Genomic DNA, 144,179 nt, shown 5'->3' with positions numbered 1-144,179 from the left:
ATCACTGACTGGGTATCTTACCAGATCAGCTGGACCAGTGTCTGAAGGAAGCAACTGGTTAAGACAAGACAGAACTCACAGCAAAGAGGTGGGGTGGGGGGCGGGGAGAGCAGACCCAGGACTTCAGCAAAGTCACTGATCCGGTCTAAGAAGCAGAGCTACTTCAGGAGCCCTCTGAGGTGCCAGGCACCTTTGATACAGATTCTTTCCTCAGTTACTTGGGCAAGATTTGGAGCCAGATTCTGCTGAATCAGACTGATGACATACAGTGTGGATGAGGAGGACATTGAATGCCTAGGTGGCATCTTGGTTTAGACCTGGAACCCAGTGTCCTGAGGGAAGGCCTTTCTAAGAGAAACTCTAGAGAATATCAAGTCCTATTTGGTTGTACTGTGGTTGGACCAGGCTTACATGACCAAGCTGGACCTGAAACTAGCATTTATTAACATGGGGCAAGCTTCATCACCTGGAAACAAATGACCAACTTGACCAAGAAATCTCCCCGAACTCTTGGCAGTTTCTAGATGAAGCTACAGCAGATGGTTCTATTCTGGCACTGTGGACTTGGATCTGAATTTGGTTTCCAATATTTTGGAATTCTTTCATTCCCAAGCTGGACTTGTAGGACCAGCTTCTAACATTTTCCGGAGCAGGAGTGCATAGCTTTCTGATCGCAAGTATACCAGAAAGTACTTAAAGGCTTAAGTCTGCTAGTCAATTGAGAGTCAGTCTGATTAAAAACAGACATGCAGACATTTATTTTGGATAGCATGTGAAGGACGATTTGGAAGGGGAAGAGATTGGAAGCTAGGAGTCCATCTAGGAGGCTATTGCAATTGTTATGGTGAGGCATGATAAAACTTGAAGGAAAATGGTAGTGTAAGAGTGAAGAGAAAGGGGTAGGTGTGGGAGATGTGGAGGGAGAATGAAGCAACTGATTGGATCTAGGAGGTGGAGAGTGAAAAGTTAGGGAACTTCTATGACTGGAAAGATGGTAAGTGCACCACAGCAACAGCATAATTTGGAAGAATCTTCTGGAAGAGCCTGAGTTGCTTTGTAGATGTCTTGAATTTGAAAGGTTTATTGGCAGTCTGAGGCAGCTAGGTGGCTCAGTGGATAGAGTGTCAGGCTTGGAGTCAGGAAGACTTCAATCCAAATATGGCCTCAGACACTTACTAGCTGTGTGACTTTGGGCAAGTCACTTAACCTGGTTGCCTCAGTTTCCTTATCTGTAAAATGAGCTGGAGAAGGAAATGACAAACCATTCCAATATCTGTGGAGTCATGAAGAGTTGGACATGGCTGAAATAACTGAACAGCAGCAGTTCAGTCTAGATAGAAGTGCCTGACAGGCAGCTGGTTAACAAGCAAGATGACACTCAAAGTTGCAACCTAAAAATGCAAGAAAGAGAAGATTTTCCTGGGAACCAGAGATTCTTAAACAGAGTCAGATACACAGTGCCTCGTACCTAGGAGGCACCTAACAAGTTTTTTCTTGCTGTTTGAGTGTTTTATTGGATTCCACCATGGGTGTGTGTATGTGTGTGAAGACCCTATCTTCTTCTGTCTGGGGCAGTATAAATGTTGTCCTGTCTTCAGTCAGGCAGATGGGCTTAATGAGTGCTCTGGGCATTGTGCAGCCGATGACCATGATATTGTCAATTACAATTACGAACCATTTTCATTCATGCCTGGTCTCATCTGACCAGTATTTCTATGCTTATCTTTCAGCTTTCTGGGCCATTTGTCTCTGAACTCATTGTGACCTACTTACATTATGTTTCAATCATCCAGCAGATGAGATTAAAAATGGCAAAATGATGATGTAATTGGTGTCGTATTCTGAGCACTTAAAAAGAAAATGGGACATCTACCTCAGTCACTTGGGGGTGAGAATTAAAAATATGCAATCAGACTGTTTGGACAGAGTCAAACAGGGGGTCGTTAGCATCATAGATCCAGAGCTGAAGGGGAATTTGGAGCTAGGTCGTCAGGCCCAGCCCCCTAATTTGATAAAGGAGGACACATGACTTATCCAAGGTCACACAGTGGCAGAGTGGGAATCTGAATGTGGGTCCTCTAAATACAGCACACAGCTAAGTACACACCACCACCCAAGCTTCTTGGCAGACTTGGAGGAGAGTCATTTCTAGGAAGGTCACAAAGCTACGTGTCCCTCCAATCAGGGACCATCTAAAGTAGAATGACCCCATAATAGAGTAACATTGTGACCTTCCTCCCCCTGCCCCAGCTGCATTAGTTTCAGCAGGAATCTTCCTAGCTGATGAATCCAACCTTCACCACTAAATAACCTCCAAGGAGAAGGAGCTAATGAACATCCACCAGAGCAAATTCTCTGCTGACTCCCTTGCTTTATAGAAGGAAAGAAACTTCCAAGTGGATATCCAGGTTGCTAATTATCTTTTAAGAATCAGATGGGACTTATCATTTTCTGTCACTGGCAGTGGCAAGAAAGATATAGTGAAACTGTGTTGCACAGGGAATTTTACCCCAGAAGGAAAGAAGAAAAGCAATTGGAACCAAAATAATTATTGGAAAATATAACACATATGGTAAGCATTGGCCAAACAATGGAGAGCAGAGAGCAACTGGCCTCTTAACCCAGACATGATGTTCAGGGACAGGAAGTGTTCCCAAGTCAGGACCGTAAGTCAAAGACCAAAAGCTCAGTTAGAAGTACTCATAGCAGTATCATAGATTTTGAGCTGAAAGTGACCCTAAGGGTCCTCTAGTCCAATTCCCCATTTTGTAGAGGAGGAAACTGAGACCCATGCTCCATGGTCTTAGTGGCACAAGAGGCAAGGTGAGTAGCAGAGCTGGGAGTCAAACACAGACCCCCTACTCTGAATCCAGGGTCGTCCTATGACTTCGTCTTTTAGTAGGAATGTGGGTTGGGGGCTGCACCACTGTGATCTGTTCTTCTGGTCAGTAGCAGCAGGTGGAAATAAAGCCCATATGATTTCAGGAATAGAGTTTGCTAACTGGATATTCACCCCAGACAAATCTGTTGGGCTCTGGGGATAAGGCAGGTAAAAGAGGTGGCACCCTGATGAGCTTTGAGGGAAGTGAGGCGTTCTATCAGCCAAAGCGATGGGGGAGCATATTCCAGACATAGGAGCAACCTGGCCAAAGGCACGTAGGTAGGAAATCAAATGTTGCATATGGACAATTTGGTCCAAATGGAGAACATGTGCAAAGCTATTGGAAATGGAAGAACCAAATTGTGGAGTTTATAGGCATCCCCTTCCCTGATCTAGTCAGTGTGGTTTGAGCTCAGGTGTTTATAGGTGTCTAGTCCAGGCTAGATTGTGACCCCATTTCTTGCCACTTTGGGGAAATGTACCCGAGTCCTAAGGGAGTGATGAGAACTCAATCATTGTTGTAGGATCTGTTCATCTTGCTCTGCCTCAATTCGTAGAATCCTAGCTCAAGAGCTGGATCTCCATTGTACCAGTAAGGAAACTGAGTCCCAGAGAGTGGAAATGTCTTGCTCAATGTAACACAGGTGATAAGTGTTAGACTTGACATTCGAACCCAGGCCTTCAGACTTGAAACCCAGAACTCAGCCCGCTCTGCCAAACTGTTTCATTTCATTGTGGAACTGGGCTTTGTGCATGCCCAGATTCCCTCAAAGGGGAGGATATGTGGGAGACATCTGAGATTTGCTTCTGGATGACTTGCCATTATCCACCGCCTCTTTCTATCAGTTACATATGAACTGGTCATGTCATTCAAATTACCAGGTTGGGTCAGCTTCCCTGTCTCTGTCTTTAGCTCTGGCTTTGGTCTTGGCTGTCTATCTGTCTCTCTGTCTCAAAGAGCCCACAACATAATAGGCAGATGACAAGTCAACATACATGAGCAAAGCTATGTGTTTTTATTCAGTCTTTTCAGTTGTGTCTGACTCTCCGTGACCTCATTTGGGATATTCCTGGCAAAGACACTGGAGTGGTTTGCCACTTCCTTCTTCAGCTCATTTTACAGATGAGGAAACTGAGGAAACTTTAGCTCTGTCTCTGTCTGTCTCTATGTCTGTTTCTGTCTCTGTCCCTGTCCCTGTCTGTTTGCCTCTGTCTGTCCCTTTCTCAGTCTCTCTCCAGCTGCATCCAAGCAATGAAGGTTTCATTCCCCTACAGTTTGGGTACTGTGTGTGGGGGAGGTCATCCCTTTAAGAATTAATGGGGTTTGGGTCTATTTGTTAGTATCTTTTACTTCTAGGGACAAGCTGGGAGTCCCAGATGCAGAGTCCAAGCCACACCAAGCTTGGAGCCAAGATCTTAGGTCAGATAGCATTACCAGCACAGCAAGGGAAGCCCTAAGAAACCCAAAGAGTCTTTGGACTTGGAGCTGGTGGGACTAGGCTATGCAGGAAGGAAATGAATTCAGCAAAAAACCGCATTTTCCTTCCTTCTATGGAGGCTGGGGTGGGATATGGGAGATTATGCCTCCCCAGGTGCTAGGGGAATGTTTGTACGATTGTTCATGCAATGCCCTTGAGATAAATATTCCTTTGTAAAAGGTAGTTTGTCCTTTCAGTTAAATGGAATCAGGGTGCTTGGATCCCTAAAATTGGAAGAACATAATCAGTGGGGGCTTGAGGCAGTGACGGAGACTAGACATTCCCTGTCCCTTGAAGGAAACCAAAGAATCCTGAAAGAGTATTAAAATGTTAACATATCTGGTTTTCAGTCCATGGGAGCCAGAGTGGATATTCTGACAACTGGATCCGTGGTTATTATTTTTCATTTAATTTCTATGATCCTTATACTTTTGTGAGTAATAAGAATTATAATTTTGCGATGACAAACGCTTTCTTCTGGGAAATGTAAAACAACAACCAATAATAACAGCATTAAACATGGCATTTAAGGCTTATAAAACGCTTAACAAAAATGATTTCATTCAGTTCTCAAAACAATCCCACAATGTAAGTATTATTATTATCCCCATTTGACAGATGAGGATTCTGAGGTAGAGAAAGGGCAAGTGACTTGCCCAGGGTCATACGGCTAGTGACTGAGGCCATATTTGAACTACAGATTAAAGTTCTGTGCTAGAAAACAGGTACAGTGCACATGTCAGACTGCTACTCTATTTATAATGGCACCTCGTAGATCATTGCCTTCAAATTACTGAACAAACGAGCTCGTTTCACCCCATAATCCAGTTGGGAAGGTCCTTCCATTTCCTCATGTATAACTTTGTAGGTAAGCCTTTATCTTGGTCCAGATGTCCACAGCAACTGGGATCATATATAATGAATAAATGAGAAAAAGCAAAGCATTTGCTATGTGTCAGATGCTGAAAATACAAATAAAAAATCCAGACAGACCTTGTTTGCAATGAGTTTATACCTGCTTGAGGGGAAACAACATAGAAAGGAAGCTTTAACTATAAGGCAGATAGAAGGGCCCAGAAATCCTAATGGTTCAGTGAGGAGAAATATAACAAGGCCCAGGGAGTCCTTAGGTAAAATGCCCATTCCCAGGGCATAGAAAGTTTAGAGACAATGCACGTGGTAAGGCCTGCAGAACCTAAGGAACCAGTAGCAGGGTAGATGGGAAGACCTGGTGGTCCTCTATCTCACCAGAAGGAATAGAGAGGGAGATTCCCATCTCATTCCTACTTTGTAGGCAGCCTGGATTCATTTCAGGAGGCTGGGTGTGGGGGAGGGCTCACCTGTACCCATAGAACTTCCATATCCCCTTTGTTGGTCAATCTTGAGTAAATAAGGACAAATTACAATTGTATATATCAATGCTCTCAAATAACCCCTGTACTCCAAGGAAACAAAAATCAGAGGTCATTGTTAACTCCAAATTTTCCACCAGTAACTGACCTTGAATCCCTGAAAAAGAAGGACAATCTCTAACACTCTTAGAGATGGCAGTGTTTACCTATACATATAAGAAACCCATTTTTAAGGCAGCCACCACCACATTGCCCTACCTGGTTGCACATCTGGAGAACTACAGCCCACCACCTCCCCCAACCCCTCTAGACTGTTGGAAAGAAGTTTCTCTGCCTGCTTTCTTCTGGACATAGAGATCTTGGCCATAAGCTTTCCCACTTTTCCTGTATGAATTACCACTGATCACTCATCTGGAGAAGTCTTTGCAGACAATAGAAACCAAAATGGGTAGGAGAACTGATGAGGCATCTTCATTTTAGAACTCCTTGAAATCACACAGAGAATGTTCGTTCCACTTCCCCTAGTGATTGAGCCTCATTTAAACAGCAGAATCTATGTAGTGCATCAGAACCTACCTCCCGTGCCCGTTTCTGAAGAGAATGCTTAGGGATAGGGCTGGGTGCTTCTAATAGTGACCAGTACCTTGAGCCTAGAGATTCTTCTGCTAGGTGGTCAGAGAACTTGGCCTGAATAAGTTATTTGTGGACATTTACCCCCAGGAGTCTCTATAGAACAGGCCAGGGAAATTTTTGAACCTAACAAGGCAATCTGTTTGCTGGATTAACTGCTTCTCTGTTGCAGGATGAGGTAAAACTAGAAAACTTGGGGAGATGCCCAGATACCTCTGCCATGTGGGCACAAACTGCCAGCTTGGCAAAGAACATCTGCAGATGGGATGGCTTGCTTCTGCAAATTAATGGGTGGTGAGAACACCTCTCACTCCCATCCTCAAAAAGACACCTCTAACAGTCCTAAAACCCCAGTATCTCCAACTCAAGAGCAAACACAGTAGTTCACATATCTAAATTTTTAGAGAGAGACACACAGAGAGAGACAGAGACAGAGAGACAGAGATAGAGAGACAAAGAAAGTACCAATAGTAGTGGTAGTAGCAGCAGCTGCTGCAGTAGTAACTGGAAACATAACTGAGTACCCACTTAAATTTGGATCTAGAACTCAGGAGACCAAGTCCCAGTAAGTCTGAGTATGCAAGTGTTTCAAATATCCTTGATCCAAACAAAATGACTCCCTACTCTTCCCCTTGGGAGTCTATAATGACCCTGTAAGGTAAATATTTCAAGTGTCATTCCAGGCTCAGGCGGTGAAATAATTGTGATCACAGAACAAAGAACTGTGAGAGGCAAGATTGGAACCCAGGTCTTTCTGACTCTGAATCCAGAACTCGTTCCAATATACTTCCCCAACCCAAAGAGGTAGAAGTACCATCCATCCATCCATTGATCAATCAACAAACATTTCTCAAACACCTACTGTGGGCTAGACATGGTGCTAGGCACTGGAGATAGAAAGACAAAAATTAACAGGCTCTCACTTAGATGAGATTGTATTCTATGTGAGTAAACTAGACACATGTATACACATGTATATATACATAAAAATGTATGTGTATATGTGCATACATACATATAAGCGTGCATGTGTATATGATATATATTCTGTTGATTAATCTATTGATATCTAGATAGATAAATGTATAGGCTGATACCTGCACATGGACATGCACATTCACATAATACAGTGGAATTTGGGGAGTGGGTAAGGCACAACTACAGGGAGCAAGGAAGGACTTCATGAAGATGACGGCACTTGCACAGAAGAGACAGGAGGACGTGGGGACAGGTGTGAAGTGTGTATGCCCCAGAATTGGTAGAGACCTTCCACCCATCAATGCCATTTCATGGGTCATAGCCTTGAAGCCAGGCAGGTGTTCTAGGGGGGCAGATGCCCAAACCTGGGGCCATACCAACAGGGCAGAGTCAGGATGAGGCATAGCAAAATGGCCCCATGACCCCACCAACACCCTGGGGTATAAGCCAATACTATAAAATCACAAGGCAGAAGATTTGAAGGCACAATTGAGTGGTACACACAGCTAGTTGTTCCCTCCAGTCTATGTAGCCTGCCTGGCTTGTGCCCTAATCTAACTCTGACTAACTGGCCTCAGACTGTGCTCCTACAGAGAGCCTTCCACTTCTGTTCTATCTCTTAGGTTTTAGGGCTCCAAAGAATCCAGAAATTGGCCTTTCTGATTGCTCTGACTGACACAGTCCCTTCCCCCCCATTTCTGCTCTTGGGCCCCACAATGGTCCTAATCATCAGCTGTGTGCCCCACCCCCTCCTGCATCAGACACCACCAGACAAATGCTAAATTACTTTGCCACTACTTCAGCCCTGAACACCCTGGAGAGCTCCACACATCTGGTCCCATCAACTTCCCAATGATGGCCACTTACTTGATTCCCAGAGCTTCCAATCACTTACTCACTTTCTTCACTGTCCTCCCCCTTCTAGCCCTCTTTGGCAGATTTCATTAGAATAATGCATTTTATAAGAATGTGAATCCAGGGAATTTCTATTCATAGTATTTTATAGATTGGGGAGGTTAGGGAAGGATGTTAGTGGGAGGAGCCCGAGTGGTGAGCAGTGACACGTCATTCTCCAGTTAATAAGTCTCTGGCCCAAGATATTCTCTGAACTTCCCAGGGCTCATACTAACACAGCAAATTCTTTTCAGTAAATGCTTTTTAAATTAGACCCCAAGTTTCACCATTTTTGTCTGACTTCTGGATGTCAGGGGCTTCAAAAGCAAGCTAGCGCCAAGCTCAGGAGCTTAAGTAGAAAAGGCAATGATTAGAGAAATTTCAGGGAAGGAGAGGCCAGAGGGTTGGTGACAGAAGCTGAGGTCAAGCCTGTTTGTTACCTACTTGCTAAAACACTAGCCTTTCCATCAACGCTGTCAAGGAAGAGAGAGGGCGGGGAAGGGAACATGAGAGAGAGAGAGAGAGAGAGACAGACAGACAGACAGACAGACAGAGACAGAGAGACTCAGAAAAGGTGGGGGCAGGGAGCGGTGGCAGGCCTGGGTGACCAGCAGGCTGAGCAGAATTCCAGTAGAAATAAAAAGACACAGAAATATGCCAAAACAAACATCCAGGAGGAGCTGCCCTTGCTGGGAGCCTGGGGGCTACTGAACAGATTTCCTCTGGGTGCCTTATCCCCTTGGCTTTGTCAATTTAATGATGGTGCTGACATGAGCGAATGCTCATGGCTGAGTCATAAAACCAATCAGGTTTTAATTTTATGAGAGATAAATCCCCTAGCATCTTGTTTCTGGAGTTGATACCTGTAGTTTCATTGGAAATAAGGGGCCTAATAAACTTCTTTTTTTATTGAAGGATAACATGATTTTTTTCAAAGATGATTAAATTGAAACAACAGAGATAAAGCATGGCATTCTTTTTTCTCAGCAGTGAACAAACAAAGTCTATTGACTTCTAGACTCTATTCTGGAAGAAAATGTCAGGAGCTCTGAATTTCAGACTTTAGGGTCAATGTGGCCTTTCCATGTGAAATTAGGCCACTAATTTCAGGCCACATTCACAATCACTTCACCTTTTAATAAATACATTTAAAAATGTTTAAACCTGGCATTTTTACTGCATTTTCAAAGTCTTAAGGTGTTCTCTATACATCATTTCACCTTAAGTTCTTGATAGTATCACAAGTATTATTATACCCATTTCACAGAGGAGAAAGTGGGACTCACACAAGCAAAGTGACCACTGCTAGTATCAGAGGTAAAATGTGAACTCAGGTGTTTTTGAGTCCAAATTCACCACCCTATCCACTCCGTCACCTTGCTTCACGTGTGGAACATGGTCCTAGGTACTAGGGAGGGGAGGCAGGATCATTAATCAATTAACAAATATTTAATAAGAATCTACTGTATCCCAGCGTCCATGAAGACAAGAGGCTTCTCTTCTTCTGGGGGGGACTCCATGCCTATATAAAAGGCAAAGGAGATATTCATGAGATCAATGCAAAGCAAAGGATGGGGTGGGGCACCAGCAACTGGGAGGAAAGTAGCCTGGAAAGACTTTAATGTCACTGGTGATAATGCAATGAGAATTCAAAGACACTTGGGGAGTCTCAGTAATGGAAGTGAAGGAGTACATTCCAGGCATGAGGGCAGGCAGTGAATGTACAGAGTCAGAAATGTAGTGTCACGTGTAAAAAACAGCAAGGAAGGCAACGTCACTGCGTTGTAGAGTATGCAGAGAAGTATGAGGTATCAGAAGAGTGCAAAGGCTGGAAGAATCCAGCTTTCTAAGGGCTTTAAATGACAAACAGAACATTTTCTATTTTATACTTGGGCAATAGGGAGCCATTGATGTTTCAGTAGGGAGATGACATAGTCAAACCTGCCCTCAAGGAAGATGAGTTTGACAGCTGACAGAAGAGACCAACCTGAAGACTATTGCCATAGTCCAGGGGTAAGGTGATGAGGTCTTACAATAGGGTGGATGTGTCACTCAGAGGAGAGAAGAGAAAATATATGAGATATTCCCTTATGAAGGTAAAATGAACAGAACTTGACAACAAGCTAGCTGGGATGGGGAGGTGAGAGGGAGGAGTTGAGGATGACACTTAGATTATGAGTCTGGGTGACTGGGAAAATGGTGATACCCTGGAAAACAATAGGGAAGCTTGAAGGATTAGAGGGTTTGGAGTAGAAAGGTTTTGAATTCAGTCGTGGGCATGCTAAATGCAAGATTTCCATGGGTAATCCAGTTTGAGACATTCAACAGACAGTTAGAGAGAAACAGAGATGGTAATTGAATCCATCAGAACCAATTAGAACATCCAAGGAAAGAGCAGAGAGAAAGAAAAAAAGAGTCTGGGATAGAGTCTTGGGAGATACCCATGGTTAGCAGGTGCGACCATTTTGGCTACAGAGAATTTATGTTAGACAAAAAGATTTGTGAGTTCAATCACAATAGCTCTGAGCCCTCAGGCAGAATATTTCTAAACACTGAGGCATAAGCTGGTATCTGTGCTTAAATTAAAATCTATATTTATTCCACTAAGCGTTTGTGTTCTTTGTGGTTGAGGAAAAGAAAAGGATTTTGTTAAAATTGTTGAGATAGCAAAGTAATTAGGGAAGTTAGGTGGCACAGTGAATAAGCAGACCAGGAGTCAGGAAAACTCATCTCTTTGAGTTCAAACATTTCAGACAATTACATTTCAGACAAGTGTGGCCCTAGGCAAGTCACTTCACCCTGTTTGCCTCATTTTCCTCATCTGTAAAATGAGCTGGAGAAAGAAATAGCAATGCACACCAGTATCTCTGCCAAGCAAACCCCAAATGGGGTCATAAAGTATCAGACACAACTGAAACAACTGAACAACCACAAAGCAACAGATTGTTGCCTAATGTCTATGGATTGGGGATGGGAGGGGAATATGGGAAAAGAACCTACTTTCCTGAGTCCCTGAGTAGATGGCTGCCCAGATTTCTCTACTGAGATTCCTAAAGAGCTAGTATCTCCCTTTTCTGCACCATCCCAGTCCTGCTTCCTTTTTCTCTTTTCCTATTGACCTTGAGGCTGCCAGTTCGTTTTTAAGCTCTGAGTAATCCTCTCAGCTTTCAAACCCTCTGCTCTTTTTTCCTGGTCTAAGCTTTCTCTTGCTTTTATCCAGATTCCAGGTTTCTTACAAAATGGTACTGATTAATTCAAGGAGGTGCAGGTGCTCCCTTCGCATCTGGTTTTGATTGATTGATTGAAGCCAGAAGTATTCTTGCCCCACAAAGGTAATTGCTTTTTGTGGGGTGGGATAATTAATGGAGTCCAGTCTTTATACTTGGAAAGAACCTTATGAAATCATCTTGTTTACCACGCCTTACTTTTACATATAAGGAAACTGAGGCACAGAGGAAGGAAGTGATTCTTTGAAAAGTTTTTATTTGTCCTTGGTTTCAATAAGGACCAATGACATCACAAGTAGTATCTTCACTTGTGAGTGTATTCTGTTTTAGTGAGGAGGAGTTCCACAAAATAATCAGTCTCATTTTTTCTTCCAGAGTCATCAAAGTCCAGAGGCAAGACATGAGTTTCTCTGACTGGCTCGTTGTTGTCTGAGAGTAAACACCTCCCAACTTCACTGACGCATTTGAACCCTGGGGGTTACCTTTGACCTGGCTTAGCTGGTCTGCCAAGACTGTTTTATCAGGGTGTGGCTGCTGCATGTGCTACAGCTTCTTGGAACTACGTGTGAGAGTTGAGTGCCAGGCAGACACCAAAGTTGTATAAGCAGCCCTGGAAAAGGCTTGGCAGCCATCACAACAGAGGTGCTGGTCCTCCCTGAACACCCTGTTGTGTTCAACCCTCATTCTTGAAGAAGGCCATGACATGAGAGTAATGATGACACGAGTGTAATGATGACATGACTTGCACTTGACTTTGTTTAGAGTGAGGGAGGGCTGTGCAAGGTCACCAGCCTCACATTCTCCTCCTGAGCCATCTGGGTCCAGTGGTCAGATATTCATCAGGATGGCTGGAGATAGCGTAGGATGCAATGGGAGACCTTGGTCTTTTTAGGGTAGGCCTTTTCACGTACTCATTTATGGGGAGGTAACACCCATTTAATGAATAGGCCTCTTTAAGGAGTAGTCAGTGAATGGCCTTTTTAATGAGCAAAAGAAAAAAACTGGAAGAAAAAAACTGTTAACACTGATAATCACACTAAGCCAGTAGTTAAGTGGAGCTTGGGCAGGGGCCTATTGTTGTCCAACCTATGGGCTTCAGAGGGCACTAGGTTTAAAGTTTTGAGAATGACCAAAAAGGAAGGACAGCTACACCCTGTACTCTCCTGTGCAAAGACACCCAGTGAGTAAAAAGCAGAATGAGAATTTAAACTCAGAGCTCCTCTTTTCACTGTACTATGCTGTTTCCCAAGCTTGTCCATGTGTATGTGTATGTATACACACATATATGCATATACATATATAGATGTATTCATATACACATACATGCCTCCACATTTATATACGTACACATGTATAATCATCCATATAGACGCACATACATATGCATAGATACACTTCTCTAGGTCAGGAGCTCTGGTTTTTATTTTATTCTCTTACTTGGATTATCCGATTTTCAGTAAGAAAGTCCCTTAGAGATCCTTGCATCTCCAGTGCCTTGCATTTAGTGATTGCTGAAGAAATCTTTGTTGAATTGAAATGAAACAGGGTTCCCGCTCTGAGTTTGAGAGGATTTCTGGTATTGGAACTGAGAACCAAACAATTGCTTCGCAATTTCTAAGTGAATTCATGACCAGTATTTTTTTTAAAATCATTATGGTGGATAGTACATTATGGAGTTCATATGGCCACACAGGTGTCTCATTCTATTTTAAAATATAATCATCAGTGTCATGGAAGCCCTCAGAACATCAACTTGTCACCAAGATGGCGGTGAGGAGAAGCTTTCAAATAGATATGTTACTGAGCCATGTTAATTCACAAGTTTTAAGATCTAGGTATATATAACTCTCTCTCTCTTTCTCTCTCTCTCTCTATATATATCTAGGCACATATAATTCTCCCATATTCCTAAATGAACAGGCAGTATAGCAGAGTGCCAGCAAGGCTGGTCTAGGAAACAGGAGAAACCTGAGCTCTAATCCTGACTTGTCACTTACTTCTTCAAGTCTCAGTCTTTATATGCACAGTCTGTTCAATCTCAGGACACCTTCTGAGAGGGAGGTCTTTAGAGGTATTCTCTCTATTCTATAACAGGGAAGCTCCCACTCAGACCGAGGTTAAGTGACTTACCCAAGGCCATTTCATAAAGATCAGAGTGGGAAGTGGTCTTTCCTGAGTCCACATACATCCTTCTGTCCAATACATTACATTGATTCTTTAAGAGGGCAATGATGAGAAAAACTAAAGATAGTTGTGACTGCACTTAGGTTTTATACAAGTTAGATTTTTTGAGGGGGAGAATGTCTTCTAATCAGACCAGTAAGATAGGTGTGCATTGTTGGAAAGGCCCTGTGCCCTTCCTGACCTTGACCCTGGGATCCTTGGGTGCAAGCTGAGAAGGCTGGACGGGCAGATCTTGGTGGTTTTCTTCCCTCTGTGCCCATCTCCTTGGTTCTGCACCTGGTCTCTTCCTCCTATACCACTGAAGATGTTTGTGTTATCACTCTTAAGTTTGTCTGGGATTTGTCTGGGATTAATTCTCAAAAGCCCAAGGACCTTTCCACACACATCCCAGACAGATCGTGGGCACCTTTTCTTCTTGGGCTCATTAGAACTCGTGTGGCCTGGGGCATTTTACTAATACTTTGCTCCTCTTCACCTAATGATTTATAAGTCTCCTTTCTCCCATAAATTCATTTACCCTGCACCTGGTCCCCAGAACAGTGAACACTCACCTTCCAATTCAGGGCCTTGAAGTACGGCATGATTCATTTAGGGCATCTTGGAAATAAATCCTGTAGTCTCCTTTTCTGGCACTGGACCTTTGTTCCCATTTGGGCAGATGGGGAGGAAGATTTCTGGAGCCTGATAATCATTTCTGTGCCCTCTTACCCCTAATCTACTAGCTCTTAGATCCTGAGGGCCTTCCAGGGGCACACTGCCAGCTCTCCTGCCCCCAGAGGCTAGGAGATAGTGAGAACAACCTAATGCCCCAAATGCATACTTAAGTCAGCTTTACCCTTTGGGATGATGGATGTTTCTTTGCCAAGAAAAGGCTTTGAGGGCTCCTCAGTGTATAGCTTAGAGTAGACACTGATGGAAACAACCCTCCTCATTTTGAAGCAATTGAGCCCAGGCAGCAGACTGATCGACATTTCTTTTCACAGCAGGGAGACCAGCAAGAAGTTGCCAAGGATTCATTTTTTTGCTTGGACACATCAAAAGGGAGCAATGAAATGAGAAGGTGAGATTGCAGGCAGCATGTCATCGGACCTCACTCAAGTCATCTCTTCTTGGGCTCTACAGAGTGTCAGAAAAAGGAAGCTTTGACTCAGTGCCATGCGCCTTAGCATAGGAGACCAACCTTGTTTGGGAGCACAATTTTTTTAAATTAAATTAAATATTTGTTTTTAAATTTCTAATTAGTCATGTTGTGAAAGAAAACATAGAAAAAACAGTAAAAATAAAGTAGAGGAAAAAATATGCTTTGATCTGCATTCCGACTTTATTAATTCTTTCTCTAAAGATGGATAGCAATTTTCATCATAAATCCTTCAGGATTGTCTTGGATTACTGTATTGCTGAGAATAGCTAAGGTATTCACAGATGATCTAATATAATATTGTGTACAATATTCTCTTGGTTCCACTCATTTCACTTTGTATCACTTTATGCAATTCCTTTTTTAAAAGTATTTATTTATTTATTTTTAGTTTTCAGCATTCACTTTTACAAGATTTTGAGTAACAAAATTTCCCTCCTCTTTCCCTTCCCCTCTCCCAAACAGCATGCAATCTAATATAGAGTTTACATGTACAATCATGTTAAAAATGTCGTGCTGTGGAAGAAAATCAGAACAAAGAGGAAAATCTGCAAAAATAAAAAAAACCCCACAAACAAACAAAAAAAGGGAAAATAGTATGCTTCCATCTGCATTCAGATTCTACAGTTATTTTTCTGGATGTGGGTAGCATTTTCTATCATGACTCTTTTGGAATTAGATCATTGTATTACTGGGAAGAGCTAAGGCTATAAAAGCTGGTCATCACACAAGGTTGCTGTTACTGTGTATTTTACCCTCTGATTCTAGAACATTAGGACAGTTTTCCTTGATAATTTCTTGAATGATGATGTACAGGCTCTTTTTTTGATCATGACTTCAGGTAGTCCAATAATTCTTAAATTGTCTTTCATGGATATATTTCCCAGTTCAATTATTTTTCCAATGAGATATTTCATATTTTCTTCTATTTCCCATTCTTTTGATTTTGTTTTATTGTTTCTTGGTGTCTCATGGAGTCATTAGCTTCCATTTGCCCAATTCTAATTTTTAAGGAGTTATTTTCTTCACTGAGCTTTTTCATTTGGCCAGTTCTACTTTTTAATGAGTTCTTTTCTTCAGTGAATTTTTGCTCATTTTTCCATTTGACCAACTCTCCTTTTCAAGATATTTTTTCTATTCATTGGATTTTTTTGTATGCCTTTTTTTCCACTTGGCTGATTATGTTCTTTTTAATATATAATTAATTTATTTTTCAGTTTTCAACATTCATTTCCACAAGAATTTGAATTCCAAATTTTCTCCCCATCTCTCCCACTCCTACCCCAGGACAGCAGGCACCCCATCCAACCTTCCCCAGTCTGTCCTCTCTTCTATTACCCTCCTTCTTTCATCTCCCTCCCCTCTATTTTCCCGTAGAGCACAATAGATTTCTCTACCCCATTGCCAGTACATCTTATTTTCCAGTTGTACACAAAAGCATTTTTTAACATTCATTTTTAAAGCTTTGAGTTCCTTATTCTCTTCCTTCCTCCCTCCCCACCCACCCTCATTGAGAAAGCAAGCAATTTCATATAGATCAGACATGTGTAGCCATGCAAAGCACTTCCATAAACGTTGTGAAAGACTAACCTCATTTACTTCTATCCTGTCCTGCCTTCCGTTTATTCCATTCTCTCTCTTGATCTGTCCCCCCACAATAGTGTTTGCTTCTGATTATCCTTTCCCTAATTTATTGTCCCTTCTATTATCTTCCCTCTACTATCCCCTCCCCCCTGCCTTCCTGCAGGGTAAAATAGATTTCCATACCCACTTGAGTGTAGGTTATTCCCTCCTTAAGCCAAATCCCATGACAGTAAGGCTCACTTATTCCCTTTCATCTCCCACCTCTTCCCCTCTATTGTAAAAATTCTTTCTTGCCTTTTTTATGTGAGATGATTTACTACATTCTACCTCTCTCTTTCTCTTACTTCTAGTACATTCCACTCAATAGTAAATTTTATTTTTTTAGGAAGTCTCTCTTCATATTCATCTCACCCTGTGCCCTCTGTTTATCTTTCTCTCTCTCTCTCTCTCTCTCTCTCTCTCTCTCTCTCTCTCTCTCTCTCTCTCTCTATATATATATATATATATATATATATATATATATACATATACATATATATATATATATACATATACATATACATATATATTGACCTGGGAACTCTGAAATTTGGCTACAATATTTCTAGGAGTTTTCCTTTTGAGGTCTCTTTCAGGAGGTGATTGGTGAATTCTTTTGATTTCTCTCTGGTTTTCTAGAATATTAGGGCAGTTTTCCTTGATAGTTTCCTGGAAGATGATGTCTAAACTCTTTTTTTTGATCATTGTTTCAGGTAGACCAATGATTTTTAAATTATCTCTACTGGATCTATTTTCCAGGTCAGCTGTCTTTCCAATGAGATATTCCACACTGTTTTTTATTTTTTTCATTCTTTTGGTTTTCTTTAATAATTTCTTGGTTTCTCATAAAGTCATTAGCTTCCATTTGCTCCATTCTAATTTTTAAAGACCTATTTTCTTCAGTGAGATTTTGGACCTCCTTTTCCATTTGGCCAATTTTGTTTGTTAATGCATTCTTCTCCTCATTGGCTTTTTGGACTTCTTTTGCCGTTTGGATTAGTTTGTTTTTAAAGGTGCTATTTTCTTCAGCATTTTCGGGGAGGAGGACTTCCTTTAGCAAGCTGTCGGCTTATTTTTCATGATTTTCTTGAATTGCTCTTATTTCTTTTCCCAATTTTTCCTCCATCTCTTTTATTTGATTTGCAAAGTCCTTTTGGAGCTCTTTCATGGCTTGAAACCATTTTGTATTTTTTGGGAGAGGCTTTGGATGTAGGAGCCTTGACCTTGCTGTCTTCCTCTGGATGTATGCTTTGATCTTCCTCATCTGAAAGAATGGAAGAAAATACCCTTTCACCAAGAAAGTAACCTTCTATAATCTTATTTTTTCCCCTTTTGGGCATTTCCCAAGTCAATTACTTGACTTTTGAGTCCTTTGTCAAGTTGAGGATGTATACTACTCTAGGCTTCAGAGGTTTTGTGAAGCTCTTATCTAAGATAATGCTAGGAACTTATCAATTTTCAGTTCCTCCTAGGTGGTACAATCAGGGTAGAGGTGTTTACTCCTCTCTTGGCCTGCGCTCTTGTCTTTGAGCAACCACAAGCACTCTTTTATCTCCTGGAACTGAGGATAGGATTCCCTCTCCACAAGTGCCACCAGCTCCACCCAGCCAATTCTCCTCCTCACCCCAGGACCACTTCTCAGAACTGAGACCCAGATCAGCTGCTCAATTACCCCATTATCTTTAGAGTGAGAGCTCCAGAAATGACTGCTGATGTTACAATGGCTGAAGCTGCCCTGGGGCTGGGGTCAGACCAACTTCCCCTCTCACCCAGGTGAAAGAGCTTTCTTATTGACCTTTGAAGATGTCTTTGGCATTTGTGGGTTGAGAAATCTGGAAACTGCATCAGTTATCCATGATTCAGTGCCCTGAAGCCTCCTCCAATCCTATCTGTGCCGCAGGACACACACTGGGATGTACTCCACTCTAAGTCCAGTGTAATAGACCCTTCCTGTTGACCTTCCAGGTTGTCTTGGGCTGGAAATATTTCACTCTGTCATTTTGTGGCTTCTTCTACTCTAGAATTTGCTTACAATCATTTTTACAGTTATTTCAAGGGCTTTTGGGGGAGAGTTATAGCTGTCCATGCTTCTATTCTATCATCTTGGCTCTGCCCCCTGATTATGTTTTGTGAGATGCTATTTTCTTCAGTATTGTCTGTGCCACTTTTACCATACTGTAGACTTTTTTTCTTATGGTTTTCTTTACATTTCTCTTTACAATTTTTTCTCTACCTCTTATGCTTGATTTTAACGATTCTTTCTGAGCACTACCATGGTCTGACACTTATTCATATTTTTCTTTGAGGCTTTAGATGTATCAGTTTTGACTTTATTATCTTCTTCTGAGTTTGTATTTTGATTTTCCCTGTTACCATAGTAATTTTCTATAGTCAGAATCGTTTTCTGCTGTTTGTTGCTTTTTCCAACCTCTTTCCTGACTTTTAACTCTATGCTAAAATGGGGCTCTGATTCCAGAGTGGAGAGAGCACTATCCCATGTTTCAGAGTGTTTTTTTGTGTGTAGCAATTTTCAAAGATAATTCTGGGACCTGCAAGTTTTGGGTTCTTCCAAGTTGGTATGATCTAGGGAGAGGTGTGTTTACTATATTCCTGGCCTGTGCTCTGGTCTGTGAGAGACCACAAGCACTCTTTTCAAGCCTAGAACCATGTTCAGCATCCCAGTTCCTGTGTGGCTACAAGCTATCGTGTGTTAGTGCTTCTCCTGGTCCTGGGATTGAAACCCAGGACTACAACCCAGATCCTAGTATGGGCAATGCTATAGTGCCTATATACTGCCTATAGTGCTAGCTAAGGGGTGCCTGTAATCTCCTTCTGATCAGTTGTCTGATCCATTAGTATCTGTGGGCTAAGAGCTTCATAAAGTGCCCCTGCCAGGGGGCATGACTGTTACAGAGAAGAAAAAATAAGTCTCAGTCTTATTATTGTGGCGGTAGTTGGGTTGTGTGGTTTTTAGAGCCTTCTTTGGAAAGACTTTCTCAGAATGGAAGATGGACAATTTGGAGCAAAAGGGCTGGTTTTGTAAGAATACAGATCTGCCTCACCTTAGGTGAGCTTCAACATTCAGCTTTTCTTTCTGTAAGTGTAAAGCTTGCCATCTCAGAAATGACACATTGGTCAAGGTGAGGATTCCCACATGGGGAGGCTGCATGGCAAGAGGAAAAGGGTCTTGAATTAAGGTTCAAAAGATCCTAGTCAGTTCCTGTTCCTGGGCCTCAGTTTCCTCAGTTGAAAATCGGGGAGGGACGACGAGGTGAACTATTCTCTCTGGTCCTTTCCAGCTGCAAGCACTCCTGCCAGCACTGTCAACATTCCAGCCAGCTTGGCCTACCTGAAGTTTCCAGAATCCATAGTTCTATCTCTTACTGCTCTGTTTTTGTATGGAATGTTTGTTCCCCATGCCCAGGAAGCTTTCTTTTCTGTTTCATTTTAACCTCTTGGAAAATGTGGATCCCTTTGAAGCTCAGCTCAAGTGCTGCCTCCTAAAAGAGGCCTTCCTGGATTCTCCCAGTTCTTTGAGCTGCCCTGCCCCAGAGAGCTTTGTATTACTTCTACACATACCCTGGTGCACACATAGAAACACACACACACACACATACACACAGATGAACAGACACACACACAGACAGGCACACAGACAGACAGATACACACACACACTTTCTGGTCTGCACGTGACTATGAGAATACTGGAACTCTTGCAATGAGACTGGTACCTATTCAGTCATGTCCTTTGTGTCCTTCCTGTGTCTGCTTTTCTAATTTAATCCAATTCTGTAAAATTTACTTTCTGCCAAACACTGGGTTATACAAAAGCAGAAATGAAAATAGCCCAGACCTGGAAGGAACTTCTAATACAGATAGAAAAAGAATGCAGACAGGTCAGAATATACAAAATAGAAACAAAGTGAATGTGAGGCAATTTCTGGATGGTGTCAGGGGCAAGAATGAGGAGGATCAAAGGAGCCTTCTTGGCCAGGGCATCTGAGCTGAACTTTGAGAGGCATAGGCCTTTCAGCAGGTAAAGTTGAGGGGAGAGGGTGGGCAAAGCTGTGGAAACAGGAGACCAGACACCAGGGACAGGGGAAATCAGCCAGTTTTCCTGGTAGAGAGTGTGTGTTTGGGGAGGAAGTGAGGGAGAAGATTGATTTGAGGTTACTCTGGAGAGAGATTGGAACCAAATTGTAAAGGACTTCAAATGCTAGCCTGAGTATTTTCCCTTTTATCCTAAAGGCCATAGGGAGCTAGTGAGGCATTTGAGCAGATGAGTGACAGTATTTGGGCTCTTCATTTAGGAATTGTGTCCATCATTGTGGCTCTACCTTGTACTTTTCTTTTCTTTTTTTTTTAATTAATTTATTTAACTTTTAACATTCATTTTCACAAAATTTTGGGTTCCAAATTTTCTCCCCATTTGTCCCCTCCCCCCACCCCAAAACACCAAGCATTCTAATTGCCCCTATCACCAATCTGCTCTCTCTTCTATCATCCCTCCCTTCCCTTGTCCCCATCTTCTCTTTTGTCCTGTAGGGCCAGATAACTTCTACACCTCTTTACCTGTATTTCTTATTTCCTAGTAGCAAGAACAGTACTCAACAGTTGTTCCTAATACTTTGAGTTCCAACTTCTCTTCATCCCTCCCTCCCCACCCATTCCCTTTAGAAGGCAAGCAATTCAATATAGGCTGTATCTGTGTAGTTTTGCAAATGACTTCCATAATAGTCGTGTTTTGTAAGACTAACTATATTTCCCTCCCTCCCATCCTGTACCCCATTGCTTCTATTCTCTCTTTTGATCCTGTCCCTCCCCAAGAGTGTTGACTTCAAATTGCTCCCTCCTCCCATTGCCCTCCCTTCCATCATCCCCTCCACCCTGCTTATTCCCTTCTCCCCCACTTTCCTGTATTGTAAGATAGGTTTTCATACCAAAATGAGTGTGCATTTTATTCCTTCCTTTAGTGGAATGTGATGAGAGTAAACTTCATGTTTTTCTCTCACCTCCCTTCTTTTTCCCTCCACTAAAAAGTCTTTTACTTGCCTCGTTTATGAGAGATAATTTGCCCCATTCCATTTCTCCCTTTCTCCTCCCAATATATTTCTCTCTCACCACTTAATTCATTTTTTAAAGATATGATCCCATCCTATTCAATTCACTCTGTGCTGTGTGTGTGTGTGTGTGTGTGTGTGCTTGTGTGTGTGTAATCCCACCCACTACCTAGATACTAAAAAGTTTCAAGAGTTACAAATATTTTCTTTCCATGTAGGAATGTAAACAGTTCAACTTTAGTAAGTCCCTTACGACTTCTCTTTGTTGTTTACCTTTTCATGCTTCTCTTCATTCTTGTGTTTGAAAGTCAAATTTTCTTTTCAGCTCTGGTCTTTTCATCAAGAATGCTTGGAAGTGTCCAATTTCATTGAAAGACCATTTTTTCCCCTGAAGTATTATACTCAATTTTGCACGGTAGGTGATCCTTGGTTTCAGTCCTAGTTCCTTTGACTTCTGGAATATCATATTCCACACCTTCGATCCTTTAATGTAAAAGCTGCTAGATCTTGTGTTATCCTGATTGTGTTTCCACAGTGCTTGAATTATTTCTTTCTTGCTGCTTGCAATATTTTCTCCTTTACCAGGGAACTCTGGAATTTGGCCACAATGTTCCTAGGAGTTTCTCTTTTTGGATATCTTTCAGGCAGTGATCTGTGGATTCCTTGAATACTTATTTTTCCCTCTGGTTCTAGAATCTCAGGGCAGTTTTCCTTGATAATTTCATGAAAGATGATGTCTAGGCTCTTTTTTTGATCATGGCTTTCAGGTAGTCCCATAATTTTTAAATTGTCTCTCCTGGATCTATTTTCCAGGTCAGTTGTTTTTCCAATGAGATATTTCACATTATGTTCCATTTTTTCATTCTTTTGGTTTTGTTTTGTGATTTCTTGGTTTCTCATAAAGTCATTAGCCTCCATCTGTTCCATTCTAATTTTGAAAGAACTATTTTCTTCAGTGAGCTTTTGAACCTCCTTTTCCATTTGGCTAATTCTGCCTTTTAAAGCATTCTTCTCCTCATTGGCTTTTTGAACCTCTTTTGCCAATTGAGTTAGCCTATTTTTCAAGGTGTTATTTTCTTCAGCATTTTTTTGGGTCTCCTTCAGCAAGGTGTTGACCTGCTTTTCATGTTTTTCTTGCATCTCTCTCATTTCTTTTCCCAGTTTTTCCTCCACCTCTCTAACTTGATTTTCAAAATCCTTTTTGAGCTCTTCCATGGCCTGAGCCCATGGTATATTTATTTTGGATGTGTGGGATACAGAAGCCTTGACTTCTGTGTCTTTCCCTGATGGTAAGCATTGCTCTTCCTCATCAGAAAGGAAGGAAGGAAATATCTGTTCACCAAGAAAATAACCTTCTATAGTCTTGTTTTTTTCCCCTTTTCTGGTCATTTTCCCAGCCAGTGACTTGACTTCTGAGTTTTCTTTCCACCCCCACCTTGCCTCCAGATCTGCCCAGCCAGAGCTTGGGGTCTGAGATTCAAATGCTGCTTCCCTGCCTCAGGGCTCTGGGTGGGGGCAGGGCTGCTATTCAGTGTGAGATTAAGTTCAGGTGCTCAGGTGGGGGCAGGGCTGCCACATGGGACTCATTTCCCTAAGGGGGTTTATGCAGAGACCTTCAACAATGGATCTGAGCTCCTGCCTGCTTTGGGAGCCCCTGTCTGCCGCCACTGCTGCCCCTGCTGCCGCCTCCTGAGGGGGCCATGAGGACACCCCACTCCCCTGTCAGCCACTCAAAAAGACTCTCTCACTGACCCTTGTCACCTGTGGGTGGAGGGACCTGCATGGCCGCCAGAGATTCTGTCCCTGAAGCCTGCTCAGATCTGCTCCTCTCGGTGCCCTGTGGCCAAGGCAGGGCTGGGCTCCACTCCAGGTCTGGTGCGTGACGGGCCTCTCATGTCAGGTTTTCAGGTCTCTCTGGAACAGAAATCTTGTCTGCTCCGTTGTTCTGTGGCTTCTACTGCTCCAGAATTTGTTGGGAGTTCTTCTTTACAGGTGTTTTATGGGCTGTGGGTTTTGAGCTAGCATATATGTGTCTTTTTCCTCTGTCATCTTGGCTCCTCCCCTGTACTTTTCTTAATGCTGACTTTGGGTCCCCCTCCTTCCCTTTGCATTTGAGTCTCAGACCCCAGATGCTCCCTCATAGGACATAGATCTTTCCTGACATTGTGATGGCTTTTCCCAAAGGTTTCCTAACAGGATATGATGGGCTACATAATACTAAAAAATGGGAAAACGTTTCTGAAAACCTACCAGGCTCTTGCATCTAACAGTGATGTCTACTGACTGAAGACAGCATCTAAAGTCTTAGTGGCATGGCAGAGTATAATGCCACCTGTCTATTTTTTAAGTAGAAATGTCTTTTCTTTCCAGAACTCAATGATTGCCCATCCTCCTTTTTCTTCCCCTACCCCTCTGAGCGGTAGCTTGGTATGGTGGAAATAATACTGTTTTTTTCTTTCAGCAGAAGACCTGGCATAAAGGTCCACTTCTGGAACTTATTGGCTATGTCTCAGTTTGCTCATCTGAAAAATGGAGTTTATAACATTTGTTCTACCTTCTTTGTGCAGCTGTTAGTTAAAAGGCACTAGGTTTCAAAGTGAGCTCAGTAGAGGACTTGCCAACGAAATACCAGGCTCTCTATTCCCTCACTATTGGCCGGAGCTTTGCAGCATTTAAAGAATGATAATGAGTCTTTACATTATTCCTTAAGGTTTACAAAGCACTTTACAAATAACATCTCACTTGATCCTCTCAACAATCCAGTGAGGTATATGCTATTATTAATCCCATTTATAGATAAGAAAACTGAGGCTGAGAAGCTAAGTGACTTACCCAGGGTCACACAGCTAAGCCTCTGAAGCACTCTGTTCACTCTACCACTTAGCAACCTTGTTAACAGAATTTTACTGAGCCAGCCTCTAACCTGAGAATGAGGAAACAGCGGGCCAGAGACAAAGTGCCAGTAATCAGGTAGTTTTACTTAATTTTATTATGAGGAACAGATTTGCAAATCAGGAATTCTCCTAATCAGAATTTCTCCTTGATGAAATGATGACAGAGATTATATACATAAATCATAATGGGAAGGAAAGGGGAAGGTAGATTACAAACCATCACTCCCAGGGCCAGAGTGGTTTCCCATGACCAGCCCACAAATCCCACCATAATAAGGTACAGGCCTCCTGAGGTTCTGTGGGAACAGCACTGTTCAAATCTGTGGGGGTTGTTACCTTGTGGGTCATGGGCCAGAGTTCTGTGATGGGAGCAGGTTCTACAGTCTGATTCGCTTCACTTCAGATACACAGAGCCAAGGATGCCAGCGATTTTGAGCCTTGTCAAAGTTTGATTGATCATTTCAAGCTGTATTGTGAGCTCTGACTCACAAGCTGGAAAAGGCAATCCTTGAGGATTCTAAATTATTAGTGTATTCATTACATATATCATATGGATGAATATGAAAATCATAATTCCCCACCTTCTTGTGGTTAACAACCATAGTTCAAAACAAAATGTTTACTGAGTGACTGCAATAGGAAGAAAATGCTCATTTCTTGGAGTGTTAGCCACGCCTTGTGCAGGAGGATGTCTGGGCATTAGAGAGGTGAGGAAAGATTACACATTGGTGTACGTGTGTGAGGTGTTGAAATATCACTGTGTGTAGGAAACGGGGAGCAGGCCAGTTTGGTTGGAGAAGCAGGCGGCTAACAGAGGACAGATGTGGAGTCAGGAAGCCCTGAATTTGGTTGCTGCATCAGTTACTTTGTTACTGTGTTACCTTGGACAAGCCACTAACCTTGTAGACTGTTTCTTCATCTGTACAATGAGGATAATAATAACACCTGCCTTATGTAGGGTTATTGGGAAGATAACATCCAAGCATATGCAAAATGCTTTGCAAACCTTGAATATTACCGTTAGCTTTCTTCGTCATCGTGACTAAGCATTGTTTTTGAGTCATTTCAGTCATGTCCAACTCTTCATGATCTGTTGATCTGGGGAATTTATAAATAAGGAAACTACCTTTATTAATGCAGACTAACACATAGCTACACAAGTGAAACAAATCCAAGGCGATATGAGGAGGAGGAAACACCTTCTAGACTGCGGGGGTTGGTGAAGGATGGCTGGAACCATTGGCAGTGGCACCTGAGAGGTAGAGATATGGAACCTACCTTTGTATTTTTGGCATGGAGGTGGGTAGAATGTCAACTGGGGTGAACTGCTCCTCCTGTGGGGGGAGGGGAAAGTCACTGGAATTTTTGCCTGAAATTTAGCATTTCATTATTCTCTTCCTGTCCCTTTGGCTAACGGCTATGATTAGATTGCTGTCTCTAGGGGTGGTGGTGGTGCGGGGACCTTCCCATGCCTCTATATAACAGAGTGCACTCACGTTTTCAAAGCCCATTATGTACACAAACTTTCCTTTGCTCTTCATAAGAACCCTGTGAGACAGAACAAAGGGTATTATTCCTATTTTACAGATGGGGAAATTGAGGTTCAGAGAGTAAATGAACTCCTCCCCTGTTAGCAGGTATCAGAGGATGGATTTGAACCTGGGTTCAGTCCTCTCCTTAGCATCCTTTCTTACTTAGCATCCTCCTAGGGCTCAGGGCTAGTCCAGGGCTCCATGCCTGGGGAAAACTCAATAGATCTTTGCTAATGGATGGATTGATTTGGTGCTGGTCTTTCCTTGTAGGTCTCCATACTGCTCTGAGGAGTCTGATCTTAAATGCTCTGATTTGCTTGGGCCCAGAGCAGCTGCATTTCCTAGCCTGTTGCACCAGGAAGCTGGAAACTGATTCAAAATGGTCTCTAGTTTTCTTATGTGTTTCACTCTTCAAAAACTTAATTATTCACCACTGTTCAGTGTGATGATTAATAGACTCATTGTCTATCTGGACAAATCACTTATCTTTTAAAGTAGACAATTCTTATCTTGGAGTATTCAGGACCTCAGTGATTTGGCCACAAGCTACCTTTCCCAGCTTTGTTATTCACCTTGGTCTAGAGGCGCTCTCTCCCTCCTGCTCAACACAAGTCCTTCTCCAGACTCCACCTTTCTTAAGTCCTCTGCCCCTGGAAAAGCCCTGCTCAATCTCGATCAAGATCTTATCCATATACTGTCTTCTTCATGGAAAGTTTTCTGATTCCTTTTCACTGCCTTTCCAAGAATCTCCAAAGGCTCCTTCTCCCTTCCCCTTTGATCCATCTCTTAAAGCAAGGTGGCACAGTCGTGGAAAGAAGTCACTTCTCCTGGCTAGGCCTCAGTTTTCTCTTCTGTAAAATGAAGGGACTGAACTAGAGATGGCTTCTGAAGCAACTCCCAGTTTTAAATCCAAGATGCTAAGAATATGGCCCTGTATTGAGACTGCCTTAAATTGTTGGTTTTGGGCTAGTCTTATTCTCTGCCCTGGAACAGAAGCTCCTGTGGATGGACATGGTCCTATGTTGTTCTTCTTGTCCAGAACCCGGACTGAGTGGTGTTAGTCAATCAGTCAACCTTCCTTAGAATCATTCCAAGACACTCCCTTCCCAGGATACATTTCCACCCCTTAAGGCCATGTGGAATACATTGTAGCTCATATCAGGTCTAATTCTTGGGCAGAACTGTCAGCAATTACACAAATCACAAACCCTGAACCAAGGGGGTGTGTGTGTGTGTGTGTGTGTGTGTGTGTGTGTGTGTGTGTGAGAGAGAGAGAGAGAGAGAGAGAGAGAGAGAGAGAGAGAGAGAGAGAGAGAGAGAGAGGGAGAGAGAGGGAGGGAGGGAGGGAGGGAGGGAGAGGGAGAGGGAGAGGGAGAGAGAGAGAGGGAGGGAGGGAGGGAGAGGGAGAGGGACAGAGAGATGGGATCCCGTTTGTACCCACAGCAGTATCCTGTCCTTCAAAAACTAATCTGTGCATCCTTCCCAGTCATAGTACAGACGCTATCTCTCTAGGCTTAGGCGAGTCAGTTCGCGTGTTGCAGACTCAGTTTCTGTCTCTGCAAAATGAGAGCCGGCCCATCTCCTCAATCCTAAGGTGGTGGTGAGCTTCCAAGGTCCCCCAACAGCTCGGTGCCCTGCCCGTGCACGCCGTCGTTTGGAGAAGGCAGGGGGCAGTCAGGGACTGGGCGCCGGGCAGGGCCAGGACAGCACCCCTGCTCCCCAGCTTCCCTCCTCCAGGGACAAGGGGAACGGCACGTCTCATTCCTTCTCTCCTAGCTCCAAGTTCGGGAGACTGGGGTGGGGGAAGTCCGGGGACTCAGGGTTTGTCCTGCCCCTCGGGGGTCCCCGGCTCATCCCGTGCCCCCCTCTCCTGCCACTCTGCCCGCCCCCGCCCTCCATCCTCGGGCCGCCCCCTTCCCTGCCCGGTCCGGCCCGGCGGCTCGGCTCGGCTGGGTGGCTTTGATTGGGAGCGCCGTCCCGGTCTGGGAGGGCGGGGGAGCTCTCCCGGCTTCCTTCCCTCCCCCGTCCTGCCGCTGGGTGCGCTGTCTCTTTAAATGGTGCCGCCGCCGCCGCCGCCGCCGAGGCCGCTCCGGGCTCGCCCCAGCCGCCGCCGCAGCTCCAGCGGGAGCAGCAGCTTGTTGATTTCAGGGCTGGTGAATTTCGCCGGCTGCAGACTCCACTTTCGCTGCAGGAGCGGGGCCGGCAGGAGCTCTCCGGGCCGCGGCCGAGGCCAGGGCCCGGACTGCCGCCGCCGCCGCCGCTGCCTGGCTCCCGGCTCCGGGCTCCGGGAGGCGGGGAGCCGCACCAGCCCCTCGGGCGGGCTCGGCGCCCGGGCGACCCTCGCCCACTTGCACGCTCGCTCCCACGCACACGCCGCGGCTCAGCCCCGCCGGGAGCTGGGCTCGGGCCCCGGCGGGCAGCCCGGAGCGCCCGGGAGGGAGGCTGAGGCTGAGCCGCCGCTGCTGCCCGCGCCACGTCCAAGGAGCGGCCGAAGGCCGGGGCTGGGGTCGGGGCCGGGGCCGGGCCAGGGGCGGCGGAGCTCCTGGCGCTGAGATTCCGGGGCATTTGGCACGAAGATGGCGGCTCCCGTGGCCAGCAAGACAGGCTCGGGCTCGGGCTCGGGCTCCGGCTCGGGCTCGGGCGGCCACAAGCCCGCCTTCCCGGAGCTGGATTTCCGATCGGGGGCCCGCATCGAGGAGCTGAACAAACTCATCCAGGAATTCACCAAGCACGACCAGCGGGAGTACGACGACCAAAGGGCCCTGGAGATCCACACGGCCAAGGACTTCATCTTCTCCATGCTAGGTACGGAACGGGGAGGGGGCGCGGGTGGCGGGGAGGGCGTGTGTGCGCGCGTGTGTGTGCCCGCCTGTGTGTGTGCGTGTGTGTGCCCGCCTGTGTGTGCCCGCCTGTGTGTGCCCGCCTGTGTGTGCCCGCCCGCCCCAGGCAGACACACTCGATCGAGCCAGGGAGAGGGAGAACGGAGCCCCCGCTGCCCCGCCGCCTCTCCCCTTCCCGGAGTCGGCTACAATGTAGCCTGTGTCTCTTCCTCCCTGCTGGGGCGCCGGCTGAGTGGGAGGCTCTCCCCCTTTTGGTCATTCTATCCCTTTTCCCCGCCGCACCCCTTTGTGAACCCCCACCCCCCAGGGTCAGCTACGCCGAAGAGGCAGGGGTTTGAACCCGCCCTTCGGGGAAGAAGGGTCTGGAGTGTCAGACGGGGCTGGGCTGGACCGGCTGGGTCGGGCTGGGCTTCGAGCCAACCGCGGTGTGTTCGGGCCCAGGCTCGCGGCTCTGCCGGCCTGGAGGGAGGTAGCTGCGAGGAAAGGGGCTTGGGGCGCTGCGTAGCGACCAGTTGCTGATGAGTCCCGGGGCGCTGGTGCGAGAAAGGCGTCTGGGACCGACGGAGCAAGGACGGTGGATTTGTGTGAGTGGGTCTAAGCGAGCCCCAAGTGGACCGTCTGGGGCTTTGAGGAACAGAGACCCCGCTTTTCTGTGATCTCCGGAGTCTGCTGGCCTGGAAGTTAGAAGCTAAAGATGAGGAGGTGACTCAGCCCAGAAGAATGTCCTCAGAGCTTGGACCCTGGCGGGGGCAAGAGAGCAGGACGTGGGGGACTGAATCCAGGGACTCGGATCCTGCAGCCTAGTCTCCTAGCCACGATAATCGTGGCTTGTCGGGGGCGGAAGAGGGTGCTCCTGTGTCTCACCCTGTCACAGATCTGGGCGGGGGTGTGCAGTTGTGCAGTATTTACTGAGCGCTGGGTGCTGACATTCTGCACAAGGGGCAAGTAGGTCAGGCACAGAGGGGAGGGATGGGCATCGCTTGGCTGTAGGGCTTCCCTGGCAGAAGCCGTCTGCTGTGCGTTCTCCTGATAAAACTCAGAGCTCTCTAAAGGGCTGGCTGCATACCTGGTCCCCAGACCTAGCACTGCCACCAGCAGCCACAGCTGTAGCCCTCAATCTTTCTTTACAGATACTGAACTGCCTGGGCTCTGAGATTCATTCATTCATTCCTGCTTTCATCAGTTAACTCTTTTTTCTCCTCACTAGGAGCTCCAGACTAGACAGTGGAATCTAAACAGCACAATAGGAATTACATGTGCTGGGATAATTACACATCTGCAGCTTTAATAATTTGGATGAAGGGATCTCTAGGGCACAGATGCCTTCCTTTGCCTTTATTTATTTAGCATAGCCGTAGTGAAATCAACAAGCACCTATGAAACTTTCTGGGGGGTCTGAGTCTTGTCCTGGAATCTGAACCCTGGGTTTGAATCTAGACTCTGCCCTGTGTTACCTGTTCAACCTTGGACAAATGAAATCAACTCTCTGGGCCTGTTTCCTCATCCGTAAAATGCGAGGGGTGATGCTATCCCATGTTTCTTCCATCTCCCTAGCTCTTACCAGGACCTCTCATGTTATAAACTGGCCTGCACTGGGTTTGTTCTTCCATCATTTGTATATTTCGAAGACTCAGTTCTCTTAAACACACACATAGACTCTCTGAGGAGGGAAAACCTTGGGAGGATTTGCCTAGTTCCAGGAAAACTGTAGATTATTTCTGTGCTGAAGGTGGGAGCACGTGGCTCAGTATATAGGTTGTTTGCAGTTTTGATTCATCGTCTCTTCCTCTCATGCCTGCTGCCCTGCTAGAGGCTTTGTGACATTCACCTGAGTTCTTAGTGTTTCTAGCCTGGATTGCTCTTCCACATGTACACAAGGATGTGGACCTTCACTCCTGACTAGTAGCTGCTGCCACATCCCTGAAAACCGGCTCTCCTTGCAGCCTGGGGGACTCTGGCCTCTCAGCTACAACCTGTAAGGATACAGCGGGGGGGGGGGGGGGGGGGGGGGGGGTATCATACTCCCTGGAGGCCCTCCAGAAATAAGCTGCATGAAGACCCCAGGGATTCCTGCATTCATTCCTGCCTTCATTCATGGTGAGATGTACAATGGAAACAAATTTTTGGAGTTTCCCTGGAAGCTCCCGAGCACCTTTGTTTTTCAGGAAACTTCTCCATCCCTGTTGTGGTAGCTGCTGCATGTTCTATTAAGAGGTGACCCAAGCAGCAGCATTAGCTTTCATTCATGGTTAGCTGCTGTTTTCTGCCTCTCATGATTGGAGCCAGGCACTGGGGAGAGCCCGTCCAGGCAGACTGGAGACTTTGGGAGGGAAGGGAGTGGGTTGGGAAATGAGGGTGCTAATGTAGGCTTCTTCAAATGGATAGTGATGTATGTTCCCTCCCTCACTCTGAAGGACAGCCACTCTTCTAAAGGAGGGAAGTGCTAAGGATGCCTTTGAGCTTTGAATAAGAATAATTTGAACAAGAAAAATTTCTATCTCTGTCCTTGTTTCCCCTCCCCCTCTCCATCCCCTTCGCCCTGCCCCCATGAAAATGTCCATAGAACTTCTTCAGCTGGGACTAGCCACACAGCTCAGGAAGGCCTGCACCGGGCTCCATTTGCTTCTTCACCATGAAACTAGGGGCTTCTCAAGGGCAGGATTGAGTTTGTATCCTCAGTGTTTAGCACAGTGGTACACAACTGGTGCTTAATAAATGCTTATTGAGTGCCTGATCCTCATGTTCAGGTCATCTCAAGTGTATCTAAGGAATGGTCATGGCTGTAGCTCGTTAGGTCATTGAGTCCCAAATCTAGATAGAGCTGGAATGGACCTCAGAGGTCATCCAGTCCAGCACTCTCTTTTTCAGTAGAGGGAACTGAAGCCCCAGAGGTGTTAATTGCTTTGCCCAATGCCACAGAGATAGTGTAAGACATGGGATTTGAACTCAGCTTCTCTGACCACAGTAATTTCCTCTAATATGGATAAAACTGGCTATAGGATTTGAGCCATAGGTGTCCATAGGTGAACCAAGAGCTGCCTCCAGAGAGGAAATATTAGTTATCATCAATTCAAAGTATTGAACATGTTTGCATATCTGCATTGTGTTCCCACCTGTCATGTTGTTCAGGTGGACTTGAGCCTGGATTCTGGATCCTTGGCTATTTTCTGGATCCTCCTTCCTACCCCAGCTTCTTAGACAGCTTTACCTGAAGTAGCCAAAGGCTTCCTGGAGAGCAAGGGTTCTTTATTGCCATGGTGTTGTCTTTAAAACCCTTATAGCAGTTCTTCAGACCAGTGACATTTGAGGAAAATCCATCTCCCTCCACCTCCCCAATTTCTACAGTCAGAGAGGCGATAACCATTTATGAAATGCCTACTGTGTACTAGGCACTAGGAATGAAAGAAAGGCAAAAGAAAGTCCCTGTCCCTGCAGAGCTCACAGTGTAATGGAGAGACCTCAAACACATTTGTACAAACAAGCTACACACAGGAGAAATGGGAAATAATGAACAGAGAGAAGATGCTAGAATTAAGAAGGGCTGAGAAAGGCTTCCTGCAGAAGATGGAGTTTAGTTGGGATTGAAGGCAAACCAGGAGACAGAGATGAGGACAGAGAGCATTCCAGGTATGGGGGGGTCTTCCAGAAAAAAATCCATGCAGCTGAGAGATAGAGCGGCTCCTGAGAGCACCAGCATGAATGGAGCTCTCCACCTGGATAGTGCCCTCAGCCTGTGGATAGCTCCCTTGTGCTTTGGTGGCTGATGACCTTTATAACTTTCCTCTACATTGCACTATCTCATCTGGTCAGCCTCTGGGACTTACTTGGAAGGGGCTAGCAAGTTCTTGACCTTTTCTGAGTCTGGTCCTTATCTGTCAAAAGGGAAGAATAATACTAGAGAGCTGCCTTGAGGTTGGAATGAGATCATGTCTCTAAAGTTCTTTGTAAAACTTAGAGCTTTACATAAATGTCAGAGGCAGCAGCCTGTGGTGGAAAAAACCACAACCCCCCAAACAAATAAACAACCAAAAAACCCAACCCAAAACAAAACAAAGAAACCCCAGTTTTGGATCCTGGTCAAATTGTGACCTCAGGCCAGTCGCTTAACCTCAAAAGTTGTGTGTGTGCCCATGCTCTCCTGTGTGAGTGTGTGTGTGGGTTTCGATTAGATGACCTCCAAGTTCCCCCCTTCCCCCAGCTGAAATCTCTCATTTTATGATCATTTTTTTTTTTCTTTGGAGAGGCTCCTGTTGAAGACCCAGAGGACCTTCTGACTGGATCAGTCATTGAGCATTTATTAGGCACCTGCTGGCTTTCAGTCAGGGGGCTAGATACTGAGAAGGCAAAGACAAAATACTAAGACCCAGTTCATGTCCTCACATAAACTGTATGCTCCAGAGATACTGGGTTGGATTCACAGATAAGTACAATAAAGGATACAGTAAAAGAAGAAAGTAAATCAAAGATTTATGTTAAGTGGAAATAAGATGAGTCTGTGGGGGTGGGGATAGCTTATGGATTTGGTGGCGGTGTGAAAGTTCAGCTTGGAGAGAAGCGAGTCTGGAGGCTCAGATGAAAGCACCGTCCAGGCGGACGATCATCCTGAGGGCTGCTGCCCTCCTTCCACCTGAGTGGTTTAGAGAGCTTTGGAGAGATATACTAGTTTGGGTCCCCGAGGTGCACCCCCTTCACTCCCCCACCTTGGTCCTTTGTGAGAATGATTATCGTTATTACCTAGTTAAGTTCGAGAGCTCAGCAGGAGGGAGAGGTTGTGAGCATCATGAGCACCATTTGTCAGCACTCAGGGAAATCGTCAGAGTTCATTCACGTTTTACTGATGTTTGGTACTTGCCCAATTTTTGCCACCTTTTTTCTTTCTCCCTCCACATCCCCATTTCACAGTGGCAGAGTTGGAGGCACTCTGGGACATCCTGGACTGAGACGAAAATTCAGATGCTTTTCACGATTCCGTCCATTTGGCCTTCAATTGTGTTATACTTTGTTGTCATTGACAACAAGTATTTGCTTCTGTATCCCCTTCCCTTCCACCCAAGGTGGTACCCAGGCACCCTAGCAAGTGCCAAGGAGTTCCAGAGGTGCAGACTTAGGACCTGGGTAGACGGATGTGATGAAGTTGCTTTGACGTTGTCTCTACACACTGGCCCTAGAAAGTAGCCCAGCATGTGTTAATTAGGTCATTCCATAAGGGTGGCCACAATCAGGCTCCTGAATGCTTGATTAAATCATGTTGCCTTAATTGTGATGGGAGAAAGCTGAAGAATTTCCAGGCCTGGGGAAGAGATTCTTCTGGGGCCCTGGATAATTCCTCAAAACTCACTTTCTCCATCTATAAAATTAGGTGATTTTGATGGACTTTCTGACTTTGGCACTTCATGAGCTGGATCCAGGCCACCACTGGGCTGTGTCTCAGAGAGCCTGAGATCCCCCCCTTTCTGACCAGTGTCCTAGTGCTGCGTGGGTAGGAGGTAGGGCTCTCCTTGGGCCGATCACTGTTCACCACACTGTTCCCTCCCAGTGACTTAGAGTCTGGGGCTCCTAAGAGCCTGCTTTACACCTTTCTAGCCAAACCCCAAATCGTAAGATGGTAGGACACCTTTGAGATCTTGGTTGCCCCCTTCATTTTACAAATGAGAAACCTGAGGCCCAGAGCTAGGTATTATTTTACCCAAAGTCTTACTTTCTTTGGCACAAGACTTTGGGCACCATTAGAAACTTTTCTTTCTGCCTGGGGTGGGGTAAAGGCTGAAGGTGAGTTACATGGCAGCCTAGAACATACCCGGGCAGAAGAGATCCCCAAAGCCATCAGGAAACCCTTCTGAATCATTGAAGCATCCCTTTGTTTGCCTGAGGGGGAAGCTCTGTTTGATCTGTCCAAGGGGAAGAAGATCTGGTGGTACCCCTCATCCCTGATGCCTCATGGAAGCTTTAATTTTTCCCTCTTAGGCTTGGCTGACAGTGACTGGCCTTAAGTACTTGGCATTGGAATATGGTTCTGTTGATGGCATCACTTGGTGTGGATGGTAATCTCTTTGAGGTTCTTTTGTGTTTGCTCCTATGGATCATCGAGAGCCCAAGTAACTGCACTGGACAGCCTTGTGGCCCCTTGCTCAGTCAGGAGCTCCATTCCTTAACCTAAGGATTACTGTCTATCATCTATTAACTGAGAGGACACTCCCAGGTTTTCTTTTTATATGCCTTATTATCAGATAGATAAGCCACCGCAAGAATTGGAGAGCCCGCCCAGTTTGCCCTTTGTGATCAGGGTCTTACTCTCCTGCTGGGTAAACCCTTGTTCCAGGCCCTCCCCTGCCCTGAACCTCGAAGTCACCTCCAGCTCTATCTTTGGCTCTTTCTGTTGTTTGGAACTGGGCTTCTGTGACCCCTACCTTTCCTCCATCTTCTTTTGGCATTGTGGCCTTCCTTTTTCCCTTCCTTCCCTTCTTCCTTCCTTTCTTCCTTCCTCCCTCTCTCCCTCCTTCCCTTACCTCCTTCCTCCCTCCCTCCCTCCCTCCCTTCCTTCCTTCCTTCCTTCCTTCCTTCCTTCCTTCCTTCCTTCCTTCCTTCCTTCCTTCCTTCCTCTTCTTCTTCCTGAGATTTGTTTTTTGGGTCTTCTCATCCCCAGTGCAAAAGCTTCTGCCTTGCCCCTGGGCCTGACTTCAGTGGCCCTCAGAGAACATGTTCCCTCCAGACTGGAGAGGACAGGCTGCCTGGGATGCAGACCATGTGTCCTGGCCCTTTGGACTCTCTTTGTCGCCCAGGACTGACTGATGCTGTCCTGGGCATCCCATTCCCAGAGTTTTGAGAGGGAGTGAAGCATAGAAGTTTGGAAGGGTCAGGCAGAAAAGTGAGGGATGCTCAGAGCAGAGGACAGGTCCCTCCTGTTTAGGGGTGAGAAGAAAGTTCAGCTCCTTCCCCTGGAATTTCAGGCTTTCTCTCCGTCTGGGATGGCCTTCCTCCTCTCCGCTGCCCAGAATCCTCATCTTCCTTCAAGGCTTGCCCTGAGAAGCCTCCACTGGTTCCCTTCGTTGCTGCTTTCCTTTCCCTGTCATGATTAACAGGAGTTACTCCCATGCCCCTCCCCCTTCCCTCTGTGAGCTCCTGGAGGGCAGACTGCCTTACTGTGGGCTTTGTGGCCTCCATATCTGCTTATAATAAGGTTTTAAAATCATTATTCTTATTGTACTGCATTCAGCTGTCTCCCCCAAACTCATTCCAAATAAATAAGGAATAAGGAATTTTCAGAAATATTTTTGAATTTTCCAGAGTGAAGAATTTTTTTTAGTGAAGTCTGGTTACGGACAATTTTAAGAAGTGTATATTGAATTGACTAAGACAATTGAAGAAATGCTCTCTTTGCCTGTGTCCTTTCAGAACGTTCTTCTTGTTTTGTTTATTTTATCGATGCTCTTTTTTGGGGGAGCTGGCACCTATCAGGGGTCACTATGCCTCTCTCTTCCCCCCCACCCTCAGTAGAGATCCTCTCTTGTAACAAACAGAGCTGGTCAACAAAAGCAATGACAGTCTCCTTTGTAGTAAGAGAGCTGGAAAGGAAGGGAAGGGAAAGATCATTTATTAAATACTTACCGTGTGTCAGGCATGTGCTAAGTGCTTTCTACATATGACCTCGTTATTCTTATAACCTCCCTGGGAAGCAGGACCTCTGGCTGGATTTCAGCTTAGGTCTGTCCTGACTCCAGGGCCTATGCTGTATTCAAGGCCCCATCTCACTGCCTGTGTTGCTGCTGGCCAAGACATTTAACTTTCTGTCCATTTCTTCTGTAAGTGTGCCTCGGTTTCCTTGATCTGTAAAATGTGGAATTCAGACTAGGCCACTTTTAAGGTTCCTTGTGGCTCTATGTAGAATATTGGCAGGGAAGTGGCCTCAGGTGGACCTGCCTTTGACACTATGTGGGTGTGACTCTTGGTAAGTCTCTCAACTTTTTCTGACTTGATTTCCTTCCCTGTAAAATGGGTATCATAGTAACTCATCCTCATGGTTACTGTGGGTGCCAAAGTGCATGTTATTCACAAAGGGCTTTTCGAGTCCTCAAATGCTCCTTGGATATTAGTCATCATTATTATCACCTTTATATTCCAGTCTGGAGTCTGGTGTCTAACTCAAAACAGGAGCATCTTCGTTAACCTCTTACTCAGCTAAGGTTCTTCTGGGAGTGTTCAGGGCGGGCATATAACATGGCCACGGTAGGGTAAGTAAATACAAAATAAAGCTTCATTTTTTGCCTTGCTATCCCCAGTGCCTAGATTCAGTAAGTGCTAGTTGATTGAAAATAAGAAATTTTGGTAAATGTTCATTGAATTGGCCTTTGGGGGCAGGAGGGGGCAGAGTCATTACTGGAAAGATGCCACTTGTAGCTCCCCTGACCCTGGCAGAGTCAGCAGAGCTCTTTTGCTGGACCTGTCTCTTCACCTCTTGGTTGAAAATTTGTCCCTGCTAAGTAGCCAAACTGGCATCTTCCTTGGCAGACCAAGTCCCTGTGGCCTGGGGCCATGCATTCTTCCACGGAGTTGTCAGGGCCTTGTCCGACTGGTTCCTCCTGTTGGGGGTCATGGTTCCGGAGGATCTGAGGAGATTCTGACAGGGCTTGCCAAGTTCAATGATGCCTCTAAGGGCAGTTCATAATTATGCCACTACTGAACAAGTGGTAACCAGGAGCCAGGTCAGGTGTTTTCCCTTCTTTTTTCTCACTAATGAGCCTTTTCATGAACATGGCCATGCTACGGACAACTTCGCCATGGGTCTAAATGGTCAGAGGTGAGTCACTTGGTCCTCTTCTCTCTTCTTCCTTGGTGCTGGCTGATTGTATTCTTGTTTGTGACTCAGGCCTCCAGTGGTTTTTGTGGTTGGTTTTCCCATTTGAGCCTCTTGAGTGAAGGTTGCCCCTTTCTCCTGCTGCTCTGTTCATGAAGCATGTCAGCCTGTACATTTAACCAGCAGGGCTCAGGTCTGGTCATGGAGGGAGATGGAAAGCACTGAGAGCCTATGACCAGAAACAAGGACAGCAATGTTGACGTGTCCCATAGAGTGCCAGTGAGACGCTGAGCCCCAGAACTGAAAAGGGTCTGGAGAAATACGCAAATGAGGGACAGGGCTGGAAAGGACTCCCTGAGAGAAGGAAATTCACAAGAACCCTGCACTACATAGAAGCTGGGTTTGGGCTTGTGCCATGGAAGTAGATCTGGTGTCAGAGGACCTGGGTTTGAATTCTGACTTTCCCACTGGGTGATTTTGACCAAGTGATTGAATTCAGCCCTAGGTGCCTTCTACCTGAAGGCTATGATCTTGACTCCATTTGAAAATATAGGGATGGCTACCCAGACCTTAACAGGAGGAAGCTGGGTCTGTTCCCATCATAGCATGCAGATTTGGCTGCACTTCTAGAGAGAACACAGTCAGCTCCCACCATAAAAGCCCAAAGGTAGCTTGCCTTATGGGAATCTACACTTCACCAATCTCAGGAATGTTTCTTTAAGCCACACCTGGCTTCCAAGCCCCATCCCCAGGGAAAACTGAACCTAGGGAGGAACAAAGGACAGTAAACACCTATTTTAAAGCCTAACTGGGGCAGTTAAACTCTGAGACTGAGATAAGGTTCGCTGGGAAGGGTTTCTCCTGCTGTCCTTACTAAGGGAATCCATGTTAACGTCATCGGGACCAGTCCTCAGTTTGCCTGTCACAGCCAGACCCCACCAAAGTCACTTAAACCAAGGCTGAATTGACCTTTATGCAGCATCCCCTTGTTTCTGTTTCTGATATCTGTGGCCAAGTAGAATTTGTCTATTCTTCTTTCTAGAGAACACTCTAAAAGTTCTCCAACTCTGTTCCATGAGGTTTGAATTTGGTCAAAGGGGCTGCACTTGAAGACCTAGAGGGCCACATGAGGCCTCGAGGTCGCAGGTTCCCTACCCCTGGTCTAGAAACTTCATTGGCAGAACCTAGGAATCCCTGGAGTCTGTTCCAGGTCACCAGAGAAGGACTTTGGTGGATACTGGAGGAAATAGGCTACATAGAATTCCTGGGGTCTTCCTGGGAATCCCAGGGGCCAATAGTTTCTTGACCTCATGGAGGTGCTCACTCACTTCCAGGAGAGGAAGAGTCAAAAGCTGGAATGAAATTCCATACTTGGTTTCAAGTCAGTAATGCATTACTGGCTCTGAGGTATACAATGGGAGGGAGTCAGTGCCGTCAAACATTGGGGCCCTGGGATGGGCAGGAGGGAAGAGCATGATCTTTTGACCAAGAAGATCCCGGAGGGCTCGGCAGGATTGGTGGTGGAGCAGGCCTAGTGTTCTCCAAGCTGCTGCCTGACTCTCTTATACCAGCAAGCCTATACTTTTCCCGTGTCACAGGCCTCTTATTAGCAGGCACAGATGCTCGTCACAGCAGATGCTGCTGTGCTTTCTTTTGTCCTTAATCAAGAAGATTCAACAGCTGGTTCTTTCCCCTGTGCCCTTGAGCTCAGCAGTGGGGTCTTCCTAAGTCTTCTCTGAGTTAGAACCAAGGTGACTTCATTGGAAACAGTCATTGAATCTGCCACAATCCTTCTGAACATCAGTTACACGCCTGAAATGTATTAGGCACTACCAGATGCAAAGCCAAAAACAAAGCAACCCTGGCCTCCAGGAGCTTCTGTTCTCTTAGAGAAGCAAGCATTCACACACACAGGTCTCATGATGAGGGCTGCTGCAGGACCAACCCAAGAGTCTGGCGTGCTGGGCTCTTTCTTTCCAGTACTTTCCCTTTGCCCTGGAGTCAGCATGAGTGGACTGGTATGAGTTCTGGGGTGAGGGGCTGGCTTCCCATAACGAGGGCTATGCTTCTTTTGTTTTCATATTGTCATTACAACCTCACATGTTGCCCTGGGAAAATACTTAAGTCTTAGGGCATGTGGTTTGTGTGTGTGTGTGTGTGTGTGTGTGTCTTGGATCTCCTAGAAGAGGAGGAGTAGAAGTATGTTCAGTGTAGGTTAGGAAACTGGTATGGGACAGCTATTTAATTTTTACACACAAAAGAAATGCTTAAACCAAAAGACTCTCAGAAACATGTATTAAGAGAAACTTAACACAAGAAGCAGGAATATCTACTATTATATTCTCCCAGGAACTCAAAAATTAAATTTATCAATCCATAAAGCCTTTGGCAGGATTACATAGATGTTTTACCTTGCATTCCAACTCTCCGAACAACTGCCTCCAGGTCTGTGGCTTTTGGCAGCGGGCTAGGCTTGGGTTCCTTCTCTTGTTGGTGACTGCCCTTTCATCTCTGACCAATGAAGCCAGGACTTCCAGACCTCTTGAATTACCTTCATGTCTGCCTGATGATTGCTCTTTGGTCAGCTGCAGTCAGACAAAGAAACCTGAAGCCTAGGAGGCAGCCAGAGGCTCAGGGTCAGGCTTGCCTAGTTAAGCCCCCTGGCTCTAGCAGCCACTTGGGAGCACTCCCCATGCCCCCAGGTAGGGACGGGGAAGGGCAGCCTTTCCCGTTCCCTCCTGGTGAGCCTCAGATGTGAAGACAGGAGGAGGGAGCATCTCTCCCTGTTCAAGATTTACTGAGTCAGCAGTTCTTTTCTCCCAAGGGTCATTTCAAAGTATCCGCATCCTTTTGTGCTGAGCTGTTATGCTGAAAAAGAGCAAGGGTCAGGCTCAACACTCTGTGGAGGTGTGTGTATATGTACATACATACATACATACATACATACACATACTTGCATGCATACATACATACATGCATATGGCATTCGTTCAAGGGAAAGAGTAATTTTGAGAGGGAGAGATTGACTTCCAGGGGTAATGAGGGACAGGGGGTGGCCTCATGCAATAGGTGCTGTTGGAGCTGATGTTTCAATACATTAGAGATTCTAAAAGATGGAGGTGAGGAGGAAGTACAGTTCAGGAATGAGGCACAGTGAGTGCAAAGGTGTGGAGGTGGGAAAGGAGATGTCTGACATGAGGTACCAAAGTCCCTTTGGGGGAACATAAACAAAGAGGAGTAGTAATTCAGTGCTTCCCAAATTGTTTTTTTTGTTTTGTTTTGTTCCTGGCACAGTTATGTTTGCCTTGGGGAACCACATCAGAATGTAAGAGTCAAATGACCAGAGCAAGCCAATGTAAGGGCTAGTTTAAGATCTGGATGATTTAAGTTCACCCCTGGGCACCCACTGGGGGCCTGAGGCACCTGTGAGAGGGTCGAACCCCTGGGCACTGGGGGCCTGTGACTCCTATGATAGGGTCGAACCCTTGGGCACTGGGGGCCCTAGGGCACCTGTGAGAGGCACCCACTGGATTGACTCCTTTTGCTGTTGACCCTTTGGGGAGGCAGAATGCTAGATGAGGAATCCCAAGACCCGAGCCAGAGATCGATGCTGCCACTAGTTGTCTGGGTGGCCGTGGACAAGTCACTACCTCTGTGGTCATCTGTCCAGGACTCAGTTTCCTCATCTGTTAGATTAAGACAGATGGTCTGAGCGATGTCTCAGAAACTTCCATGTGCCCGGTGAGCCTCATTAGGTAAAATGCTGCTGCTCTTCTGGGTTGGCACTGTGTATCCAGATGGGACAATGTATGAGTAAGTTCATTTAGGGTTAGGGAATGATCTGACCTCCATTTCCTCTGTTAGGGAAGTGCAAATGGAGAGAAGCAGAAACGGTGGGGAGCTTTGTGACCTTCTTGTTCAGGCTTTTTCTTTTACTAGGGAGGAAGCAGAGGCGGTGTGGCAGTCTGAACACCGTAAGGCCAGGGTTCAGTTTCGTAAATGCAGGCAAGTCAGGTCAACAGTCATTCATTAAGTGCTTGCTGCACACCAGGCCCTGTGCTGAGTGAGGCCTGGAGTACCCAGGCACAATCAGCCCCGCCCTGGGAACACCGTTCCAATGGGGGCCAGAGTATAAACCATGCTGTACAAGCCAAAGCTTTGCAGGAGAAAGGAGAGGTATCTTCAGGCAAGGCCAGGAGTAGAAGGAAGGGAACTGATTTCAGCTGAGCCTTGGAGGAAACTAGGGCAGCCTGGATGCCCACATGAGGAGGGAGAGCCTTGGAGCCAGGGTGGATAGCGGGGGCTCTGAGCTCCCCAAGCCTCAGGCTTCCGATAGCGTCTGCATGTCTTACTTCCAGAAGGATGCTGTGAGACTGATATACGTAATGACTGTAAAGGGCTCTGCTGGCCTTGGCTGATTTTATAAAGTCACTCCTCTGGTTGTCACTTGTCTTCAAAGGTGTTGGAAATGTGGCCGCTCTGAGCCCTGGAGAAGGGCGTTTTCCTAGGGGAGATCACCTAGAACAGGCAGTCAGAAGCCATGGGCTGATTGACCTACCAAAGGTAGTCCCCTGATCTCACTCACCTCGGTTTTCTCTTCTGCTAAATGGGCTACCACTCACTGTCAGCCTCCCAAGGTGGCTGCGTGAGCCTAGAAGAGCAGCCTCGTGGGGAGGCGATATTCATGAGAACCTTTTCCAAGTGAGTTCTAAATGGGCTTTATTATTAGTTTTTTGTCTGAGCTTCCTGTGGGGAACTTGGCTGGTTCTGATGGGAAAGGGGAATGCTCCCTGGGAGCAGGGCTTTAAAGGAAGGAATATTTCTGCCTCGGCTGCCTGCATTTGGAGGTCTCCTAATTGCTTTTAGATTAACGATGCCGAATAAATATCTTTTAGGCTGAGGATGTTTCCTGACCTGACTCCTTTGTTTCCTGCCTGTTTGCACACAGTTCTTCCTGTTTATTTCTCAGTCCCTCCACACTCCCATACACACACACCACACACACACACACACACACACACACACACACACACACACACACACACACACACACACACACACACCACAGAATAGTCTCTCCCACATTTACCTTCTTATAGCTCCAAAGACTTCACCAATGAACTAAGCAAAAGGGCCTTGGCACTGCCAGAGAGTGTGGCCCCGGAAGGTGGAATTAGGGGAGCTGTGTCAGAGGGGCACATGTTGGTTCTCCCTAAGGAAACATTTCCAAACAACTAGAACGAACCACCTCAGGAAGGAGGAGGCGGAGGCTCCTTGGGGTTCTAGTAGAGAAGAAAGATTCCTGTTGAGTCAACTTGAATGCCCTTTGAGGTCCCCTTCTCGTGCTGACATTCTATGGCAATCGTAGTCTCCTGTTTTAAGTTTTAACCTTCAAGTTACATGGGCGTAGATGGGCATGACCTGAGGTCCCAAGGTTCTTCCGCGACTCTTGAACATTTCCTGCTGCCCACCATGGTGTCCAGAGCCTTTGGGAGCCTGGCTTTCCAGGAAGCCATATTCTGATATTTCTCTTCTACTGTGTTTGTTGGAGGGAACCTCCCATAATTAACAAACTTGGAATTCAGATTTAAGAAGGTCACCTCTCACTAACTGATTGCATTTGGGAGTCCCTAAGTCAACTGAACCCCTGATGCTGCATAATTTATACCTTTCATCGCGTTGATGTTTTTTCCTCTTCCCTTTGACCACTGGGTTCATTTTAGATTTAGAGCATTGAATTCGGACACAGGGAAGGCAGTTGGTCAGGAGCTGGCTCTTTTGGGAATGCTGCATTGGCTGCCTCCTGAAACATGACCGCCAGTGATGAGGCCATGCAGTGAGGTGGGTAGTGCCAGGTGGACCTGAGCTCACATCTTCTTTCAGTTTCTTACCATCTGGGTGATCCTGAGTAAACTTGTTATGCTCCTTTGTCCTCAGTCTCCTCATCTGTAAAAGCCGGGGATCAGACCAGATGACACCTATGGTTCCTTCCAGATAAAAGTCTGGGCAATCCTAGTCCCTCACCTTTCATGCAGACAACCTCACTCCAAAAAGCTGCTTCTAAATCAGGCCCAGTAAATGAACGAGAGGAGCCAATTATCTCCTGTATCCCAGAGCTGGCAGAGACCTCAGGATCATGGGATCGTCCATGGACCCAAACATGAATTCTCTCCACAGCAGCTCCAACAAGTGACCCTCCCAGCTTGGCTGGAAGACTCCTCTTGAGGGTCACCTCCCCTCCCTCCAGAGGCAGCCTCTTCCACTCAGATAGTTCCAGTTGTCAAATGGTTCCTTCTGACTTCAAGCCTCAATTGGCAATTGGTAATATCCACCCTCTAAGGCCAAGCCAGCCAAGTCAGAGTGATTTAGAGAAAGAAATGGTACTAATGAATGGCTCCTCCCTGTATCACACTTGGGTGATTTTCCCTGCAGTAATGCTGTGATATAGGGGTTTGAGTTCATTTCCATTTTACAGTTGAGGAAATTGAGGCTGATTGAAGTCACCTGTGGGTGTTTCCCATCTCATAAATGATCTTGGTGTCAGAATTGGGAGGTGTCTGCCATGTCTTAGCTCTTGCCACTATGGCACACTGTCCTGCTGTAAACACGAAAGCCTTTCTTCATGGTGATAAAAACTCACTTGTTTTTTTTTTTCACCTTTGCTAGAATTTTGTTAAAGGTCTTGGGCAGAGTGACCCCTTCCCTTGAGTCTCATCCATCCTGGAGGGAGGGTGAGGGCAGCACCTGACTGATAAAAGGGATCCGGCATCTGCCAGCAGGCCAGGGGGTGGAGCCACCAGGGGTCTGAAGGCCTCAGTGATAGAGGGTGACCTTCGAAGGCAGCATCATCACCTTAGCTTAGCATCGCTCCAAGTACTTCTGAGTGAGGTCTTCAGCTGAGCTGCAGGTCATTCAGGGACACCAAAGGCCCACAGATGTGGAGCTGAAGGGGCCTTGGGAATGCCATGGTCTGGCCCCCTCAGTTTTCAGAGGAGGAACCTGCTTCAGGTGCCATCAGTGGTACAGTAAGAATTCCACCAGATTCCATATTCACTATTGGTTTATTTTGGCCTCTTCTCACTGGCCTTGTTCATGTCCGTAGCCCTAGTCACTGGCCCAGTAATGCCCAAGCCATCTTGCTGTAATGGGGAGACCTGGGGCCAGGGCCATGTAGTTCTGACTCTTAAGGACAGGTGGGGTTTCCCAGCCTCCGATTTTTGGTATAGCAGCAAGTCTATGGGACTAATTCACTGTGAGAAATTATCACTGTAGGGAATTCCGAAGAATTCAAGGCTGCAGGAAGTAAACAGAGCCAGGGGACCGTTTTCTCTCCCTGCTGATGGTGCCATGTCATTGGAAGAACCAAGCTGCTTCCTTCCCTTCCTGCAGAGGTGGAGGACTACAGGGGTGGAGGGGCATGCATCGTCAGGCTTGGGTACCAAGTTAGTTAGTGTGGTGTGTAATTTTTCTAAACTTTCACACACACACACACACACACACACACACAATCCCTTTCTTTTTAAAATCTTTATTATGAAGGACGGCTCCTGGAGGATGGAATGTGTTCAGAAATAAAGGTGTAAAGGTAACAGATAAAAAAAATCAAGTGGTACCTCCTCCAGGAAGCCCACCCTGGCCTCAGCTGGGGAATAGTCTTCCCTCTCTCACTTAGAGAGTGGCCCTGGATTACGCTCACATAGACTCCATCCCAGAACAAGCTGCTGTCCGCATTCTCAGGCTGCTAGGTGGTGCGGCGGATAGAGTGCTCTGGGTGACCCTGGGCAAGTCCCTTCACTTCTGTTTGCCTCAGATGGCACATCTGTGAAAAGAGGATCATGCCAGCACCTTCCTTGCAGGGTGGTTGTGACGGCCTAGGGCCTCGCATGCAGTAGGCGCCACCTAAATGCCAGCTATTATTTTTCTTGTTGTGGTTACCGGTGTTATTCTTTGTTCAGGTAGGTAAAATGGGGGAGGTTTATTTTTCTCTTTTTTTCTCAATTTGGAAATTGAATGCAGGTTTTCAGACACAAGATTATCTTGTGTAGACACCCCAGCACGATCCCCTAGCCCACTGCTGCAGGCCACCTTGCATCTGATCTCTATGTGTGGGCAGCTCTCCGTGGCAGAGAGTTTGGTGGGTCCTGTCGGCGTGACAATGGCTATTGAAAATATTGTTCTTGGTTTTTTGTGGGTTGGTTGGTGCTGTGTCCTCACATTTGTAGGTGGCGGTTTTGTCTGTAACGATGCCCTTTTTCCAGACTGGCTGAGTGGTTAACTTTGTAAAGTGATTCTGGGGTGACTGTTTTCAGTACCAAGTTTTAGTTTCTATTAGTTTAGGAAGACAGGCCTCCTAGCGTCCCGGATAGAGAGCTAGCCCTCGGAAGCCTCCTGGCTGTGTGTCATTGGGCAGCTTTGGAGGCCCCTCAGCGCCAGAGAAAGGTGGAGCTGCTTTGGGAGCGGTTAGGATGGAGCTCCTGTGGTGCAGCTCTGGCTGCTCGATCACGTTGTTTAAAATATTTGGCAGTTACGTTTTTGCCCCTTGCTGTGATAGGTTGTACAGCCTCATTTTCTTTGCAAAATCTATATTAATAATGCTAATAGCGACTAGCATGTATAGAACGCTTGAAGCTTTGTGAAGTGCTTTACAAATATCTCACTTGATTCTCACAGCAATGCTCGAAGTTAGATGTGATTATTATCCTGTTTTACAGATGAGGAAACTGAGACAGAGGAGCGACCTGTCCAGGGTCAGGCAGCTTGTCTGAGGTGGGAATTGAACTCAGGACCTCCTAAATAATAACCAAGCGCTCTGTTCACTGTACCGTCTAGCTCCTACTATTGTGATCATTAATCGCTGAGAATCAGAATTTGGGTTGACTTAAAGGGTTCCTCATGTGTGATTGGAGTAGACTCCAAGGTGTAACGGAAGTGGGCCTTGGAGGCAAGTAGTTGTAATATCACCCTGGAGCTGCAGCATTGGTGAAGAAGGGTGGGTCATGTCCCCAAAGTGTGAGATAATAGAGAAGCATCCTGAAGGCTATGTGAAGGTTGGGAAATATTGAAAAGTCTAGAGACAAGCCTCCGTTGCCTTGACTGGGTCCTTGAGGCAGGATTTGTGAGGGGATAGGGATGAGAATTCCATAGGATGAACAGTTCTGTGTGAGCTGGGCACAGCTCTAATTGAGGATCTGAAATGGCCGTTGGTTCTTATAGTGAGGTGTCTGGAGACTCTTCCATAAGGACGTTTGATCTATAGTCACCGGGTCACTTCCCTCCCTCCCCAGCTGGGACCCAAAGGCAGAGGGGAGCAAAACCCAGGGCTCCTTCATGTTTCCCATGTCCTGAAGACATGTCCACCCACACGAGGGCCAGATAATTCAGAAGCAGGATTGGTTGCCAAAAAACTTTAATAGGATGTAATGGTGACTATTTTTAGCCTCAGTGGAGAAAAGACTGTTAGTATGAAGGAATGGGAGGGAGTGGGTTTCTCTAGTGGCCTTTGGTCTATTAGCACAGTTTTCTAGGCCAGAGCAGCAGGTTTCCTTCCTCAGGTGTGGGGATTCAGGGGCAGATCAGCAGAGCATCCTGGCTGTGATGGTTGAGCTCAGAGCAGGCATCTTGAGCCTGAGATCCATTCCTCTGGGAAGTCCCCTGAACACCATGGGGTTGGGCACAGAGGGAGAAAAGAGCTGAACTGGACAGTCCCAATCCAAGCCTTTTAGCAGTTAAGGGTCAGTGAACATTTATTAAGCATCTACTATGTGTCAGGCACCATGCTGAGCATGGAGGGGGAAAAGGGCACAGAGGGCACACGGCACCTCCCTGACTCAGGGGCCCCACTGGCTTTCCTGCCTTGAATTGCACTCTCTCTGATCTGTTCTCTACTTCAAATACTCTCCCTACGGCCAAAGTTTGACCACGACATTGCTGAACACTTTCTTTGGCATCTAACTTGGTATGGAAGACCCTCCACAGCCCTTGCCCCCTCCCTGCCAAGACTGCCACATACTTATTCCACACAAAGTCTTCATTCCAACCAGACTGAAACCTTGCTCAAGTCTGAACTTGACCTTGTGACACATTAACACTTAGAGTCCTTTGAAAACCATAAAGTACCCTCTTAATGCCTGTTGTAATTACTTCTGGCTGCCGCAGCCCCTCTGCTTCTGGATTGTGCCACCTCAGCCAAAGGGCCCGACCTCGAAACATTCAGCTGAGGTCTTAGAGCACCTTGTCCGGAGTTCTGAAGGGGTCCCCACAGCAGGAGCCCATCTCAGTCTTGGCATCTGGGAGGGTTTCAGTTATGGGCAAGAGTGTCTCTGGTTACAGAAAGTCCTTCTTGGCTGGAGATGTCCTGACTGAAAAGACGCCTCCTCCATGGGTGAATTTCCCCTGGATCCAATGACTTTTTCCTCCCAAGGAGCAACCGTCATCTCAGTGCCAGCCATGACAAGAGGGGCTACAACCTCGCCCTCCCCTGTGTTGCTGAGGGAGGTCTGCTCTCTAAGCGGAGGCCTTATTGGTGTTATTTGTAAATAACTGCGTTTGTGCTAAGTACTGCTTTCTGTGGCAGCTTCCATATCTGAGATCAGTCCTGTGTCTCTTGGCTTTCCTTCGAAGAGACGGCCTGATCCCAGGTCACAGTGGGGGCAGCTTTGGCTGGTACCCTGCCCTGTGATGGGGTGGCTGGGTGACGAGGCAGGTAGGACCAGGCTCTACTTTCTGGCTCATCATGGCCAAGTATCTCTGAGGTTTTGAGGGCCAGGCAATGTTGCCTCAAAGTGCTGCTCACTCAGGAGCAGTACCTGGAGGCTACTGACCTCTTGAATCTAGTCCAGTCCAGTGCTGTACCCCACCCCACCCCCAAGAACTTGTCATATTTACCCTAGAGCTGGCTGCCGGGCAATTACATCCAAACACGCTAAGCCTCCAAATGGAAAATTGATCTTAATCGTTTAAAAATGCCCTTTGTTTCCTGTTGTTCAGAGTAATAGCCATTCAAAGGTTCCGAAGTACCAGCTATGATCTCTATACAGCCCCCTCTCTCCCAGCACACATGCATGTAATTCAGTGTCCATTGTTTAAGTCTATTAGAAACATTAGGATAATTATGGGCCTGCCTCCTCTTTTCTAATTGCTTTGATATTTGCCCTGCTTCCCTATGTTGGCTGTGTTAATAAGCTCGCTATTGAAATTTTGCAACAGTTCACAAGGCTCTCAGGTCAAAGATTTCCAGGTCTGCTCCCAAGCATTTCCTCAATTTGTCTGGGGAACAGAGAGGTGCAGTGGAGAGAGCATAGGGTCATAAAACAAAAGGCCTGGGTTCCAGTCCTCCCTCTGACTCATGACCTTCAGCCTCTCCTGTGATACTCAAGTGGTGTTCCACTCCTCTCCAGTGCCAGAGATTGCAGCCCAGCCACTTGTCCTGTGTGTTTCCCAGAAGTTCACTACCAGGAGGCCACTCAACCTGCTGAAGGATTTTCTGCAGTTTCTGAATCAAGTCCTAATGAAGTATAGAGAGCTCCAGGTCTGGCATATTTTTTTTTTCCAGTGTGACATCTTTTCCTGGGGCATCATTATCTCAGATTGGGAGCAAGGGTATTAGACTTTCTTGTCTCTTGAAGCCCAAAGTTGGCTCTGCCACTTTCTCCCACTCAGCCCCTCTCTGCTCTGGGCTCCTAGTCACTCAATAAAATAGGAAGGAATTAGACTAAATGACCTTTGAACGCCCTCATAACTCAAAATATGCCTGTTGGTGAGGATCTGTCTTCCACAAAGTGGAGGTATTCATATTTATCATCAATCATCAGGCCACTTTTGATGTCCAAGGATGTATGTGAGGGGTTGGAGGAGGAGAAGTTCCTTAGGTGTCTGCTTTGGGAGCAGCCTGAGTCTTTCCTTTCTGGATGCTCACAAGGGAATCCCAAGCTTTCAGGCAATCTCCAAGGCAGCTGGTGCCATCTGTCCCCATCAATGCTTCCCATGAATCTGCACCATTCTGGGGCATCAGTCTCCCTCCATTCTTGGTCCAGGAATTCTTCCAGTTCCTTCACTGAACTGTATCTGTGCTGCCCCTGTGAGATGGGAGCCCCAATCTGCTTTCCCTCCTACGGAATGCTAGTTTTCCTTGGATAATACAGAAATGGTGACATGTTTCTTCTCTTATGTACCTGAAGCAAACTTAAATGGCTTTCCAAATAAATGTAGATTCAGCAAGAAGGTTTTCTAATGCCTGGGAGCTGATGGGTCGCTGTGGTTGGTCCCTGGATGTTCAGAAAGGTCTCATTACCTCACTTGAGAAGGGGACCAGTTTCTTCAGTATGATGGGTCTCAGATTAATTGAATATTGTCAGGTAAGTAATAGATGAGGACACTCTTAGCATGACTACTTCTGTCATACCCCTTTTTCTATTTAGTTCAGTAAAGAAATCTTTCTTTTAGTTTCTTTCTTTTTTGTAGACAAATTGAGTGCTTTGATGAATTATCCCTTTTTTGAAGGATCAATGCTGATCACTGTTCAGAGAAGCATTCTTTTCTGTGGTTTGGTCAGTCTTTTTTTAAGCGGATACTCCTGAAAGCTGGTGGTGTTTGGAGGTAGGGCGAGGGATCAGTCAGTAGCACACCTACTATGTGCCACTAAGCCTTGAAGATGGAAAGAAAGACAAATGGTGGACAGTCCCTGCCCTCAAGGAACTTGTAATCTTTTTGTGTGTGTGTGTGTTTATTTTAAAAAAATTTTTTTAAATTAATTAATTTATTTTAAGTTTTCAAAATTCATTTCCACAAAATTTTGAGTTCCAAATTTTCTTCCCATCTCTCCCCTCCCCTACCCCAAAGTGCGAGCTTTCTAATTACCCCTACCACCAATCTGCCCTCCCTTCTAACATCCCTCCCTTCCCTTATCCCCATCTTCTCTTTGGTCCTATAGGGCAAGATAAATTTCTATACCCCATTACCTGTATTTCTTATTTCCCAGTTGCATGCAAGAACAATACTCAACAGTTGTTCCTAAAACTTTGAGTTCCAACTTCTCCCCCTTCCCCCCTTCCCACCCATCCCCATTGAGAAGGCAAGTAATTCAATATAGGCTTATATATGTGTCGTTTTGCAAAAGATTTCCACAATAGTCATGTTGTGTAAGACTAACTATATTGCCCTCCATCCTATCCTACCCCCCATTGCTTCTATTCTCTCTTTTGACCTTGTTCTCCCCAAGAGTGTTGACTTCTAATTGCTCCCTCCTCCCACTGCCCTCCCTTCCATCCTCCTCCCCACCCTGCTTATCCCCTTCTCCCCCACTTTCCTGTAGTGTAAGACATGTTTTCATACCAAAATGAGTGTGCATTTTATTTCTTCCTTGAGCCAAATGTGATGAGAGTAAGCTTCACGTTTTCCCTTTCACCTCCCCCCTTTTTCCCTCCATGAGGAACTTGTAATCTAATGGGGGAGACGACCTGCAAATAACCGGGTACAGAAGAGCTGTGTACAGGATAAAGAGGTGAACAGACAGAAGGAAGATCCTGGAATTAAGAGGGACGACTGGGAAAGTCTTCCTGTGGAAGGTTGCAGTGTGTGAGTGTGTGTGTGTGTGTGTGTGTGTGTGTGTGTGTGTGCGTGCTGGATGGTGTGGGTGGTTCTCCAGGCCCAAGAGACCTGGAAGGTGTTGTTTAAGGAAAAGAGCTATGCTTATGGCTGGGGTTGGACCTTTCTTATAATCCTAGCTCTGGTACCTCTTGTGCTTAGTTTCTTCATCTTTGAAATGGGCATGAAAATACTGCCTTCAAACCACTTGTTGCAAGGAAAGCACTTGGTAACCAGAAAATACTATTTATGCGTGAGGGGAGAGAGACAGATAGACATAGAGGGAGAGATAGAGACAGAGAGAGAAAGAGAGAGAGAAAGAGAAAAGTAGAGAGAGAGGCAGAGACAGAGGGACAGAGTGAGAGAAAGTGAGTGAGTCTGGGTGGCTGGCTGATGGTGGTGGATATCTGTTTCTTTATATATTAAGCTCACGTTGCAGAGAAGCCAGGTTCAGGATCCATCTCTAGACACCAAAATGAATCCCCAGTCTCCTCAATGTGCAGTACAGATTGCAGGACCTCCTTGCTTCATTCATCTTGTGCAATTCTTGTTCTTGTCTTTTTATAAATCCACCCAACTCTCTGCTGGTCTCACTCTGGATCCTGTGGGGTTTATGTTGATACCAGGATATCAACAACTGCCCCCCGGTCAGGCATCTCTCTTGCTTGGGGCCTGGAGGAGCCTCCTGCTCCTCTCCTCTTCTTTCTCCGCCTCTTCCTTCAACCCTTGGTGTCTTTTAGCTGTCTTTTTACAAAGATTCCCCATAGAGACATCCTTTGAAATACGTAGAGATGGAGATCGAGATAACTTTGAACTCCTTGGCTGATTTTCAGAGGAGGTCCCTAGGAAACTCTGTACAAATCTGATGAAGACGTTTGCGCTTCTGTTTTGAAAAAAAAAAGAGTTTTTACTTAGTGTCCCATTGAATGGTGCTCTTACATTGGAGGTTGAGAGGGGGCATCATCTTGATTGTAGTTTATTACAGCCATTTCCCCCTCCCCTCCCCCTCACTTCCCTTCCCTTTCCTTGTGTGTAGCTGCTTTGTATTTGTTTTCCATCTAATAGAGATCGACCTGGGACATTTCTGCCTGTTCTCTGCCCAGTCGCCGCATTAGAGTGGAAGCTGCTGTAGAAGAGAGATCCTTTGTGCTTGTATTCCCAACACCTGGCACAGAGCCTGACACCCAGCAGGAGCTTTATAAATGCCTGTGTTAATTGAATGATTTGATGGTTACTTCCTGTTCCCTTGAGAGCCCTCGGTACCAGAAGGCTTTGCCTTTTGCCCCCTTTTAAGTGGTTTGCCCTTTTCCATATGCTTTGCTTTTTGCATTGATCCTTTCAGGAGACCCTTTCCCACTAAGCTCCCACTTCCAGTGCCTCTGGGTAGTCCTTGGATTCATCTGGAGATGAGCAGGATGGCTGTGGTGACCTTCTCCCTATCCCCCTGCCTCTCTTGTTTGGTCTACCATGAACTTGTTTTAGAAGTTTCCTTCCTCCCTCCCTCCCTCCTTCCCTCCCTCCCTCCCTCCCTCCCTCCCTTCCTTCCTTCCTTCCTTCCTTCCTTCCTTCCTTCCTTCCTTCCTTCCTTCCTTCCTTCCTTCCTTCCTTCCTTCCTCTCTCCATCCCTCCTTCCGTCCTCCTAGACAGCACTAGCCTATCAGTGCTATCAGACAGTGCTCATGGATTTGTGACTTTTTCCCCTTCAGACAGAGCGCCCTGCTGTATCTGGGCCTTACCTTGATCCTGTCATAGATTTCTTCATCATTCTCTTCCTCCCCTTTCTCTCTTCCAAAAGAATCAATTACATTAGGCTTCCCTTCAATGTTATCACTATTCAGTGAGCCTGGAATGCCACATCACAGCCTCCCTAAATTAAGCTGCCACCTGGTTTTCACTGGAAGGCACATGTGAAGCTGGAGGTTATCTCCATAGCGCTTCTCCAAGAGCCAAATGAATCCTGACAGGCCCAAGTGTGCAGCTCAAAGATTTGTAATGAGATATTGGGGAGCCCCTTGATTCATTGGGCACTTGAGGGAAAGAAGCTGGGTTAGCTGGCCTCTCCTAGTGGGTTGGACCTTGTTTTGCATTCAAGTTGAACTACATCCCACAGACATCATGCACTAGGCTGAGTTGGGCTGGGGGAACTGGAGATGTCAGGAGAATGATGCAGCATATGCCGTGTCACTGGGGAAATAAAAAGCATACATGACTGAGACTGACTATTTGGGATGCCTCACCAAGCAGTGTGGCCAGGAGGGAGCAGCCTTGGCATCAGTAACAACTCCTGGGGTCTTGCTCCAAACCCAAGAGCCTCACCAGCCACTCCCATGGGTTAGACACTCATCTCTTTTGGTTGTGACTGCTTAGCCCAGGAGTCTGGTGGCTGAAGCTGTGTGAGTCAGATTCCTCCAAGCTCATCAACTGGGCTTCTTTCAGTAAAAGAGCATGATATTCTTTGCCTTTATGTTATTTCAGGGCATTTATTGAAGTATTGGGAAAATGGAATACATAGGTCATATTTCAGGAGAGAAAGTTTCACTCCTCCCCTCCCCCCACCCCCCCCCCCCCCCCGCCATTAAACAGCTTTTAACATATTCATTCATTGGACAGATGATGTATTAAACACCTGTGATGAACCCTGGTACTGTGTACTTACATTGATGGTTTAGCAAAATGTTTCCTCTCAAAGTACTTACCTGGATCTATGATCTCAGCCAGGTGGGTACTGCATCCCCTGGGGCAGATCACAGTCCATCCCTGCCTTGGGATCCTGACTGGCTCTTGTCCTGTCTTCCAGGAATCTGTGTTCATGTGGCCAGCACCCTTCCATGCCTACAGGTACTTCCCCCACCCTTGGGGCATCCATTAGTTTTCCTAAGCCCCTGTTGCATGATTGGCCTGCATCCTTTCCTAGACTTTCCTGGACAAGGTCTTTTGAACTACTTCTGGACTCTAGCAGTGGGTGTCTAGTCGGTGTGTCCCTTGAGTTGTCTGAAGTATTTATTCTGTGGAAAAAATAAGTCCTGCTGGCATGATCACCCAGAGAATATTGGTGAATGGCATGCTATATGTGATCATAGGAATGAGTCTACGTGCTGTAGAATCACAGAATTTCAGAACTGGAGGGGCCTCTTGACCATGGGGTTGAATCTATGCCAGAAAAAGGAATCCCTCCACAGTAACCCTGTACCATCGTACCCTCCAATGGAGTGAGAAGGTGGGACAGAGGGTGGAATGTCTTCAGACCACCCATTATAATTTTAGATAGCTCTAATTAAGCTAGTTAACAAACATTTGTTAAGTGCCTATCACATACTGGGTGGCAGGTTTTGAAATAGAAAAACAAGACAGTCCTGCTTTCAGAAAGCTGATTTTTTCCTGGGATGGTGGGTGGGGAAAGGCCTTCTGGATGAGGTAGGATTGTCATTTAAGGAATGGGAAGAGGGGGGTAGGACATTATAGCCTGTCAGGAGATTGTCCTCATTGCAACATGACACCCTTCTGCCTACTGAGTCGAGCAGAGAAAGCTGAATGTGAGACCACCCTTTACCTGCTGGAGGCCTGTGATCCCAAGACAGGGTTTTCAAGTATGATTTTATGGGAATTAGGTGGGTCTGATTACTTTTCATGAGTCCACAGGCTTAAGTGGACTCTTTCCTTTTATGCAGATGGGTTTTACTTTTAATTGCCATTCAAGACATGTTTTTCTTCTCCAGTAATGCTGGCTGTTTGAGACTTAGACTCGCAGTGGGACCTTGGCCAGGCTTTCTGCTGGGGTGGCCAGCATGGGCATTGGCCATTCCTTCTAGTCAATGAGATGATTTTGGCTGAGACATCCTCTACTTAGTGTCTCCTAATCAGGAAACAAAGACCGTAGTGACCAGTCATCCAGATAACTCCTTCAGGGCCATCGGATAGATGAGTCTGCTCTTTTCATAGGTCATTTTACAATCTAGCTTTTTGCTTCTCTTGGTCGTGGCCCCTTCATTCTTAAAGCGTCCACATCCTTTTCTCTGTGAACATTTGAATGAGAATTGAATACATAGACAATTAGGTAAAGTTTGTACCTGTATGGTTGGAGAAGAGGATTTGCAGGACCATCGTGGATGGGACAAATGCCTTGTTGGTCTCTAGCTATAGGCCCAGGTGGGATACAACGGAGGGATGATTAGGGGAAAGGCGTTATGGGGCCAATGATTAAAGTGTCCTGTTGCTTCCGCTTGAACGCTCATTCAGACAGTGGCAGAGATAGATGGAGGTCTGCATTGAATTGAGTGGTGGTTCCCTCCCTGGGATGTGATAGAAGGAGGCCCTGAGGGCAAATAAACTTTATCCCAGCATCCCTGGCTGTTTTGTGAGGCGATGGTTTTTTGTTTAATTATCAGCTTGTGTATTCATTTGTCCATTCATCCATTTGTTTGTTTAGTAGTTCCGAACTTGTCCTACGCTAAGAAACATGAGAACGGAAGAACATTCCATACGAAGCCTAGGATCTCTGTCCTCGATAACATAAGTGCATGGGAGCCATGTCCTAAGTTGCTTTCCCAGCACAGCTGCTTGCCTGCTTATCCTCTGACTCTCCTTTTATTTTCTGTGCATTTAAAAAAAGCTTCAATTACCCTTTTCTCCCTTTTCTGAGATCCCTAGCACCACTCCTTTTCATTCTCTCCAAAAATTAAAAAGAAAAACAAACCTCCCTTGTAGCAAATCAGCAGAATGCAGGAAACCAAAACACACGCATTGTCTCTGTCTGAAAATGTTGGGCCAGCATGCTTCATCATCCACTGCCTGGGTCCCTGCTTAGTCCTTCTGTTGATTAGAGGTCTCAAGTTTAAGCCATAGTATACTTGTAGAAAATGTTCTGTTCACTTCGTGCCACATTAGTTAATATGAGGATTCTCAGGTTTCTGTGTTTATCCCTTTGCTCATCTCTTATGGTACAAGAATATTGCATTCCGTGTACGTACCATAATTTGTTCAACCATCCGCCAATTCACGGTGGATCAGAACTTTCCTGTTATTTGTGACAATAAAAAAGAACTATTAGAAATGTTTTTGTACATCTAGGCTCTTTCTGCTATTTTTGAATCCCTTTGGGGTTTGTGCCTACTGCTGGTATTACTGGGTCAAAGGGTAGGTATGACTTTCTGATATATAGTTCAGAGTTGCTCTCTAGAAGGGCGTGGCCAATGCCCCATGCCAATGCAGGGGATGGGTACGTGGGCCTGGCCTCCCACTGCCCACTCCAACGGCTGTCACCTGCTTTGTCATCTTTTCTAGTCTGAGGGGCAGGAGGTAGAACCTTAGAGTTGTTTTAATTGGTATTTTCCTTATTAGTGATTTGAAACTTTTTTAGCGTACTTGTTGATTCTCTGAGAACTGCCTGGTCCTATCTTTTGACTATTTTCTCTTGCGTGACAGCTTTTATTCTTATATATTTGAGTCAGTTTCCTCTTCATCTTGGATACCAGACCTTTATCTTGCTTCACAATTCTTTCCAAGGTAACTTTTTCACTCCTAATTTTAACTGCATTGTTATTGTTTGTGCAAAAACTTTCTCAACTTCATGTAATCAAAATCTCCTGGAATTTTCTCTGTGATTTCAAGAAGTTCCTATTCTGATAGAGACAATAGAAATAGCAGTGGAGAGATGGGACCAAGAGAGATAGCATATACTTGGTGGTCCTTAGGACATTGAGGGAGGCAGGGATGATGATCAGATCTGGATGGAGGAAAGAACTTCAGAGTCAAGACTTGGCTTCAGATGGGCAGTTAGGTGGCCCAGAGGGTAGAGTGGCAGGCCTGAAGACTCATCCTGATTTCAAATCTGGCCTCAGACACTTACTAGCTATGTGACCCTGGGCAAGCCACTTAAGCCACCCTGTTTTCCCCAGTTTCCTGGAGAAGAAAATAGCAAACCACTCCAGCAACTTTGCCAAGAAAACTCCAAATGGGTCACAAAGAGTCAGACATGATTGAAAAATGACTGAAAACTGAAACCTGAGTTCAAATTCCTTTCTCGCTGCTTACTACCTGTGAGACTTTGGACAAGTTGTCCAAACAACTTCATTGGTCTTGATTTCCTCCTTTACACCATAATGACTGTGTTTAGATGATTTAGGGCTTCTGCCTCCTCTGGTGCTGTGATCCTAGGAAATCTTTGCTCCAAAGAGCCTCCTCCTTTCCTTAGTTGATAATGTCTATTGGGACTATTTTCGGTCTCCCTTCTCATTGTCTGTTGGACTAAATTCACCAAGCTGCCAAGCTGCCTTTGGACTCATGAGGGGGTTGGGTAGCAGGTGATGGAAGGAGGCACCTGGGTCCTCCCCAATGTAGCAATGTCTTTCCTGTCTCAGATTGGAAAGTCTGGGATGCTGTGCTGTGTGGTATCTGTTTAGCCTGAGGGCTAGCGGCTTTGTTCAAGGACTTTCTGTTTCTCCTTGCCTTTCTGAAAGTGAGGAAAGCCCTGTTTTGTTTTGTTTTTTTTTTTCGTTGGGTTTTATGGGACTTACCGAGCTATTTTTGCATCAGAAACACGTCCTGTGTGATCTGTTTGTCCCTGAAAAGCACAGCATTTGCTTCTGCCATATGACATTTAGTAGAGATGGTCTGTTGGAGGAGCAGGAGGGTTTTAAATTAGCTATTAGCTTTGTGGCTTCCAAATGCAGCAGGCAGGCAGGGACAGAGAAACAATTCTGTCCTCAAACATTCAGCCAGTGTCATTCAAAATGGATGGAGCCATCACCACTACTCACCAAGATTTAATTTGTGGAAGACTTAATCGTAATTATTTCCTGAATTTTCATTTTCCAGTTCTGTGAATTTGTTCAATGACAGGTAGTTTTTTATTTTTTTTACGTTTTATCTGTCTATGATTTCAAGGAAGAAGAGTGTTGAGCGGGTCACTCCTGTTTCCATGCATCTTCCCTTTGTTCAAGAATGGTTCCATCTTTGGTGTCAGAGCTACCCAGCCATGACATAGTGGGTCCATTTGCCACCTTTGGCAAAACATGAAGGGAGGAGTGTCTTCTCTTGCCTTTCAAATCACGGAAGGCTATTGTCGCTGGACTTCCTCTATATAGAATTTATTAAGCAAAGCACTGTGGCCCTATGCACTGGGGATATGCACAGGAAAGAAAGACTGGTCCTGGTGTCCAGTAACTCACATTGGAATTTGTGTATACATTGTCTCTTATTACAGAATGGGAGCAGGTCCAGGAGAGCAGGGGATGCTCCTGCATTGCCTAGGGCAGTGCTGACCACATCATTATCCATCATCACCAGAATTTCTCCCTTGTAAGGTTTGGGAAGTACTTTTCCTGGATTGTCTCATCTGATCTTCACACCTACCCTCCTGGGGAAGGGCTATGATCATCATTATTTTACATGGAGATGTTATGGGTTAAACGGTAGTAAGCGTCCAAGGCAAGATTCAAAGTAAGGTCTTCCTGACTCCAATTATTCCACTTCTTTCAATGAGTATGTGGCTGCCTGAGGAGGCATCTAATAAATATTCATCCATTCCTGAGTGTGGCTAGAGTAACAGAAGCCTGCTCTCTTACATTTGAACCACCCCCCTCCAAAAGAAAAGGGCCTACAAAACAACAACAATGAAGAAGCCACTTCGAATCACCTTTCTGGCATCACTGGTATCATTCACAACAGCTCTTTACCCCCCCAAAATTAATGCCAATTTACAGGTGTCTATGATTGTCCCAAACTTGGACAGAGCCTAGATCATTGATTGAGTTGGAAGGGATGTCAGAGGTCACCTAATACTACTTCCATATTTTTTTAGAGGAGCAGCAGAGATCCAGATAAGGTAAGTGACTTGTCTAAAGTCATATAAGAAGGAAGGTGAACCCAAGCCCTTGGGCTTCCCTTTCTTTGCCATACCACCCTTATCTGACCAAATTCTTATTAATCATCATTAGCTCATAGCATTCAGCCCCCTGGGCCAGGAGGCTTTTGGGTAGACCATTAAACTGGAATTCAGAGCAATTTTGGGTCAGTGTGGGGGCCTGGGAGTTGGAAGGTGGGGCATTTGAGTCCTGCAGGTGAGTCAGGTGGGCTCTGTGTCTCCATAGATACCTGGGGCTCTGGACGAGTCAGTCATAGAGACTGGGGGCTGTGATAGGGCTGGATCTGCAAGGTCCTGAAAGCTCTTCCATTCTGTGATTCTTTGTGGCATAGCCCCGCTCTCGAATCACTGCCTCATGCCATTAACTTCAGTCCTTGGAACCTCGGCAGAATGCTAGCCTTCGACATCCTTTGTACTCACTTGTCAGCCAAGTCCTTTCTTCACATTATACAAGATGACTCCAGCAGCGTGGAGGGAAAGCACAATAAAATGAGTTGAGCAGTGTGAAATTGGGGTGGTCTGAGCTTGGCCTTGAAGAAGTGGTGTGAAAAAGCTCCTTTTGTGGAAGAGGTGGCAAGAGAGTGTTTGTATATGTGTATGTGTGTGTGTGAGAGAGAGAAATGTTATATATGCCATATACCATGAAATTATTTATTGATTTTGCTGAACTATTTTTTTTTAAATCTATGTTACAAGTGAATGCAGTGTAGCATAGTGACTAGGGTCCTGGACTTGGGAGTTTGGACTACTTGGGTTCAAATCCTGCCTCAGATACTTACTAGCCCATACTAACTCTGGGCAAATTGCTTAACTTTTCTGTGCCTCAGTTTCCTAATCTATAAAACAAGAGTTAGAATTGATAGCCTTGAAGGACCTTTCTAGTTAAAAACCTATGATCCTTTCATCCTATGAAGGCTAGAGGGGTGTAGGGAAGAGGGGAAGGGGATATTTGGAAAGAAATGGGAGGTCAGAGGTTCCCTTAGCATCTGAGTGACCTTGGGCAAGTCACTTGTAGGCACCCTGAGCATCAGTTTCCTCACCTGTGAGCTAAGAGGGCTGGTCCCATCTAGCACTGGATCCATGGTCCCCTGACACTCATTGGATTTCAGTTCCCTCATCTGTAAAATAAGGGGTTTCCATTCAGCTGCACATCTAGGAGTCTCTGACTACTCCGGGCCTCACTTTACTCCTCTGTAAAATGGGGTTGGTGGAAGCTCTCTTTCAGCTCCTAGAAATGCTTCTTTAACTTATCAGAGCTGAACCAGTCGGTCCGCTGGAGGTGGATTTTTAAATTCCCTTTGCTGCCCACTGTGAACACAAATGAGAATTTGTGAAAACATGAGCAAAGTTTAAAAAGTTTCTAGGGGAAAAATTAGTCTGTGAGTCTGGAGGATGCCATCAAGTCACTGTTTTCCCCAGGCAGACTACTCTCCACCTCTATTGTTTTGTTTTTTTCTCCCTGGACTTTTCCAACTTTTTAATTTTCTTTTTTTTTGCTTTTATATTACCCAGCTCCCTATGCCTCATTTCTCCATCTCCCTTTTAATATGGTGCAGGACTTGACCAGTGGTAGCCATGCTCAGCCATTGTGGGCACACCTATAGGTCCCTCATCTCCATCCGATTGCTATTTTTCCCATCTTTTCAAGTTACTATCTTGCATGGACGTTATGTGGGTAATAGGATTAAGATGTACTTTCAGAGGAAGGACATTGAGCAATTCAAGGTCAAACAATACGAGGGATATAATTCTCCCAAGATGGACGATGCTTCAGATTCTGTGAACTCCTTGGCATTGGGTGAAGTGACTCCCTTTTTTGGTTTGGCAGCAGATGGGAGAGGGCAGGTCCATAGTAGGACCAAGGACAGCAGTCACTGACATTTACCTAGTTTTTAAGGATTGCAAGACCTTTTGTATAAACATGACCTCATTTGAAATGACCCAGTATGCTCCCTTATCTTGATCCAATTCCACAAATGTCGCTTAATGGCTTACTCTGTGCAGGGCACCACAAAAGATGTTGGGTTACAGATTAGAAATGACACAGTGCCTGCCTTCAAGAAGCTTACAATTTACTAGTATTTGGTTGGAGTGGGGGTTTATATATAGATATGTACAGACATATATGTAGATATACACACATACATTTTATGTATATATATGTACATTGAGATATACATGTATGTGTATATATATGTTATGTGTGCACATTTGTTTACAAGCATCCCTCACTTTCTCACTATATCTAAAATTATAATTTGTATAAAGCACATAAAAGTACAATTGGCACATTTGAACAACTGGATGATATTATGATTTTTTGTTCACCACTGTAAGACCTCTTAAAACAGATGACACCAAGCTGACTTGTGATAGGAAACTGGTCGGGTTTCTCCCAATACTTAATGTATGACTGATGCATTTGAACTAATAATTATGCGTTTTCTCCAGCCCACGCACTTCTCAGATTTGCAGAAAAGATGCCCTCAGTTATTTTGAAGGAACCATATGGATGTTGTGCATGCATGTGTGTGTGCACATACGCATGTGCACACGCACACACACACAATTTTTGGTTTGATTTAACTTGTATTTTCATTGTGTTAAAATTATTTTCATCATCCAAACCAGAAACGTCTAACATTCTCCTTCTGTGCCTCTGATATAATTTCCTAAGCCTCAGAATTAGCTTTTTTGATTGATACTGAGTGGTTCGTGGTCTCTGGGCTGCTTTGAATCCCTATACTTGGTCATTCATTCATTCATTTATCCATCTATTTATTTTCCTTTCATTTGTGAATAAGGAAACCTACACTTTCCAATAACTTTTTTTTTGATCCTTAACCCATGATTTTTTGATGTGTCTTTTGGACAATTAAGCATTCAATTTTTTCTCTTGCATACACCAAAGGCATTCTTCTTATACTTTCCCATAGGCGTTCAGTAGTTCTCTTAAGAGGCAGCTGGCATGATGGAATTTGGTGACTGGCCTCAGGGATGTGCCTTAATACTTTCTTCTTGTCTCTGATAGCATTTACCGTGGCAGCATGCACTGCATATCCTGCTGAATACAATTAAGATCCACAGTGTGAACTTTGAATGTCAGGCTAAAGAGTGTGGATTCCAGTTGGGAGCCATGGGTGGTTTTTGAGGAGAGGAGTGACCTGGTCAGTGTTGTGCATTTGGTTGTTGTAATGGGTAGTGGTGTAGAGGATGGATCAGATCCTAGAGAAAATGAGACCAGTCGGAGGAGGAAAATTAGATCCCTTCACTGTGTCCGTTGGGATGAGGACTCCTTGAAATGAGAAATCTGAAAATGAAGACACTCGATAGGTTTCACCTGCCATTTGAATTCCTTCAGTTGGGAGCAGATACATCCATGTGGTGTCCCTACATCCTCCCTAGAAAGAGGGAAGCCATGTGACCAAAGGAGATTTATTCAAGGGAATTCTTTACAGCTCCATGGAAATAGACATGAGATGCTCCCAGCAGGGCTCCTGATATGAATCCAGATTGGAATGATGGTGAGATCACTCGAAACATGGCTTTCCAGCTTTCCCCTTTGGTGTAGGAAAATCCCATCTCTGACATATTAGAGATGCTCCTTTCTTTCTAGGGGTTCCAGGATGGAGATAGGTATGATCTACCACCCCTGCCTATGAACTGATGCTTTGTGGTCTCTGAGACTAATGACTGAAGGGGCTGAGGGCATGGGATTGGAATGTTCTCTGACTTATCCACATGTAACTAGCAAGGGGATTGGCGGGGGGCCTTCTGGCTGATGCTGTGATGCTATGGGGTCCAGATGGGCAGCTTATCTGGGAAGCTGTTTATTGGATAAAATCCTTCTCCTCTGGCTTTGGTGGGGAATGCCAAAAACAAGGGACAATGTATGCTTGGAGTGTGTGTACCAATTATGAACTAAGTGCCAGGAGAGTATTGAGTTCTAGTGAGGAAAGGATGACGGTAAGGAAGTATGCTTTTGGGAGAGGGCGGTGTTGTTTGTACATGCATATGAGTGTGAGTGTTTTTGTTTGCCTGTGTGTCTGTGATGTTTCTAATTCTTCTTGGGAGTCTGCCCGGGCAAGGCTGCCTCCTATGCCACAAAGATCCTACCCAACAACTCTTCACTTACTCATGAAGCAATGGCCAGAGTTGTATGTGCGCATGTAAATTCTGTGGGAAAGCCGTATTTATTTCTCTGTACTCTTCAGAGGGAGGAAGGAGAGCCTGGGCAGGTCCAGAATTCTAATCAGTTAAGCCCCAAGACACATGATAAAAAGGCCTCTTGGAAACAGCTGAGAGCAGATGCTATGGAAGCCACCGTAGTCATCCAGGACTTGTTGGCTCTGCCACAGGAGGTTAGTGCTTTGTAGGCCAGAGGGGACAAGGGTCTGAAGTGGAAGAGAGAAGCTGTGTGCCCACGTGGGTTGAGGGCTAGCATTTAGATAGCACTTTAAGGTTGGCAAAGGCTTTATTATGTGATTTTTAGCCACATAACCTTGGGTGTAAGTGCTACTGTTATCCCTTTCTGACAGATGGGGAAACTGAGGGTGACAGGTTAAGTGACTTGTGCAGGGTCACCAGGGCTGGGGGTGGGTGGGAAAGCGGGATGAGAAGATTCAAACTCAGATCTTCTGGATTCTCAGTCCAGCACTCTATCCACCTGCTGCTTCAAGACTAGTTCTAGGAAGCCTTTGATTTCTTCCTGTGAGAGTTACACATCTTGAAACAATAGGTAGGCCCTCTGTCTGATTCCTCGTTCCTTCCCTGACTCAGTGGAGATGCTTCCACTGCTCTGTTGAAGGAAGAGAATCCCCAGACAAGGCAGGACACCAGAAGGGCCATTCTGGCCCAGAAAGCAAGGCATGGGGCTGCAGAGAGGTCCTACCTGAGGTTGCATGTCAGGTTGCTGATCATTTGAGCTGGTCAGAGATGGAGGGGGCTGCCCTACTGTGAGAGGTGGTGGACTCTTCATTGCTGGAGCTCTGCAGGCAGAGGCCTCATGCCCATCTGTTGATGGGCTCTGTTGTCCAGGGTCTCCAGTTCCAAACAGTGCCCACGATGAGCTGGTTCCTCAGGGCCCTCCTGACTCTCTGAGTGTCTGTGATTCTGGGACATGTGATTTCCTGATGCATGAAATTGTGCTATATGGGATCATTGATGGGCTGAAGAGTACAGAAAGAAGGAGCTCTAGCTGTCCTTTCAGGAGAACAAAGCATGTGATGGATGAGCCAGGACCAGCCACGTCCACTGGGCCCAAGACCATTCTCATGGTTGCAGCGATCTAGGTAGGCTCAGCCGGGCAATTCCTGTCTTCTGGCCTGGCAGGTTCATACTGAGAATGGGGGCCTGCATTTCCATCTCTCACCAATTGAGGACCTGCTCAGTCTGTCAGAAAGAGGGCTGGACATGGAGTCTGACTGCCTGGCCCCACATCCATCTCTGCCACTAACTCCTTGTGTGCTGAGTCAGGCCACTGACGAGCTCTGATGATCCTGTGATTCCAGGCCCACTTTCAGGTCTGGCTGCCAGGGCCCCTTTCCTTTTCGGTCCTGAGTAGGGGTTACATGGGTTCTGAATCCCTTCCCTTATCCCACTAGTTACAAGATGAATATATACCTCTCTCCTCCCAGAGAGGAGTGCATTTCAGTCATCCACTCAGTGCACAGATGGCCTCAGCTGGATGGCATTTCAGGAATGTGGCCTTAGGCAAAGCACAGAACTTCAGTGTTTTGGTGCTCAACAAGTAATCTGAGCTCTAGGAGCCTGTGACCCCAATACTCCACCGGATTGGAAATTCTAAGGAGGAGAAGGAGAGCTCTTTCTGTCCTCAGGGCTCCCCTTTCTTCCCAGACTACTAGGAGAATAGTAATAAGGGAGGGAGAGAAGAAAGGAAGGAAGGAAGGAAAGAAGGGAGGAAGGAAGGAAACAAAGAAGGAAAGAAAGGAGGAAAGACAGAAGAAAGGGAGGGAGGGAAGGAAGGAAAGAGGGAAGAAAGAAAAGAGGGAGAAAAGGAAGGAAGGAGGAAGGGATGGTTGGGGAGAGCATTTGAGTCTGGGTTGTTCCAATAGGTTCTGTTAGCACTGCCTTAATGTCCTTCCAGAATGTCTCTGGCTCTAAGGTTGGCTCTGTGAATAGGAAGTCCAAGGAAGGGGCTGAGTGAGGGGATGCTGGGGGGAGAGGGAGGGATGGGCTGAGCCTGCCCCTGCATTGGTTTTTCGGGTGTTGTCTCTTGGCAGATTCTGAGGAGATCAGTGGGCACTTCCCTCCTGCCTTCTCTGCTGGATCCCCTGGGTAGTCTCCTCAAGGTTGTGGCCTCTGTGCCAGCCCCATGCCTCCCCCATGTCCCTTCCTGGATTCATGGAGTCCTTGTGAAATACGCAGGGCATGTCGGTGTTCATTTTCCCCTTCCATCTTTGACTTGACTATTTTGTGTATTTTGAATCTCATTTTAAATCTGAACGTTCTGTGCTTCAGAGGCCTCTGTGTCTGGGTGATAAGGAAGGTCTTCAGCTGGCCTTGTTCATTTCTCTTCCCCTTCTTTCTCTCCCTTCTTCCCCATGTCCCTACCATTTGTGTATATGTGTGTGTGTGTGTGTGTGTGTGTGTGTGTGTGTGTCTGTCACTTTTCCCACTTTCTGACTCAGGGATGCACAAATCTGTCTTCTCAGCATAGGCCTGGGATTGGACCCATGGATCTTATGGGTCTTACTAGGCTGGCTCCGCTGTCTGTGTTAGTGTTGGCTGAATACATCACAGCCCCATTTGTTTAACGGGTGGGAGTCAAAGCCTTTTCCAAGTTGGTTGTAGTTGAAAGGGTAAGAGACCCCTACAAAGAAGTCCTGCTTTCTAAAGTGGAGAGTCTGCCAGGAGCTTGAGCATTGGAGAGTTAAAAAAAAAAATCATCTGATGTGGCTCTTTATGTCTTGTCCAATTTTCTTCAGGGAGGAAGACAGTCTGTAAACTCCCTCATCTGTGTCCACCCCTAATGGTCTGGTCAAATCACTTACTTTGGCAGCAGGAAATGGAGCTCAGGAGGAAGAGGTGCAGCAGGAGGGGTAGCCTGGTTGGAGGCCACAGCTCCTTTGGGCTCCCCCCACTCCTGGCTGTCCAGTCGCTGAATTCCCATGCACCAACATCCTGCCTATTTCAGCCCCTTCCATTCTAAGAGCGAAATTGCCTTTGGCAAAAGCTAATGGGTAGAAGAGAACCTCTGCTGGCTCTCATGAGTGCCAGTAGCAAACGCTCAGAGTGAGCTGGTCTCACCTGATTTGGAAATTGCTGGATCAAGGCCTGGTCCTTGACCTAAGTGGACCTGAGCTCCACGAGGGGGTGCAGCCCGTGGATTTAGGAGTTCCTCGGAAAGTGGTGACTCACCCAAGGATTTCTAGGCATGAAATGGTGGGGCCTGGGTCAGGTTGGGTCATGCACAGCCTGGCACCATGTACAAAGTAGAAGCCTGTTTCTATGTGCTTGTGTTGACTTTCTCGAGGGGAGGAACTATCTCCTCCCCCACTGAGCACAGTGTCCGCAACCTGGCTGCCACTAGATAAATGCCCATTAGTTATTTCAGGGTTCAGGATGGGATGGATCCATTGCATTCTACTTTTGCTTAGGAGCCTGTGCTGCTTTCATCCATCGAGACCAGAGGGAACCAGGGTTCCAGGCTGTGCCGTCTTGAGGCAGGGGGATGATAGGACCAGCACTTGCCTTCCATCCCCCTGTGGGAAGACTGCAGGGCCCAAGAAGCAGCCCAGCACATCCCATCCAGGAGGGCTGCTGGCCCTTTGGGGATCACAGAGTCAGGGCTCTGTCCTTCCAAATCTACAGTCTCTTCTACCTGAGCAAGAGAAAGCCACAATCTGATTCTCCTCTTGTCTGGGGGCTGATGTTGTTTGTTTTGGATCTCTACCTGGCCCAAGAGCAATGCAAACTGTTGGAATGGAGGCCAGCAGACGCAACCCTGGTGGGGATCTCAGTCCCCATCAACATCTCCTTCAGGGAGGTGGAGGTCTGCCCTCTCATTTCAAGTCCGACTGAGGCTTGTTAGCTCCGTGGAAAGTTTTCATCGTTCTGTAATATCCATGTGCGAGGAAAGATCAGCTTTAGCGTCGGAGAGTCGGCCTTTGGGCTGAGGCCAGGCAAACCCCCTCCTTCGCGCTCTGTAGGTCATGAGGATTTTGTTTAGGCCAAAGATAGCTGTGTTTTGGTTCCTGTGTTCGGTGGTTTCAGAAATGCCTACCGTGTTTGTTTGACTTGGTAGGGATGGAAATGACCTCACCCAAGGTGGAGACTCTCTGGCTTTCTGTAGCAACTCCTGTATTTGCAGAGTGGGCTGCAGATAGGGCCTCTGTCTGAGCAGCAGCGGTAGCTGGCTAGAAGCCCTGCAGGCCCTTGTCCTCCCACTCTGTGACTTGGGGCAGGCCATTTAACTGCTTGGGACCTCCTGTTCCTTATTCAGTTCAATGGAATCCAGTGAGTATTTTTTCAAGTTTTATGTCTGATTTTATTGATGTCTTTGGTTTTTTCCATCAATTACATCTTCCCCAGTCTTTCCTTCCTCCTCCCTGGCTCAGAGAACCGTCCCACTAAACATTAGCCCTTCAAAAGGGCACAGGACAGCTTAGCAGAGAGGAAAGAAGGAATATTCAGGGCTCATTCAGGAGGTGAGTGCTCGCTAAAGCTTCTAAGAGTCAGTGGGACCATGGAACAGAAGGGGGTACATCTCAAGCATGCCTGGAGTTCAGCCTCCATTGTCCTGCTTTGCCTGATGGTCCTGCTTTATAGGTTTGCTTTAGAAATGGAAGGAGCAAGGCTTAGCACTGAATGTGCTCCACCTCTGTGGGGGTGAGAGAGAGAACAAAGGGGCCCTCCACCTCCAGGCTGTCTGTCCAGGATGTGCTCTCTCCTTCTGCAGCTGTTGCTGAGCAGCTGCGTTCTGCCTTTGCTTGGATGTTCCAGGCTGGAGCCTTGCCAAGGGCCATGAATTCCAGACTCATCAGGCCTTGCCATCTCTGGGTGCTAAAGAGAGCTCCCTTCAAGATTCTCCTGCCTGTCATCCCTGTCAGGAGCCAGAGGCACAGCTCGACCTGGCTCTTTGATGACTCTGTTTGTACACATCACGCCAAGTTTCTGCCCAGCCTTGGCGTCAAGTGATAGCGGATATCTCCATGTTGAATTAGTAATCACAATAAGGCTGGGCTGGGACAGACAGGGCAGTGAGTGAGTGAGAAGTCTGATTGTGTGGCATCTGTGGTGAAGCCTCCTTCCCCTTGAATTCTGTAAAGACCCAGAGTGGCCTCTGAAGGACCAGTGCTCGGTGAGTTGTCAGAGAGATGGCCAGACAGAGGCGAAGTAGCATCTCTTGTGACCTCAGAAGTTCCCACAAGAACGATCCAAGTGTCACCTATAAGATTGGCAAACATGACAGAACAAGAAAATGATAAATGCTGGAGAGGATGTGGGAGAGTTGGAACACTAATTCATTGTTGGTGGAGCTGTGAGCGCATCCAACCATTCTGGAGAGCAATTTGGAACTATGCCCAAAGGGCTACAAAAATGTGCATACCCTTTGACCCAGCAATATCGCTACTAGGACTATATCCCCAAGAGATCATAAAAATGGGAAAGGGTCCCACATGTACAAAAATATTTATAGCAGCACTCTATGTAGTTGCCAAAAACTGGAAGTCAGGGGGATGTCCATCAATTGGGGAATGGCTGAATAAATTATGGTATATGAATGTAATGGAGTACTATTGTGCCATAAGAAATGATGAACAAGAAGACTTCAGAGAGGCCTGGAAGGACTTATATGACCTGATGCTGAGTGAAAGGAGCAGAACCAGGAGAACTTTATGCACAGCAACAACCACAGTGTGTGAGAGTTTTTTCTGGTAGACTTAGATTTTTGTAATAACACAAGAACTTCTGAAAAAAAAAAAAAATCCCAATGGTGGACCTCAAGGCAAAATGCCTTCCACACTCAGAGAGAGAAATATGGAAGTCACTCACATAATGTAGCAGATCATGTTTGTGTATGTGTATCTGTTTGTGTATCATGTTCTGATTTGTTATACGGATTCTTTCATTTATCTTAGTCTGACTACATAGCATGACTATAGTGAAAATATACTCAATAGGAAAGTATATGTAGAATCTATACAGAATTGTATGCAGTCGTGGGGAGGGAGGGAGGTAGTGGGGGGTGGGTGGGGAGGGATAAAATCGCAATTGTATGGCAGTGATTGTTAAACATTAAAAAAATAAAAAAATAAAAAAATTAAAATAAAAAAAATAAAAAAAAAAAAAAAAAAAAAAGAACGATCCAAGTGTGGGTCTGGAAGGAAGCTAGTGTTTCTAATGCAAGGACACAAGTCAATATTGATCCATTGGGTGTCACAATAGCGTAGTGAAATACAACCCATGACTGCCAGTTGATCATATAAGGTTAGACCTTATTTTAAAATAGTAAATTAGGTAAAAAAGGAAACAGTATGATATGCTTCTCTCCTCCCCCGCCACAACCAAAACTTACTGTGTGACCTTGGGCAAAGTCTTAACCTCTCTGTTTTCCAGCAAATTCCTTAGATTATAAAATGCTAATTTTCATTGGTCACAGGATTATCTCTGCTGGAACTCTCCATGGCAATGAAATTGTATGTCTCTTCTAAAAAACAAACAAACACCTCAGCCATAAGGGTGGTGTATGTTGGAAAACATCTGGATGGAGAAAAAGAAGCAATATGGTGGTGGGAGTAAGTTAGAACCACCAAGCCAGAAAGAGGATATGGATGACAAGCTTAGGAAGCAGATAACAAGAGCGCCACCTGGATACTGAAGCAATGGAAAATAATAATGATTCTCCAATCATCTATTAGGAATTTTGCTCTGTTAAACTCACAACAACTGATCCTTTGCTTTTCCTTTCCTGATAATTTCATCATTTAAAAAGTAGAGGAATTGGTGATGAGGACTGCTCTTTAGGTCTTTATTTGAATGAATAAGGAGACAGTGGTGAGCCAAGTAGAAATGATAAGGACTTGTGGGAGGACAGTCTTGGTGTGGAAGAATGATAAAGAGACATATCTTGTGAGAGTCCGGCATGACACCTAAAGAGCAGATTTTAAAGACTTAGAGCATGGCAAGCTGCCTGTTTTTTTTTCTCTAAGTCTTTGGGGGGGGGGGAGGGAGGGAGAATGCAGCTCAAGAGAATTGAAATTTTCATGTTAGAAATATAAATTATTCTTATGAAGAAGAGAGGGGGGCAGGTCCTAAAAAACAGTGTGGCTGCCCAAGGAACTCACTGGCCAATTCAGATCAAAGAAAGATTTGTAAAGAAGAGGGCACAGAGGTGACTGCTTCATCCCATAAGAAGGAGCTCTTGGCCCTGTTGGGTTCAGATGGTGCCATAGTTGGCATCTTTATCAAATCTGTGAATTTGATGAAACTGGAAAGGGCATGAAATTATCATGGTAGATAATAGAACTGGGAACTGAAAAGATCTCATCAGACAATGTTGATGTGCCAAATCTTACAAGATGAAATTTAATAGGGATAAATTTAAAATCCTGTGCCTGTGTTAAAAAAAAAATCAACTGCATACATGCAAAATGAGAATTCATGATGGATATGCAAGAGTTCACATGGGAGAAAAAGAGCTGGGGATTGTAGTGGCTTGGGAGTGGGCCAGTGTAACTAGAATGGAGGGCATGTGAGTGGAAATAACGTGAAGTAAGGTGAGAGGGGGAGGGAGGGAATGTAAGGCTGTGGGTTTTGTAATTGTCTTAGAGTCAATAGGGAGTCTCTTAAGATTTTAAATGAGAGAGACATGGTTGGCTCTGTTTTGTCAGAAATATAAATTTGGCAACTGTGTCCGGGACAGATTGGAAAGGGGAAGAGACTAGAAGCAGTGAGACCAATTGAGAGGCTGCTGCAGAAGGCAGAGGATGTGGGAATGGGGAAAGGGGAACATGTGGGAAAGATGCTGGGGAGACAGGATCAACAAGGCTTGGCAAGTGACCAGGAATGGGGGGAGCAAGAGAGATGGAAGACTCCATGAAGGCTTCTAGTGGCCTTCAAACATGGGAGTGCCCTCGGCACAAGTAGGGGAGCTGAGAAGAAGATGCCAAGGGACTACACCTTATTCTTCAGGGTCTGAGAGATTTCCGAGCCTCTAAGTATTGGATGGAGAATTAGATAATAATTTGGGCCAACTGCTTTATTTTGCAGATAAGGAAACCCCAAAAAGTTTATGTGCTTTGCCCCAGGTCTCATGGAATCTTCTGACTCTATATCCAATGCTGGTCCCAACATTGTTGGTTAATTCCAGTATAAGTACCTTACAAAGACTGGTTTTTAGCTGGCAGTGAGACTTTGGGAAGTCACAATACCCAGAAAGGGGATAAAGTGCAGAGTTGGCCAAAATAACCTTGAAGGTGTCTCCCAGTGCCAACCCTTTCAGGATTCCACCAATCATACTGGTATGATGTTGTGAACTGATGAGACCTTATTAAACATAATTTGATTAAAAAAAAAACTAGAGTACTTCTCCTCCTCAGATTCTCCTTAGATATCCTTCCTCTGTCAGGACATGGTCTTTAGGAAATGGACCTTTCTCTTTGAATGACTTGGGACACCCCTCAATAGAATCTCATTCTCTGTGGGAGCCTCTCTCTTCATCACCAACCAAGAACATTAAACTGAAACTCCTAAGGCTTAAGGATGTAGATCTAATGCTGCTTTGGGGTTTCCAACTAGAAGGGAACTCAAAAATGGAGGAAGTTTGGCCTGTATTTGGATCCACTAAGCATTCTTTCTAGCAGGTGTAAACCAGGAATGGGAGCTGAGGTGGACTTGGGAGCATCACTGGGGCTGTGGCTTAGCCTGGAGCTCCCTGCTCCAGGCCTCCTCAATCCAGACCAATGCGAACTGGTCAAGGGCATGTTCTGGGGCATCAGAAGACCTGAGCCATCCTTGGATTTTCCTACAAGTTTCCAAAATGAAGTTTTCTGATGATGGAGTGGTTGGATGGTGCCATTTCTACAGTTATCAGAGGTTGCCTACTGGGCACTGAAGGTGTGTATATGTTTGTCCTTCATTGCCAAAGAAGACCATGCCATCAGAGAAATGATGACATGACTTGCACTTGACTTTGTTTTGAGTGAGGGAGGGCTGTACAGGTCACCAGCCTCCCTTCTCCTCCAGAGCCATCTGAATTTAGTGACCAGATATTCATCAGGATGACTGGAGATGACCCAGGATGAGGCAATTGGGGTTAAGTGACTTGCCCAAGGTCACACAGCTAGTGAGTGTCAAGTGTCTGAGGTGAGATTTGAACTCAGGTCCTCCTGACTCCTGCACTGGTACTCTATGCACTGCACCACCTAGCTGCCCTAAGGCACTGAAGGTAGCTGTGTGGTCAAGGAAAGAAGGAGACTTGTTCTCTTTTGAGAGGGTACAGACAATGAGCTGCTGTTTTTCATCCAGGCAGCCCTGGAATGGGTGAGGGCTTCTCCCAATGGCTAGAATGGTCTTCCTTTAGACTTGTGGCCATGAGCTTCCTCTTACCTTGGTAGATGTGTGAGCCCAGACTAATCATGTAACTTCTGTAAGAATCAACTTCCTCCTCTATAAAACAGGCCCTGAGCATAAAATGATGCAATGATGTAAAGCCCTTAGCAAACTGTAGAACACTGGAAGCAGCAGCCAGGATTTAATTCTTTATTACTGTTGTTTTTTCACTCATTAAACATCCATTAAGTGCCTGCTGTGTGTCAAGCATTGTACCAACACTGGGGATAAAAAAACGAGACAGAAGGCCATCTCTGCCCTCAAGGAGCTAACAATCTCATGAAGAAGGCAATATGCAAATATAGGCAAAACAAACCATAAACAGGTTGCTCTTGGGGAATGATATTAGCATAAGAGACAAGAGGCAGCCCGGTACTGTGGGAAGATGAGGGAGCAAATCGGTGAATAAAGCACTTATTGACCTGTGCTAAGTGCTGAGAATGCAGATAGAAAAGGAAGACGGTCTTTGTTCTCAAGGAGCTCATGGTCTTTTTGGGTTTTTTTGCACTCAATAGTATTTTGTTTTACCCAATTACTTATAAAGATAGTTTTCAACATTCATTTCTGTAAGATGTTGAGTTCCAGATTTTTCTTCCTCCCTCCCTTTCCTTCCTCCTCCCCAAGATGGCAGGCAAATATAGGTTATATATGTAAAATTCATGTTAAACATATGTCCACATTATTCATGTTGTGAAAGAAGAATCAGAACAAAAGGGAAAAACCATGAGAAAGAGAAAATGAAGAGAAAATAATCTACTTCAATCTGCCTTCAGACTCTCTAGATCTTTCTCTGAAAATGGATAGCCTTTTCCATCATGAGTCTTTTGGAATTGTCTTAGATCCTTGCACTGCTGAGAAGAGTTAAGTCTGTCAGAATCAGTCATTGTATTGTGTGGCTGCTACTGTGTGCAGTGTTCTCCTGGTTCTTCTCACTCCACTCAGCTTCAGTTCACGTAAGTCTTTCCAGGTTTTTCTGAAGTCCACCTGCTCATCATTTCTTATGGAGCAATAGCATCCCATGACATTCATCTACCACAACTTGTTCAGCCATTCCCCAGTTGATGGGCATCTCTCTCCTCACTTTCCAATTCTTGGCCACCACACAATGATCTGCTACATATATTTTTGTACATGTGGGTCCTTCTCCTTTTTTTATGATCAAGGAGCTCACATTCTGAGGGTAAGGAAAGATCCCTAGATTCAGGGCTGTGAGAGATGGGCTTAAATCCAGTTTCTCATTGGATCATCATGGGTCACCTGCTCAGAACCACAGTGTCCTGTAAAATGAACTTTACAGTCCTCTCACTATTAACCTCAAGGTGACATAAGTGACTGAGACTTGGAGAGCCCTGGACCTGGTGGTGTGCATGCCAGCCTTGTACCCTTTCTGAGGTGCCATTCCAGCTCCCTCCAGCTTTGTTAGAGGTGGTGGCAGGGCTGCCACTCGATGATTGATTTCCAGCAGGAAGCAGCTTGGATATGACAGAGCTAGAAGGCTTCCCCTACCAGCACTTCTGCCCAGAGCCTGATGCCCTGACCCTGGCAGCAGCAGCAGAGGACCTGTTCATTTGTTTTTTCCATTCCTCTTCATGTCCCTGGCCAGTTAGCTCACACACTTCTGCAGCTGGGAAGGAACTCTACTTGTGGGAGGTGGAGCTGCTTCTGACTGTCTTTGGCAGGACCCTAGTCTGACAGCAAAACCAAGCTATGTGTGAAGCAAACCCCATCTCAGCTCAACCCTGAGCCCAACTCTAAAGTCCAAGTCTGGCCTGCTTGTCAGGAAGCACCCCCTCTCCACCCCCTTGAATGAATGGGAGATAGGAAGATGACAAGAGTCTTGAGTGGACAGGTGGTGGAGGTGACCTGCTTCTCTGGACCTGCTTGTTGACTCTCCCAGAACATTCCTGGGGGACACTGCTGAGGGCACCAGTCAGTCATGGAGAACTGAAACGTACATTTTAGCCATTGGCTTGTCTTCGTGCTGTGATTACACAATGCTGTTCCAAAGAAAATAAATATGCCTGATTTCTGATCCTTGCTGGTGTTCTCCATGTACTCGAACCTAGGTCTTGGAAAACACTGTGTGCCAGATACTCTGCTCAGTCCTGGGGATACAAAAGAAGCGTCAAAGACAAGCCTTTGCCTCTAATTTACCAATGGCAAAACCAACAGATCTGAGGGTTTGCTTGCACCAGATTGCATGGTTGGTCATTGTCAGAGAAGAGATTCTGTACCTTTGGGGTGTTGGGAGGAGGGCCAGCTAGGTGGTGCAGTGGACCTGAGGTCAAGTCCAGCCTTCAGTACTTGTTAGCAGTGTGACCCTGGGCAAGTCACTTCAACTCTGTCTGACTCAGTTTCAGCAACCCTACAATGGGGACAGTAGCAGCATCTAACCCCCCAGGTTGTTGTAAGGAAATGAGATGAGAGTCTTTATAAAGTCTTTATACTTATGGAAATGACAAGCAGGATGATCTCAGAAAAACCTGGAAAGACCTACATGAACTGATGCATAATAAAGTGACAGAACCAGGAGAATATTTTACACGGTAACAGCAATATTGTTCGATGAAGAACTGTGAATGAATACAATGATTCGAGACCGTCCCAAAGGACTAATGATGAAGTGGACTCTGAAGGTTCCAAGAGGATCCATGGGCATTGTTGCAGAACAAGTGGTGAATTTCAGTGGCCTGCCATCTTCCTGGAAGGATTACAGTTGGTGCTCAAGTGGCCCCCTGATCACTGACTATGGGGAAGAGAATAGGAAGCCTGAGCGTTAAGGTAAACTGGGGCTCTGGGTTACCCCTGGCAGACTTGGCTACGGAGTGGTCAGCATCCAGAGGGGAGGAAGGGTCCAACATCTGGTGGGAACTGGGGAGAGGAAAAGCTTCTAAGACTTAATCCTTTCTGAGCCCTCAGGCCACCCACAGGAATCTGGGCTGCTTTTCCCATCCTTTTACTCACTGCAATTTGTACCCCCAGACTATGAGGCCCAAGTGAGAGTCAGAGTCCAAGAGTGGACGATAGGCATTGTTCATCCATTGAGATTTTCCTGAGCAGCTAATTAGGCTAAACTCTCTTTTGAGCAGCTGTGGGGCTCCCTAAAGAAATTCTATGATATTTTGAGGCATGGTGCAATCTGTGCCATGTCATCTGCTAACAGCACCTGGAGGATCTCACCACCCATAGGGAGAGCCTCTTGTACTTGAACTCCAAGCTGGATCTCCTCCATGACACTAGTGTACACCTTTAGAGAGCATATGGTGCCTGTGCTAGGCCTCAGCTGATACTAATGATTGAAGGAGTTACCTCCAAAAAGGTTGCTCATTGTTAGAGACTTAACACAATTGTTCAGAAGAGACCTTGTGAAAGCCTTTTAGGTTGCCTTCTTCTCTGCTGAGCCAGTGGGTATCTTAGTCCGCAAATAATAAGCCAGAGAAGAGAGATCTTGTATTCTCTACACCTTCCAGGCAATCCTGTAAGGATAAAGGGGGGGAAGAGGAGGAAGAAGAGTGAAGGAGAGAGGGGCTGGGTAAGGGAGGGTTGGTAATTGTTGATCTTGTAGCCACACATTTTTGGTTAGAATAAGGTCTGAGATTCCCCACTCCCCACCCTCACTCTTGATACTCGGTGACCCTATAGCCTTACTGCCTCACACTCACCTCCAGCATAGAGGGACCTTCTCTGTGTACAGTTCATTCAACCCATCTTCTTTTCTCATCTTTATTCCATTCAGTATTACTTGTGCCTCCCGTATAAGCTCATCCGGGACTATAGTGTTTGACTTTGTGTGGGGTGGCTCCAGTCTTGATGGTAAAGAGTTTGTTTTTAACAGTCTTGAGATGTATTTTCCTTCCTTCATCAGTCTGTCGTCCTTCCAGTTTCACCCTTAAAACTCGTTGTGGTAACTTTGCTCAGTTAGATCTCTCTCCAAATTTTCATTAAACTGTATTGACACGTGGCAGCTTCTCTTGGAGATGCTGTGCATAACATTTCACCATCGTCGTTCTCCAGAAGAATTTCCGATGAGTTTATATTCTATAAGCAGTTATTGCCCTGTGCTGTCATTTGGCAATAAAGACAAAAGTTTGCTGAGTAAAGTTGCCTCAGGCTCCGTAGATAAACTCCTTAGTGCCACTGATTAACAGTTAAACTTCTGTATGAAATTATGTGAGTGTTCGTCCTTTGTTGCCAGAGAAGGTCATGCTGTCAGAGAAATGATGACATTACTTGCCCTTGACTTTGTTTTGAGTGAGGGAGGTCTGTGCAGGTCACCAGCCTCACTTCTCCTCCAGAGCCATCTGAATCCAGTGACCAGGTCACACAGATAGTGAGTGTCAAGTGTCTGAGGTGAGATTTGAACTCAGGTCCTCCTGACTCCTGCACTGGTGCTCTATCCACTGCACCACCTAGCTGCCTCTTTGAAATTATGGTGATCAGTGTCAATGTCCTTTCCTCCATCTTTGCTCCATTTATCAGCATCAATGTCTTGGTTGCATAGGTCAGGTTGGATAGGTTCAGGATACACCTTGATACCTTTTAAAACAAATTCCTTCCAACTTTTATTAACTTCTGCCTTTATTCTATCAATTCAGGACTTGAGTTGTATGTTTATAATACACATATAGACCATGTCTACACGTATATACACTCATATATGTGTGGGTATGTGCATATATTTGTATGCGCATGTGTGTGTGTATATATATATATGTATGCCTCTATATACATAATCATGTTATATGTATGAGTATACTTATTTGTGTACATATATGTATGTGTGTATGTACATATACATATGACTTCTGCTTTGATAACAAGTAATTTCCCGTCTGTTAAAATATGTCCCTCTTTTTGTAATGATATTCAGTGGTCATCATGGCCAGTGCCCAGTAATTTTTTCCCCTGAAGTTAGAGCATCTCTGAGGAGGGGAACCACTCACCTCCAGAGACAGCCTAGACTCCTTCAGGTGCTTCTAATTGTTAGACATTTTTCTACCTCATACATGAAGCTGCAGATGTTTTTGTGGTGGTTCTTTGGCACACATCTATCATAACCCCTGGGGCAGCTAGGTGGTACAGTGGATAGAGCACCAGTGCAGGAGTCAGGAGGACCTGAGTTCAAATCTCACCTCAGACACTTGACACTCACTAGCTGTGTGACCTTGGGCAAGTCACTTAAACCCCACTGCCTCATCCTGGGTCATCTCCAGTCATCCTGATGAATATCTGATCACTGGATTCAGATGGCTGTAGAGTAGAAGTGAGGCTAGTGACCTGCACAGCCCTCTCTCACTCAAATCAAAGTCAAGGGCAAGTCATGTCATCATTTCTCTGATGGCATGACCTTCTTCAGCAACGAAAGATGAAGACAGACATCATAACCCCTGCCATAGGAGAGGACCAAATATCCTGTGAAATGATTTTTCTTGTTGACTTTGGCACAGTGGATGGAGCACTGAATTTGGAGTCTTAGGACCTGGGTTTCATTCCCCTCTCTAATTTGTTCTACCTGTGTGGCCTTGGGCAGGTCATGTAAGTCCTTGGGGCCTTAGATTCCTGGTCTTTACGACTTTAACCATTGGACAAGGGGCCTGGAGGATGGCTTCCAGCTGCTGTGGGTGTGTGATCCTCTGAATTGCTCCACTTGCTTCTTTGAAGGGCTGTCCTTGTTTTTAGTTGCCTCCTTTCTGTCTTCTGGATTCTTTGAGTGACAATGTCCACACTGATATAAGCCATCCCCTCCACTCTTGTGTGTGTGGGGATCAGTGGGCGAGGACCTCCCACTTACGTTGTGCTGAGCATGTGAATGAACATCTTAGGAAACATCAAGGGAAGGGGACTTCTTGTTGCTTTTACATTTGGAAGCACAGTGACTTCTGAACATGGCACCATCTCATTTGGAGGCTGTTTCCCAGAGCATCTCGGGTGACTTCATTAAGTGTCGGCCCCGACTGTGGTCAAGAGCAAGGGTCAGGAGCCTGTTCTGAAGCAGCTCAGCAGCTTATGCCCACCCTCTCACTCCACCATGCTTGAGCAGAGAAGCACAGGTGCCTCCTTCCATGGCAACTTACCCTCCAAGCCCTCCCCATCAATTAGCTGGCAGCTGACATGTGTGTATTTGAAGGTCAGCCATTTCCTGTCCTAATATTACACGATTTTCTGGGTTTATTAGCTTCCTCCCACCTGCGGCTTCATGCCATCTGGAGCTCTCTTGCACGCACACACATGACAGAGGGAAGATTAGAGGGAAGAGCCAGCAGGTTTATTCTTTTCTTGCTGCTAGTGTCAGAGGGAGAAATCAACAGCATTCTGTGATATTGAATTTGGTGTCACTATCCAGGGAGGACATAGCACCAATTTGGGGGAGGTCAGTGTTCGAGCAGGAAACCTCTGGAGCCTTCCTCTTCTGGGATATTGGAGACTTTTTGTCAAAAAGGTACCAGGAAGTCCATGGGTCAGGTCCTTGGCTCCATTATAGGTGAAGTCCTCCAGTGTCTCTTGTTTGGCTGCTGATGGCTTCCTTACACCTCCTTGTGGCCACATTTCTACAATATTAACAGGATGGCCAAGTTCAGACATCCAGTGATACAGGCTATTAGGGGCCTGTGTTGGGTTGGGGTTTGGATTCCGAAAGCCTCCCTAAAGACCATCTTCTTCCCCACTCTCCCATCTTGGAGCCCTCCCCTTTGACCCCAAACCTGAAGGCAATTGCTAGAGAAGTTCTTCACTTGGTTCTAATGTTGTGACCTCCTTGGGTAGCTGGTGAAGTCTATGAACCTCTATAATGCTCCAAATGTGTAAAATAAAATACATAGGATTGCAGAGATGTGTTTCCCCACTTATGCTCACAGATCCCCTGAAATTGAACTGCATACTTCAGACTGAGGAGCCCAGAGCTAATTAACCACCCCAGGGCTCCATCGAGGTTCATGGGTTTTGGTGTGCTGTCTGTGGTTGCTGTTTTGTTCTGTCCATGACTGGGCATCATCAATAGCTTGCCTAGTAAATCTGTGGGTGATATGAGGCTGAGAGAGTGAGCAGTAGAGGTTGGCGACTGCTAGAACCTGGATGACAATCAGTTTATCATCATGGACTGAGCCTAATAAAATAGCATTCACTAGGAACAGTCTGCTAGGAATAAATGGGAAGCTCTGTGCCTCAGCTGCACAGGGCTGGTCAGACGTCAGCTCTCTGGCTGCTACCTGGGGACTCCGTGGCAGCAGAATGCGGAGGGCTCCATGCTGCTTGGTCACGGCGGGCACCGGAGTTGAAGATAAATGGATGGCACTGACCTAAGTGCTCTGGCTAAACTGCTCTGTCCACTCCAGAGACCTTCATTCTGTCTCCTCAGTCAGGAAAGAAGGCAGATCTCTTTGAGGCAGGTCTCCTTGAGGCAGGTCTCCTTGAGCCAGCCGTCTTCTTAGATTTGATTCTGGCTCCTCACCCACTTGTGTATTCTGTCTCCTCTTCACCAGGGCACACTTAAATGAGGAGAAACACCCCCTTTTTCCTCATGTGGGAAGGGAAAAGCCTTCGTGTCATCCTCAGGCTCTCCCCCATCCCCCAGAACTGAGTACGTGCTTTGAGATCACCCTGAATACCTGGTAGTGTGGGAGCCAAGCTGGAGGAGGGGGAACTAGGTAGGAAAAGACAAGGGAACCTGAACTACTGTGTCACAATAAAACTTGAAGACGACCAAGGATAATAGAGTCTGTGTGTACGTGTGGGAGCGGGGGAAAAGATACTGATGAACTGCTAAGTGTCTGGACTTGGAGCAGGGTGGAAGAAATAAATGCAAATAACCTAGCAGCTCCCCAGGGTGACAGAAACAGGCATTCTCAGTGTGGCCATGGGCCAGACCTGCTTAGATGAAGAGATGGCTGATGCCAGAAGGGACCCTGGAGAATGTTGGATCCCTTCTCCCTCCCCCCCTCCCACCTTTGACATCAATTTGCAGAGTTTTACCTGGCCTGTCCAAGGTGACACAGTGTGTGACAGGAACTCAGATCTCTCCATCCCTAAACCAATCTTCATTCCCATGCTGCTCTCTGAAGCTCTTAGAGATGTCTGGAAGCATCTGATCTGGTCTCAGGGCCCTCTACAAAGGAATAGCTTTGTAATTGCTAACAGACCTGGATCCTCTTGATCCAAAATTGGTCTTTTTCTAAACAGGGGCTTCTGCCCCCACATGATGTTGATGAAAAGAGATTTAGGGCCGAGCTTAGAATGGGGCTCTTAGGAGGATAAAATAGAGAAGGGGAAGGCGATGGACCTGCCTAGCATATAGGTGGTGGGAGGGATGTGGGACAGACTCAGGTAAATACTTGGCTCTTTCCCCCTCTTCTTTCAGAACTCCCTGGGGTTGGCTGCTCACCAGGCTGCCAGGCATAGGCAAGGACTCTAGTCACCCTCTGGTTCCACCCTGAGGTCATTTTGTCTCTTGGCAATATACTGTGTGGACTTGATTTCCCTTCTGGTTCCTTTAAGCCTGAGCAACAGACTTTGCCAGCTTTCCTAAGTTACCACTGTCAGTATTGCATTGCTTTTATTTTTATGTGTGCTAATGACTTTTTTTCTTTGAAAATGTCCCTGCTTTCTAGACCAAGTTCTTTGTAACTTACACACACACACACACACACACACACACACACACACACACACACACACACACACACTCGCCAATAAAGAAGCCCTCATGACTGGTAGAGCTTTCTGACCTGCACACACACAATACTGTGAATCCTAATAGGAAAATGCTCTTTGAAAGGTCCTTGCTTTTCATCACTGGCAAGATCTTTCTGGCTTCGCTCCCACAGACTATTATTAGTAGATTCAATAGGTCAGGGGTAGTCCAGAGGGCGGGACAGAATAGAGTTTGATGTGAAAGAACAGGGACATTACAGGAATCCCCATGCTGGATTCATTGAGTTTAAGGAAGGATCTGATGTCACCAGTGGCAGCAGTGACTAAGGCAGTTTGGATGTCCAGAGGTCATCTGTTGCCAGGATGGATGGCTATATGAGACTGATGGCCCCTCACCAATGTTGTGAAGTAAGATCCGTAGGGTGCAAATGTTCTGGAGACATTCATTCTGGTTATCCAGCTGTGCTCAAGGACTGGCCAAGATTTTTCTCTGACCAATCATAGGCTAGAAGGAAGGCAGATGACAAGTCCAGTACTGTCCCCATTTGGGTCCCTACACACCCAAGAGCAAGTCTCTAACTCTCCCTCTGGACTTGATTTACTCATCTATAAAATGACAAGTTGGCTCAGATGTTCTCTAACGTCCTCCAGCTCAGGACCTGTCCCTGAAGGTCCAGGGAAGCCTGGCCCATCACATGAGTCTCCCTTCCCCCATACCCTTGGCACTTCCTGTGCCTGCCTGCGTCACTACTGCCTGGCCCAGAAGTGTGTGTGCACATTTAATTATGTATGTGTCATCTCCCTCAGCTTCAGTTTTTGTATCACTGGTGCCTCTCATTGCAATGTCTAGCATTCATTCAGTGTTTAATAAATGCTTATGGACTGACTGATCTCCCCAGTGAGATGTTATATTCTGTGCTTCTGGATAATCCCTTAGAGACGACACAGTAACATAATAGCAGAGAAGTGTGGAATTCCATTTTCTCAGCCTCAATAACCTTAGAAATATTATGAAGGGTTAAATTAGGTGACCTGAGGTCCCTTCTATCTTGAAGTCCTTTGACCTATGACTTTTTAGATAAGCCTTTTCTTAGGATACTGCTGCTAGATACTTGGCAGGAACTCAAGGAATGATTTATCGGTTGATAAGAACTATGTTCAGGGCTGTAACAAGGGTGGGGCAACAGGGCTTTTCCTTAGGGCAATACATCGCTTGTACTCCTGTCTCATCCTGGGATGAATTCCTCTCCCCATTTCCCTACCAGGATTCTTTCGAACAGCAGCCTAGAGCAGATGTCCCAGCATCTCTGTGTGCCCACTATGTGGTGGGGTCCAACATCCCACTCCTTCAACAAGAGGCCTTTCATCCTATTTTTCCTGAGTGCTAATATTCTCAGTGATATCTCTGGCTCTTCAAGATCCTCAATTTTTTTTTTTAGTTTTGTTTTCCAGTGTGAAGCCTCTTGCATTTCAGGGTCTTTACTGTCTCTAAGACTAGTTTTGTCCATTATGCCCTACAATCTCTGTGGTTGTAGTAGGACCTTTAGTGATTGGAATCATGGTGATTGATTTATCTTGTGATGGACAATTTAAAGAGATTTGGAGATGGGTCAACAAGGCCACTATGGAGGGTGTAGCTTTAAGAGAGTCAGACCTCTTGCCAAGAATTCAGAGATGGTGTGATGATGAATGAATGATAAAACAACCCAAAAAGCATTTGTCGAGTTCTTGCTGTGACCTGAGCACTGGGATGTGATTGGTAGATTCTGGCCCTGTGGATCCAAGCCTCCTAGGACAAAGGAGGTGGCAGAGTGAGGAGCGTGATTTGAGGGGAAGCATGGCTGCTGGATGCACTTGGAAGGAATCCTTTACCCATTCTAGGTGGCCCGGCATGGAGTAGCTGCCTCATCCATGTGTCCGCAGCTTCCTTCCTGGGCATGAGTTCCAAGGCACCGTTTGCCTTGCACAGAATAGGGAGACCTTATTGCTGCAATGGCTCAGGCCTGCAGTCACTGAGCTGACCCGATGTCATGACTCTGTTGGCTTGTCTTGGGGGTGCCTTGCAGGCCCAGTCCTATGCCAGATGCTGGGAATGAAACAGTAAGGTGAAGGAATCTGTCCCTGCTCTGGGGACTTCACATTCTGTTAGCATTGGGCTTAGACCCTTGTGAAGTAGCTTCATGTTGGTCTTTACCCCCAGGACCAGGATTGACCCGTCCTTGAACAATGCACCGGACACAACGTGGGGCAGAGGAAAGAGGGAACTCTGATGAAGGAGTTCCAGAGGCTTGGCTTGCCTTCAGATCTTGGGCAATCACCTCCCTTGCTGGGGCTCACTTTCTCCCTGTCAAAGGAGGGGCCTCACGCTCTGATTTCTTTTTTTTTTTTTTTTATTTTTTTTTTTTTATTTTTTTTTTATTTTTTTTTTATTTTTTTTAATGTTTAACAATCACTGCCATACAATTGCGATTTTATCCCTCCCCACCCACCCCCCACTACCTCCCTCCCTCCCCACGACTGCATACAATTCTGTATAGATTCTACATATACTTTCCTATTGAGTATATTTTCACTATCGTCATGCTATGTAGTCAGACTAAGATAAATGAAAGAATCCGTATAACAAATTAGAACATGATACACAAACAGATACACATACACAAACATGATCTGCTACATTATGTGAGTGACTTCCATATTTCTCTCTCTGAGTGTGGAAGGCTTTTTGCCTTGAGGTCCACCATTGGGATTTTTTTTTTTTTCAGAAGTTCTTGTGTTATTACAAAAATCTAAGTCTACCAGAAAAAACTCTCACACACTGTGGTTGTTGCTGTGCATAAAGTTCTCCTGGTTCTGCTCCTTTCACTCAGCATCAGGTCATATAAGTCCTTCCAGGCCTCTCTGAAGTCTTCTTGTTCATCATTTCTTATGGCACAATAGTACTCCATTCACGCTCTGATTTCTAAGTCTTCTGTTCTCTGAAGGCAGGAATTGAGGATCTCACCATGCTATGGCCAGTCTGCCTTTGACCACACTCAGGATTTCCCCAGACACCAGTTAGCAGGCTGCCAGTCCTTGAAACCCATGTCCTGTACAGATGCTGTAAATCCATCCACAGTTGTTTGTATTTCTCCAGTCTGCTCCCCAGAAGCACCAACCCTAGCACAGAGGGGTTTTAGAAGCAAGGCTTTGCTGCTCCTGGCCTTCTGGACAGTGGGAGTTTTCCAGGCATTGGAAACATCTCCCCAGCACTGGACTTCAGCAGAACCCCAGCCCCGATGTTGCTGCTGGCAACAGGGAAGGGGTTATGCAACGACATGATGGTAGACCCAGATACTGCAGCGTGTGACTGTGTCCTGGATGGTGTTGGAGGTTCAGAAAGTCCAGGGAATGGCCCAGGGCTGCCCAGCCGTCAGGCTCTGGGGCAGGATGTGAGCCCAGGTCACTCCTCTATCCTCTAGGCCAGGCTTTCTCTTCAGATGAAGAACAAAACTGAGTCACAAGGTGCCTTTCAGCCATTTTCCCACTTCTCACATTAACCCTAATGATCACCATTCTCAGTCAATCAAATATTCATTAAGTTCCTTCTGTGTGTTGAGCACTAGGTGCACGAAGAAAGATGAAAGCAAAAGTCTATGTCCTCCTTGAGCTTCTAGTAGATAAATATGTATGATGAGGATGATTATCGTTCATACAGCACTTTTTCACTTTCTATGTTATCTCATTTTTAGAAATTTTCGAAATTTAGAAATAGCCACATACAAGGTTCATGGAGATTAGATGGGTACCCAGAGGAGAGGCTGGAGACCAGCCCCAGCAGAAGATAAGAGCTGGGTCATCAGGCACCTACAAAGCCCTGGGGATTGTGCTCAGTGCTGGTGATATGAAGAGAGGAAAGACTCCAAGCTCAAACCAATCCCTGTTCTCAAGGAGAACACACATGGTCTAGTGTAGGAGACAACATGCAAACAACATATGTGATCTAAACAGGGAAAATGTCTGAATCGTGAAGGAAGCCCCTGGAAGGAAGGGAGCCAAGGATGGGTGAGGAAGGAGAGTCTGTCAGACTCAGGGACATCCTTGTTGAGTTGGCATGACCTGGACAGGAGTCTGGGAAGGGAGATGGAAGGATAGGAAGGAAGGAGCCAAAGGAGCCAAGCAGGAGTAGTCACTGAGACCCAGAGAGAGGAGACAGTCATAATGAGATCTGGCAGGAAGGGCAAGGTCTCAGAAACAGCAGTCTCAGCAGACTGAGGCCGAGGGATGTCAGGATCCTGGACGTAGCGTGACTTTGACTCCTCTTTCTTCCCCATTGGGGATGGGGGAGAGGGAGGGAAATTGAGTGCTTGTTAATTGGAATGAAGAATGAGTTTTTAACCCCTGGAACTTGGAGGTCACAGTTAGCTAGAGCTGAGGGTAGAAGCCAGACCCATTCATTCAGCCTCTCTGCTCTACCCTTACCTGACTCGACACCTTTCTGTGTCTGTCCTCATTTGCCTCAAACTGTGAGCCAGGCATTCTCAATCTGACTTTTGGTCCTGACTTTATTTGGGTTGTTCCGCCAATCCTGGGGATGGCTGCTTGGGTCATGTCATTGCTGACTCCTGGAGTCAGAGGAGAGCCCTGCAGACTCCCATCCTTGACTCTCCTGGAGGAGGGCCTGGGCAGCAGGTGAGGCCTCAATTATGAATTGAATTGAACTGAAGAGGTATGTGTGACCTTGAAGTATGCTATGTGTGACCTTGAAGAAGATCCCTAGGAACAACAGAGTCTCAGTCTTGATGTATAATATGATGCAACAAGCATTAAGTGGCTGCTGTGTACATGTCCCAATGCTAGACAAAAAGGAAAAATTTCCTGTCCTTAAGGGGGTTACATCCTGTGAGGGAAAAGGTCACCTGAGATGTTAGATGTGCATCCATGAGAAACACAGGGACATCCCCTACCCCACTGAAACCCCTTTTAACAAAGGAAAAGCCACCAACCAGCACAGGTCCACCTGGACAGCTGTCGTGGCTGCACGTGGCAGCTTCTGTGGTAGTGCTTTGTTCCCTACCTCCCTAATGTTCAGAAAGAGGCTTGTTTTGTTACCCCAGGTCCTGGGACGGGCACTGAATTTTCAGTTATCCAGACTCTGATATCCTTCTAATGACAGTGCTCCCCACCTTTTCTAGTAAGAGACAGCCCAGTAATGCAGTGGATATAGTGTTGGGCTTGGAGTCAGGAAGACCTGAGTTCAAATCCAGCCTCGGATACTTCCTCGCTGTGGGGCCCTGGCCCAGTCACTTTACCTCTGTTTGTCTATTTCCTCTTCTGTAGAGTGAGGATAGCCCTCACCTTTCAGGGTTGTTGTGAAGACCAACCAAGATTAATCATTGTAAAGCACTAATGTGAGCCTTCATGATGATGATGAGGATGGTGATGAGGATTGTTCTTGGTTTTGCTAATTTGCTCTGTATGAGTTTAGAACTGGAAGAAATGTGGGAGCCCGTGGCCTGGGGAAGTCAGGATGCCCCTACATCCATCACTTAACAAAGACACCCCAAGGCCAACAGCCCCAGTAGGGCCCTAGCGCCATCATATGCCAGCTCATGGAAGAAGAGAGAGTTGATGCTTTGGAGCAGAGGACCTGGGTTCAGAACAGGGCTCTTTCCCTCATTCTCTGCAGGACATTGGCAAAGTGGTTTCCCTGCTCTGGGCCTCAGTAGTCTCACCTCTAAAAGGGGTAGGTTGGACCAGATGACATAGACACTCCAAATCCCTGAGCCCATGAGGTCATTATGTGCCTTTTTAGTACCCAGCAGCAGCCAGGTAAAATTTGGTGAACTAGCTCCCAGCTCTGTGACCCAAGGGCCTCCACAAATCCCTTGGTTAAAGACCTCCATCATCTTGGCCACCATCTGTGGGGGCATCTGGGCAGAAGCAACACACAGCCTGTTTGTTTCACCTCTGCGCCAAAAGACGCCTTTTTCCTAATTGTTTTGTGAGACCACACCAACACATGGATTTTAGCAAAACACCAAATCGACTGTCCTTGTATACATCTTATCTTTAAAAAAATTAAAAATGAAGAACTCTGCTTACGGACCTTGTTTAAAAATGTTTCACATGTCAGGATGGAAAAGGGCACAGTGTTGCGTCTGTGCCTTTCCTGCGAAGGATTTATCTCCCTGGCAAGCGCAAAAACAAAATGTCAGCCTCTGTGGGTTCAGCAGGCGCCTTCCAGCATATTTAGCACCTGACTCTTCCCATCTCCTGCCCACACAGAGCAGCCCTCTGTTTTCATACATGGACGATCTGATTAGCTAACTTTTTTTAAAGTATAAAATTAGATATGGGTGAGCAGATGGAGAAACGCTTCTCAGATTGTAAATGCCGACAAACTGCCACTGATGGGAATGTCAGTCAGTTTAAGAACGCCCCACCATCCCATCCAGGCGGGCACCATTTCTGTCAGCCCACTGTTTTCCAGAGAGAAACTGGAGCTTTGGAATTCAGACCAAGCTGAGCTTTCTCCCCTGATATGGCTCCCCACCTGCCTCTTAATTACCAGTGGCTATTAGTGTACTTTAACCTAGCACCTCCGGGAGAAGTCATCCAGGTTAAACAATGACATCAGAGGTGTAATAGATAAACCTGATGAGGAGGTGAGACCTTGATGGGTGAGGGGTGAGGCAACCAAGGTGCTCCAGGCCTTGGGCATGATTGGGTTAATGAGCCCAAAAGCCGGGTTGTCTTCAGAGGCTGCAAGGGCTTGTCTGGTGGAAGAACAATCAGCCTCGGGCGGGATTGGCCCAGGAGGGTGGGGCAGGAGAGGGGGGTTTGGATTCTGGTTTGCTTTTCCACCCAATGTCTGCCCTTCACCACCTGAGGATGTACAGGAAAGAGGAAGGCAAAATTCACAGGCTATGGTTAATTTTGTTATTTTATTTCTTAGGAATTCTGTAGCAGAAAAGGGCAGGAGAGACAAAGCTAATCAATTATTTATGGAGCCTGCTATGTGCTGGGCTCTGTGAAAGCAGAGAAGGCTTTAAGTGTTTCCTTTCCTTCTCTCTCTCTCTCTCTCTCTTTCATTCTTTCTTTCATTTTGGGGTACCTACCACTTAATTACTCATAAAAGAGCTAATATTCCAAATATTAGGACCTTCAACAGCCAGGTGACATAGACCCTGCCAGCATTATTATTCCTACTTTTACACAAGAGGAAACTGAGGCTCAGAGGTCTAGGGACTTGCTGCTAGGGGCAGGCAACTAGTATCAGCCAGGATTTGAACACAGCTCTTTCTTAAATTCCAAGGACAATCAGGAAGCTCTCTGTGGATCTACACTGTTTCACTGAAAGATCCCTCATCCCTCCTTCCCACCATTCTGTTCTGTTGCTATTGGTCAGACATGATTTAATTGATGTGGAGAATTTCCATTGTGGAAATCCTTCCCCACACTAGAGTAGAGCAGCTACTCAGCCTGGTGGCACCATGCTGCCCTCCCCAAGCTCCCTGGAGCAGTGCCTCTGTGTTCCTGGCTGGCTCTCACTTCTCTGCCTGGTTCATCCCCTGGACCTGGGGCGCTCCCCTTCCTCCCCTCCATCTCCTGGCTTCCCTGCTCCCATCCAGTCCCAGCTACAGTCCAACCTTCTGCCAGTATTCCTTCCATCGCTACTCGCCAATTTAGGCTGCTTTTTTCCTGTTTGTACAGAGTTGTTTGCATATCGCCTCCCGCTTGTCTGTGACTTCCTTGATGGTAGTGGTCTGCTATATGTGTGAGTGTGTATATATATGTATATGTGAGAGAGAGACAGAGAGAAGGAGAAAGAGACAGACAGAGACAGAGGGAGACAGGGACCAGAGAAAGGCAGGACTTGGCTGGGCCTTCTTCACCCAGGGTGGCCTTTGTTAGTCTGCCGCTAAGACTGCCGGGAGGCAGTCCAGGGGAAGTGCTGGAGCAGCGGCACCGGAGTTGACTGTGCACTGGAAGAGGTGTTGGTCTCTGTTTTCTAACTCTAGGGCTCTGCAGTTTGGGATGGGTCTTTCCAAGTGCCTTTGTTCATGGCACGAGGTGGCAGGCTGGCACGAGGTGGCAGGCTGCCCAACAATGTGGACCGCTCTGGCCTCAGAGACCTGCCTCTGCTACCTTTAGTTCTGATACATCAAGGCCCAGAGAGCCAGTGGATCCCATAGTCAGAAGATGCCTCCGTGGCCACCTAGACCTTGCATGAGTCCTCACTGTAACGTGCCTGTCAATGGGCATCCAGCCTCTGCTTGCAGAGCTGAAGTGATGGGGAGCCCACTACGCCGGCACCCCTCTCCATCGCATCCAGCCTGAAATGGCTTCAGCTTCCATTCATTGCTGCCTTCTAGGAACCAACGAAGCAAAGCTCTTACAACACAGAGCTGGGTGGGGCAAGTCAGCTGATGTGTACAAGGTCATACAAATGTTGAGCGGCAAAACCTCTGAGCCTCAATTTCGTCATTTGTAAAAAAATATTTGCACTACCAGGATTGTTGAGGATAATACTTACTACGCTCAAAAGTTCTTTGCAAATATGGGCTTCCAAAAAATTAGTTCAAAGCTTTCTTGATCTCTTTGACCTTTCTTCCTCTCTGATGACTTTTCATCACCATTGAGTTCATTCCCTGGATTTGCTGACTGATTTCAATTCGTGAGGAGATACTATTTCCAAAGTCAGGATACAGGAAGACTCCTTGAATCCAGGGCAAGATATGCTGGTTTGAGTAGGGTCCTGCCCAAGCCTGTTTGCTCACCTGGATAGGCATCCCTTAAGGGCTGGTTTCCCCACTAGTAAAATGGGGCACAAGGTGATGTTGAGGGTGGCAATAGCAGTGACAGATGTTGAGATAATCACTAGCATCTCCTATAGCTTCCCAGAATTCCTGTGAGGACATTGATCAACTCTCCCTCACTCTAATCAAAGTCAACTGCAGGTCATGTCATCATCTTGATGTCACGGTCCTCTTTGAGAATGAAGGACAAACACCCACAAGAGACATTGATATCCCCACTTTACAGAGAAGAAAACTGAGTCTCTGGGCCTAACTCATATGCCCTTGGTCACAGGATTGGGGAGATCATTTACTTCTGCCTTGGGATGGAGGGGGTGGGGAACAAAGGACTTGAGCTCACTGGCCCCAGCTTGGGGCTTGGTTGAGGGTCAGGTGACCAGACACCATTGTGAGATGGAGGAGCACACGCTCCTTGACCTTTGTACAGTGGCACTGGTAAATGACCTTGGAAACTCCTCAGGTTCACTGCTGGCACAGTGTCAGGATGTGTGCTCATTCTGCTTATCTTCAGCTTTGGGAAGATAGTCCTAGTGACTAGGACCAGGGAATGACAGCCCTGCCCCTCTTGGGGTGAGGATGGTGGAATATGGATACTTGTGTGATGTGGTAGGACTATGGAGCTGGTGGATCCTGGGTCCAGAACAAAAGACAGGCTAGCCCTACCTGAGGACTCAGACCAGCCAGAGAGCATGCAGAGAGTGAAGGACCTCTGTCCCATGCCACGTGATGACCAGCTGAGAGAACTGGGGACACTGAGCATGAAGAAGGAAAGATGGGGCTACATTGGTAGCCAAGGGGTGGGGCATCTAGAAGGAGGCCCTGGCAGAGCCAGGGACAGTGGATGGAGACTTCAAGGGACCATTTAAGGTTTGAGCTCAGGGATGCCCCAAAGACAAGCATGGGTGCAGCCCTGGGGAAAGTCTCCAAGGGGGGCCAGACGTTGTAAGGAATGGACTCTTGTTCAGGGGCAGTTGATGGGGCCACACTGGATACAGTGTCAGGGCCTGGAGTCAGGAAAACCTGAGTTCAAGTCCAGCCTCGGACACTTACTAGCTGTGTGATGCTGGGCAAGTCACTTACACCTGTTTACCTCAGTTTCCTCATCTGTAAAATGAGGAGAAGGAAGAGGCAAACCACTCCAGTAACTTTGCCAAAGTAACCCCAAATAGGGTCACAGAGAGTCAGACATGACTGAAACAAGTGAACGACAACAAATTCTTGTTCAGCTGCGCGGACTGCCGAGGCTCCTTCCAGTTTATACTACTCCCATTTTGGAGATTCGGAAACTGAGGCCTTCAGATTCTTAATTCAGCTCTCTTCCCCTCCTAAGCAGGACAGAATGCTGGCTCTGGATTCAGGAAGACCTGAGTTCAAATCTGCCCTCAAATGTTCGCAAGCTGGGTGACCTTGCGTCCTTGACTTCCCTGCTGTCTGCCTTATTTTCCTGAACTATTAAACTGGGATAATAACGACCCATGCTTTTCAGGGTTGTTGTGAAGATCAAAAGAGATGACAAGGGTAAAGCCCTGAGCACAGTCTCAGGCACATAGTAGCCACTTAAGAGTAATTTCTCCACTCTCCCCCTCCATCACACTTTCTCCACATTAGTGTTCTCTCCTGCCTTCTCTGTTAGGCTCATTTCATTTCCAGACCCCATCCCCACCCCTAGTCCCCAAGGGTTCCACGCATGGGCAGTGAGCCCACTTGGACCCATTCGTCTCTCCAAGAACTGGGGTGTCATCCAGTAGTAGGGGATGGAGGGCCAGACTGTGGTGCCCTTCTGTCTGCCAGCTCCAGAGACAGTAAAGCCCTAAGAATGGAAGAGGGAAGAGGTGGTGGAGGGGGAAAGAGAAGGATTCTCATTCCAAGGAAACCAAACAATAAGTAAAGAAAGAACTGAATGATGAGCAAGGCATGTCCCTAGTTCCTGGGAAGCTCAGCCCTCAGGAAGAGCCAGCTCTGCTCCCTTGGCCGAAACCTGTGATTCGGCAAACGGCCGGCTTTTCTCTTGAGCTCCTGACATAAGATGTGGATGCTGGAAGAGAAAGACGGCCCTGTAAATTACACAGAAGAATGGGTGACTGACATCCCTCAGCAGGCCCCCCCTTCTTGGCTGGAAACGTCCGCCCTCCCCTCTTAAGTGGACAACAAAGCTGCCTGATCCTCTGACTGAGCAGCGACATTCTGCTTGGGAAGGAGGATTGCTGTTAGAGGCAACTGTCACCTTGTCACCAAACATCCATTACAAATGGCTGTGAGTGGTACGGTCCCAGCCTTTATCCACTCGAAGGACTGGTGGGAAACAGGCAGCAGCCCTTGCAGGCATCAGAACCTCGAACCCACAACACTGAGCCACAATCCCTCAGCAGAGCCGTTAACTTGTTTGTGTGTCTTTGTGAAGGAGCTGGCAGGAAATGGGACCGAGGATGGAGAGGAGGAGGGCCCTTCTCAGGATGGTCTGGTCTCTGAGGCCTAGCCCCTGGGCCCCTCAGGCAGCTGGGCCTACGATCGTCCCCATAGGCCACCCCAGCTATGGTGGGAAGAGGCAGGGCTAGACTGATAATGACTAACTTCATATCTTTGGGCAAATCCCTTGGCCTCCAGGAATCTCAGTTTGCTCATCTGTAAAATGGCAGTCATACTTGAACCTCCCAGCTCCCTGGGCTGTTGTTAGAAAAGTTCTTTACAAACCCCTAGAGGGCGCTATCCATGGGGAGCAAGGTTTCTCGGTATCAGCTCTTTGCCCAAAATGGACCTTAGGGGTGGGCTTGCCCTTATGAGATTTTGTGGAGCTGCTGCTAAGGCAAAGACCTGACTTTACAGTCGCCAAGTGGTCTGCCCTGTGGAAAGAGTACCCGGGATGAGACCCTAAGACTGTCCATGTGGCCACTTGTGTGTATCTGTGTCCATGTGCATGCATGTGCACACACACACACGCGTACGCACACACATGTGCGTGCACACACGCGCACACACATACATATGCGTGCGCACATACACATACATACACACATGCACACACATGTGCACACACATACACACACACACGGACATACACACTGATAAGTAAAGGGACAGTAACGGGACCTGGGATTTCACGTGTCCAGGAAATTTCCTGATGCCTTCATCTCTTCAAAGGCATCCCTTCTGAGAGTGGCCTTGAACATCATGTTGACCAGCCATGGGTGACGTGTCAGAGGAGCCCAAAGGAACCAGGCTCCCTTGTTCCCAGGCCAGCCCTAATCATTACACCACCCTGCCCCTAAACCATATTGAACTGTCCTTAGATTTTCTGTCACCTTTCCAAACCCAATTTCCACGGCCCTATTTCCCTCTCTTGAGCCGTCAGTCTCTAAACCCTAACAGGCTTTTGTTTCCTTCAGCTCCTGTAGAAGGAGTTTTTAACCCAAGACCCATCAAAAATTGCCCATTGTATTTCAATGTAATCGACTTTCTTTGTACTCTTTTGTATTTATTTCATATATTCAGCAGCTTCATTCTAAGGACGGGTCCTTTGGCTTCACCAGCCTGCTTCCACAGGGCTGCAAAACCCAGAGAAGGAGTATATGAAGTCGCAGGGCATGTAAGGTCCCGAAGTTCTGATGACTTGTCTTACTCTGGTTGCCTGAGGAGGCTCAGCCCTTTTCAGCATCCTCCCTGTGCTGGAGAAAGGCTGCTTTGTAGCACTCTCACTGAGGCCCAGAGGGACTCCCTCTTCAACAGCTGTCTGGAGGCCCCAACTCTGTCCTATGTGACCCAGGGCAACCCACTCCTTGTCTGGGCCTTGGTGCCCAGACCAGACTATCATTATACCATGTGCACAATTGTTTGTGTAGTGTCTCCTGGGGGAGTGGGATGTGTTTTTGCCTTTCTCTGTATCCCCAGGACTTAGCCCCATCCCTGGGATGCTTCATGAGATTGATACCTGTTGACTGACTGAGTTATGAATGAATTCATATTCGAACTGCCCTTTGCCTTTTCAGACTTGGAGCTCTGGGCAGAGACATCACCTGCCGGAAGCCTCCCCCCAGGAGCCCTTTATTTCCTCCCCCCATCATGCTGATTTGGGGTATCACTGTCAGATTTCTTCTGCCTCCCCAGATAGAGGGCAGGAATTGCTGGAGCACCAGTCCCCAGCAGCTCACCTTGTATTCAGAAGGTACCCAATAATTGTTTATTGACTGTGAGAGTCTCCCTCTTCAAGATGTCCATTCTCTTTTCAGACTGGGCTTAGGACTCATGGGACAGGGCATCTTCTCAGGCTTAGACTTCCCCTCAATGAGTCCTCTGGCCCAGCATAGTTCCCCTTCATCCTACCAGATTTGTCTAGGCAAGGGATGCTAATATCACACATTTGGACACTTTCCTCCCCAGGCCTGTATAGGAAATCTCGTAGGATTTAGACCTGAAAGGGACCTTCAAAAAGAGCTGGACTCCTTCTTCATTTTACTGGTGTGGAAACTGAGGCCTCGAAAAGTTGTATGGCATTCCCCAGATCCTACAGGCAGAGTAAAGGGGCAGGACCGTAACTGAAACCAAACAGTGCAAGAAGAGAGCCTTAGTCTCTTTTCCAAGATGGCAGCAGACCTCCCTCACTCATTAGCCTGAGGCGATTTAAAAGGAATGAAAAAGCCCATTCATCTGCTCCCATTCTCTGCCTCCAACATACACATTATTTATAGAATTAATTTTGTAGAGGCAGTGCGTTGCCTAAAGGAAATATTCATCTTATGAATGAATTATGGTACTTAAAACAAAAACAAAAAAGAAACCAATAAAAGATTGCCTGCAGGAGTTAAAAGGTTCCTGGGTTTGGTTTCAGAGGAAGTGAGTTCCAGTGCTCCCCCTCAGTAAGTGCTTGTGCCCCCTCCCAAATCACCCTGCCTTCCCCCACTTCTGTATATCTGTGTTTATGCCCCTGAGCTCCTTCCCCCTCTTTAGATTTCCTGGTACCCTCTTGTCTCCCCCATTAGAAGGTAAGTTCCTTGGAGCAGGGATCATTTCATTCTTTACCTTTGCACACCTGGTGCTGGCTTAAAATTGATACTGAATAAATACTTGTGGGTTGACTGCTCCCCAACAGTGTGTGATTCACTTGGCTTTTCAAATCCCCTGCCACGTGAAGAATGCTAGGGATGCAAAGACTTCAATTCTCTGAGCCTCAGTTTTCTCATCTGTTAAAATGGGGATATAACAACACCTGTGACACCTCCTAGGATCTTCGATAAGGAAGTGGAAGAGGCCTTAGCGATTCACCCCACCCATTTTAGAGACAGAGAACTGAGACCCAAGCACCTTCAGGCACCGACACTCATCACATACGACATAAATAATGGGTCCAAATTTGAAACCCCAACCATTCTTTCCACCGTACCAGCCTCATCGTTGGATTGTTATGAGAAAATGACAAAATGAACAGTGATGCCTATATGATGTTGAGTGACCTTTCCTGGGTGTTGTACGTTGGGAAAGGGCATGGTCATGGCTTGTGCCACTGAGGACAAATGGCTCCGATGTAAAAGGAAGAGGATGGATTAAATGAGTGAATAGAAAAGAAGTTTTTTCATTGAAATTTGGGAATTTAGTTTTATTTTACTTTTTTCCAAATTTATTAGTTTATTTCTTTTCAGTTTTCAACAATCACTTCCACAAGTTCCAAATTTTTCCCTCTCCCTCCTCCCTCTTTCCCCCCTCCCTCTCAAAGACAGAATGCAATCTTATATGGGCAGTACACATAGATTTTTATTAAACACATTTTCACATTAGTCATGTTGCACAGAAGAATTAAAACAAATGGGAAAAACCATGAGAGAAACAAAACATAACAAAGGAGAAAATAATGTGCTTCATTCTGTGTTCAGGCTCCATGGTTCTTTCTCTGGATGTGGATGGCTTTTTGCATCATGAGTCCTTTGGAAATGGTTTAGGTCCTTGCATTGCTGTGAAGGGCTAAGTCTATCAAAAACTGTCCTTGTACACTGTGGCTCTTACTGTGCACAATGTTCTCCTGGTTCTTCTCACTTCACTCAGCATCAGTTCATAGAAGTCTTCCCAGGTTTTTCTGGTTTTTCTGTCTGTTCATCATTTCATACAGCCCAATAGTATTGCTTTAGATTCATATACCACAACTTGTCCAGCCATTTCACAGTTGATTGGCATCCCCTCAACTTTCAGTTCTTGGCCACCGCATAAAGAGCTGTTGTAAATATTTTTGTACATGTGGGTCCTTTTCCCATTTTTATGAGTTCTTTGGGGTACAGTCCTAGAAGCAATATTGCTGTGTCAAAGGGTATGCACATTTTTATAGCCCTTTGGGCATAGTTCCAAATTGCTCTCCAGAATGGTTGGATTAGCTCACAGCTCCACCAACAATGAATTAGTGTTCTGACTCTTCCACATTTTCTCCAACATTTATCATTGTCCTGTTTTATCATGTTAACCAATCTGATAGGAGTGATGTGTTACCTCAGAATTGTTCTGATTTGTATCTTTCTAATCAGTAGTGATTTTGAGCATTTTTTAATATGACTATAGATAGTTTTAATTTCTTCCTTTTCCTGTTCATATCCTTTGACCATTTATCAATTGGGAATGACTTGTATTCCTGTAAATTTGACTCATTTTAGAAATGAGACCTTTATCACAGACACTAGTTATAAAAATTCTTTCCCAGTTTTCTGCTTCCCCCCTAATCTTGGTTGCATTGACTTTTATGCAAAAAGTTTTCAATTTGATATAATCAAAGTTATTCATTTTGCATTTCATAATATATCTCTGTCTTGTTTGGTCATAAATTCCTCCATTCTCCATTAATCTGACAAATAAACTATTCCTTGCTCCTCTAGTTTGTTTATAGTATCAACTTTTATACCTTGGTCATGTACACATTTGGACTTTATTCTGGTATCCGGTATCAGATGTTGGTCTTTACCCCATTTCTGCCATACCATTTTTCAGTTTTCCTAGCAGTTGTTGTCAAATAGTGAGTTCTTATCCCAGAACCTAGGGTCCTTGGGTTTATCCAATAGTAGACTGTTATAGTCATTGGCTGCTGTGTCTTGTGTACCTAACCTATTCTATTGATCTACCCCTCTAGTTCTTAGCCAGTACCAGGTGGTTTTGATGATTGCTGCTTTATAACACAATTTAAGATCTGGTAGAGCTAGGCCACCTGCTCTTGCCTTTCTTTTCATTAATTCCCTTGATATTCTGGACTATTGTTCTTCCATTTTTAATTCCATTCCAATTTTAATATTATTTTTTTTAGCTCTATAAAATAATTTTGGTAGTTTTATTGGTATGGCACTGAATAAGTGAATTAGTTTAGGTAGAATTGTCATTTTTATTATATTAGCTTGGCCTGTCCACAAGCAACTGATGTTTGTTTGTTTATTTGTTTCCCAGTCATTTAGATCTGACTTCATTTGTGTGAAAAGTGTTTTGTAATTGCGTTCATATAGTCCCTGGGTTTGTTTTGGCAGGTAGACTCCCAAATATTTCATAGTGTCTACAATAAATTTAAATGGGATTTCTCTTTCTATCTCTTGCTGTTGGGCTTTGTTAGTAATAGATAGAAATGCAGATAATTTATGTGGGTTTATTTTGTATCCTTCAACTTTGCTAAAGTTGTTTATTATTTCAAGAATTTTTTTTTTACTTGATTCTCTAGGATGCTCTAAGTATATCATCTGTAAAGTGGTAGCTTAGTTTCTTCTTTTCCTCTTCTAATTCCTTCTATTTCTTTTTTTTCTCTTATTGCTAAAACTAACATTTGTAATACCATATTGAATAACAGTCTTGGTAATGGACATCCTTGTTTCACCCCCGATGTTATTGGAAATGCATCGACCTTATCCCCATTATATATAATGCTTGCTGATGGTTTTAGGTAGATACTGCTTATTATTTTAAGGAAGGCTCCATTTATTCCTATGCTCTCCAGTGTTTTCAGGGAAAAAAAAAAAAAAACATTTATTAAATGCCTATTATGTGCCAAGCACTGGGGATAGAAATGCAAACCTGAGAGGGTCCTTCACTTCCAGGAGCTAATACTTATACTCAGGCTCATACACATCGATAGTAACCTATATTTATACAGCACTTTAAGATTTGTAAAATGCTTTTATGGATGTGTTTGATCCTCACTCTACCTGTGAGGTAATTGCCGTTATTATTCCCATTTTATAGAAGAAGAAACTGAGACACATACCAATTCAGTGACTTGCCCAGGATCGTACAACTATTAAGTGTCTTAATCAGGACTCCTACTCCAAGTCCACACTCTATCCACGGTTGAGTAGAACAATAGGCCAGCTATTGATCTGGGGATTAGAATAATGTTGGAGGAGGGCAGAGAGGCTCCTGCCTTCCCCATGGGCTGGTATGTCAGCTCCTACACACAGAGTCCCATAGAAGCGGCTGCTTCGGGGTGCTACACTCCTAGGATCAGATATCTGGAGCTGGAAGAGGCCTCCAAGGTCCTAATCCAACTCCTTCCAACTGAGACCCAGGGAAGTAAATGCTTTGCCCAAGGCAATAAGTGTCCTCATTGAGATTCAAACTCAGGCCCCTGAGTGTGGAACCTGAGCCCTTTTGACTCTACCACAATGCTTCACTTTGACAGTTTCTGATCAGTTGGAGTCTTTCAGCTGAGCCTAGAAGACAAGCTAACCAAGATGCCATCCAGTAGATACGTGGTTAGGCACATATAGGGTGACCTTGGTGGCCTCTGGGCTCTCTTGTCTTTCTGATTGTGTTTGTCCCTCACCAACTGAAGGGTTGGGTACTTTCCAACTCTTCTTTCACACCAAGAAGAGCCTGGGAAGCATTTCTCTGCACCACATTGCTGTTGGCTCTGGGTCCCAGACCAGGGAGCTCCACCAGCTTCAGACCCAAGCAAATGCCCTGCCTCTGAGGCTGACACCTCACAGTTATAGGCAACCTCAGCCACCAGTGCTTCAACATCCCCAAAGCTCCCAGCATGGCCAGGGACTGGTGCTCTGATGCTTTTTCTTCTTCTTGCCAATGCTGCTCTCCCCTCTCACACAGTCCCACAAATGTTTCTCATTCCATCTCTTTCCTTTGTTCTCTGAAAAGTCTAGGAGAAGCTGCGGGTGTTTGATAGCCTGTCCCCCCACCCCAGGCTTCTCTGGTGGGATTATTCTGCCTGCCTCCTGAGGGAGCTAGGATGTTTTGGGGACCTTCAGCTTCAACTACTGGCTCAGGGGCCATGCCTTTGAATAGCTTTGTATCTAATGGGGAATTTCCACCATGTTTGTTTTGATATTCTTTTCAATATTATCTTTTTTATCGCTGCAGGGGAAGATTTCTCCATTAATCTCCATGGACTGGTTTAATACTACATGGCTCAGTGCTAACAGTTTTTCCCTGATCATCCCTACCCCCAAAAGACTGGGTTCCTTGGGCCCTTCTGAAAAGTTTGATTAAAAGGGAGGGGAATGTGAAAGAAATTTTTTAAAAGAATAAGTAATGAGCATTCTAAGATAGCAATCTGTGTGTGCTCCAGCGGTGCTAGGGGAAGCTTCTAGTTCCAAGAGAGTGAGGCAGTCTTCTTTGCTAGCTTTCTGAGAATTCTCATTCCAGCAGGGGATGGGACTCTGTTTCACCCTGGCCCTGGGATTCTTCTCTGGTTTGTGGAAGCTCTGAGAGAAAGTCATTTTGAGAGGCTTTGTTTATGTTGGGCATCCTTTTTTAACAAAGGCAAACAATCATTTTAAAAATTTAAATGTAAATTAGTATTTAGGTTTTTTTTTTCCTAATCACATGGAAAGAAAATTTTCAACATTCATTTTTCTATGACTTTTGAGTTCCAAATTGTTCTCCCTCCTCCCTTCCCCAAATGGCAAGCAATTCGATATAGGTTATACATGTTCAATCATGTTAAGGACATTTCCACATTAGACATGTTGTGACAGAAGAAATGGAACAAAAAGAAAAAAAAACAAAAAAATTAAATGATATTATGCTTTGATCTGTATTCAGACTCTTATCAGTTCTTTCTCTGGATTTGGATATCATTTTTTTTCTTTTTCCTTAATAAATAGTATTTTCCCCAATTACATATAAAGATAGTTTTCAACATTTATTTTTGTAAGATTCTGAGTTCCAAATTTTTCTCCCTCCCCTCTCCCCTAAATGGAAAACACTCTGATATAGGTAATACATGTACAATCATGTTAAACATATTTCCACATTAGTCATGTTCTGAAAGAAGAATCAGAACCAAAAAAAGAAAGAAAAAATAAAAAGCAAAAACAAGTGAAAATAGTGTGCTTCAGTCTGCTTTCAGATTCCATCATTCTTTCCGTGGAGGTGTTTAGCATTTTCTGCCATGAGTCTTTTGGAATTGTCTTGGATCATTGTAATTGACCATCATATGATATTGTTACTGTGTACGATGTTCTCCTGGTTCAGCTCACTTCATTCAGCGTCAGTTCATGTAAGTTTTTCCAGGATTTTCCGAAATCCAACTGCTCATCATTTCTTATAGCACAATAGTATTCCATAACATTCATATAACACAATTTGCCCAGCCATTATTCGGTTGATTGCCCTCCATTTCCAATGCTTTGCCACCACAGAAAGAGCTGCTATCAATATTTTTTTATATTTCCTCTTTTTTATGATCTCTTTGGGATACAGACCTAGAAATGGTATTGCTGAATCAAAGAGTATGCGTAGTTTGGCTGCCCTTTGGTATATTTCCAAATTGTCCTCCAGAAAGGTTGGATCAATTTGCAACTCCACCAACAAAAACATTTTTAAAAATACAAATGAGTTTTAGGACCTGGAAGCATGATCTTTACTGACCTATCTGTATCTTAGGTACATGAGCAGGTAACTTTAAAGAGTGTTTGTTTCTCTCTTTCTACTTCCCTGTCTGTCTGTTTTTTCTGTCTCCATCTCCTACTCTGCCTCTCCCTTCTCTCTCTTTTTGTCTGTCTCTGTTTCATTCTGCCACTGTCCTTTTCTCTCTTTGTCTACCCCCTTCTATTTGTTTCTCTGCTCTTCCTGTGTCTGTCTCTGCCCCTCTCCTCTGTCTATCTGCCCCTTCTCTTTGTCTCAATCTCTCTCTATTTTACTCTCTCTCTGTCTCTGTCACTGTCTCTCTCTCCTTTCTGCCCTTTCCTGTTCTTTTGGCTGTGGAAAGGTGATTTGTTGATTGTTTTATGCTTTGTCTCTGGGTCCCCCGGTACTTAGCATGGTTCTTGGCACGTAGTAGGCACTCAGATGATTGGGACTCAGTTGATGATCCAAGAACAACTCATCCAGAGCCTGGGGGTAGGAGATGGAGCATTTTTCTGGTAGACCAGTGTGACTGGGACAGAGAATTCCTGAAAGGGATTATATGAAATCATCCTAAGAGGATGAATTGAAGCCGATGATGAGGGGCTTTCAATGCCAAACTGAATATTTTGTATTTTATCCTAAAGGCACTCGGGAGCCACGACAGCTTCTATAATATTCAATCAGTCAAACGACGCTTATTCATTTACTAAGCACCTACTATGTGCCAGACACTATCCTACAGGTGCTGAGAATATAAAGTTGAAAATGCAGTCATCTTCCTGCAGCTCCCATGCTCCCTGCGGGAGGCGAAGAAAGCAGACCCTCATACAAAATACAGGCAGAAATACAAGTAATGAGGAGGTGGGACACGTTGAAGAGATCAGGAAAGGGGGCGCTTGGCCTGGGTTGTAGGGAAAAGGCCCCTGACCCTCCTTTCTGTTTGTAGCAGAGGGTATCATCCCAGAAGACCCTGGGAAGCAACAGAATTTTAGGCAAGGTGCATTGGATAGACTGGTTAATGTTGGTGCCTTCTGGAGCGTGTGGGAAGAAACTCATCTCTAACAGGTTTGTAGCGCTTCGCACAGTGCCTGGAGCATAGTAGGGGCCTCAGCCCCTACCCCATCCTCCCACCCCACCCCCGAAATGCTTCATATCAATAGGGAGTGGAAGCTGTCCCTTGGTCTGGGAGCTGCTTCCCTGGACCGGCCAAGAGGGCTCTGCGCTGGGGTGCCCGGGTCCCACTCTGGCTGCTGCAGGTTTGCTACTGGGCTGGGGAGCCGAGCCTGCCCCCCTGGCCTTCGACTTTCGACGTCCAAGCAGATGCTAATTAGGAAGCAGAGCTTAACAAGTCCCTCTGGACCTGCTTCCTCCCTCCCAGGCTCAGTGACAGGCTGCTGACTCGTTTGTCATATGCTGGGGCATCACTTCAGCTGAAGCCAAACAGACCCCTCCAGAATGGGGATTTTTTTTTCCTAATCAAAGAGGCAACGGAGTGGAGGGAAGAGCGGTCTGGGCTCGGATGGATCTGCCCAGGTGAAAGTCCGGGCTCTGAGTCCAGCGGCTCCAACCCAGACTTGCTCTGTGATCCTTAGCAAGTCGCTGAGCCTCGGGCACCACCCAAGAGGCCGGAACGCAGTCATAAACAGCAGAATCCCTCGGGAAAGACCAGGTCCAGAATGAAGAGGATGTTCTTGGCTCCTTTCAACTCGTAGCACCCTCACTGCCTCTGTCCTGGCCAGGCAGGCACTTCACTTTACCGTGAGGAAACCGAGCTCAGCAAGGTGGTTGTCAGAGGTAGGAAAAAATCTGAACCCAGTTCTTTGGTGTTGAAGTGGGTAAAACACTGAACCTAGAGTCAGAAAGATCTGAGTTCATATTTGACCTGGGACACTTCTATTTGCCAGCTGTGTGATCCATGGCAAGCCTTTTCACCTGTTTACCTTAATTTCCCCAATTATAAAATGTGGCTAGTAGACCCCCCCAGGGTTGTTGTGAGGAGAAAATGAAATAACTCTGAAGCATATAGCACAGTGCCTGGCACATAATAGGGACTTAATAAATACTTATTTATTTCTCATAGTTCCACACTGCCTCCTGGTCAAATCTTCCTTAAAATTCTTGACTTTTCTCTTAGGAGATCCTTGACCACTAAAGTTAGCCTTGGGCGGGTAACCAGTGGGAAAGGAGTGAATTTTACCTTTTTTTTATCCTTTTCTTATCAGCAAGGATGGCCAGGTAGTGGAGATAACTAATGGGATGCCTGACTTGAATAGAATCATTGGCGCCGCTAATCCAGACTGTCCTCTTAGGGACCCACAGGCACCTCCGCAGCTGTTTAGGGAAACAGCTCGAGGCTGGAAGGGGGTGATCCCCACAGTCCGGATTTCTAGGTGATAGTCATCCCCAGGGGGAGATTTAAATCATTAAACCTCCCTTCTATTGAAAAGTGAAGAGCGGAAAGTCTCTTCCAAAACGTCTCAAGCACCTAGTCCACTTAAAACTAGATCAAAAGCCACCACGTGCTGTCCTCCGGGGGCTTACAATCTAGTGTGGGGTAGGGAGAGGACTCTGCCCTCACTTAAGGGATTTTAGAGATTCAGAAGGCTTGGCATAAAAAGGTGAGCTGAGAGAGCTGCCTTTCACCTGGGAAGATCAATGAAGGCTTCCCCGAGGATATGGCGCCTGGGCTGGGCTGGGCTGGACTGGACAGAGGAGGGGGCTACGATGAGTGAAGGTCATGGATAGAGAACAAGCCAGGCAAGGCTGGCTGCGGGTCCTGTGGGGTGCCAAGGCTGGCTGCAAGGCTCCTGTGGTTCAATGTGGTCTCAGGGACAAGAGGGAGTTACTGCAGCTTCCTGAGACCAGTAGATTTTCAGACCAGTAGATTGACTGTTTTTGTAGCTGGGGGTGACTGGAGGCTTGAATGGGACCTTGGAGAAGGGAAAAGGAATAATCCTTGGTATCTCACCTACCATGTGCCAGGCCGGTGCAGAGCACTTTACCAGGAGAGGAGAGAGGGAAACAAGTGGAGACGTTTTAGACACAGAATGGACAGGTAGGGCTTGGCAGCTGCTCGGATGGGGGTTGTGAGGGAAGGAGAAGGTGTCCCAACTCTGAGGGACCTTGGAGGTGATTTTGGAGGAAGGCAGGGAGGGCCTGAAACAGAAAGAAGAAGTTAGAGGGGGCGTTGGGGGGATGGGTTTAACTTAGAGGCTTCCGAGTGTGACAGAGGGTCAGGAACTCCAGGGGAGATGTCCAGCAGGCAGGATTTCCCAGCACCCTGATCTTCAGCAGATTTTATTTTGCTGAACTATAGATGTGATGGGCGGGGGCAGGGGGCTCCTAAATGATGTTTGTTTGCTGGGTCCTGGCCCTCATTTCTCTCTGCTCTACCCTTTCCAAGGCTCCCAGTTCTCCTCAGGTGCCTGGGTGGGGGAGGGGAGGAGGTGGATTTGGTTGGTGGTAGGCGTTACTTCCAGGATTCCCAGTCCTCATGGTCTCAGGTCCCTGGTTCGAAGCTGCTTTGGAATGAATCTCAGAGGATGGCAGTGCATCCCTTCCCCAACCATCTCTCCTTTGCTGTGTCCCCTGCATTCACCATGGTCTGCTTTCCTAAGACTATGGAAACAGAATCATGAAAAACAGCCTGTCTGGTAATCAAGGGCTTTCGAGGAGGGGCCAGCTCGTTAGTCTGTCTAGGGGCTGAGCTGTTGGTCCCCCCAGAATGCAGCATTGCATTTATTCAGATCCTTTCCCTCCGCTTGGGGTATGTAAATATGTTTTCCCTATTTGTCACGTTCTCTGGCCTTGCTAGCTGGATTCACATCAGCCTCCCTGATTTGTGTACACCAGCCTGAGGAAGCCTGCACCTGTCAGCAGGAGGATGGATTTCTCACCTCTTGAATGCCCCCAGGGGGCGTGAGGTCTTTGAAAAGGGGCCCTGCAACTGCAGAGGGCATGGGTTTATCTCATCATCCATTTGTAATAGTGGTAATAACCATGGCTAATGTTATTAGCTAATAATGTTTGCCAACCATCTTTTATACATTATTATTCTCTTTGATTCAATGAGGTAGTTAGTATGATCCGAGTAGAATGTTTCTATTACTTTTTCTTTAAAGCTTGTGACGAACAGAGAGAAAGAAATGGCCTCTCCAGAGCTATAAACTAGGGGAAAGGAGGCTAGAAATGTGTTTTCCTGCCCCAGACCCAGCTGCATGTTTTTTTAAGCCCTTAAAAGTCTCATCAAGTGGAATTACAATTTGTAATTTTAAAGGCAAAATCTAAAATTCATGCAAAATAGGTTGGAACTGTGAGAATAACCCAAGTTTGGAGCCCTAGGCCAAAATGAGAGGGATGAGTTGTCTGGGTTAGAGGTCTCAACTGGTCCTAGAGTCAGGAGGTCTTGAGTTCAGATCCCACCTCAACTCCTTCTGACTCTGTAAACACAGTACTACGATACCCCCTCTCAGCCTCTGTTTCCTCATCTGTAAAACAGAGATACCTCTCAGAGCTGTTACATGAATTAAAGGAGTCTACATAGGAGTTCCCACACCAGGAGGTGCCTATACCCATAAAATCATGAAGACTAGCAATGCCACCCTTGGCTTACTCTTCCCCTTACCCCAGTTTCCCTCCCCTCTCCCCCAAAAAGAAAACCTTGATGAGGTTGTTGTGAGAGGTCTGTGAGAAACTATTTAGAAAAGGCCTTTGGAAAACCTTAAAACTCTACCTCTATCTTATCATTCTTATCATTAGCGGAGGTCCTCCCATGGGGCTCCTATCCAGTGAATCTTAATTATGGTCTGGACAGGCCTGGATGGCTGCTGAGTTCCATCCCAGCTGTGGGAGCCTATGTTCTATGAACAGACCTCTACAACTGCTCCCCCATCTGAAACCCCCTCTCTATTCTCACCATTTTCCCTCCAGTGGCATCCTGGTGATCACCACTCTGGACTGTGGGAGCAGCCCACGGACCATCTTTCCTGCCTTGATTATCCCCCTCCCACCCTCCAGAGCTGTCTTCTGTCCCACCTTAGCTTAAATACCTTTAGTGGCTCTCAGGCACCTTCCGTGTACAGTCCCAGCTTTACTGTCCAGGATTAAGAGTTTCCTGTAATCTGTTGTGGTCTGGCCACTCTGAAGCTCAGAGGATGCTTCCAGCCAGACCTCACTGGGGAGGAATCCCTGATCCCGCCACCCCACCAATAAAAAGCTAAATCAGGAGCAAACTTCCAGATGACCTGGTGCTTTCCAATCTCCTCCTGCTGTCCTGACTGAAGCCCTTCCCTTCTTCTAGTAAGCTATGGCTTTGTCCCCATGGTACAGTTTTTTTTAAGTGCCATTCTCATGTAAATTATTAAATTTTCACATTGGAATTCTCTGTGAATGTCCTCTTCCATGTGTCCCAGCCGAGGAAGCTTTGTGAGGCAGGTCCACGTCCTAGGGAAACTCTTTCTTCACAGCCCAGGTCAGCACTTGGCTCATCTCATCAGGGTCTCTTTGTTTCCTTAAAGAAGATTTCATGGAAGTTCCTTCTTTGTTTTCACAGCAGTCATATTTCCTAGCACGTCCCTCTGCCCTCCCCAGTGATAGATGCTTCATAAATGCTCATCGAAGTCAAATAAAGGATTTGGGGTTCAGACTGAGGGTCTGTAGGTTTGCCTCCTGCCTCTTATTACCCAATGACCTCGGGCTAATGAGGTCGCTTCTCTGACTCCAGTGTCTTCCCTTGTAAAATAGGGAGTTGGGTGAGCTGGCCTCCGAAGCTGATCCCCACTCTTTGTCCATGCTTTCGTGATGTCCTAATTAAGGATTGTGATTCCTCTTATGGGAAATGAGAGGGTCTAGTCTGGAACTTTGGGAGCCTCCCTTCCTCCTTCTAGGTTTTGTGGTTCTATATCTCAGTGAGGCTTTCAAGTTTATCCATCTTTTCTCACCTGCCCCTGACAACCTTCTGACATAGGTGACCCCATTTTACAGGTAGAGAAAGCTGAGGTCCCTATGTGCAGCTTTCTGCCCTTGAACTGAGTGGTACAGTCAGTTTGTGGCTTACTGTAGTGAGTGAGCCACTTACATTTCAATCAGGGAAATGTGCACAAAGCTTTTAAACTAGTGTGCTTGTGCATGTGTATATGATGGTGTGAATGTATTTCTGTGTGTTTAAGAGTGTGTGTATGTGTGTGTGTGTGTGTGTGTGTGTGAGAGAGAGAGAGAGAGAGAGAGAGAGAGAGAGAGAGAGAGAGAGAGAGAGAGAGTCTGAGTGTGTGTGTAGGGGGGAAACAGGGACATAAGGAGTGAAACCAAGTCAGGTGTTTTTGTCTCTGCAGCAAACAGCCTGTGAATTGTTCTCTGTGTTGGCAGGGCTGGGCAGTAGTCCAGCCTGGTCCTTCACTCCCTGAATTAGGTCACTTGCCTGTGCTGACTCCAACCAGAAACTACATGGCCAAGATGTGGGCAGGGAGTATGTGATGGAGGGATATGGGAGAAAAACAGTCAGCCAACCAGCTAGGGTGATTTCCCTAAATCAGAGCCTGCCACATCGGCCTGAGGTTTCTCTCCTCCTTATCCCTGGCAGGATGAGATGGTTAACAGAAGGGAGGGGGTGGTCACCAGGCCCACTACGAGCATCATGAACTGGGCAGTTTACTGCATCTCTGAGCATGTTTTGATGAAATGACTGGCTTCAGCCATCAACAGCTGGGGATATGGAATGGGGAGTTAATGAACTTGGGGGATGCAGGCAGACCACTGTTTAAGAGGAGAGAAATGTGCATGCATTATTTAAGGCCCAGCTGCCTGCTTTCTCCACCCAAGCCCCTCAGTGCAGTCAGAAAAGCAGCAATCAGGCTTCCACAGGCATGCCCATGGTAGGTCAGCTGCCCTAGAGCTGAAATGGCCCAGTGACTCCTCAGATCGGGCAGCCAGTGCCAGGGCATGGGGGCTCAGGTGGCTGGGTGGGCACACATCTTAGAGCATTCCTGAGGAACCTAGCTATAGACCCCTTTGTTCCCTGCTCCCCCAGACTCCATCCAGAGCTCAGGCTGGATAGTTCTGAGCCCTTGTGGGGGAGGGGAGGGAGACCTGAGGATCCATGTTGGAGTTTCTGCCCTGGGACCCAAGGTCACTGTTTGATTCAAGCAAAACCTGAGATGTCTCTTCAAGACCTGGATACTCTCCTCAGAATGCTATAGACTACTGTGGTCTAGGGACTAAAAGGCAGGCAGGCTGAGGCTGGGGTCAGCAAGGTAGACCAAGGCAAGAACCAGTTCAGGGCCAACTCAGCCACCAGATGGTCAGTGTTGAAACCTTGGCTCAAGGGAGATGGGCCAGGGGAGGTGGTGGAGAGGTCCAAGAGGACTAGGGGTGCCTTTGAACCCCAGACTCAGTAAAAGTAGGCGGAGGGAGAGGTGTGAGCCATGGTTCTTGTGGGCTGAAGGGCACAGACACTCTGCCCCAGCCTGTGAAGGACAGTGCCAGGGAGGGGTCAGAGGTAACTATTGTCTTGTATGATAACAAGGCCCTCCCTGAAATAGAACCAGAAGGGAAGGTGGGGCTACGAACCCAGGGAAGGCATGAACGAATTGTAACTTAAAGGGGCTGGGGAGCACAACTCCAGAATTCAGAGCTGGCAGGAACTCCAGAGACCACTGAGTCCTTGGGCCCTTCCTCCTTCCACACCTGATAAAATAAAAATCCTCTTGATGGCATACCTGATGAACTCTGCTTGAATACTTCTAGTGACGGAACACTCACTACACCCTTAATACAAAGCAGAAACCTGCCTCTTTGCAACTTCTTACTGCCAGACTTGTGCTCTGGGCCAGCTGGATGGCACAGAGGACGGGACACTGAACCTGGGGTCAGGAGTCAGCACTTGGTGCATGCCTGGCACATAGGAGACATTCAATAAACACTTATTGACTGACCGCCTGACTGCCTGAAGAGTCAATCTCTTCTCCAAAGTCTAAGAAAGGGAAGATGCTGGATGTCTCTCATAACTTGTCAGAGGAATCTGACTCAGAAGCCCAGCGGGAAGGAGGACTCTGCCCATCCTCCAGGTCCCTCCTGGTAGAGCAAAGTCCTGTGAAAAGCACGCGGGTCATTGTGATATTTCTGGCTCAGCTTAAACCAGAAACCAGAAGTCCTGGGCCTGTGCACAGTCGGACAGTGCTGGAGCCGAGGTATTTGGCTCACAGCCTGGGTGCCAGCTTTCTGATGAAAGTCTGTCATATCGTCTCTGCCAGAGACACGAAGGACGGGGTCACCTCGGCCATGGCTCTGGGGCTCTGCATCCTTAAGGGCCACATGTGAGCTGGTGGCTCTATGGCTTCTTGGGGGCATTTTTCATCCCCAGTTGGCCATGCATCGTTGGTCAGGATGCCTCTGTTCATTACCTGATTCCTGTGCACTTAGGGAGAAGTCAGGTCATCCTGAGCCTGACTTATGCAAAATAGAATTAGCCAGGTAAACCTCAGAACCTCAGAAGTCAAAGGCAGCTACGGATCACTTGGTCCAGCCCTCTGTCTCTCCTCCCTCAATTTACAGATGTAGAAACTGAGGCCCAGAGTGACTAAAACAGTATTATCAAGCTCGTATTGTGTGACAAGCACTGTGGTAGGTGATTTAAGAAGGGAAGCTGTTCATGTGCTGAGGGACCTTACATTCTAACTGGAGACACAGGACATGGGGAGGGGTTAGAGGGGGTAGTGACCCATGAAGTGCTCCATCGCCTTGGGTGTCACAAGGACTGTGACAGGGAGCCCATGGGAGGAGGAGGATCTGTGCAATGGCAGGGGGACTTGATGCCATCGAGGGGAGGAAGGAGGAGAGAAGACGTTGGACCCCAGAATTATTAGTATACAAGAACACATGCAACTGCCTTGCTCTCATTCCCTCCGTCATGATGGACCACTGGAAACTTCCTATTTGTAGTTCCTGAGCCTTTGCCTTCAACTTGGATTCTATTTGAATTTTAACACTTGATGGTCCATAAGGAGCAAAGTCCTATGAATAGCACAGGTGGATCTGTGGACTCATAGCATGTTGGACCTCTGAAGGTTCACTGGCCAGACCCAGGCTAACCTACCGAGGACACAGACAAAGAGGAAAGTCTTCAGAAAATAGGAGGCCCGCCAGCAGAAGTCATCAGCCTTTAAGGCCTGAATTTTGGAAAAAGGTGTGGGAGAGAACAAGATTCTGATGGGATACTCTAGTGATTCATTCTGTGATTCCAGGGAAGGCAGGACCATGGCAACACTCCCATCCTGTCTGGTGGACTGAGCCCTAAAACTGGAGCCATGAGATATGGGTTCAAATCCTGACTCCGGCACTGACTTGCCTGGCTCTCTGACTCAGGGCCAAGTCACTGCTTCTCCCAACTGATTGGGCAGCAAATGCTTGTGAAGCTCTGATGTTGTATCATGCCCTGTGTTGGCACCATGCTGCCTACGGTGGTGGATGCAGTGATGCTAATTGGAGTGATGGGATAAAAGCTCAGCTCAGAGTGAATGGGCGTTCCTGGCACTGCTGCATGCCACTCATTAATCTCCACTTAAACAGCTCATTAAGAAGCAGGGATGTATCAATAAACATGTGACCCCTTGACTCTCTTTGTGAGGCTTTTAACTTATTTTGAAAGCACAAGATCAGCCTGTTTTATTTTCATCTTGTACTTATTAGAAATGGTGAAGTCAGGGGAGCAGATGGCACCATCCTTGTTATAAAGATTAAAAATCTGGGGCACAGGGAGATTGGGACTGAGATGAGGTCAATCCATTACCTCCTGGAAGAGGCAGGATTAGACTGGAAGACCCCATATTCCCAAGCCAGAGCTCTTTTCTCTCAATACCCACTTCCCCGTTGCATGTGTTCTTTAGTAAACTCATAATGTGTGAAGCACAGAGAAGACTAGACCCTGACTGAGGCGTCGAAAACCTGGCAGATGGGGAGCTGTCCGAATGGGTCAGAGGGGGATGGGGGCAGAGAGTCCACGGGCCAACAGTCTCTGTCAGTGTCCTTCTAGACCCTTGGCTTCCTGGCCTCATCTCTGTCTGTGCTGGAGCTTCAGCTGAGCTCTGAAGTGACCCCTTGTAAGCCAGGCAGGAGAGGAGAGAGCCATGAGCTGTGTGACTCTGCATACAAAGCGTGGCCCACCGGTAACTCGAAGCTGCTCTCAAAGACAGTGGGAGTGGGGGAAGGACACTTTGGATGCACTATGGCGGCCAGATAAAATTTTTAAATTTTAAATTTCATATACAGATAGTGTGCACAAAGCACAACAATTAATACAAGAGAATGTTTGCTTTTGCTAACTGTCTCTCCTACTTCCCTCTGGAAGTGTTCCTCTATTTCTCGTCATACTGTTCCATGTCAGGGCTTCTTGGGTCCAGGAAAATGAACACACATTGGTTGTGGTCCTCCTGGGAGACTGGGGAGCCCAGAAACAAAATCATCCCCACAGCAGTCTGTCAGGGTTGATTTGTTCCACACTAACCTGGGAGAGATGCTGCCTTGGGTCATAATCAGAGCAAACATTTACATAGAGTCTTGAGGTTTACAAAACACTTTGCAAATGTTCCATCATTTTAGTTTCACAACCACTCTGGGAGGTTTTTGAAGATGAGGAAACTGAGGCAGTCAGAGGGGGAGTTGCCTGCCTGGGGTTCCAAAACTAACAAGTGTCTGAGGCCAGATTTGAGCTCTAGTCTTCCTGACTCTACACCAGGTTTTCTCTCCAGTTTCTTGTGTCTAAGCATCCAAGAATACCAAATTAAGTCCTTCAGTGGAATGGGATGAATACACCAGGTTCTCTTGCTGATGAGGGGGGGCAAACCTTGTGACCAAGAGCCTCTATCTACCCTGAATCCAGATTCATCAAAACTCCAAGGAGGGAGGGGGTTCCAGGTCCTTGGATTCTGAGAAAGAATCTTTGCTGGGCAGACATGAATCTCTATCTGATCTCCTAGGAATGCATGGCCTGTCTTGTGGATCTGCTTTCTCTGTCTTCCTCTGGTAAGTTTGGCCTAGTGACAATTAGACCTCCTACCCCACCCCCACTATGGTAAATCAGTAACAACCTCTTCTTCCTCATCTTCTGTATTTCAGTGGAGGTGTGATCTGATCCATCTAAGCTCATGATCCAATCCATCCAAGCCTTCTCATCTTCTCTGATTCTTGCCAAGACTTCTCACATCTTCCGCAAAGTTGCCTCCAGGTCACACGTATTCTTTGTCCATCTGTCATCCTTCTCTTGTGCCATTTGACTTTCCTGCTTCCTTTACCAATTGGACATTTCCCCAGTGATATTGGTCATTGTCTTCTGTGGAAGTCATGTTGGATTATATGCTGCTCCCAATATACATACACCATGTAGGGTCTCATAGAACCACAATGTTGAAAGGAATCTCAAGAATGAAATCTCTCCTGTGGGCTATTCCCAATGAGTAGTCACCCAGACTTCACTTGAAGGCTTCCAGAAAGCGGAAGGGGGGGGCACACTCATGGAGAGCCACACCAGGAGAGTTGTAATTGTTAGGGAGTTTTGGATTTGTTTCTTATTGTACCAAGCCTAACTCTTCCTCTCTGAGATGTCTACCCATGTGTTCCTAGTTCACCTTCCCAGGACCTGGAAGAATAAAGACCTGAGTTGAAATCCCACCTTAGACACTTGACTAGCTATGTGACCCTGAGCCTCAGTTTCCTTATTTGTATAATGGAGATAATGGTAGTATGTACTTCACAGAATTATTGTCAAGATCAAATGAAAAGATATATGTGAAGTGCTTTGCAGAGCTTAAAACACTATAATTATGAGTTAACATCATTTCCCATAAACAGCCCTTTAGATACTTGGATATGCTTATCACATTCCCATTGAGTTTTCTCCTCTTTTGACTGTCCATTCCCACTCTTCCCTCCACCCCACACTCATATAGTGTGGCCTCCAGCCCATCACCAGTCTGGATTTCCCTGGACCTTCTCCCATCTCTCACTGTCCATCCCAATGGTGCTCAGAGCTGAACACAATGGCACAGCTGTGACATGACCAGAGAAGAGCCCAGCAGGGATGTCACCTCCCTTTTCCTAGAAACTGCTTCTCTTTAAATGTAACCCAAATGTAGCCCATTCACTCTTTGGCACTCTTGACTTTCTGTCCACAAAGTTTTGGACCCTCTGGCAGCAAGAGGGCAGAAAGGGGTGGCTGAGGATGAGCCCCTGGGTCCAGATGGACCCAATCTGGCTATAAAGTGCTCAGGAAATGCCATTTCCTCTCTGTCCTTTTAATGCCACTTTAGTTATCTGCAGTGATATCAACTTCTTTTATTGGTCAGTGGCCAGAAGACCAAAGAAAAGGAAACCTGTGTAGCTTCACCACACTCTGGACACTGTACTATGGTAGAAAATTTCCAGAAGGGAAGTGGTTACCCTCTGCCTTACTCATCCATCTCCTTCCGCTTGTCTCTCCTAGGTGCATTCTGTAGGATCAGATCATAGATGGGGAGCTGGAAGGGCTGTGGGAAGCCACTACATACCACCTGATGTGCCAGGACCATTTTCTCCCTGTCTCCTTCACTGATGTTGGTTCTTCACGGTCTGCTCTGTTCACTGACCAACTCCTGTTGGTTTTTTCTCCATTTTTTCATCTTTCCTTTTCTACTCTTGTCATTGATCCTTTGATGTCCCAGGCTGGCCAAACCCTGTGCTCTACAGAAGAATGGGCCCCAGCCCATCAGATATAATCTCAGGACTGTCATTCTTGGTGTTATTTTCTTCAACATTTTTTGGGGTCTCCTTTAGCAGGGTGCTGATTTGTTGTTCATACTTTGACTTCATGTCTCTCATTTCTCTTCCCAGCTTTTCCTCCACCTCTTTAACTTGATTTTCAAAATTCTTTTTGAGCTCTTCCATGGCCTGAGCCCATTGGGTGGGCTGGGACACAGAAGCCTTGCCTTCTGTGTCTTTGCCTGATGGTAAGCATTGTTCTTCCTCATCAGAAAGGCAGGGAGGAAATGCTTGCTTACCTAGAAAGTAACCTTCTATAGTCTTATTTCTTTTCCCTTTTCTGGGCATTTTCCCAGCCAGTGACTTGACCTCTGAATATTCTCCTCACACCCACCTCGCCTCCTGATCCTCCCAGCCAGCGTTTGGGGTCTGAGATTCAAATACTGCTTCCAGCCTTAGGGCTTTTGGTGGGGGCAGGGCTGCTATTCAGTGTGAGATTAGGTTCAGGTGCTGAGGTCGGGGCAGGGCCGCCTCTCAGGCTCAGTTCCCTCAGGGGGTTTATGCACAGACCTTCAACAATGGATCCAGGCTCCTGCCTGCTTGGGGAGCCCCGGTCTGCAGCCACCTCCCAGCCTCTACCTCCCGGGGGAGGGGCCGAGTTATGGGGGCACCCCACTCCCCTCTTGACCTGCCAAAGAGACTCTCTCTCACCGACCCCCGTCACCTGTGGGTGGAGGGACTTGTGCGGCCGCTGGAGATCCCGTCCCTGAAGCCTGCTCGGGTCTGTTTCTCTTGGTGCTGCGGCCGCAGCAGGTCTGGGCTGGGCTGGGCTCTGCGTCTGCAGTGCGACGGACCTTTTGCGAGAGGTTTGCAGGTCCCTCTGGAACAGAAATCTCCTTCTCTTCACTGTTCTGTGGCCTCACTGCTCCAGAATTTGCCATGAGTTACTTTATACCGATGTTGTATGGGTTGTGGGTTTGGAGCTATGTGTATTTGTGTCTTTCTACTCCGCCATCTTGGCTCCGCCCCACCCAGGACTGTCATTCTTATAGCTCTGTGCTCATTTGATACTGGGGCCTGGTAGCTTCTTTGCTTTTGAGAAATTTTAGATTTGGGGCCAGGAAGTCAAGGGGGAAATACATTTTTCCAAGTTCAGAGCCATATTAAAGCTAGAAGACTAGATTGGGTGATAATGATGATGATCATGGAGGAGGAGACAGCTTCCTAACACACATGGTACTGGACTTGGGCATTGATGTATAAGGAAAGAGTCAGGGCAGCGCATTCCAGGCAGCCTAAACTACAAAAGGGAAGGCACGAATGTGGGTAAATGAGGGTTATTGTGGGCCTATTGAGGGAGTGGTCAATGGGGTCAAGTTTTCATGTTGGTGAGTATAGAAGAAGAGACTGCTTTGGGTATGGAAGGCTGTGCACGTGTCTGTCTGTATCCAGGACACTGACAGTCCCCTTCCTCTCCCCTCCATACAGGCTTAGGTTGTAGGAAAATCTAAATGGGTCCCAACGACTGTGAGTCTGGAATTGGCCCAACATTCAGTGCTGTGGTTTCACTGGGCCCGTTGTTCATCCCTCAGATCTGCCTTGTTTCTCTGAGGTCCTGGTCCCATGACCAGGGCACTGCCCTGTTCTTCGAGTCCAGTGGGCTTGGTTAAGAGATCCATTCAGTCCAGCAGCGTTTGTTCATTCATTCTCTGCTGCAGAGCGCTGTGCTAGGTACAGAGACCCAAAACCCCATGAAGGATCAGGCAAGGGGAGATGCTGTGGTTGTAATGGAGGTGCACTCTTCTCTGTCTGGCTGTTTATCTAGTAATTATAATATTTCTCCCTCCTCACCACTTCCTTTCAGTGTCTTAGAATGCCTGGTGCCCTTCAGAGCTCAGCTTGGGGAATCTTCCCTGGTCCCTCCAGTTATTAGACAACTCTGTCTCCTCAAATGCTTTGTACCTTCCATCTCTGTGAGTCTTGTAATCTTCTGAGGAAATGTAAGCCTCTTGAAGGTAGTGACTGGTTTTTGGGGGGATTTGAGGTAGGGAAACAGTGTCAGTGGCATTGTTTCTGTATGTCTAACATCCAGGTCAGTGCTTAGCCTGTAGTAGATTCCTAACAAATATCCATTGTTAAAGATAGACAGATAGATGATAGATAGAGGAATCTATGTATGTATCTGTCTCTTTCTGTGTATAAAAAAAAATCTTCGTTTTATATATACATATATATACACACAGATATATATACACATGCACACATATGTGTATACATGTGTGTATACATGAATTGTGTATATACATACATAGGCATATGCGTGTATATATGTGTATATGTATACACACACACATGCACACACACACACACACACACACACACACGCTCCTATTTCCCTCTGAACTCATCCCAGACAGTTCACTTTGCCAGGCTCCATTTCTCCATTGAAAATGGCATTTTCAATTTAAGTATCTGCTTAGGGACTCCCTGCATCTGTGAGGGATGTATTTATTTAAACTCTAAGTAGAGACACTTAGAAATTCTCTAGCTGCAAGTCATTGCAGAGATTATCAGGTATTTATTTACACAAAATGTGTTCAAAATAAATTGAATTAATTTCGTGCAGCATTAATCTAAAGAAAATCAAATTTTTTTCCTTCTCAATAGAATTTTAAACAGGTATTTGTAAACCCCCTTTTGCCATGCAGCTTTAGGACCTCCATAAATATAGTTCCATGGTGGTAGTTCCGACTGGCAGGCTTTAAGTCCAGGTACATAGGCATTGACTATTGCAAATGAAGTCTTCCCAAGCTGCCTAAACTATGAGGTCTTATCCTAAAGGAAACTCACGTTTTATTTTTTCACACTGAGACAAAATACCCCATGCTAATTCTAGATCTATGTTATGAAGAGCTTAGAACTCAGCATGTGTGGCTCCCTCAACACCCAAACCCCTCCAGTCTCCCAGAAGCTAAGGAATTATTTTGCCCTTTATCCCAAGGATTATCTGCTGTGGTACGCAGACACTCCTGTGAAGGGAGGCCTGGAACAGAGGGACCTGGAAGACTTGGTTTCCAGGACCACCTCTGGCATAGACTTACCGGGAGGACCAGGCAATCCATTTCAGTGCAACAGATATACATTGTATCTATTTGGTGTATCCATTCTCGTGAGCCCTTCGGGCTTTAGCTTCCTCATTTGTAAAATGGGGATAATAATGTCACATGATATGAGATTCACATGAGACCATATATGTAAAGTGCTTTGTATACTCTAAAGCCCCTCAGTTCAGGAACATGAGCTACTTTAACAGTTATCATTATCATTACAGCTGGAGACACAATTTAAAATTTTAATTTTAAAAAAGTTACTTTTGTGTGTCTTGGGGGCAGAGGCGGAAGGGTTAGCACAGTCATTCCACTCTGGATTCATGCCCCATGTAACCCAATTCTCTGTGTTTCCTACAATGCTTTCCACCTTTTCTTCCTTGGTTCTCCAGTGCACATGCTCTCATTCCCAGTAGTGCAGTAAAGCTCGCCACCTGTCCTTCATCCTGAGCATTTCTGAGTTAGGAGGGAAGCTCTGTAGCTGTCCCCTTTCTCCTCCACTTTTCTGATGGTAAAACGTGTTTATGGCCTCCCCGAGTACTTGGAGCCTTGTCAGCTAGTTCATTTAGAGAAGGAAGAAGTATAGAAAAGTGTGGATGGGAACTCTTTGAGAATGGAATGGGTGGGAGGAAGATTTTGCTCGACCTGTGCTCATTCTCCCCAGCCGACGAGCTGACTTCTGCTAGCGATGGAGAAATGAAAGCCACAGAGAAGGAAGTGAGCGAGTCCATCAGTGGCCGGACCACGATGAGATCCGGCGTTCCTGGCTTGCTTTCTGAAGCGCTGACGTTGCTTCTCAGAACTGCTCAAAGTAACTCTGACTTGCATGTCTGAAAGTTGGCTGTAGCTAGTGGAGTGGAACCCACTTTCCGAGGTAGCCTGTTTCCTAGGTCTGCAAAGACAGCGGCTTTATTTGCACCAAAAAACCAAGAATCACGTAAGCAACGTGCCGTCTTTCGAAAGTCACGCTTCCAAGAGAGATTCCAGCCCAGGCGATTGTTATTTGGCACGTTTGCATAAGCAATTGAGTTGCATCCATTGCTACAATAAATAAAGGTTCTTCCTGTGTTTCTTGATTCCCTACAGTGTTTCAGGGAGACGCAGGCAGAACCTTCCTCCTCCTAGTGTCCCACTAAGAACAAAGCCAGCCCAGTTGGTGAATGGGTCACAAAGGCAACGGCTACCCCCCTGAGACAATCCCTAAGCCACTTGCTGCCAGGGCTCTTGGGAAGAGGATATGTCAAGCCTTTTCAGACATTTCCAATTGGTCGATAAGCCTTGGGAATATTCTTAATGCTGTCATGTTCTTTCTGTGCTCAGCAATGACCAGGCCACCGTCTGCTTAGATGGAACTACGATTCACAAGTTTGCTGGTGAGTTTGTAGGAGCATTGATTTAGAGTTGGAAAGCCTGTTGAAATCCAGCAAGTCTCACTTCCTCATTTTATAGAGAAGGAAATGGAGAAAGGTTAAGTGAGTTGCCCAGCTTCACACTGCTGCTAAGTGCCTGAGACAGGATTTGAACTCAGGTCTCCTTGGTCCCAAATCCAGCACAGTTCCCTCTAACTTGCAAGTTGGGACAAGTTTTCCCATGGGGATGGGGGGAAATATAAATAGCCATTGTGCATTTAGGCAAGCTCACAAAGGTCTACTAACTCATAGGAGCTAGAACTGTCTTCAGAGATGCTTCCTGGATGCTAACAGATCCTTCTAGAAGAATGAGGGGAATTTCTGCCTCCTTACCTTTGGGTCGGAGGCCACCAGGCCCCATGGGGAAGCAGGAAAGTGCTGAGTACACCCTCCCTTTTGGCATTTCCTTTGTCCTTCCTCTCTGTCATGCCCCAAATCTCTTGCTTCCCAAGAAGCCCTAGAATCCTCTTTGTGCCTTAACTTATCCATCTGGGCATCCCCACCTACCCACCTAGGCACAGCCTAGGCTTTATGCTTCAGAATGATCCATCTCCTCCCAAATGAAATTTCCCTTTAAATTCAATGAAAGTTTTTTTTTTTGTTAGATGTACTCCAGTAGGTACAGGACTGTGCTTATGGGTAGGAAGTGTGTGTGAAATAGTCTAATTAACTGTCAGGCTACGAATGTTAACATGACTGCATAGTCCTTGGCATGTTTTAAAAGGACCTTTGCTAATGCAGAGTAATCTTTCATTGGGTGTGGAGAATGGTGGTGGTGGTGGTGGTGGGGGTGATGGTGGTGGTGGTGATGGTGGTGGTGGTGGTGGTGGTGGTGGTAGAGATTTCAAGTCCAAATAAATGAGTCCCCAGCATTTAGGCAGTGTATGGAAGAAGGGGCCTTGGAGGGTGGTGAGAGGGCTGCCTTGTGACTTCAGCTAAGTTCCCTGAAGATGAGGACACCGCATTACTCAGTTTCTCTTTGCTTCAGGGGAGGGAGAAATTCCATGTTTTTTTGCAGTGCCTTTTAGAATGAATGGTCAAATTGACTTTGACCTCTGTGACATCTGACTTACTTTAGCACTGGAAACATAGGGATTTGTCCATAACTAATTGCTTATGGAGAGATGGGACTTTGCATCCTCCACCAGGCCCTTGTATATTGGATGCCTTGTATAGTTTGTTTTCTAGTGCCTAAGAAGAAGGCTAGTTGGGGCTAGAGGGACTCTTAGAGATGGTCTAGTCCAGGGGTTTTAAACACGTGGTTTGTGGTTCCCAAGAATTCTGTGGATGGATTTCAGAGGGGCTTTGAACTTGCATAGGGAAAACATAGATCTTTAATTCCACTCACTTGTGACTGAAATTTAGCATTGCCTTCAGTTATGAGTTTAAACACCAGTCACCTTCTTCTGAGAAGGGGCTCATAAGTCTGGCCAGATCGTTGGTAAAGGGTTACACACACTCACACACACACTCACACACACACATACACACTGTCACATACACACATACACACTCACCCACAATTTTAAGAACCTATGATCTAATTTAACGTCCTCATTTTTCTGATGCAAAAACTCAGGCCATGTTAAGAATCACACAGCTAGTCCATGTCTGGGGCAGGCTTTGAACCCAGGACCTCTGATCCTGGAATCCAGCCCACTTTGCACTGCCCTGTGCTGCTCTCTGGGATGGAAATTATTTGTCCTGTTTCAGTATGAATGCTTCCCTCTCCCAGGTCCCTGAATTCCTGTAGCATTTTCTGTCTGTATTACCCATACTTAGGCCCTGTTCTATTATTTAAATGTTTCAACATCTGTTTCTTTTTTCTGTCTAGCTAGACCCATAAGCTCTGTGACCATGTCCTCTGTTTCTTCCACTACCTTCCCATGCCCACACTTGATGAATGAACAAATTGGAAGAAAAGTAGATGTCTGTACTCAACTATGCACGCTGCTACTTTATGAAAAACAACCAAAAAAATGCAAAACAATAAAACCACACACATCTTACATCATAAATAGAAATGAAATCAGCTGATGTGTGGGATAGGTAATGGAAAATACTGAGGTTGCTTGTCTTCAGAGAGAGCTCTTTTATCTGAGCTATCTTGGTCACCCTGCTCTCTACATATCTACAGAAAGGGGCAGAAATCTCAGAATCTCTCAAACCCTGATTTTTCATTTTTAAGCCTTCATTCCTTTGTCTTATTTCCCTTTTTCCCAGAGGGCATTTCTTTTTATTTCTTCCATGGGCTTTCTCTAAATCACCCAGCCATTGTTGAAACTGAGGTTGATCATCCTCATATATTTTGCTCTGTCAGACAACACCTGGAGTCCTACATTGAGTTCTGGGCACTGCCATTTAAAGAGCTCACAGATAAGTTGGAGAATGTGGTAGAGGGAGGGGAAACATTAATAGAATGGTCCAGGGACCCCAGTTCATTTCTTTGATGATGCAACTGAAGCCTTGAGAAGTTAGGTAAATTGCACGAAGTCACAGAGCTGGTGAGTATGAGATCAGAAGACTAGAACAGATGTCGTCTTGTTCTCAATCTAACGCTCCTTCTACTGTGCCTTGAGTCCTCGAATAGCTTTTCTGTGTTTGTTTATGGGATTCTTATACCCCTACATATGATCAATTTTTGTTGAGTCAATGACCCAGCTGAGAAGTATGGGAACTCCCTTTTGTTCTCATTCAGTAATGATTAGGGAGATGTTTTTTTGAAATTCTGTTTAGATTCTTAACTTCTTTTAGATTTGTCTGTCTGAAGGAAGGTACCTTGAGGCCTTGCCCTCCAAAAGTTTTACTCTTATTAGAGGCAGCAAGTAGAACATACACGTATGGGAAAGGCACCATAGACTTCCATTCTTGGTCCTATGGCTTTGTGTAAATCACCTCCCTCCCTGAACTTCTGGATCTTCAACCAGAAGAAAAAGGGGTGTTGGGCTAGATGAGCAGTATGGTCTCTTGCAATTCCTACAGACACTGTTTCTGGTACCAAATTGATGCTCTTCACATGGATCTGCCAGGAAGAACAGAGGGCAGTTGCCCTTCCACCATCAGAGTGGTTTTAGTGATGTCTCTGCAAACATAGCCAGCACTGGCTGAATGGGGACAGAAAGCAAACACTAAACTCCAGAGCTGCCCGTTGCTTACTGGTTTCTGGAGGGAGGGGAGGGGAGGCAAGGCAGCTTAAGCGTCTTTGTCCTTGCAGAACCCAAGCCGGCCAGGGAGCTGGAGGCCTTCTCAGTAAAAGACTGCGCTATTTCATCAGCCTGTCTGAGGGTCGGATCGATTCTCCTGGAACAGATGGCAGGTCATTTAATCGCCCTCAGCCTGGCTATAAATCCCGGACCGTTCTTTTCTCACCAACTCCCTTAAAGATGTTTCTTCCACAGAGCTTTCTTTTCCACCCTGGAAGGGCGACTCTGATTTGGAAATGCCTCTTGAAAAATCCAAAATGATCACTGGCGCCATCAGGGGCTGGCATTTCAGGGAATTAAAAACATATCCCATCCTTTCCTGCTCATTTTGCATCATCCCTCACGAAGGCTTGTCCTTGTTCCTGGTTTGTTTTTTCAAACCTGTTCCTTGAGACATCCCTATGAGCTTTTAGTGAAAGCAGCTGTCTCTGGAGCCCATGTTTCACTCCTGCAATTTGTCAGATATTCTCTGAGTCCATTAACAGTTCCCTGCTGTGCGTCCTTCTCTCCACCCCTCATTTTTGTTCATAGCGTAGCAGAACTGTCAAGCTACAAAGGGACCTCAGAGATCACCTGCTCAAGCAATGACTTCTAAACTTGGATCTCCCCCAGGACTCTGTCCTAGACCTGTCTCCCTCCCCCCTCTCCCTGTCTCTCCATCCCTCCCCTTCTCTCTCTTCCTCTCCCCTCTATCTCACCCCCCTCTTCCTCTCATCTCTGGACTCTCAAATTTATATTACTGAGTCTGGGTCTCTCTCCCAAGCGTCTCTGCCTATTGGATATTTCAAAATGGATATCTTATCATCATCTTAGCATTTATATAGCCCTTTGAGATTTGAAAAGCATTTACATCCATTTTCTCATGTGATCCTCACAACAGCCTTGTGAGGTAAGTGCAGTTACTTTGCCATTTTAGAGAAGGAAAAGCCCAGATTTGACCAGAGTCAGACAGGAAGATCTCGAGGCTGGATCTGAATTCAGATCTTGCTGGCTCCAGCAGCAGTGGTCTGTCCAGTGCAACCCTGCATTATCTGGTTAACTATAGGAATGGTTTAGGAGGGAGAGCCCTAGCTTTTGGGAGGCCAGGAAAGGTTGGTACCTGAGCTACATCTTTGAGGGAGGGAAGGACTCTGGGAGGCAGAACTAAGGTGCAAGAGCAGCCCTGTGCACTGGGGACATCCAGTGCAGCTCTGGAGATGGTGATGGAGGGCTTTGAGGGAGGAGCAGAGAAAAGGCGAGTTTTGAATGGAAGGAATGAAATCCAATCAAGTCAGGAAAGTGGACTGGCTAAAACTGAGTTTAAAAGCTAAGAAGAGCTTATATTTTATCGTAGGAGCCACACGGAGTCACCAAAGTTGACAGAGCAGAGAAGTGACCCTGTCAGATCCTTCTGTACAGAAAATCTCTTTGAATGCATCACTGGTTTTTGATTCTCATTAACTGCATGCAGTGATTGGCATTTCCCAATATTTAGAGCTAGGCCACCTTGAGAGGTGATGAGTTCCCCATCACCAGAGGTCTTCAAGGAGATGCCAAGCTGCCCCCTGGTTGGGAATGCAAATGTGGCTCTGGTATAGGCCTAGTTTAGGCAAAATGTCCTCTGAGGTTCTTTCCATCTGTCAAATTTTGTGACACATCCCCTAGAAGACCAGACTGAGTCCAGCCCTGTGCCACTTGACTGCTCTTTCCCCTATCTGGGCTGCTTCTCTGTCCTCAGTATGAGGAGGGTTCTGGAACAGGTTTTCTCAAGTTCTTTCTCATCGTTTCCTGTGATCCTCCTTATGACTCTTTACCAGCAAAGAAAGGCATTAAAAGGCCCTCAGATCTTTTCACTTAAACACAATGGAAAATCTAGCATGGTGAGGTTTTGGAAAGGAACTCATCTGTGTCTGGGTGTTTAATCCATTCTGTCTGGCATCTTTTCTTTTCATTGCAGTGAAGACAGATAAGCCTGGAGACTCTAAGACCCTACCTCACAGTGTTTTCTCAGGTTCCCAGGACCTGATCTCTAGTTGTGCTTGGAGGTTGGTTGTAATGTTTCCAAATGAACCCTGTGCTCAATGCCCACTGACCTTTGAGAATGCCTCCGAGCTATGAAATGACTGCTTGGGTGTGCTGTGGAGCCTGGGGAGGGGCAGCTGTCTGTCATTCAGCTTGGCAGCTCTGGCTCTGGGGTAACACGCTGGCAATCAATCACTCACTTTGTGTTCCAGACAGACTCTAGTCACCAGTCAGCCACTGTGCCAGTCCCAAAGATGCTGTCTGAGTCATTATCCCCGTGGAGGGCGAGGAGGAGTTTCTGCTACAGTTTTGACCGGGGGTGGAATAACGGGGGATAGCCAAAGGGCAGCATCCAGCCCTGCTTACTGTTCATTCTGAGCCCATGTTGGGACATTTAGAAAGATGTGTTCCATATCCCCTCTCTTTGGAACTTTAATCCCTGAGGACCACAGAGGGAAAAAAAAAAAACGTGAGCTGGGACAAAACACAGCTGCCCTTGGAGGCATGGGCACTCTGGTGAAAGGGCCTACAGGGCCCACACTGGATGTAGAGACCAAAGGCCCTGGGTTGAGTGTCACCACTTCCGTGGGCTAGCTCTAGCTCCCTAGCTGGCTTACAGTGAGGCCCCAATAAGAAAAGCCTCTTGGGGCATAGTGGATGGGGTGCTGGGCTTGGATTCAGGAAGATCTCAATTCAAATCCTGATTCTTACCCATCATAATTTGTGACCTTGGACAAAGCCCTTGCCCTTCCTAAATCTATTTGTTCATTTATAAAGCAATGGAAAAGGACAAGATGGCCTTCCTAGGTCTGAATGAGTGACCTTGAGTACCTTGTACTCAAGGGGATGGAGGGATAGAGAACCTGGAGTCACACATGGACCTCTAGGTCCTCAACTGCAGCCCTTCAACTGAATCCAAACTGCCTAGAACAAATCCCCTTCATACAAGGGTTTGTTCTGTAAAACTTGGACCCAGTCAAAAGGCTGCACCCGAGGACCTAGAGGGCCACATGTGACTGAGGCTGCAGGTTCCTCAGCCCAGCTAAACCCTCCCCTCTTCCTTCTTACTGCCAAGGGTACCACCATTACTCCAGTGGCCGAGGATTAGAATTCAGGCCTATTCTTGCTTCCCTCTTCCCTCTGATTTGTTGTCAAGCCCTGCTTCTTATGTCCTGTGGCATCGCTTGTATATGCCCCCTTATTACCTCCACCTTGCCACAACCCAGGTTCAGGCTCTCACCACTCAGGCCTTTCCTGCTGCAACAACTCGCTGATAGAAGTGTCTCCTGACTCCAATCCCTTTTCCACTCAGCCAGCAAATTCACCTTCCTTGAAACACAAGTCTGACCATGCAAGCCCACAATTTAAGAAACTCCTGTAGTTCCCTATCACCTCCAGGATCAATATGACATCTTTAGGGCAGCAATCAAAGCCCTTTACAAACTGCTCCTCCTACCTTTCCAGTTTTCTTCCATCTTACTAACCTCTCTCTCCCCAGCATTCCTTCCCACATGCTCTGTGATAGTCTCCTTGCCCTCCTCATTTTTTCTCGAATAAGATGCTCCTCTCCTGACTCCATGCATTTTCCCTGGCTGTCCCTTTTGCTCAGAATTCTTTCCTTTCATCTCTCTGCTTCCTGGATTCCCTGGCTTCCTCAAGTCCCAGCTAAAATCCCACTTCTTATAAGAATCCTTTCCTGATCCCTCTTCATTCTGACACCTTCTCTTTCTTAGTATTTCTATTTATCCCGTACATGGCATAGCTGTACACAGAAGTTTGCATGTTATCTTCCATCTTGTGACCTTGTCAAGAACAACCAAGGGTCGTTTACCTTTCTTTGTATCTCTGCCTCTTAGCACAGTTCCTGGCACACAGACAGCACTTAATAAACACTTATTGACTGGTTATGCCTTTGTGCTGGCACATTCTCTGCTGCTTCTTGTGTGATATTTAATCGGGGATGCCACGCGTTTCACCAAAACCATCGGGAGTCTCTCTGCTTCCCTTTGGCTGATACTCAAGGTTAGCTCTTCTGAATGTGGCTGCTATTACTACAGCCTTACAGCATTACTGGACAAACATTAGCGTTCAGAAGGAGGGCCCTTTGACCCAGGCAGAAGATGAGCTTGTTCAAAGTGCTGCCCCATTTCTCAAATTTCACCCACATCCAGTACAAACGTCTGCCATTCAAGGCTCTTCCAAATCTGGCTCCTTCCAGACTTCCTGCCCTTCTTACTGTTCCCTCCCCTTCATGCATTCTACAGTCCATGGACTCTGTTTCTCCTTGCCTGTTTCTTGCTTCTCCTGCGTTACCCTCTGGCTCCAGACTCCATATATTTTACTGATTTTCCCCAGAGCCTAGATTCTTCTCCCCTTCCCTCTGCCTCCTGGCTTCCTAGGCTAAATCCCACCTCTGCAAGAGGCCCCTTCCCACCTCCACCACTGCTGGTGCCTATTCCTTGTCTCCTTCAGTAGAGGGTGAGCTCCTTGAGGAGAGGGTCGGTTTTTGCCTTTCTTTGTGTCCCAGATCTTAACAGGACACCTGGCCCCACATAGTAACTAGACTTAAGAAATGCCTATGACAGATATGTGGAAATCAGTCCCACAGATCCTTTAAGGCCAAAGTGTTGAGTCACCTCCCCTCAGAAAGCTTCCCCGATTCCCCAAGCACCTGGCATCTACAGTGGCGTTACTTCCTCACACCTCTCGGTAACACCTCACACCTGTCTGTCCTGCTTTCTGTTTGTATTTTCCCTCAGTCCATGGGGTCCTTGCCCATAACAGATTGTTGTCTCATAAAGGGTAGAACCTGAATGACTTATCTCGGGAGCTTCCCAGAGTCCTTCACATTAGAAAAATAGACCCGGCTTCAGTAAGTGTTGGTTGAATTAAACTGAAACAATCCTATAATTGGCTTCAATTCTTTTTCTTAGAAAATGACTTTTTTTCAGGAGTTTCTCGTAACTTTTTCTTTTGAAACAAAATGACCTAGCATAAATAAATGCCTGCTCATAACTGGTATTATGACTCTAGCAATGATTAACGTTGTACTTACAACTAGCATTTGCACTTTCCTAAAGTTCTGCAGTCTATTAGTGAGGCGTTTTAGTGGTTCATTGGAATTAGGGAGACCTGAGTTCCAGTCCAGTCACAGACTGGACATTGACTGGCTGTGTGATCCGGATCAAGTCACTTAACCTCTGTTTGCCTTAGGTTCCCCAGAGCAGTAACACTTCCCTCTCAGGGTTTTTGTGAGAATAAAAATAAGATAATATTTGTGAAGTGTTTAGGATGCCTTAGAGCTCTCTGCAAATGCTAGCTATCATTATTAGCTATAATTATTGTTACTAGCCTTGTAATGGCCATATTGAAGACAGGACTCAGTCTCTTCATTACAAAGTGTTTACAAGCAAACCAGTGATTTTCCTGGAGTTCTGGGTACAGGCAGGTAGTTTCAATTTACTAGGACAAAAGTGAGGAGATGGAGGCCTTCGGCTGCCCAGCCAATCAGGGACCCCCCCAAGAAGAAAGCTTATCTCTCTCACCTGTTTTCATGGATAGTGCCTCTTCCCTTTTGGGTCCAAGACTGAAGGCTAGATACCTGGCACATTGCAAGCTTTTCATAAATCCTGCTTAGGATTAGATTGGTCAGGGAGTAGAGCTGGAGGCTAGAGAGAAGCAGCTTTGCTCCCCAGGAGCCCCAGAATTCTCTGAGGGGGATTTCGAATGTGGCTTGGGAAGTGGTGTGTAAGTAATGTTCTTGTGCTCGGAAATTGGACAGCGCTTTGACTGAGCTGGCACCAGACAGCTTCATAGTTCTAGAGCTGGAGGCACCTCAGGAATCATCTAGTGTAATGATTCTTTACAAAGGGGGAAACTGAGTCATATTGAGGCTAAGACCTGTCTGACAGCAAGTGGCAGGTTTCACCCTGGTTTCTCTGCCTTTAAGTTGTTGTTTTACTTCTTTGCATCAAAAAAGGTACATCTTGCCTTGCACCTTCTGGCTCATCCCTGGGCTTTGAATTCATTTTGTGAACACTTTACATTCCATGATGGTGTTATTGTTTTCTTGAATCAGGAAGTCATATTGAAGTGAAAAGGGCGATTGATGCAGATATGATGCTCTTGCATTGCTTCTCCTAAGCTCCCAGGGCTCTCGCTCTCTGTGATGGCACCTCCTCCTCCTTCTTCTTTCCTGAGGCTCAGAAATTCTCTGACATTCTCCTCTGGCTCTGCCACTGTCTCCCCCTTTTCCCTGGTACCTGAAGGTTCATTCATGAATTCTTAATGGCATTGACGCAGCGATCTGGAGCTGCCTTCCCTGCTAGCATGCATTAAAAATTCAGTGGGAATGAATTGTTCATGATGATACCGTAACAAAACATCCCTTAGACACAGCCGAGGAGACCTCAGGCTTCTAGAGTCCTGGACTTGCTGGAGGAGAAGTGTTTCCTCTTTGGGGATCAGGGTGGGAAGCGGTTAATAGTTAAAATGACTGGAAGCAGGTCCTGGCATTGGGGAGTTCAGTCTCTGTGGTTGCCTACCTGTGAGGAGGCATGTCTGCCCTCCCCTCCTTAGCTTGCTAGCATTGAGGGGCAGGGGAGGATTTGTAAAGAAGAAGAAAGGGCACCTTGTTCGTAGACTGCTTGAGATCAAATGGATGAGAACTTAGAACATCAGATTTCAGAGCTGAATGGGAATTTGGAACATGGAAACATCATGGCCAGTAAAGACATAGTTAGTAGACTGTCTGAACTGGAAGAGAGCTTTTGATTTAGAGCACAGAATGCTGAATCTGAGGAAGATCATTTAACATAGTACCTGGAACATAGAGGTGGAAGGGAGCCTAGAATGTGGAATTCTAGATCTAGGAAGGAATTTAGAACATAGAAAGTCAAACCTGGAAGATGATATTGACAGTGTCCAAGCTGGGCTGGACCTTAGATCCTAAAACAGAGAATAACAGATCTGGGAGTGACCTGAGAATCCCTGAGGACATGATACAACAGAGCTACAGAGAAGGTGGAGATCTAGCTTAGTACTCTAAGTTTATGGCTTTTCCCTGGAGAGGACAAGCATCTTCCCAAAGCCCCAGAGCCAGTCACCCAACTACACATCTCGGTGAGCATGTGGGGTGTGCCAGTACACGAGGGTTTGATCAGAGGCTTAGAGTTTAAGGGGGGGAGGTCAGAGGTCATCTATTCTAAGCTCCCATTTTAAAGAAAGGGAAACTAAGGCTCAGGGAAAAGGAAAGGATTTGCCTAAGCTCAGGCAGGTAAAAAGCAGTGAAGGCTGAATTTGAATCCAGCTCCTGTGACTCCCAAGGACAACCCTCCCTCCAGTGAACCACAGAGCTTCCTTCAATGCCTTCTAGACAATGGCCTAGCCCCCAGTGCATCCTAATGTGTCACTTTATACTTCGCTGTGCACTGTTGAATACTTTGCCCCACTCCTGTTCACCAACCCTCATCCTACCACATTCCCAGGTCGATGTGGCTCTCCTTAGCCTCTTGTTCCCAGGACTTCTGGCCAGAATTCTTTCCCCTTCTCCTGTTTGCTCTTTCTGGGAAGCAGGAGAGCTGTCTTTGGGAGTCACAGGAGCTGGTTCACTGTTGAGGGGAAACAAAAATGAAGCAGATGCTGCCGTGGACCTTGAACATAAAGCGGTGTGTGGGGACCTCTGTTGCCCACAAGAGGAACTGTTAGTATTCAAAAAAACAAAGGGAAAGGCTTCATTTGCTGGAATGTGATTGTCTACAACCCAGGCTCAATAGCTATTTATTTTTAAAGCATCTGATTTGGGAGAGACCTCAGAGATATCTTGTCCAAACCGTATCTGACAGAATCCAAAAATAAGATGTCCCCCAAGTCAAAGCTACTATCCCTTAAAATTGCATTATGACTTTTGGAACACGGGGTCTCAGTAGATCACTAAATGTAGAGTAAGCTGAGGATGGGAAAACATCAACTGGAGCAGATCCAGTCTGGTTCTCTAGGTGTCGGTGGGTCTGAGCCTTGAAGGAAGGTAAATATTCTGAGAGGCAGAGGAGAGATGGGAGGGCTTTTTAGGTATGGAGGACATCCCTGGAGGTGAGTGGTAGGATGGTTGGTTGGTACTGGTGCTCAGAAGGGAATTTAGGGATGTGATCTAACAGAGGTACTTGAGAGATGTTCAGGGGCCACCTGCTCTGTGTATTGGGGGATGTAGGAGGAAAGAATCAAGGGAAGCAAGTGAGATAATTGGGTGGGAGGAGACAGATGAGTGCCTCAGGCTCTGTTCTCTAGGGGCTTACTTCAGCCTGCCAAGCTAACCCTAACCCTAACCCTAAAGAGCTCACTTGTGCTTGGAGCAATTGGGGCGCAGAGCTGAGACTGTAATAAAACCTAATTGAAAGCTGCCCTCTCTTGGCATTTCCCTGGAGCCATCAGTCAAAGATGAAGTATCCAGCTGCAGCTGCTGTGGGAGCCCCTGAAGCTGAGCCAGAGTGACACAGGAAAGTCACAGTTCCAGCCAATACTTGATTACTTGCAAATTGGTGGCTACTTGGCCTTGACTGTAGGGGAAGCCTTGACTTCCTCGAAAAATTGAGGTTATCCAGAGTGGAAACTGGAGGGAAAGAAGCCTTCAACTCGACCCTTCTGGCTCTTCCAGAAAATAATTAGTAAGATAAAGCCCAGAGGGAGGGAGCTGAGTTTTCTTTCCAGAAGACTTTTTGTAACTAAAGATTCCCAGGCAGTGATGGACACCTGCTCAACAGAAGAAGCTACTCACATGCCTTTCCCTCATCGCTCCAACAATGGGAACCCTGGGAGGTCCAAGAGTACTCCTTCTGCTTGTGTGGGGGAATAACTGAATGATTGGCTGGGCAGGTGCAGTGAAGGGATGCTATCTTTCACTTCAGAGATCACCCTGTCATTGATGTGATAAGTGAGCATTATCCCTTGTCTTCTTAGGTCCCCGACCTACAACTCAGGGGTGCAGCAGATGGAGTGTTGGACTCCCAGACATGAATTCAAATCTGGGTTCAGACACTTCCTGGACCCTGCACAAGTCACTTAACTGCTGTATGGCTCAGTTTCCTCACCTGTAAAATGGGGATAATAAGAACATCAACCTTCCAGAGTTGTGAGGATCGAATGAAATAACATGAGTGAGGAATTTTTATGGTGCTTCAAGTGTTATATAAATGTACGGTTATTGTTATTACTTGCATTTTGTCCTTCATTCTTGAGGAGGACCACGACATCAGGGAGAGAATGACATGACTTGAACTTGTCCTTGTTTTGAGGGAGGGAGGGCTGTGCAAGGTCACCAGCCTCACTTTCTCCTCCTGAGCCATCTGGGTCCAGCGGCCAGATATTCATCAAGGAGACTGGATATGGCCTAGGATGCAATGGGGAGACCCAGACCCTTTTAGGCTAAGGCCTTTTCAGATTCTCACTTCGAGTAAGGTAACACCCATTAAGTGAATAGGCCTCCTTAAGAAATGAGTCAGGGGATGGCCCCTTTAATTAGAAAAAGAAAAAAAGTCGAGCATTTATATAGTGCCTACTGTATGCTGAACACCGTACTGAATGTTTCTATAAAGAGTAATATAATAATGATACCTCATTTGATCCTCTCCACAACCCTGAGAGGTAGATGCTCTTAATATCCCCATTTTACAGCTGAGGAGACTGAGGCAAGCTTTGTGCCCAGAGACAAGCAGTAAGCAACTGAAGTCTCAGATCTTCCTGAACGTCTGCGTCTTTGCAGAATTGCTGCAAGCTCTACTCCAATGCCTGTCTCTGATTACACGACGTCAGGACTTTTCCAGTTCAGTTTGCACTGTTCGTTGACTCTTCATGCTGGGCACTTCCATTCGCCTGTTTTCTCCTCTTCTCCCTCTGCCTGCCTGATTCCTGTGCCCCTTCCTCCCTGGCCCACGTCGGACTTACTGGAGCAGAGTGAGAGGGGATGTGCCTGAATTTTCTCAGGAGTAAAACCCCCCTGGGATGAAGACAAAACTCACTTGTCCTCTAGCTTCTGTGTCAACATTTCAGGTTATTTGGTTTTCCATAAGTGTAGATGTTTCCTGTACCTTGGAAAAAAAATTCTAGATTGCTTTCAAATTGAGACTACTTTGGAAGACATCCTCACATCCATATTCTCTCCCAGTCCTCTGGGCAATCCCAAATCATCTCTTTCCCTGATGGTTTTTAGGGACTTTGCCCATTTCCCCCCATTTCTTCCTATGGGTCCAGGAGGGAGGGAGGGACTCAGTCTGGGACTGAAGCCTCCAAAATATCCCATTTGATGAATAAGCCTCATAAAGAAGGAGGATCTTCTGAATGGTTTTCCTTTGAATATGCCAACTACAAATGCACTGAAGCTTCAGGCCAGAAGAGGGCCCTGGGTAGGCGTCAGTCCCAGGCACTGGTGACTAGCTTCTTCTAGTTATTCTGAGAAAATTCAGCAACTGCTCATTTAGTGTCAGCTTTCCCCATTAATTAAGTGACTCCTTTTAGTTAAGGCTTTTGCTTGGCCTAGCTCTGAGGCCTGTAAGTCAGCTCTTCCTCTCAGAATCTAAGCATTTTGTGTGTTCAAGTGAATGTTTCCTTATACGGTGGATGATGGGGAATGTGTAGAAAATGAATCTCCGTGGGTCAGTTAAAAAAAAAGCCAGTGAAGTAGATTTGGAACATGCTAAATAGCCCTGAAGGAGAGTTTGTAAAACTAGGATCAGTGTGGTGCCAAGTGTGGAGTTGGAAAGATCTGGGTGTGAATTCTGCACTGGTGTGCCAACTGGGTGTCCATGGCAAAGTCCTTAACCTCCCTCAGCTTCATTTTATTTATTTGTGGCAAAAATAATTGTTATCTGCATTAGGTCCTTGACAGGTAACATCTGTGACTTTCAGGTCAACAAAGTCAGGCCATAAAGGAATGGAGATTGTACTCACTTGTGCTTCCCCCTCCCCGCCAAGGGCAATGGAAAGGCCCAGTGATCCTTAAGAGTTCAGAGGCAGAAATCCATCCCCCCAGCAGGGAGGGCACTCTCTTCACAGGCTGCCTTCTTCCTCCTCTGTAAATACCTCTTACGTATGGATTAGTGTAGACACTGCCTCCCTCACTGCTCCTGTAAGGCAGAGCTCTTTTACTTTTGTTTCTGTACGTCTTTGTATGTATAGTCATATAAAAGAATGTGAGGTTTTGCTCCTGGTTATTAATAGGAGACAGCCCAGGTCTTTTTGATCATATATTTGAAGAAGTCTTGGTACCGAGGCTGCCTACATGGATGCTAATTCACTTTAATCCGTTTAATTCACCAAGCATTTATGAAGCACCTTTTGTCTACCAGGCACTGGGTTAGATGCTGGGGATACAAAGACCAAAAAAAAGCAAACGCTTTATAAAGAAACAACAGTGTGGGGGTGGGAACAGGTAGAAATTGGAAAATGCTGACACAGTGGATGGATCCGCAAGGAGAATTGGGGTCCAGGTCCTCCATCTGCGTTTTGGCACCATCTCTCCCTGGTTAATCCATGAGCTGGTTCTGATTTCGCTGGTTTGAGGCAACTCTCTGTCCAAACAAATCACGTGATCTCCTGCCACTTAGAGACTTGGAAAATGCTTTGAAGTACTGAAAGAGTTACGGGGATGGGAGTGGAGTACATATGTAGACACATAACCAGACATGACCAGGAAATATAGGGTCTACAACCAAGCCATGTTGGATCAAAGATGGACTATCAAAGATCCTCTGGAAAATATTTGGCAAATCTCAAAGCTGTATAAATGCTGGCTCTTAGCAGTCATGTGTCAAAGGTGGAACCTGACTCTGTACCACATTGACTTTAGGGCAAGCCCTCTAACCATTGACTCCACTGCCTGGGTGTTTGTTATAGTTTGGGATATGGGACTCTAAGGAATGAGAAGTTATTATTGGTTGAATGAAAAATTAACTAGGAAAACAGAGTGATAATACTTTAAAAGTTATTTTTTTAAAAAATTGTTTCATGGACTTCTTGAGAAATATACCCTCCCCCATGAGGAAAAAACATTAGTAGCAAAACTCAAATAGTACTTATGAAAGTGCTTTGAGTTCCTTTCAAGAGAGGATAGGATCAAGAATCAGGGAAGTAGGAGAGGACCGTTATTTGGTGTCAATCCTTTGAACCCAATACTCAATGTCTCCATATCTGAAATTTTATTGGCATTAGTAGTATCTCCACTGGTGTTGATCATGAGCCTCAGTGCCAAGCTCAACCTTGAGGGCCATGGAGAGTGGCTCTGCCTGGAAATGCCTTACCCTGAAATTGAGTTGATGGGGAGCCTCTGTGCACTTAGCCGAGATGCTCCTTGGATGGCATCACCCAAGAAAACTGTAAGCCACTGTGGCTAGAGGGTACCTGCCAGTTCATGTTCTCTACTACCATTACTGCCAAGAACCCAAGGGTCGTACCCATGCCAGGGTGATTCATTTAACTCTGAAGTAAACTAAATATTGGTGCCAAAATATATGGATAGGGCCAGAAGGGGAGGGGATAGAAACAGAGACAGACAGAAACAGAGAGACAGAGATGGAAGAGAAAGAGGGAGGGGAAGGAGGAAGGAAGAAAGAGAGACAGAGAAAAAGAGAGAAGAGACTTTTTTTTTAAATGCCATCAGTGGAGCATTCCTATTGGATTCTGCGTTTACTTAAAGGGAGCCAGTAGAGGATCTACATTATAGATGACTGTTTTTAATATTGTATGATTGGTTTTGAAATCACTATGTAGCCATTTCATCCTTCTATTCGCCATGAGGAAAAAAAAAAAAACAAAACAGCCTTATACTTGGGGCCAAGGCTGACTCACAGTCTCTACGAGTCCCCTCAGCTGGGCTCTCTTCCAGGAGGCGATGCCTACTTTTATATTGATGGACAGAGTGCTAAAGCTTGAAGGCCGTTTTTCTATCAGTACCAAAGACAGCAGCATGGTACAGAGGAAAGGCTCTCATTTTACCCTAACTACCTCTGACTTGGTCACATCCTCTCTGGACCTCAGTTGCCTCATCAGGAAAATGGAAGGTTTCCCTAAGAGGACCTTTGAGGTTATCTTGGGTTCACAAGATGTGGGAATGGTCTCTAAAGTTGCTCTTTCTTTTTCTGTTTTAGGAATGGTGCAGAAATTGGACCAGAAACTGCCTGTTGCCAATGAGTACCTGCTCCTCTCTGGAGGTGTCCGGGAAGGTGTGGTTGATCTTGACCTGGATGAGCTGAATGTCTATGCCCGGGGCACTGACTATGACATGGACTTCACCCTGCTGGTGCCAGCCCTTAAACTGCATGACCGAAATCAGCCAGTGACGCTGGACATGCGCCACTCGGCTCTGTGCCACTCCTGGCTCAGCCTTCGACTCTTTGATGAAGGGACTATCAGCAAATGGAAAGATTGTTGTACCATCGTGGACCACATCAACGGGGCCACCAATTACTTCTTCTCTCCTACCAAAGTGGCTGATTGGTTTTATGATTCCATTAGCATTGTTCTCTCTGAGATACAGAAGAAGCCGCAGCGAGGTATGCCCAAAGTGGAGAAAGTCGAGAAGAACGGGACGATCCTGTCCATCATCCTTGGGGTGGGCAGCAGTCGCATGCTCTATGACATTGTCCCGGTGGTCTCTTTCAAAGGCTGGCCTGCAGTGGCCCAGAGCTGGCTCATGGAGAATCACTTCTGGGATGGGAAGATCACTGAAGAAGAAGTCATCAGCGGCTTTTACTTAGTGCCTGCTTGCTCCCATAAAGGCAAAAAGGACAATGAGTGGAGGTTGTCCTTCGCCAGGAGCGAAGTCCAGCTTAAGAAATGCATTTCCAGTAGCCTCATGCAGGCCTATCAAGCTTGCAAAGCCATCATCATCAAGCTCCTCTCCCGCCCCAAAGCCATCAGTCCCTACCATCTGCGGAGCATGATGCTCTGGGCCTGCGACAGGCTGCCAGCCAATTACTTGGCCCAGGAAGACTATGCCGCACATTTTTTACTGGGCCTTATCGATGACCTCCAGCACTGCCTGGTGAACAAGATGTGCCCCAACTACTTCATCCCTCAGTGCAACATGCTGGAGCACTTGTGTGAGGAGACAGTAATGCTTCATGCACGGAAGCTCTCCTCAGTGCGCTCTGACCCTGCTGAGCACCTACGCACTGCCATCGAGCACGTCAAGGCAGCCAACCGCCTGACCCTCGAGCTGCAGCGGCGAGGAAGCACCACCAGCATCCCCTCTCCCCAGTCCGACGGTGGGGACCCCAACCAGCCTGATGACCGGTTAGCCAAAAAACTGCAGCAGCTAGTGACTGAGAACCCAGGGAAGTCCATCTCCGTCTTCATTAACCCTGATGATGTCACCAGGCCTCATTTCAGAATCGATGATAAATTTTTCTGAGCTTTTTGATGGACTTGTTTTTTTCTGGTTTTGATCCTAAGATTTCCACGGTGTTTAGTGTGTATGTGTATGTGCGTGTGTGCGCGTGTGCGTTGATTCTGTTTTTTTACGTGTTGAGCACAGGTTGGATCCATCGAGGACAGCTGCTTCGCATGAGGTTCCTGGGTCTTCACGATGGTGCAGTTTCTACAACAGGACGTTACCGTCTCACGTTCAGCCTTTGCTTTTTCTCTTCCTCCTCTGTACCTGTCCTGTCGGTGTTCTGTTGGGGGCTGGGTGGTGGGCCCAGTTTCACCCTGGTTCTTTAAAGGAGGATTAGAGCCATAGCTACAGATGCCCAGGGTCTTTCTGGTGATCCTTTCTTCCCCTCCTCCTCTTCCTTTGTGTGGAGCTCTTGGTGGCAGTGGAGAAGTGATCTCCTTACAGAGAAGAAGTCTATTTTTATTTGGGGCTTCTTGATTTTTGATGCGCTCCCATCACTTGGAATGTTGGAGAGAAGGGAAACGCCTCGGTATTCTCCCTGGATCAGTCTCCCTGTCCGGTGGTCAGAGGGGCTTCTCTTTTTTTCCTCCACCAAGAAAACACGTAGACTTGAAAAGTGATTAAATGCTACAAATTCTGTAGCCTTGGAAACAGTTTCTTTGGATGTGATCACCCCCAAGGCCAGTCTTGTGTGGTTTAGAGGGATGATCTTGCCAGCCTTCCAGGCGGAATAGGGTGACCGAATGCTAGTTGTAGGGGTGTCATCATTTGAAGCCTTATTTACGTCCCATTAAAGAACACACCATTGTTCATGTTATTTGCACTAAAGAAATCTCTGCCATTGTCTTAGTCCTTGTATGTGTGTTCCCACCTTGATGACCATCTGCTGGTGAAATGCAGCCGAGTTGTCCCGGAATCCTTCCCTGGAGTCAAACTGGAACAGTCTTTTGTTTTGGTGGTTTTCTCCTTTAGAAATAAGGTCATGTTTTGCCTGCCTGAGACATGTTTTGAAGGTAGTTGCCTGCAATTTGAGTAATTACACAGAGGTCGAATCAAGAGGCATTGGTTCCATATACCTCTGGGATAGCTTTTTAAATTAAATGTTATGAGAGTGGAAGCAGTCCTGGAAATCAAGCTCCTGACATGAGATGTGGGACCAGCCATTTACAAAGCAAGCTTGGATAGGGCAGGAATATGGCAGCGTTTGGAGACTACAGCCATGCACAGGAAGACATTTTGCAATCTTGCTGAATGGAAAGAATTCTCTAGCCTCTACATCAAGTACAGGCCTTGGCTTCTTTTTTAATGTGGAAGTAACTCTAGAACAATGTACTGTTGGCTTGGAACAGGGAAAGCCACTGATGGCCTGTCTGCTGCCAAGCTGCCAATCCAAGGTTCAAACAGCTTCAGCTCCAAGAGTCTCCCTGCTCTTGCTGGATGCCCAAAGTGGCGGCTGGAACCAAGGACTCCCTCAGAATTCCCTTGGTGACCTCTAGCATCCAGAAGTTTACAGGTCTTCTCCTGGCTGAAGTTGGGTTTTGCAGCCTTGGGGTTTGCATGGGAATTAATGTTATGCTTATAAAAGAGAATGAACTTAATCAACCATCTTAAGTCAAAGACAGGTCAAACAATGATAATAAAAAAACTGAAATTTTCTGGCTTTGAAAATGTTTTTGTTTGTGTGTGTTGGGGTGGGGAGGAGGAGCAATATAATCCAAAAATACTTTTTATGTCAAAACTGAAACTTTAGATTGGAGCTGACTCTTGGCTTGCATTGCCATATCCAGAAGAAAGAGCTCTAGATTTGCTTCCATGAACACAATGCAACTTTGCCTCCATTCTGGACGTGCACCTCACTCCCATAACCCTGATCACCCTAATCCTAAATACACCCACTTCTGGTGACTACTCTTGTATTCTCTCTGGCAAAAGAAGCACATTTCATGTGACTTTTAAGATTGTGCCAAAGATGAGAAAATATTTTGGTGTTATCTAAGCATTCCAAGAGAGCTTACAAAAAGTAAAATACAACACACACGTACACACACTACGTTAAGTGTATGTGTGTGTGTGTATATATATATATGTATATGCATGTATATATATAAGTGTGTATATAGCTCAAGGCAGTCCTGTATATTGAATTTGTATTGTCTGTTATCTGTGAAGTTAAATCATTGACTGCAATACTCCTTCTAGTGGGTCTATGATCTCATTGTTTCCACAATGCAAACCCTAAGCCATCTACATCTTCCTTCCTCCATGTGACTCTCATCTTAGGACTCCTGTGGATTGGAAACCATACAACTGTGTGCTGTTACTCAAGATCACTTTCAATTAATGAATAAATCAAATTTATTTTTTCAAATTCATTTTTTAGTATTAGGTACTGTTCTAGGAAGGTGAAAGAGAGACCAAGACAAAAATGAAAGAATTCCAGTTTCCAAAGATATCCCAGGGGAATGAAGGAACAATGTCCACTCATATAAGTCAATGAAAATTATAGACCTGGTACATCCAGAGTGATTTTGGGGAGGAGGATGCAAACAGCTGAGGGCATCAGGAAATGTTTCCTATAAAAGATAGACTTTGAACTGAGCCTTGAAGGGAGCCAGAAACTCTACCGGGTGGAGCTGAGCAGGGCAGACATTCCACATGAAATTAAAAAAAACCCAACAACTCATTATCTATGTCACCATAGGTTCCAAATCCCTCCCTTACCTTTACTGATCCTATACCTGGTGAGGTCAAGCAGCTCACGTCCATCCTGGCTGCTGAGTCTCCTCAGAAAGCATCAGAAAACCCTAAGGGATCTCTATTATGTGGGAGCTGGATTTTATCAAATGACATTTTATATATATAACATTTTTCAAACATCAAAGCACTATAGAAGTGCTAGCTATTATGACTTGTTTAAAAACATAAAGGGTTATTTCTGTTTTTTTACGTACCTGGGGATAATGGAAATATGACAGCCTTGTTTGCTTTTTATTCTGGAGGGAAGGGTTGTATTTTTGTTTTGTTTTTAGGAGAAAGGCGCAGTTAGAATAATTTACAAACACTTAAGTTTGTCTTTAGAGAATAGACAATGGAAAAATGCATATAACTATAGCAAAATATCAAACTCTAGACCCATAAAAGTGCTTTAGTATAGTGCAGTCCTTTGATCTTCTGGTATCTCCTTTCACTTAAGCTTTGGAGGTGGTTTTGTAAAGTGACATATGCTCTTTCCTTTTGGATAATCACTAAGTTTCTAAAGTACAGTTCCACTTTCATAAATCATTCAGAGAAGTTTTAAGATTCATTTTAAAGTAATTTCAATGTGGCTAACTCTTAAAACTCAAGAGGCAACATTATTCAGATGATGTAGAACAGGAAAGTTTTCATGTAGCCAAGATCTTAATTTTATTTCAATAGATTGGATCTGTTCATTTCCCCAAGAAAACTGCAAATGCAATAGGTTAGGTTGAGGATGGAGGGCAGCAAGCATTTATTAGCTGTTTACTGTGAGTCAGGAATTTGCTTTCTAATGCAGGAGACAATACACAAATAAGTACATACAAATACAGCTGAATCTGAGGGTAGTCTTCAAGAGAAGGCATTAGCAGTGGCAGAAGGGGGTTATTACAACAGCTTTCACTTGAAAAATAAAAGTAATTAGATGCCCAAACTGATGCACAATACATCCATTTGATACGAAGATCCCTTTTCACTGCATGACATTCTTGTTTTACAGTATCGACTTGGTCATTTCACAATAACAGACCTAAAGATGGATCTGTGCTTACTGAGCATTTGGCAGAGGTGGGGAAGGGCAGATGAGAACCTTCTTGCCAAACCTTCGCTTCTCGGCATCTTAATCCTAGAAGCAGTTTTCATTTGCAGTGGAGGGGAGAAAAAATATGTCATGGAGACATCTGGTTGGAGCAGCCAAATGGAATCGTCAACAAATCACCCAACATTTATTAAGTACTACTATATGCCATTCACTGTGTTAAGTGATAGGAATACAAAGAGAAACAAAAAAGATAGACCCCGCCATGGAAGCTTTCATTCTGAAGAGGAAAGACAATAAAAAGAAAAGGAAGCTGAAGGGGGTGGTAAACAGGAGGTGGAAAAAGGGACAAGTTCAGGGGAACAGAGGATAAAGAAGGCTAGAGAGTGGGGAGCTAATCCTGGAGAAGAATGGCATGGACTTGGCTGGCCTGGGAACTTCCCAGGAAGGTTCAGGGAGGAACTGACCAATTGCGAGGAGACCAACAGGACAAAAGTATCTTCCATCTAGAAAGAAGCACAGATGAAGGATGTTGTTTGCCCTTCGTTCTTGAAGAGGACCATGACATCAGGAAGGTGATGACATGACTTGCAAGGGAATTATCTTTAAGTGAAGGCAGGCAGAGCAAAGTCACCAGCCTCACTTTCTCCTCCAGATCCATCTGGATCCAGTGGCATGAAATATAGATCGGGATGAAAGGTGGGACATGGCCGCTGATGCAGTGGGAGACCTTGGCCTTACATTGTGTAAAAAGAAATCCAAAGAAGGGGTGGAGACAGAAAGCAATAAAGGAGGATAAAAATTCCTTTGGGAAATATTTTTCTCCATCTTCCACTGTCTGGAGATTCTTTAGGGTTAAGACACAAGAAAATATTTCATCATTAGGTTTGGCTGTGTAATGCATCAAGGAGACATCTGTGTTGTCAAATGAGCAGTGCCCATGGAACATGCTCCCCTTCAGTTCTCCTGCCTCTGTGGACAATCTCAACATCGAAGTCGAGTCTGCCAGAGAAATACCAAGAGTGTTTGAATATATAATTCTTGGAGGAGTGATGGCCAGTACATCCCGAGGAAAACACCTGCTGTGGTTCAGAGACCACTTGGATGCCTTGGAGTTCCCTTGGGGAGTAAACGGACCTTGAAAAGGGGCAACATTCATTGGAATAAACATTTTCCCTTGGAGACACACATTTTCCAGATTCTACAGTATTGCCTTTCGGTGATAGATAAAAGCACCTCCTTAAAGCTAGCCTAGACAGAGGATCAGACACCAATCACGTGATTCTGCATGTCGAACTGACATTTCTTGCAAGATACATGACAGAGTTGTTTAAAAAACATTTCAAATGGCTACTTCCTTAATCAAAAAGGAAGAAAAAAATCATACATGGTTTGAAAGGTTGAGTCATTGATTGTATTGCTTTGATTTTGCTTAACAACACAAGCGAAATCTATTTTCATCCTCAGGTAAATCCACCTAATTGTCACATGCCAAAAATGTTTTGTTGAGGATGGTGGGTTAGCAGATAGCTTTCAGAAAAATCAAGTATCTCCAGTGGTGCTGTCCAAGGTGATTTAAAGAGGCAACCTGAGAGTCTTGGAGTTGGAAAGGCCTTAGAGGCATCTTGTATCTAAATAGAAATCCATTTCTTCAAGCCTACACACACACACACACACACACACACACACACACACACACACACACACACACACACACACACACCTACCTCTGACAAGGGTCATCCACTTCTCATTTAAATATTTCAAGTGAAGTGTATAACCCATCTTACCTCTCCCCTGCCTCCCCCCCCCCCCACATTCCACATGGTTATAGCTTTAATTGATAAATTATTTTCCTTAAATTAGGGCTGGACTCTGCCCTCACAGCCTCTACCTCTTTCTCCTCCACTACCTGTCCTATAACCTTTGAGGTTATAGGACAGTAAGACTAGAAAAAAAAATTCCTTGGATTTATAGCTTTGCTAAGAAGCATCTTAAATCCAGTTCTGGCAGCTAGGTCGTGCAGCAGAGAGAGCAGCAGGCCTGGAGTCAGGAAGACTCATCTTCCTGAGTTCAAATCTGGTCTTAGACACTCACTCAGACACCCACTCAGACACCCTGGGCAAGTCACTTAATCCTGTTTGCCTCAGTTTCCTCATCTATAAGATGAACTGGAGAAGGAAATGGCACACCACTTCAAGAAAACCCCAAATGGGGTTACAAAGAATGAACACAACAGAAATGATTCTGCAATAACAGCAATGAACACATATTACTGGTGACCACGGACAGGGCAGTTCCCATCTCTGGACCTCAATTTCCCCATCTGTAAAATATGGTTTGGACCAGCTGACCTTTAAGATACCATCTAATTCTGAGTCTGTGATCTGTGAATTGTTCTTCCTCGCCTATCTAGATCATCTCCCTGAATCCAACACAAAAGGTTGCTTTCCTATCTTTAGAGCCATGCTTAGGTATGTTGACCTGAAAACTTACCAAGAAAAGGCAACAGGCTAAATGCATACATTTTATGATTTAATTAATTAATTGATCAATTCCCTACTAAAGACAACGGTAACATAATGCATTATGGAGCCAGAAATGTTCTGGCTACCGATACAAAGAATTGGGCAGCCTTAAATATGTTTTAGGACAAAGAAGTGTTCTGTGTCCTTCAGATTCATGATCTCCATAAGTGACTAACTAGACCATTAGAAAGGAATTTCCTAATTGCATAGGTTGTAAATACAACAAGATAACAGAGTTTGACAAAGTTTCACATAGAAATTATGACCCAAGATGTCTATATTTTCTTTACCACTAATATGCCATAACATAGTATATGTCTATAGATAATAAGATACAAAGGAAAGTCTCATTATTCAAGATATAGTGTCTTAGGTTAAAGGTCTCCTTAAGGAATGTAGAGTCGGCCTTGACTGGCTTTTGCTGACATAGGAAGAGGCACTCTCTGAGTTTACTTCAGAAAGAACAAAGAGATTATTCCAAAATTTTATAGTAAACATTATCAGGTACATATTTTCACATACACCTTTTTTTTCTTTACCAACTGGGCTTCAGCTAGTATCAGCTCTGTGAAAGCCCCAACGGTTAGTTCAGAAAGAGGAAGAAGTCCTTTTGGTAGTTAGGATGATCTGAGCTCACACCTAGCCTCAAACACTTTATAGTTGAGTGGCCTTAGGCACATCACAACTGCTCTTTGTCTTAGTTTCCTCACGTATACAATGGGGATAATAGTGCCATCTACCTCCTGGGACTCTTTTGTGGGCAAAATAAGAAATATTTACAAAGAACTTTACGAAAGTTAAAAATTAAAACTTAGAACGTTATATCAATTGTTTTTTTATTGTTATGATGTTTCAATTTTCCATTCAGAGGCTTTCAAAAGTTCCCATTTCTAGTTTCAAAAATATTGTTATCCATCTATTCATCCTTCTGTCCATCCATCCCAGAAATACTTATTAAGCACCTACCATATGCCAGACATGGCCAAGTGTCAGCATAGAAAAGACAAAAGAAGAAGAGTCCCCACCCTTCAGAGGCAGGAGCTTATAACCTGGCAGAGCCCTACCTCCTCCATCTAAACCCTGGAGGGATCTGGGCCTGTGGGCTGCAAAAGGGGCATTATTTTGCTTTTGGGATTCAAGCTAACAAGTTAGGAATTTTTGTTTGTTTAGTCTGGTTTTGAGAATTCCTTGATGGTTCATTTGCTTTCTCCCGAGAGGCTGTCTTAGCAAGGGGACAGTGTGTGGGAGTTTTTGAAGAGATGAAGCCAGTTTGGCATTCTCTTTGCCCACATGAAAACTCACCAGATATTGGGGTCAGTACACAAGAAGTTATTAAATTTCTACTGTTTTAAGTACAGGGGACAGAAAGACTGAAAGGAAACCAACCCTGTCTTCCTGGAGCTTGCTTTCTCCTAGTGGGAAACAAGTCCATCAAGTGGGAAATACAAACTAATGAGTTGAAGAGTGAAGAGATTATTTACAGTAAATCAATCTTCTGAGCCGACTTTAAAACTTTCTGTGTATCCCCAAATTTAGTGGCAGGTAACAATCTAGTAAATAAACAAATAAATGGGTAAACAGGTAGACAGACAGACCGGTAGATAGATGGCTGGATGGCTGCCTGGATGGATGGATGGTGGGATAGGAGAATACCCAAATGTTTTTTCTCAAACATTGGTTTTTTATTTTTTTAAATTAATTATTTTTAGTTTTCAATATTCATTTCCATATGATTTTGAGTTCCAAATTTTATCCCCATCTCTGTCCTCCCCCAACCCAGAGATAGCATGCATTCTTATTACCCCTTTCCTCAGTCTGTCCCCACTTTTATCATCTCCTCCTCTTATTCTCTTCCCCTTTACTTTCTTGAAGGGCAAGATAGATTTCTATGCCCCATTGCCTGTATATCTTATTTCCCAGTTGCATGTAAAAACAATTTTTAACATTTATTTTTTAAAACTTTGAGTTTCAAATTCTCTCCCTTCTTCCCTTCCCACCCACCCTCATTGAGAAGGCAAGCAAATCAACATAGGCTATACATGTATAGTTATGCAAAACACTTCCATAATAACTATATTGTGAATGACTATTTTCCTCCATCCTCTCTTGTCTCCCAATTATTCTGTTTTCTTCTTTGACCCTGTCCCTTTTCTAAAATGTCTGTTCTAAAATGTTTCTAACTACCCCCTCCCCCAATATGTCCTCCCTTCTATCATTTATTTTCTTTATTCCTTCCCCCCTATTTTCCTTTAGGATAAGACACCCAATTGAGTT

General features: G+C 45.8%; 1 protein-coding gene and 1 pseudogene across 1 annotated transcript; both read left to right on the top strand.

Moving 5' to 3' along the window:
• LOC140512448 (protein ecdysoneless homolog pseudogene) overlaps nt 1–663 on the top strand; it is a 23,561-nt pseudogene extending 22,898 nt beyond the window's left edge.
• Nucleotides 664–28,228: 27,565 nt separating this feature from the next.
• Nucleotides 28,229–137,257, top strand: MB21D2 (Mab-21 domain containing 2). Its single transcript, XM_072618872.1, has 2 exons — nt 28,229–28,678; nt 134,356–137,257. The coding sequence occupies exons 1-2, from the start codon at nt 28,450–28,452 to the stop codon at nt 135,618–135,620; spliced, it is 1,494 nt and encodes a 497-aa protein (XP_072474973.1). The 5' UTR covers nt 28,229–28,449; the 3' UTR covers nt 135,621–137,257.
• Nucleotides 137,258–144,179: the final 6,922 nt, after the last annotated feature.

The sequence above is a fragment of the Notamacropus eugenii genome, chromosome 6 (genome assembly GCF_028372415.1).
Source record: "Notamacropus eugenii isolate mMacEug1 chromosome 6, mMacEug1.pri_v2, whole genome shotgun sequence".
NCBI lineage: Eukaryota > Metazoa > Chordata > Mammalia > Diprotodontia > Macropodidae > Notamacropus > Notamacropus eugenii.
Note: the sequence above shows the minus strand (reverse complement) of the source record. Positions and strands in the feature narration are given on the sequence as shown.

What these genes read in the sequence shown, in the direction of transcription:
- MB21D2 (XM_072618872.1), top strand. Translation starts at nt 28,450, where the DNA reads ATGGCGGCTCCCGTGGCCAGCAAGACAGGCTCGGGCTCGGGCTCGGGC. An exon ending in CTTCATCTTCTCCATGCTAG is followed by an intron (nt 28,679 to 134,355) that starts GTACGGAACGGG and finishes TTTCTGTTTTAG; the next exon opens with GAATGGTGCAGAAATTGGAC.